Raw genomic sequence first — 144,179 nt, forward strand, 5'->3', positions numbered from 1 at the left:
CTTGACTTCTTTATATATGTTTGATATTAGTCCCTGATCTGATTTAGGGTTGGTAAATATCCTTTGCAAATCTGTTGATGGCCTTTTTGTCTTATTGACAGTGTCTCTTGCCTTACAGAAGCTTTGCAATTTTATGAGTTCCCACTTGTCGATTCTTGATCTTACAGCACAAGCTATTGCTGTTTTGTTCAGGAATTTTTCCCCTGTGTCCATATCTTTGAGGCTCTACTCCACTTTCTCCTCTATAAGTTTCAGTGTCTCTGGTTTTATGTGGAGTTCTTTTATCCACATAGACTTGAGCTTTGTACAAGGAGATAAGAATGGATCAATTCACAATCTTCTACATGCTAACAACAGTTAAGCCAGCACCATTTGTTAAAGATGCTATCTTCTTTCCACTGGATGGTTTTAACCCCTTTGTCAAAGATCAAGTGACCAAAGGTGTGTGGGTTCATTTCTCAGTCTTCAATTCTATTCCATTGATCTACCTGTCTGTCACTGTACCAGTACCATGCAATTTTTTATCACAAATTCTCTGAGTACAGCTTAAGGTCAGGGATGGTGATGCCACGAGATACTCTTTTATTTTTGAGAAGAGTTTTTGCTCTGATAGGTTTTTTTGTTATTCTAGATGAGTTTGCAAATTGTCCTTTCTAACTCTGTGAAGAATTGAGTTGGAATTTTGATGGGGATTGCATTGAATATGTAGATTGCTTTTGACAAGATAGCCATTTTTACTATATTGATCCTGCCAATCCATGAGCTTGGGAGATCTTTCCATCTTCTGAGATCTTCTTTAATTTCTTTCTTTAGAGACTTGAAGTTCTTATCATACAGATCTTTCACTTCCTTAGTTAGAGTCACTCCAAGGAATTTTATATTATTTGTGACTATTGTGAAGGGTGTTGTTTCCCTAATTTCTTTCTCAGCCTGTTTATCCTTTGTGTAGAGAAAGGGCATTCATTTGTTTGAGTTAATTTTATATCCAGCTACTGCACTGAATCAGGTTATCAGGTTCAGGATTTCTCTGGTAGAATTTTTGGGGTCACTGATATATACTATCATATCATCTACAAATAGTGATATTTTGTCTTCTTCCTTTCCAATTTGTATCCCCTTGATCTCCTCTTGTTGTCTAATTGCTCTGTCTAGGACTTCAAGTAATATATTTAATAGATTGGAACAGAGTGGACATCCTTATCTAGTCTCTGATTTTAGTGGGATTGCTTCCAGCTTTTCTCCACTTAGTTTGATGTTGGCTACTGTTTGCTATAAATTGCTTTTATCATGTTTAGGGATGGGCCTTGAGTTCCTGATCTTTCCAAAACTTTTATCATGAAAGGGGTGTTGGACTTTGTTGAATTCTTTCTCAGCATCTAAAGAGATGATCATGTGGTTTTTGTCTTTGAGTTTGTTTATATACATTTAGATTTGAATACCTATTGTGACCATGTTTGGAGATGGAACCCGTGGGAGATAATTAGTCCATAGATGTGGAGCACTCCTGTGTGAGATTAGTATCTTTATAAAACAAAATCCAATGAGCTCCTATATGCTTTCTACCTTATGAAAACACAAAATAAAGATGGGTTTCTTCAAACAAGGAAGCAGAACATCTCCAAACACAGAATATCTTGGCAATTTGATTTAGGGTACCAACTTTCAGAACTATCAGAGCTAAATATTGTTGTTTCAGTTACTTAGTCTATGATGATTTGTTACAGTATCCTGAAGTGACAAAGACATAAGCAAATAAGGTCTGCCTGGATTAATTTTGCTTTGTGCTGCATTTTAATTACTAACAACTAAAGGATTACTTCTTAAGCTTCAAATCCAAATCCTTCCCTGATAATAACAAACTCTTGTTTTGAAGAAACAGTAAAAGCATTTGTGTTAGTCTACAGTTTGCAATCACAGTGACTGTTTCTACCAACTTGTTTACACTCTTTAATATGATCATTTATACATAAGTATATTCTGAAATGTTAACATTTAAAATCTTGAGAAGTAAAATGATTACATATCTCCAAATGCAGAGAAGGGTACAAGGTTAAATGAGAAAAATTATTGCTTATGTGTGAAAATAAGGTTATAATGGAACCCTATTCGCACTACTACTTAGAGATTTGCCATCTTAGATTAAGTTCGACAATGTTAGAAATTTTGGGAGAGTGTATGTTATGTAAATTTTAATTATCTAATTATGAAACTTAGGCTGCATTAATATGACATCGGTATTTGGCATAGCTTGTATTTGGTAAAATATCATCAAAAATAACAAACTCACAGGCCAAATTATCCCAATTACTCACTAAACAATTATTCAATTACCACTTCTCAAAGTATACAAGGATATTGCACATTTCAAACAATTAAAATGTCACATAATTATAAATTTTGACTTCTGTTTCTAACAATAACATATCAGCATGCAGTAAAACAACTTTTCTGAAAAAAATAATTAGACAAGTTAAATAAAGTGAAAATAAAATCGACAGCTTTCAAAGAACTTCTAACACAAGAGTTAAGGAGGCCAATATCCTGAAAAAAAGTTAAATTATAGGAAGTGAGCCCAGTACTCTGTATGCCTGGAAGCATTTTCTGATTTGTAGACTGCCAGTGCTAGAAACAAAGCTAATCAGAAAGAAATCAACAGGAAAACTAAGTGACATTAGCATTTACTTAATAGGTCTTGGCAGAAAAATTTGGAGTTCGAGATTCTAAATGAAGGATGAGATATGAACATCTCTTCAGACTTCAGCCAGATGCCTTGAGAGAATTATCCCAGGAGTAAAGCCAGATAAAAGTTAGCAAAGCTGGAAATCAAACCTTGATTCAACATCAACCGGTTGTCAGAAGATTAAGTCGTTTTGTCTGTGGAAAAATATCACATTATATTGAAACTCTATAATAGCAGTTCTCAACCGGTGGGTATCAACTCCTTTAAGGTTGAATGATCCTTTCACAGGGATGGCCTTATACCATTGGAAACACACTCATTTATACTATGGTTCACAACAGTAGCAAAATTAAAATCATGAAGTAGCAATAAAAATAAATTTATGACTGGGAGGCACCACAACATGAGGAACTATATTAAAGGGTCACAATATTAGGAATTTTGAGAATGATTGTTCAATTGCAATAAATATATGGAATATCCAGATAGCAAACTAGATATGAATAGCAAACTAGATATGTAATATCTGGTATCTGATAAAAATAGACCTAGCAAAAATTAAAGAAAATTATTGCTCCATCAGAAAAATAAGTTAGAAGGATATCCAGGGATAACTATGATTAGTGAGAAAAAAAAGTAAAGAGTGTATCTGAATTTTTTTTCTGAACACCACTTTCCTTAACCACTAGAACTGTTTTAAAAACAAATTACACCAACTACAACAACAACAGCAACAACAACAACAAAACACTTCCAATTTTTACCTTAGAAAATGAAGATAAGTGTAATTGGGCAGAGTAAATATATGAAGAAATAACAGCCAATTCTTCTGAAGTTGATTAAAGAATCAAACCAAAACTTGAATTACAAACACTAAGTGAATAACGTATGAATGAATGTACATCTGGGGGTATAATAATAAAACCATGAAAATTTCTAAAGAAAATAAAGTCTTTAAAATATATTAAATTTCATTTAGTGTGTGTGTGTGTGTGTGTGTGTGTGTCTGTGTGTCTGTGTATGTGTGCGTAGTGTGTGTGTCTGTGCATATATGTGCATATCAGAAGTCAACCTGCAGGAGTTGGTATTCTCCTTCTAGCATCTAAATTCCAGGGACCAAAATTTGAAATCAAGTCTTCAGGTTTTATGATAATCACCTTTACTCACCGAGTCATCTCATCAACCTACAAAAGAAGAATCTTAAAAGCAGCCAAGAAGAAAACATAATACAATCCTTCTTTTTAAGTTTTGATGTCAACTTCTCCACTAAATGGAATAAACCAGAGAATGGGGAAATAATGTTTTTAGTATCCTGAGTCAAGCAACAATTATTCTTTAGCCAGAAAATGATAGATAGTATTCAAGGTTTAAGGCACAATAAAGACGGCATTTCTAGACAACGAAAATAGATTTTCTTGTACCAGTAGATTCACATCACACACACACAAAAGGAATCCCAGAGAGAGTTCTTCTGGCGGAAGGTCATGATCCCAGACGAGTACACAAAAATTCAAGAAAGAATGAAAAGCAGGTGAAAGGTTAAATACATGGACTAAAATAAATTATTACTGGCTATATTGAAGAATGATGCCCTGAATTTAAAAAGGTAGAAAAGAGAAATCCATTTGAATATTAGCTTTCATTCCTCTTCCCCTGAGGCATAGGAGCAAGTAGTATAACATAGATGTCCCATTTAGAACTGAAATACAAACATATACTTGTATTTTAATTTTATAATTTCATTTTGTAAAATTCAGTCAGAAAATATTTCACAGATATAATTTTCTTCAATTGTATAGAAATATCTGTCACAGGGCCCCCAATGGAGGAGCTAGAGAAAGTACCCAATGAGCTAAAGGGAACTGCAACCCTATAAGTGGAACAACAATATGAACTAACCAGTACCCCGGAGCTCGTGTCTCTAACTGCATATGTATCAGAAGATGGCCTAGTTGGCCATCAGTGGAAAGAGAGGCCTATTGGACATGCAAACTTTATATGCCCCAGTACAAGGGAACGCCAGGGCCAAGAAGTGGGAGTGGGTGGGTGGGGGAGTGGGTGGGGGAGCGTGTGGGGGACTTTTGGGATAGCATTGGAAATGTGAGAAAAATACCTAATAAAAAATATAAAAAAAAGAAAAAAAAGAAATTGTGTATCAACGAAATTCATTACCATCTATATACAAGTTGACCTTGAATATTTTTGCTATGTCTTTTGTTTTTTGACATTATAATATATTTTCATCATTTCCCCCTTCCCTTCCTTCTCTCCATACCATTCCATATACCCCTCTTGCTCTCAAATGTATGGCCAAATTGTCATTAGTTGCATTTATGTGTGTGTGTGTTCTATAAATAGAACATGCTCAGTCTATATAATGTTACTTGTACATGTGTTTTCAGGCATGATCATCTAGCATTGGGTAAGGAACTGTATGTTCCTCCTGGGGAAGACTTCCTCTTACTTTCAGCATTCCTTATTTGCCTGAGTCTTTGTATAAGGTTGAGGCTTTGTGGGATTTGCTCTATTGACTTTAGCATGCTCATTGGTGGCATCCAGTGAACTATTTTTCAAATTGTTCAGTTCATGTTTAGAAAATCATGTCAGTGAGATTTGTGGGTGTAGCTTCTCACATTCCCAAGAGAAACAACCACAGAGCAAACTCCTGATCCTTTAGCTCTTACAATCTTTTTGCCTCCTTCTGAAATGATTTTAAGCCTTAGGTACAGAAGTTGTATTATAGATGTATCTGTTGAGACTGGGTTCCACAACTCTGTTTTTGGTTGGTTTAATTTTTACCAGTTGTTACCATCTACTGATATATATAAAATGTATGTGCATATATATATCATACATCAATATATAAATATTACATTAATAATGGTTTATAGATATTTAATGTTTTAGTCACTAGTCTATTAACACATAAATGATGTGCTTTTAAGTACATATTTTATTTCAATATAACATTCATACAATAAATTATTCAGATAGATTATGTGCTAAATAGTTGTATTATTTAGTAATTCATTTCTCAGTGCAAAAAAAATATCGAACACCTACTCTGAGCAAATTCAGTACCATATCTTTGAGAAACATGCTTATATACTAGCTAATGCATTGTTTGTTTTAATGACCTCTTCCATTCTCTGACCTTTATCTGAAAGCATAGGAGGCTGGGTCTAATAAAATGTAGTATCCCTTCCAGTTTCAAAAGGTAGAATCAAGAATCTCTAATGGTAGCTTTGTTCTATCCCTGACAATAGACTGAAAGTGACTGTGTCCACTATTTAAAAGATACTCTTTGACCCTTTTCAATGAAATAAAGGGGAAAAGTCACTTTGAACATATTTACTCTTATTTCTGAAAAGGGGATGGAATATCTTTGCCCTATTTTTATCCTGAACATCACTGGCGCAGGCTTACTGTTTCCACACTACAGACAGATAGTGCATCTTCAAAGATATGCCCACTGGGAAAATTCACTCAAAGCATGATATTCTTTTCCCTTCTGTGTAACTCAGAAACAAGTAAATGGATTTAATTCTAAGTTTCAGTGGGATTTAGCCTCTGGGCCAAGACCAAGAGCTATTAAGCTTAGGCCAAAATAAAAATTTGTTACTTGGCTGAGAATGAATAGAGGTGAGAAAATGGAACAGCTTTCATAAATGGCAGCTCTAACATGTTGGCTTGTGATCCCTGTAGTTCATGACATACATCTATAGCCAGTTCAATAAAAGCTGCATTTATTTTTTACATTCAAAATGAAAATTCAATTAAAGAAATCTCTATTGGTCTGTTGTGGCAGGACTATACATAAGCTAAGTAGCTGCATGTAAATGTATTTGTATGCATATATGCAATCTCAACTCAATACCAAAAGTCAACCATTTGAAAAGGTAGACACTAATCTATAAGAAAAAAAATCCAAGGTCAAACTGAACACAGTTTCTCATAATAGAAGAAGCATACCAATTCCTCCAAAATTAATCCAAAAAAAAAAAAAATCCAAGCAGAAAACAGTCTCATCAAAAATGTAAGATTATATCCCAATACTCATGAAGTAGAAGTCAGTCAAGGTCTATGAGGTTGAGGCTAGTCTGGCCTCCATAATGAGTTCCAGGCCAGCCAGCGCTAAATAGTGAAACAAGCCGAAGTAAATTTTGAAAGGCTGGAAGAAGCTGAGAAGGAGGGTGACCCCATAAAAAGACCAGTAGTCTCAACTAATCTGGACATCTGAGATCAGTCAGACACTGATCCATCAACCAGGTAGCATACATGAGCAGGCCCAAGGCCCCCAAGACATATACAGCAGAGGACTTTCTGGTCTGGCCTCAGTGGAAGAAGATGCACCTAGCCCTTGAGAAACTTGAGGCCCCATGAACTGGGGAGGCCTGGCAGGATGATAGGCATCCTCGTGGAGACAGGAGGGAAGAGGAATCGGATGAAAAAATGTGAGAGGGAAGACCAGGAGGGAAGTAATGACTGGACTATAAAATAAATAAGTAGATAGATAGATAGATAGATAGATAGATAGATAGATAGATAGATAGATAGATAGATAGACAGACAGATTTTCTATCTGTATTCAAAGTAACACCCATCCCCCCAATCCCCTACTCACCCACTCCCCCTTTTTGGCACTGGGGTTCCCCTGTACTGGGGCATATAAAGTTTGCAAGTCCAATGGGCCTCTCTTTCCAGTGATGGCCGACTAGGCCATCTTTTGATACATATGCAGCTAGAGACAAGAGCTCCGGGGTACTGGTTAGTTCATATTGTTGTTCCACCTATAGGGTTGCAGTTCCCTTTAGCTCCTTGGGTAATTTCTCTAGCTCCTCCATTGGGGGCCCTGTGACCCATCCAATAGCTGACTGTGATCATCCACTTCTGTGTTTGCTAGGCCCCGGCATATGGCAAAAGGATCCATCCCATAATCAGCCTCCAAACACTGACACCATTGCATACACTAGCAAGATTTTGCTGAAAGGACCCTGATATAGCTGTCTCTTGTGAGACTATGCCGTGGTTACCTACAACCATAAAATTATTTTTGTTGCTACTTAATAATGGTGATTTTACTACTGTTATGAACTGTAATACAAACATTTTTGGAGACAGAAGTTTGTCAAGGGTTCACAACCCACAGGTTGAGAACCACTGTAATAAAGGTTATACTATGCCTAGTCTTCTTTTGTCTGACCATTTAGCAACTTAGCAGCTTACAAAATCATCTCCCATTACAGAAAGATTATTTTTTTATTAAGGTGATCTGACCAGGAATTAAATGAAAGGTGTTTGGTAAGGTTGATATCATATATAGCATGATAAAATGTGAATTAAAATGAGATCTCTATAGTCTTCCTTACAAATACCGAATCATGAGACACTATGAGACAAGTTCAGAATTCCATGCCCAGGACATTCTGAAATTATCAGTCATCTGAAACAAGAGAAAAACCCTCACCCCTCAAAAAGCCATAAATTGGAAGAAAACAATCAAACATAAAATGTAATAGACGATGGATTTCTGGGTGCTGTCATTAACAGAAAAAAAAGGAATGTTAGTGTGGAGATTGATGAAATATAATCACAGTTTGTAGTTTGCTAATAAAAAAATGTACCTATGTTAATTTCTTAGTTTTGATACATTCACCATGGTTACACAAGGTGTTAATAAGAAGGAAAGCTGGGGAAGTGTAGATGAGAGCTTTCTCTATTTTTGTCACTCTTCTGAGAAAATACTTAATTTTAAAATGAAATAGTAAAATATAGAAAGGGAAAGAAAAAAAGGAGGAAGAAGGAGCTGACATTTAGGCTCTTAGGAAAGAAACACGATGGTCTGTAAAGGGCGTGAAAGACTACATAAAATAGCACTCCCATGGCATGCATGTCTGAGGCTGTATTTCTAGGCTAGTATCTTTTAAGCACCTGCTAGGCCTGCTAGCATGCCTTGTCTTAACTTTGTAAGTGTCTTCATCCTGCTTCTTTCTTCAGAGCTGTAGTGGAAAAAAAAAAAAGGAAGCAGTCACATTTAAAAGCTGACAAGGGAGTGCAAACTGAACAATCCAGATCATCTTAACCTACTTGTGATGATTATCAACTGCTCCATGGCCTCCAACCTTTGCAAGTGCTTCCTGGCTTTTTGAGCTCTGACAGGCAATAGATCTTCTTCAGGATCCGAATACTAAGCGGGCAGGGGGAGGCATGTTCTGGGCTCTTTGCAATGAAGTGTGTTTTGCTGCATTAAAGACACTTTGGAAATGAAGGTTGTTGTGAGAGGTAATGTTCTGAAGAAAAATAAAAGGTTGGCCTGTAGCTGATATTCCACAGTAGCTGCGTGGCCATCTGCTTTGGTTTTGAATCATCCTTATTGATTCGCAGGGAAATGAAATACTGAAATCACCACGTAGCTTCAAATTCCAAATCCATGTCAGCTTTGCCAAGTGCTGCCCCATCTGTAGAAAGGAACAGCATGCAGGCAGCCTGGCTCCAGCCTGACTCAAGCTGTAACATATTTGCCTATGCCTATTATTGACAGTTCCCTTACCAAGTTTGTTTTGTTAACTAGGCTTGCAACCTTCCCTTAATGTTGCCTGTATCTTTCATGGCACAAGTCCTCTGAACAGGAAATTCTTACATAAGTAACAGACGAGATGGCACCAATTATTCTAATTTTTAAAGCTCAATAACTAGTTATCAAACCTAAAAAGCATTTCCCATGCCTTCATTTGACTGCAGCTTGATGGGCGACTAGATGGCATCCCCCACTAGAACCTACTTCACTTCTGGTTTCCTTGGCATAACTAGCAGCAACAGTTCCGAATTTCCAAAATGGTGGCTTTGAAAGAGCAGACAGCAGCCCAGCATTTAGAGGTTTTGCATTTTGCAAGGAGAAGCACTCAGAAGCCTGCATGAAGAGTGAACAGTTTGAAATGTCAGGTGAAATGGCTTCACATAAGCTTCTTGTAAGTACTCAAGACTGCAAGATTTGCAGGGCTAAATTAGGGTCTTTCCCCAGTTTGCAATAATCTTAAGAAACTTGTGACAAATTCACCTTGCTTCCTATGTCCACTTCAGGACTCCTTCATACTTTTGTTGCACTCCACATTACAAGGTATTTAAAAAAGAAAATCACTATGACCAACTTCCCATCTCAATTCTGTTCCTGGAAGTACTATTATAGAGCTCTTGTGACCAGCAAATAGGCCTTAAGTGACCCAGATATACAAGCATTGAACTTGGAGCTGAGGCTATCAGGATTTTCAAGTGGGAGAGAAGCATACTTAAGGACTTAGAAAAGAAAAAGACTCATCCTGCTTCTTTATGGACTTCAATTCAGGACCAATTTATAGACAAAGGAATTGTTTCTAATAGTGCACAGGTTGAAAGCCACTGAAGGAGGCAATGCTGCATAGAAATACTTAAAGCATAGAGCATTTTTCACTGTTGTAAAGTTCAGTTGAAAATATTTTGCCAGAGCTTGAGCAGGTAGTTGCAAAGAACTTGAGCTTTATAGTCAGATCTGAGATTTTATTTCTGGCTTTGTTACTCCCCAGCTGTGTGATCCTGAAAAAGTCAGTCAACCTTTCTGAGCTTATTTTCTCAATAAACATGATCTCTTATGCCTAGGTCACGGCAGGAGCAGGGGTTGTAAAAAGCAAATGGAAGATCCCATGCAGTGCTGGTGCTCTCTAGCATCTTGTATGGCTTACAGAATGATTTTCTTGCTAATAAAATTATTATTGTCAAAGTCATCATTATCTGCATATTACTAGCCTTGAAAGTATACCTTTTGGTATAAATTATATAAAAGAAGATACTTTTAACTAAGTTACACTTTTTAAAAGTATTTTAATTTATTCTTTAACATATACATATTATATATGCATATATATAATATGTATATATATATATACACACATATATATACACACATATATATATGCCCAATATAAGAGGGGCCAAGAAAGGAGGAGCAGGAGGCACTGTGAGGTTAGATTAACAACCAACAGAGCTGAATCTATAATTCAAGCAAATTATTTTTCCTGCTTCTTAGGAGAAAATACTATTCCTATACAAGGTTTGTAAGATTATACTGTATTGAAGCTGTTTGGCACAAACATAATGTAGAATTAGGCATACACTAAAAACTATCTCTCTCCTCTTGCCCTGCATTGCAAACCTAGCAGAAATAGGCACTACTTAGGGTTTTTTCCCCTTTCTTGCTTCCAAATATTACAATGACCTAAGAGATTTCCCAGTTTATAGCTTCTATTTATATATCCAATTGAGAACTTATTTAAATACAATTATATCCATGCTCAAGAATGTGTGTGTGTGTGTGTGTGTGTGTGTGTGTGTGCACGCCCACACACTTGTGTACTCATTTGGTGGGGGCAGAAGTTTCAGTTGATGAATTACATTTAGTTCAAATAAATCCAGCCCAGTCATCAAGATTGTAGAAGGTATAAACGTAAGCTTTTCTTTTTAATTTGTATATAAAAATTTCCCAGGCAAACTCAGATTGTGATCTTCCCTGGCCTCATTAACTAGAGAGGATTAGTATTAGTCAGTGCTTGGCTTTAGATCAGAGTAAACAATCAAGATTTATTGAGCTGGAAGGCAGCAACTTTCACTTTAAGTTGGGGCTAAGTTATTATCCTTGTATGGGTCTTTAGGTCTTGCTATATCCTACACCTCACCTACAAGTCATAGACCCAATTTGACCCAATAAGCCTATGTACAAAGCACTTCAAGACAGCAGAAATCTAAATACTAATTCCAGTATACATGAGAAAATGTTGTTTCCCTTGTTTGTGTTTCTTTACTTTTTAATTGCTCAAAGCTGAGTTCAGTAGTACCCTCAATAAAGAATCCAATTCATCCTAAGGTTTTGACCAAAATCAAATTAAAGGATGTATTGGAAAAATTCAGTTTTATCATTCAGTTTAGCTTGGATTTACAAAATCCCTTTCATCTAGTGGCTCATTAAAGATTTCTAAAGCTTCTTCATTTTCTCCAAAAATGTCTTTGTATCGGGAAATAATAAAAATCCTTAGTAGATAACCCTTGCCTGAATTCTGGGGCTACAGGGCCTGTGTCTATACTCCACCTTTATAAATTACTAGCTTGTGACTTGTGTATTCCTTGGTTTCATCTATAAAACGGAGATAATGATAGCATCTAACTCATAAATTTCTGGTGAAGATTAAAGATGAGAAGGCTTGTAAAGTAGCTAGTCCTTGGCCTGTAAGTACTATGCTCATGTCTATAATACATCTGCTATCCATCGCTTCAGGGATATGTTTCCCTTCTCCCTTTCTTGTTTGTATTTCTTACTTTCATCATGCAATTCAACCCTCACTTCCATTTTGACATGGATCTCTAAGATTTGCTTTGATTACTGTTATTTCTTTCACCTACTAGGTTTTATATCTTAATATGTCAATCCTTTTCTGGGTATGAGCTTACCTAATGGTGAAAGACATTGAGCTGGTCACTGACCAACTTAACATCTAAACTCCTGAAGCTATATTCTACCAGCCTATTTAGATACCCCAGTATTTACATATACTTTCAAAATTGTCACCCAGATAGACTGTATACCTCTAGAACATGACAAACACTTCACCTAGATGCATCTCTGAAAGTTAGTCCTACTTCTTCCCTTAGCTTTTCCCAAATGCCCAAAAATAACCAAGCTGCCAATCTGAAGGTATGAAACAAAGTCTAAATAAGAAATTCTTGTTTCATTCCAAAATTTGACAGCAAAACCCTATTGCTGAAAACATATACTTGAGTCAATAAAACATGAAGAAATCAAACTTGTACTGACCTGGAAACTTCAGCCCTACAGTCTAGTTTTTGTAGTGTCACAAGTTGTAATGCATTTTACCACATGAGCAAAGTAAATACAAGTCATACAAAGATACGAACCACACAAGCTGAAATAATGACTGGCCTAGGAAGACATGTCTATTCAGAAAAAGGGCACAAATATATTAAGTATAACCAGCCACTTTCTCATTGGATTTAAGGGATTCCTCTGGAGGTGAAGTTCATACCTCATACCACTATCAGGCCAAGAATATATGACTAGGGAGGTCATAGACTGTAGGAAAGAATCTACTGGTATTGATCTGCTAAATGGGCATCGTGGGGCCGTGAAAGGCAGCCTGTTTTGTAGGTGTCATGAATAATATCTTCGACTTGTTCAGCAAAACCCAAATCTAACATTTGATCTACTTCATCAAGCACAACATGGCGTAGCTTTGAAAGGTCAAAACAGTCACTTTGCAGATAGTCTTTGATATGCCCTGGGGTCCCAACAAGGATGTCAATACCATTCCAAATTTGATTAATCTGGCTTTGATATGATGTTCCACCATAAAAACATGCCACATTGAGTTTTCTAGTTATATCTTTGAAATCTTTGGCTACTTGATTTGCAAATTCCTTTGTTGGTGCCAAAATGAGTACCTTTGGTGAGCAGCTTTTTAAAATTGTTTCTTGATTTCTTTGGAGCCTTTCAATCAAGGATATGGCAAAAGAGAATGTCTTTCTTGTTCCTACCTGGGCTTGAGCAATTGAATCTTTCCTTCATATACAAGACCAAAGGTTTTAACTTGAATAGGAAAGAGATATGTTACCCCTTGATCTTTCAGAAGCTTTATGAAATGAAGAAATTGGAGAAGGCTCCTTCCGTTTGTTCACGCATTAGAATCTCCTCTGCTTTATCACTTGATTTGTGAGAGTTTTCTGAGGATGACACTCGTTTTGACCTTTTCTCATACTCATAAACATTTCTCTTTGGCATGACTTTTCTTCTTTACTTCTCCTTCTTCTGGCTCTTGGACTCTTCCAAGGGTGCCTCAAGCTCCATGATCTCTCCTCAGAGGAGTTTCCCGGGCATTACTGGCCGCTGCCACCTCCAGCCGGGTGCGGACAGCCACTGAATGCATGAAAGGAAGCACATTTACCCAAGAATATTTGGGAGGCACAAACTGACTTGAGGGGGGAGACAATGTTGGGTGAGAAGGGAAAGGGGGTAAATTTGAGAAGACTTGGGGGAGGGAATGTGAATATGATCAAAACTCATTGTATAAAATTCTCAACCAACCAACCAAAAATTTATAAAAAGAAGAAATGCTACTCTCCTATGCCAGCATTTCTAAAAACAAACAGGTAAAAATCTATCTCCAAAATAGGTAATCATCATTGGTTAGGGTAGAGTTCCTGGATGAGTGAACACTAGAAGTCCCCAAAGAAAAAGAAAACTTGTCAAAGAATACAAAGGATAGAAGGTCTTGCCATGTCTTGAGTTCAAATAAACTTATTGGTATGACTTAAAAGATATTTTATATATATCCTGTATCTTTGATGGATACTTTCTTTCCCAGAATTTCAATGCATATTGCAAACATTAATTACTTATCAGAATCTACTCTTATTTTGCCTCTTAGATGATGAAACAAGAACTGATGAAGGCTAAGAAACTTGCTGACAGCCACACAGGGCAAACTCTGAACAGGAACCATTTGTTTTTGTGTTTTCAATAATGAGCAAATTAAAAGTGCAATAATTTTCTTTGTAATTCAGAAAAAAATTGCTCTGTTAACAGTCATCCCTGACCATAAAAAAGAAGTCTTTTTTAGCTTCCCTTAATGTGGGTACTTTTTTTCTGATAGTACCTAATTATGGTAAATTGCTTCATTCCCTAATTGTTACTGCAAGGCAACTAAACACTGTTATGTTGACTACTCAAGAGTGGATAGTTAATGACCTTAATCATCAGATAATCTGCTAATATAATCAATGTAACTGGAGGATACCTTGTGAAAACAAGTAAATCTGAACCCCACATGCCTTTCTGGTCAGTGCTGAACTCTCATCATATCAATTTAGAATATCCTCTCCATGGGATATCAGGGAACATTTGTTAGAGCAAATTTCACCAGAGGAAATTTTGCTTTCTTCTCCTTCCAGTGAGAAACCTTTGAAAGGGGGCAGTATTCCCACATTTTATCAGCTCCAGAGCTGAAAAGATTTGGACAGAGTAAGATTATTTGTCCTCCCTCCTGCTGCTCCCATAGAGAAAGGAAGAATTGATTTACGCTAATGGGAGATAAAGCAGTGGGCGATGTTGGACCCTAGAAAAATAGTAACAGGAATTATGACCATCAATCTTTTCTTTTCTTCAAAAGAGTAAGCTGCAAAGATAAGGCTCCCAGACTTTCTTGTTGAGAATTAATGCTACTATTATTAATGAAGACAAGTACCTGCATTTATTAATGCCCTTACATGCAAACACACCAACATTCACAACAAAGTCTCATGTCTTTCTTATGTGCCTTAACAGAAATAATGAATCCCCCCCCCCCGGTTGTTACTCATAGTATATGTCAATTAAGTAAGAACCAGCCAAAACTTTTAGGTATTTAAAAATAGCAAATCTTGTCTTTACCCAATTTGAGTTTATTCTAGATATATCATTATATTTTCAGTCCTGCTTAGAATTTCAGTTTATTTTTTCTTTTTCTTTTTGTCAGAAAAACATAACTGCAAAAATATTATCTTTTTGCTATGAACTATATTTAAATAATATAACATTTAATTTATATGCATTCTGTGTTATTTAAAACATTAAAATATTTGTTGTTTTTGAAATCATCAATAGTGATTAATCTTTTCAAATTACTCTGAACATGGTAGAATATCTGTCAAGAAATTATTCTTATTTTCTTGTCAAGAAAATTAAGTCCAATTGAACTTTATTTGCTTGATAATCAATGATGTTGGAAGCCACAAACTCATGATCTATAGTAAATCATTCAAATCAAAAGTCCACAGTTTATTTTTAAGTCTGCACATAGTTAATCTTATTCATTTATGTTGGTATCAACAGTATTCTAAGACTTTCACTTACAGAGTGGTATAATTACAAAATTAAGTTATTAAATAGACAGTACATATATATATATATATATCAGTAAAATGTTGAAAAAGGACAAAAAAAAATCACTTTTTTCCCAACATTGATTTTCTTGCTATAGTTTGCATGTCCTCAAATGGTAGCAACTATTCTTAATTTTGTTTCATTTATTATTCAAAAGTTTGTTATATTTTTTTATTATTTTTCTTTTCTTTTTCCAGCCACCTTATTACAATCTGCACTTGGCAGCTTTTATATAATTCTCACCAATGGTAAGATATTACTTAACATATATCTCACCTTGAAAGTGTTACAATTTCATAGTATCCTATTGTAGCAATATTTTCCTCTGCCATCCTAATACCAATGTAAAATTCAGATTTTTCCAGAGCAAAGCCCCAAGATATATGCATGTAGCACTGCCTCAGAAAGTTGAGGTAGGAGAATTCTCCGAGTTCAAGTATTCAAAGTCAGCTTTGGGACAACAGAAGAGCATACTGTTTCAAGGTGAGGAAAGGGTAGAGTTGTCTAAACATTTGCATTACAAGAATGAACATACTATGTTATATCACACAGTTCTATTATACCTGAAAAGACATTCATAGAATAAGTTCACAGACAAGGAATTGCTGGGTGAAAAGATCAATGCATTGTTCTTTTGACTTGCTATCCATACAAAAACTGTATCAATTATATTCACTAGTAATGAAGTATCTCTTTGTTCACAACCATACCAGCAAAATGTTATAAAATATTTTTATGTCAGCTTAAAAGTCAAAATAGTACCATGTTCAAATTCCCTGATTATAATGATAAGCATCTTTCCCTATGCTTAAGTATGTCTATTTTTTGCCTATATTACATCATAGAAATATCATACCATAGATATAAACTCTACATAAATTTTCCTTGATATAATTTATCTTTAATTTTGTTTTATTTGTATCTCCACATTTTATATTCACTTTTAAGAAATAAGAACTGGCAATATTGTCTTCTTCACATTTTATATCTGTTAGAAATGCCTTAAACACACCCAGGTTATCAAAGAATCTCTATGCACAGTATAATATGTTTTGGGAGTTTCTTTTAATGTGCATGGTGGTTGGAAGAAAGTAGTTAACTGTAAAGATCTGCCCCTATAATTCAAATACAAAACAAAGAAAAAGGACTATATTCATTAAGGAAACTATATTCAATAAGGAAACAAACTGAATATTTTGAATGTCACTACAAAGAATGGAAGATCCCTTTTGGTTTCAACACACATTTTGATCAGGCATGGGGGATAATGTAGATAGAAGAGATAAAGGATGAAATGTACACTTCAAGAGACAACTCTTTTGGTAGCCTGTTAGAAAAACCTGGGGCTTCAGAAAGTATAGAAAATTGCATGGGATGAGAAACAAGACTCCAGGGAGTAACAAATCAGTAACTCCACTAAAGAATCAACTTAATGAACACCTACCATGACATGTTAAGCTGTTAATAATGATCAATTTACAGCCCAAACAAATAAGAAACTCATAATAGCTAACCTGTATTTGTCAAAACCAAATCATATGAAACTGTATCTGAATCCTTCCTTTAAACAGGGCAAGTCTACAGAATAAAATGAAAGTCAGTAGAGATTTGGGTTAGCAAAAATTTTTAAAATAGAGTGAATTAGATGAAAGTGCCATAGGTGAATGTGTTAGAAATAAAACTAGCAAAAACAAATTGAATACAAAGACCTGTTACTAACAGTTCAATACTAGATTGGGTGGAGGTGTCAAGTATGTCCCTTAGGGGTCTACTTTGAGTTCAATACAATTCAATATTTTCATTTACTACATTGAGAGTAGGAGAGAAAGGATGCTAATAAAATTTTCAGGTGTCCTGCACATTGCAGAATAGGCATAAAGTAGAGGGTGAGCAAGATAAATTTTTAAATGGACAGAAATCAATAAAATAAGATTCAATAAAGCATTTATAAATGTAATGTGATTCACAAAGGAAAGAATAATCAAATGCACCAATGTAAAATGTAATCACAAGAGGGTCTAAGGGTTATAGTCGAAAGTACAATGAACATGCATCAGCAACATGACTGTCAAAGCCCAAAGGCAAATGCTGATCAAGTCATAAAAATGAATTTTTCCTTCGCAGAAAAGAGAGCAAAGGTTATGCTAGTCCATAGCACTTAAATGTGTCCAGGGTGTCAATCTAAAGATTTGATAGGTAGCTGGAGTATATGAGGTTATGAGAAAATCAAAACAAAATGGGCATGAAACAATGATAAAATGAAAAAGAATAAGTGAAGAAAGCCAAGTATAGATAGTTGTTAAGAAAAGCCAGGGAAAACAGAAAATGCAGGAAAGGGGAGAAAAAGAAAACCAAAGCAGGGCAATGCAGAAGAAAGGAGGGACAGGGAGAGATCAAGAAAAGAAACAGGAGCATTTTGTCCAAATAAATCCTTCTCTTATAATCTACAAATACTAGTTATGAAAAGGATTGAAAACATGTATCCCAATCAATATTTTTATGGGGATTTGTCCATAAATACTCATGAAGAATTCAGAGTTGAGCAAAAATGAGTTTCAACGCAGCCAAGACACTGGACATGAGAGACTATGTTAGGGATAAAGAAGCTAGGTCCTTTCAAAAAATTGGAAGACACTAAACCACAGATAAAAGAAGAGAAGGCACTTTTAAGTTCTCTTCATTAAAGCCTAACACATGAGAAGCTTCCTAAAATATATACATATATGAAGTCTATCTAAAAGAAATTACCAAATAGCAGGAGTGACAGAGCTCCAACTGGAGATCTTTCATCACAGAATGAAGATCCTAGTAACTAGAATGGTTCCATCTAGTTGAGTTGTTGGCTCAAGGGGTTCCATAGTTCCAAACCGAAACAACCTAGTTTGTTGTCAATGCTGTTGGCTGATTTCTACAAAATGAGGACAAGGCCCTATTGCTGAAGACAAACATCTTCACAACTCCTTCAACATGGAGAATATGAGCTGCTTCCTCATTAGAGCCTTCAACCATACAAATTAGTGTTAATGGTGCTAGAAAGTACCCTGAATGTTACCAAAGGAAAGGTAAACACTAACCTAGCAACAAGTCATTTGATGTGCATATTCACTAGTGCCTCAAGGCCTGTGGGAGTCACCAAACAAAATGTGATTTGATTTAAGGCCCATCCCATGAGATAGAACCATCCTTAACACTGCTTATATGGCCATGAACTAAAACTATATAGGCCAGGGAACTAGTGGGAACCAAATACATTCTGCTAAAAGAACATATCAATAAAATGACTATAGCAAGAAAATGACAATCTGCTCTATCCGTGGGTAACTGGTTGCTTAGCCATTATCAGAGAAGCTTCTTCCTTCAGCATAGGGGAATAAAAACAGAGAGCCACACACAGATGATGTACAGAGAGTTAGAAGCCTTGGAACACTCAGCCTAAAATGTCATGTGTCTATCAAATGCCTCACTGCAGGACTCGAAGAACACAGCAGAAGAGGCGATGGCAAAAGTGTAAGAGCCAGAGGAATGATGGAATCAAGGACTTCTAGACAGAACAATAATAGTGCACATGAGCGATATGAACCCACAGAGACTGAAGATGAATGAATGACAAGGGGCATCAGATGGGGTCCTAGAACTAAAAAGAAAAATGGACACTTGCCCCTTAACACATCAGCAATCTCCAGTTGATAACCACTTGCAAATGAAAGCTTGTTTTTCTCCAAAGGAATTTTACTGAGGAAATAAACCACTTTTTTTTTTTTTTTTTTTTTGGTTTTTTGAGACAGGGTTTCTCCGTATAGCCCTGGATGTCCTGGAACTCACTTTGTATTGTAGACCAGACTGGCCTCGAACTCAGAAATCTGCCTGCCTCTGCCTCCCGAGTGCTGGGATTAAAGGCATGCGCCACCACACTGGCTTGAAATAAACCACTCTTAAGGGTAAGCCCCATGTCCAGCAGTACATAGATGGCTAACAAAATCTCAATGTCATCTTTGTAGAATCATTGCTCTTTGTCTCATAATATTGTATCAAGATCATTTTTTTAAACTTATAGGTACTTTGTTTCTAAAGTATGGCTTCTGCTTCTGCTTTTGTTTTTATGGAATTCCAATATGCACAAATGTGTGGGTCTATATACGTTTCTAGTGTATCCTCATTAGCTTTTTATTTCTGTTTCTTTTGTCTTATTCCAGCTTGTTAGTTTTTTCTTAATTTTATTTGGCTTATTCTTTACATTCTTATTTTTTTCTAATGAGAAACAGAAATGATGTTGATACAGATTGGAGGAAAGGTAGGGAGGGATGAAGAGAAATTGGGGGTGGGGAGACTATAATCAGAATATATTTTATGAGAAGAAATCTAGTTTCAATAAAAGAAGAAAATTATAAAACTCTGTGAATTCCAGAGCATTAGCAACCACATAAAAGCTTGTCCACAAAAGGCAAGCAAGCAGAATTAAACATTTCCTTTATGAAATAATAACACTTTTTGTTTTTGTTTTGATACAGGCTTATAATTCCTCACATACATTGTATTCTAGCATTTCTAGCATTTATGAGTTAATATGGAGTTTATTCAATTTAATGATGTGAGGTGAAGCTGTAACTTCCAAAATGTTCAGCAAAAATTTTCACATTGAAAAATAATCTAATTATCTTCCTATTCACATGATATAACTCTATATTATATAAAATATATGAATAGAACTTGTTTTAAGGGCTTAGAATAAAAGATAAACTGGCACTGAAAAGCCAATGAATGCAGGATAAAAAGTACATTTTTTCAGTAAATGAAGTATGAAATAAAGGAACTGAGGAAGTAATGATCAGAAATGAACAAGCTTCAGAGGAAATGCGATGAGTCCCCATTACTTAGAAGAAACCCTGTAAAGTTATACCAAAGAGAAAATGAAGAAATACTTCAAGAAAGTTATATTTGGGGGTGTGTGGGATAGGACACAAAGAAAGACCAAAGTGAAAGAGAATAATAGACTTTACTTCAGTTAGTATAGAACCTGACAGCCTTCCCAAAAACTGGGGTGGGGGTAGGGGGATGACTAGAGAGGAAAGAGTTCTATGACGGAGGGAAAAAACACAGAATTTGAAGCAGGTTAAAGACACAGAAAGAAAAGAATAAAAATGCTAAAAGACATGGTGAAGAAAAAGACTGATAGAAACTGTCAAGACACAGAGAGAGAGAGAGAGAGAGACAGAGAGAGAGAGAGAGAGAGAGAGAGAGAGAGAGAGAGAGAGAGAGAGAGAAATAGTAAAAGTTTTATTAAATAAAAACATACTCAATAAGTTTCAAAAAATAAATGATACACTTTTATGGATATTCAAATATTTAACATATAGCACAAAATAAAACACTAGAGGGGTGAAAACAACCTTATGGGATAATCTAATAACGACCACAAATTTGAAATTCTATAGCAACAGAAAATAACTCTACCATTATGACTAGCCTATACAGAAGCAAACACAACAACTCTTGGTCTCTGGATATGTTAACATGAAACATGTTGGGAGTCCCTTAGCCAACCCTTATATGTACAAAGTAGTGAAATGGTAGATTTGAAATGTTTCACACATTCTTGTTAAAAGAAAAGGGGATTAAAAGTGTAAAATAATCATGGTCCTAGGGATTAAATCTCTCTAGGGGGCAATGGAAATTCTAATTAATTAAGGAGACTGGGAAAAGTGGTTGAAAGGATAAAGCCCACGACTCACTCATTCATCATCCATTCAACTAACCTGTATGGGGCTGCCACATTATGCACTTGGGATGATAGAGAATGAATGCTAGCCTCTGCCATCAAAAATGGTCCACTTGCTATAGGAAAGAATAGCAGAGCCAGTGAGATGGCTCCCTGGGTAACTTCCTCAGACAACTGGCTACCAGAGTTCAGTCCCTGGTACCTACTTGATAGAAGGAGAGAGGTAGTTTCTTCAATTGTCCTCTTTCTCTGACCTTCACATGTACATCATTTCATACAACACACACACACACACACACACACACACACACACACTACACAAAGAGAGACAGAGAGAGAATGTGAAAGAGAGGAAGAGATTACAGAGGTAATAAACAAAAAAAGAAAATATTATTTAGTACATTAGGATGTATGCTATAGTCAAGTATGAACAAGTCTTCCATTAAAAAAAGAATGAGAGGAAAACATTAGCTGTGTAGAAGATGGTAGTCAAAAAACTGATCAGGATTAATTTAAGAAAAAAATTGTTTTTGCATAGTAGATTACATTTAAGCTAAATTTAAAGGCTGCTAAGACATTGGACATCTATTCCAGGAGAGAATGAGAGACAGGATCCAACAATGGGAAACTTTGGCAAACTCCCTCAGCAACTACATTCCTAGGGGTGTTAAGGATATACATGACCAGCACATTGCAGCTAGAAATTTTTTTTCTTCTTTTCTACAAATAGGCCAAGTTCTGATACAAATATAAAAGTGTTTGAAGTGAAAAAAATTGCAAAGGAGGAGTATCTTTCAGGATTTGCTGGAAGAGGAAGTAGACCTGACAATCGTGTTACATGATTCTCCTTGCATAATAAGTCCACTTCAATGTTACTGCTTTAGAGCATGGAAGATTAGCTATGAAGAGATTGTAGTTTCTCAGAAACAAGGGAGAAAATGCCATGATTTCAAACTGCTGCTTCTTGAAATTCAACTATATTGTTCAACAAATGGAGGCACACAAAATTAATGTTCCTATGGTGCTAATAAGATGGACACACAGTGTAAAAGATTTCAAACTTCAGAAAACTCACCGGGTATTGCCCCAGATTTAAATAACATTTCAACTCTGATTTCAATAATTTAAACATATTGTGTTCTTTTGCTTTCAGAATATTTTTATATTGAGCAGTTATACATTGAAATATAAAATCTAGAGCATCTGGGGGAGCCATCTTGGTTCCCAGGTGCCACCTAGACTAGTCTGCCCAGGTGAGAGTGTGGACTACAGAAGCTAACAGATTCTGGGACAAGCCCTGTTTCAGGCCTTCATCTTCTGCCAGGAGGCAGGTCCAAACTCCAGATATCTGTGCACCTTCCCTGCAAGAGGAGAGCTTGCCTGCAGAGAGTGCTCTAACCAGTGAAACTCATGAGAGAGCTAGTCTCCCAGTTCTGCGGATAAAGGCTAACATAAACACCTGAGGAACAAACTCTAACCAGAGACAACTATAACCACTAACTCCGGAGATTACCAGATGGCAAAAGGTAAATGTAAGAATCTTACTAACAGAAACCAAGAGCACTCACCATCATCAGAACCCAGGACTCTCACCTCAGCCAGTCCTGGGCACCCCAACACACCTGAAAAGATAGACCCGGATTTTAAAGCATATCTCATGATGATGGTAGAGGACATCAAGAAGGACTTTAATAACTCACATAAAGAAATACAGGAGAACACTGCTAAAGAGTTACAAGTCCTAAAAGAAAAACAGGAAAACACATCCAAACAGGTGATGGAAATTAACAAAACCATACTAGACCTAAAAAGGGAAGTAGACACAATAAAGAAAACCCAAAGTGAGGCAACACTGGAGATAGAAATCCTAGGAAAGAAATCTGGAACCATAGATGCAAGCATCAGCAACAAAATACAAGGGATGGGAGAGAGAATCTTAGCTGAAGAAGATTCCATAGAGAACATCAGCACAAAAATCAAAGAAAATGCAAAAAGATCCTAACTCAAAACATCCAGGAAATCCAGGACACAATGAAAAGACCAAACCTATGGATAATAGGAGTTGAAGAGAATGAAGATTTTCAACTTAAAGGGCCAGCAAATATCTTCAACAAAATTATAGAAGAAAACTTCCCAAACCTAAACAAAGAGATGCCCATGGACATACAAGAAGACTACAGAACTCCAAATAGACTGGACCAGAAAAGAAATTCCCCCCAAAACATAACAATCAGAACAACAAATGCACTAAATAAAGATAGAATATTAAAAGCAGTAAGGGAAAAAGGTCAAGTAACATATAAAGGCAGGCCTATCAGAATTACACCAGATTTTCACCAGAGACTATGAAAGCCAGAATATCCTGGACAGATGTTATACAGACATTAAGAGAACACAAATGCCAGCCCAGTCTATTATACCCAGCAAAACTTCCAATTACCATAGATGGAGAAACCAAAGTAGTACACAACAAAATCAAATTCACACATTATCTTTTCAGGAATCCAGTCCTTCAAAGGATAATAACAAAAAAAAAAAAAATACAAGGACAGAAACCATGTCCTAGAAAAAGCAAGAAAGTGATCCTTCAACAAACCTAAAAGAAGAGAGCCACAAGAACAGAATGCCAACTCTAACAACAAAAATAATAGGTAGCAACAATTGCTTTTCCTTAATATCTCTTAATATCAATGGACTCAACTCCCCAATAGAAAGACATAGACTAATAGTCTGGCTCCACAAAGACTACCCAACATTTTACTGCTTGCAGGAAACCCATCTCAGGGAAAAAGACAGACACTACCTCAGAGTGAAAGGCTGGAAAACAATTTTCCAAGAAAATGGTCTGAAGAAATAAGCTGGAGTAGCCATTCTAATATCGAGTAAAATCGACTTCCAACCCAAAGTTATCAAAAAAGACAAGGAGGGCTACTTCATACTCATCAAAGTTAAAATCTTCCAAGAGGAACTCTCAATTCTGAATATCTATGCTCCAAATTCAAGAGCAGCCACATTCATTAAAGAAACTTTAGTAAAGCTCAAAGCACACATTGCACCTCACACAATAATAGTGGGAGACTTCAACACACCACTTTCATCAATGGACAAATCATGGAAACAGAAACTAAACAGGGACACAGTGAAACTAACAGAAGTGATGAAACAAATGGATTTAACAGATATCTACAGAATATTTTATCCTATACAAAAGGATATACCTTCTTCTCAGCACCTCATGGTATCTTCTCCAAAATTGACCATATAATTGGTCACAAAACAGGCCACAACAGATACAAAATATTGAAAGTGTCCCATGCATCCTATCAGATCACCATGGACTAAGGCTGATCTTCAATAACAAAATAAATAATAGAAAGCCAACATTCACAGGGAAACTGAACAACACACTTCTCAATGATACCTTGGTCAAGGAAGGATTACAGAAATTAAAGACTTTTAGAGTTTAATGAAAATGAAGCCACAACATACCAAAACTATTGGGACACAATGAAAGCATTTCTAAGAGGAAAACTCATAACTCTGAGTGCCTCCAAGAAGAAACTGGAGAGAGCACATACTAGCAGCTTGACAACACACCTAAAAGCTCTGGAACAAAAGAAAGCAAATTCACCCAAGAGGAGTAGATAGCAGAAAATAATCAAACTCAGGGGCAAAATCTACCAAGTGGAAAGAAGAAGAACTATTGAAAAAATCAACCAAAGGAGGAGCTGGTTCTTTGAGAAAATCAACAAGATAGATAAACACTTAGCCAGACTCACTAGAGATCACAGAGAGAACATCCGAATTAACAAAATAAGAAATGAAAAGGGGGACATAACAACAGATCCTGAAGAAACCCAAAACACCACCAGATCCTTCTACAAAAGGCTATACTCACAAAAACTGGAAAACCCGGATGAAATGGACAAATTTCTAGACAGATACAAGGTACCAAAGTTAAATCAGGATCAGGTTAATGATCTAGCCCTTCTGATATCCCCTAAAGAAATAGAAGTAGTCATTAATAGTCTTCCAGCCAAAAAAAAAAAAAAAAAGCCCATGACCAGATGGATTTAGTGCAGAGTTCTATCAGACCTTTAAAGAAGATCTAATTCCAGTTCTTCACAATCTATTCCACAAAATAGAAGCAGAAGGTACGCTACCCAATTCATTCTATGAAGCAACAATTACTCTGATACCTAAATCACAGAAAGGTCAAACAAAGATAGAGAACTTCAGACCAATTTCCCTTATGAATATCAATGCAAAAATCCTCTAAATTTCTCGCTAACCGAATCCAAGAACACATCAAAACAATCATCCATCCTGACCAAGTAGGTTTTATTCCAGGGATGCAGGGATGGTTTAATATACGGAAATCCATCAACGTAATCCATTATATAAGCAAACTCAAAGACAAAAACCACATGATCATCTCCTTAGATGCAGAGAAAGCATTTGACAAGATCCAACACCCATTCATGATAAAAGTCTTGGAAAGATCAGGAATACAAGGCCCATACCTAAACATGATAAAAGCAATCTACAGCAAACCAATAGCCAACATCAAAGTAAATGGTGAGAAGCTGGAAGCAATCCCACTAAAATCAGGGACTAGACAAGGCTGCCCACTTTCTCCCTACCTCTTCAACATAGTACTTGAAGTCCTAGCCAGAGCAATTCGACAACAAAAGGAGATCAAGGGGATACAAATTGGAAATGAAATCAAAATATCACTCTTTGCAAATGATATAATAGTATATATAAGTGACCCTAAAAATTCCACCGGAGAACTCCTAAACCTGATAAACAGCTTAGGTGAAGTAGCTGGATATAAAATTAACTCAAACAAGTCAATGGCCTTTCTCTACACAAAGAATAAAGAGGCTGAGAAAGAAATTACGGAAACAACACCCTTCTCAATAGTCACAAATAATATAAAATATCTTGGCCTGACTCTAACTAAGGAAGTGAAACATCTGTATGATAAGAACTTCAAGTCTCTGAAGAAAGAAATTAAAGAAGATCTCAGAAGATGGAAAGATCTCCCATGCTCATGGATTGGTAGGATCAACATTGTAAAAATGGCTATCCTGCCAAAAGCAACCTACAGATTCATTGCAATCCCCATCAAAATTCCAACTCAATTCTTTAATGAATTGGAAAGGGCAATCTCCAAATTCATCTAGAATAACAAAAAACCTAGGATAGCAAAACTCTTCTTAAGGATAAAAGAACCTCTGGTGGAATCACCATGCATGACCTAAAGCTGTACTACAGAGAAAGCATGATAAAAACTGCATAGTACTGGTATAGAGACAGACAAGTAGACCAATGGAATAGAATTGAAAACCCAGAAATGAACCCACACACCTATAGTCACTTGATCTTTCACAAGGGAGCTAAAACCATGCAGTGGAAAAAAGACAGCATTTTCAACAAATGGTGCTGGCACAACTGGTGATTATCATGTAAAAGAATGCAAATTGATCCATTCCTATATCCTTGTACTAAGGTCAAATCTAACTGGACAAAGCAACTCCACATAAAACCAGAGACACTGAAACTTATAGGGGAAAAAGTGGGGAAAAGCCTCGAAGATATGGGCACAGTGGAAAAATCCTGAATAGAACAGCAATGGCTTGTGCTGTAAGATCAAGAATCCACAAATGGGACCTCATAAAACTGCAAAGCTTCTGTAAGGCAAAAGACACTGTCAATAAGACAAAAAGGCCACCAACAGATTGGGAAAGGATCTTTACCTATCCTAAATCAGATAGGGGACTAATATCCAATATATATAAAGAACTCAAGAAGGTGGACTCCAGAAAATCAAATATCCCCATTAAAAAATGGGGCTCACAGCTAAACAAAGAATTCTCACCTGAGGAATACTGAAAATCTGAGAAGCACCTGAAAAATGTTCAGCATCCTTAATCATCAGGGAAATGCAAATCAAAACAACCTTGAGATTCCACCGCACACCAGTCAGAATGGCTAAGATCAAAAATTCAGGTGACAGCAGATGCTGGCAAGGTTGTGGAGAAAAAGGAACACTCCTCCATTGTTGGTGGGATTGCAAGCTTGTACAACCACTCTGGAAATCTGTCTGGCGGTTCCTCAGAAAATGGGACATAACTGGTGGATCCCACAATACCTCTCCTGGGCATATATCTCAAAAATGTTCCAACTGGTAAGAAGGACACATGCTCCACTATGTTCATAGCAGCCTTATTTATAATAGCCAGGAGCTGCAAAGAACCTAAATGCCCCTCAACAGAGGAATGGATGCAGAAAATGTGGTACATTTACACAATGGAGTACTACTCAGCTATTAAAAAGAATGAATTTATGAAATTCCTAGGCAATGGATAGACCTGGAGGGCATCATCCTGAGTAAGGTAACCCAATCATGAAAGAACTCCCATTATATGTACTCACTGATAAGTGGATATTAGCCTAGAAACTTAGAATACTCAACATACAAGATACAATCTGCAAAACATATGAAACTCAAGAAGAATGAAGACCAAAATGTGGACACTTTGCCACTTCTTAGAATTGGGTATAAAACACCCATGGAAGGAGTTACAGAGACAAAGTTTGGAGCTGAGACCAAAGGATGCACCATCTAGAGACTGCCATACCCGGGGATCCATTTCATAATCAGCCTCCAAACGCTTACACCATTGCACACACTAACAAGATGTTGCTGAAAGGACCCTGATATAGCTGTCCCCTGCGAGGCTATGCCCGGACCTAGCAAACACAGAAGTGGTTGCTCACAGTCAGCTACTGGATGGATAACAGGGCCCCCAATGGAGAAGCTAGAGAAAGTACCCAAGGAGCTAAAGGGTTTTGCAACCCTATAGGAGGAACAACAATATGAACTATCCTGTATCCCCCGGAGCTCGTGTCTCTAACTGCATATGTATTAGAAGATGGCCTAGTTGGCCATCAGTTGAAAGAGAGGCACATTGGCCTTGCAAACTTTATATGCCTCAGTACAGGGGAATGCCAGGGCCAAGAAATGAGAGTGGGTGGGTAGGGGATTGGGGGGGGGGGTATGGGCGACTTTATGGATTGGAAATGTAAATGAAGAAAATACATTGGAAATGTAAATGAAGAAAATACCTAATTAAAATAAAATTTTAAAAAGATATAAAAATATAAAATCTACAATCAAGAATCACCCTGGAAAATGATTGATAATAAAATCTTATGTGTGCTATACTTATTTCCCCTTCTATTTACAAAAGTATCCAAGTAAATAATAAATCCTTATATAAACCAGCAGAGAAAAAATCCTCCTATTTTATACAAGTTACTCAAATCTTTTGTGAGATCTAATGTGTTTAGAGCTGCATAGCCATAGATAAGTCATTTTTTATTGAAAATAAATTTGTCTCTAGTATAATACACTCCAACTACTATTTCCCCTTACTCCACTCCACCAAACCCCCACCACCTTCTCTCTCCCCCAGATCCACTCCCTCTACTTCCTCTTCAAAAAAGACCAGGTCTCTAAGAGACAAAAGCTAAACAGAACAAAACTAGATACAATTAGACAGGGCAAAAGCCCTCATATAACAGCTGAACAAGGCAACCAATAATGAAGAAGAGTCCAAAGAGCAAGCAGAAGAGTCAGAGAAATACTTGCTCCCACTGTTAGGAGTCCCACAAGAACATCAAACTGCTATAACATGCACAGAGGAACTGGTAGACATTCATGCAAGCCCTGTGCTTGTCACATCAATCTCTGTGTGCCTATATGAGCCCTGCTTAGTTGATTCAGTGGCCTAAACTCTTCTGGTGTCCTCCTGCGCTGCTATCCTTCCTTCCTTTCATCCGTGAGGTTCTCCAATATCTAAGGAGTAGTCAGGTTTTAATACAAATTTGCAATAAAAATCCTAGCTGAACAGCAAATGGGGGCATCAAGAATATGAGTTATATAGGAGACTATGAACAGAAGAAACTAGCTTACATATAGAAGTAATCAGAAAAGGTTAGCATAAAACTGCAAGGAAATGTGATTTTTACCAATCTAATTTAGGTTCCCTCTAGATTTTTGGCAAGATTGTGGTAATATTAGCCAATTATACAATGTTATTAAAAATTAATTAGTAGTGCTTTTTCAAGAAAAATTAAAATTTTAAAATTAAAATATGTATACTTTTTCACCCAGCAATCACACTGCCAGAAATTTATGCTGAGGAACTAATTCAAAAGTTTATAAACTATATGCAATAACATGTTCATCAAAACATTATTTATAAGAACAGAAATTTTAAAAATCTAAGTGAGTCATAATAGAGAAGCAAAGCCATTATTGATCAGCCTTAAGAAATATTGTGTGACCACAAGAAATTGCTATAAGGAGCTAGAAAAATAACTCTTTATGAGTACAATGTCACATGGAAGTGAAAACACATGAGTGTCACTATTATATTTTAAAGTTTGTATAAATATAACACACACAAAAAAATAATTGCTCATGACATGACATTGTAAGTGATATTTTTCATTTCTGTGTTTTTTGTTCTCAGAAAATTGCACAGTGATAAAATTCAAGACAAATACATAAGAATCCCCACCCCTTTAATCCTTCCACTTTGCTCCTTTCTTCATGTCTGGCACCTGTTCTCTGATCACTCACAGGATTAATGCATGCACTCAAAAAAAAAAAAAAAAAAAACCAAACAAACAAAAAAAAACTCACTGGACTACAAAGGAAATCTCTCAAAATTCTGGTTACTTAGAAAAGCTAGGCCCACCCAGTTTCTAGCTAAGGACTTCTTTCATTCCCCTCTTTTCCTTCCACTGGCCCAGCCTCATCATAGTGTGTCTCTCAAGCAGCTACGGACATTTGGAGAAACACACTTGAAATGGATTTACTTTCTGAGGTTGAAAATTTAATATATTTGATATGATAAATGTATCTCCTTTATTTACATGCAAGCAAGAGAGAGATGGAGGCAGTAACAAACACAAGTGGAAATGAGATTGTGAAGTATCCAGGGTGAAATATTTTAAGTAAACCAAGGCAGATCTTGAGGCTTTCTCAAAGGTTGATTCCTCAGATAATTTATTTCCGAAGATATGGCTTCCAAAATAATTGGTCTTCTTTACTCTTATTGTGGGGCACTTCTATGGCTCTCCTGAGATTGTCATTTTCCCCCATCTGGATTCACAGCATAGACAGATGTTTTCTGTCTGGACCAAATTACTTTAAGTGTTACATTCGTGGCCTACATTGCTCAACGTCTATTTAAATTCAACAGATTTTTATCCCTCAACCTTTAGGAGTTCTAATTCCAATTCTGATAGAGATGGGAATAACACAGTAGAGAAAGTGTTTGGCCTTTGCTGAATGATATGTATTAAGATTTGGAAACAGAAAGGACCAAAACTGAAGGCAGAAGGGAAACAAAGGGGAAAAATATAGGACACTGTTCTAATAAACTGGAGACTTTAGACAAGTTGCTTATGAATGTAACCCTCCTGTCACAGAAAATTTCTGGCGGCTAGAACAGCATATCTCATCCCAGGTAAACTATAAACAGTAGTAGTTCATTCAGCTCATAGTTCTGGGGGCTGTGAAATTCAAGGTCAAAGAACCACATCTGGAGAGGGCTTTCTTGATACATGGCACAATGGAGGAAGACTGTGCAACAGAAAGAAACAGAACATGTACATGATATGACATACATTGCTGACAAAGCCACTCCCACAATAACTAGCCAATAATAACAATGATATTGATATATTCATGAGAGTGAAACCCACACGACTAACTCACCTTCTAAATTTCTTACCTCCAATTTCTAGCAACAACAGCAACTGACTGTCAGCGTGAGCTTTAGAAAGAACATCTGAACTGCATCCTAGGGCTTTCATATATTTTTCAGATCTCGAGAAGTTCAAAGCCTGAGAAGTATACTGGCCTCTCTCAGTTCTGACTCTCACCACCTCTGAGCTATTTGGAATTAGCACCATTCCCTTCTGAGCTGTAGAGAGGTGAAGCCTGCAATGCATCTTTTGCTTTCTTCATCTAAGTCAATCACTTGCAGTGTAGTGTTTGGGGCTGTTTATAGTGCTGAATTCCTGGCCTTGTGTTGGGTTAAAATGCCACCTGAATCTTTCAGAAAGGGATTTTCATCATATTACCTTTCATGCTGATTATATTTTATCATACTCTAATTTCTTGTAAAAATAAAGGGGGGGTATTTTATAAGTTGAATGATAACCTATTTCCCCAGCTATTCTGGATACAGAAGAATTTACTAGGTATTTAACTGTATGGCAACCTGACAAGTCATCCAAACAGCAAGCCAGGGATGCCTAGTCTTCTCTTAAAACTATAAATAAGTGGAGCTCTCACCCCTCATCAAAGAATCTTCTTTTTGCACCAATCAGAGACCATTATAGAAAATCCCAATTGCTCAACATGTAGAGAACAACAAATTGTCCAGTGAAAATATCTGCTATACAACTCCTGCGCCTAAAGCTCAGGGAACATTGTGGTATGAAGGTCAGAAAGATTTTAAGAGCCAGGGGACCAGAAAATATGCTGAGAGATTGTATCTCCTAGAAATGACAGGGAATCTAGACCCATAATACTTCAACAATATTGCTGCAAAACAAGACCTGAGGAGATTCAATGCAAATAAAAATGCTAACATGGATGGGAGTAAATCTCTCTAGACCCAATGCCTTGACAAAGGAATACTGGGAGCCAAGGACTGCTGAGTGTAGGAGTAGTATTTCCCAAGGATGAGCTCTTTTTAAATAGCTTAGCCATTACCAAATGATCATCCCTAAAGTTACACACACACACATATGTATACATATATATGAATATATAGTGTGTATATGTGTATATATATGTATACACTATATATGTATACATGGTGCATGTTCGTGTGTGTGTGTGTGTGTGTGTGTGTAAGAGTAACAACTGAAGAAAAAGAGGCCATGAGTTTGAGAGGGAGTTGAAGGTCATGGGAAAGACTGGAGAAAGGAAGGGTGAAATGATGTAATTCTATCTTTTTTTTGTCTTTTAAATATTTTTATAAAATAATATTGTTGATATGAAATTACATTTACAGCTGGAAGAAAAATCTCTTGCAAACTATTCATAATTGACACATATTTGATGCTTATATAAAAATGCCATTTAATCTTTCTTCATTTTTTAAGATTTATTTATTTATTATTATATGTAAGTACACTGTAGCTATCTTCAGATGCACCAGAAAAGGGCATATGATCTCATCACCTGTGGTTGTGAGCCACGATGTGGTTGCTGGGAATTGAATTCAGGACCTTCAGAAGAGCAGTCAGTGCTCTTACTCGCTGAGCCACCTCTCTAGACCTAATCTGTACTTTGACTCTCTTTTTTCCCCCTTTATTTTTCCCTTCTACTTTTTTTTAATTACGTATTTATTTCATTTACATTTCCAATGCTATCTCAAAAGTCTCCCACATGCTCCACCACCCACTCCCCCACCCACCCACTCCCACTTCTTGGCCCCGGCTTTCCCCTGTACTGAGGCATAAACAGTTTGCACAACCAATGGGCCTCTCTTTCAACTGATGGCCAACTAGGACTAGAGAATTGAGGTCTGGGGGGTACTGATTAGTTCATATTGTTATTCCACCTATAGGGTTGCAGATCCCTTTAGCTACTTGGTTACTTCTCTAGCTCCTCCATTGGGAGCCCTGTGATCAATCCAATAGCTGACTGTGAGCATCCACTTCTGTGTTTGCTAGGCCCCGGCATAGTCTCACAAGAGACAGCTATATCTGGGTCCTTTCAGCAAAATCTTGCTAGTGTATGCAATGGTGTCAGCGTTTGGAAACTGATTATGGGATAGATCCCTGGATATGGCAGTCTCTAGATAATCCATCCTTTTGTCTCAGCTCCAAACTTTGTCTCTGTAACTCCTTCCATGGGTGCTTTGTTCCCAATTCTAAGAAGGGGCAAAGTGTCCACATTTTGGTCTTCGTTCTTCTTGAGTTTCATGTGTTTAGCAAATTGTATCTTATATATTGTGTATTCTAAGTTTCTGGGCTAATATCCACTTATCAGTAAGTACATATCGTGTGAGTTCTTTCGTGATTGGATTACCTCACTTAGGATGATGCCCTCCAGGTCCATTCATTTGCTTAAGAATTTCATAAATTCATTCTTTTTAATAGCTGAGTAGTACTCCATTGTGTAAATGTACCACATTTTCTATATCCATTCTTCTGTTGAGGGACATCTGGATTCTTTCCAGCTTCTGACTATTATAAATAAGGCTGCTATGAACATAGTGGAGCATGTGTCCTTCTTACCGGTTGGAAAATGTTCTCGATATATGCCCAGGAGAGGTATTGCAGGATCCTCCAGTAGTACTAAGTCCAATTTTCTGAGGAACTGCCAGACTGATTTCCAGAGTGGTTGTACAAGCTTGCAATCCCACCAACAATGGAGGAGTGTTCCTCTTTCTCCACATCCTCACCAGCATCTGCTGTCACTTGAATTTTTTATCTTAGCCATTCTGACTGGTGTGAGGTGGAATCTCAGGGTTGTTTTGATTTGCATTTCCCTGATGATTAAGGATGTTGAACATTTTTTCAGGTGCTTCTCAGCCATTCGATATTCCCAAGGTGAGAGTTCTTTGTTTAGCTCTGAGCCCCAATTTTTAATGGGGTTATTTGTTTTTCTGTAGTCCACTTTCTTGAGTTCATTTTTTAATTAGGTATTTATTTCCTCTACATTTCCAATGCTATCCCAAAAGTCCCCCACATGCTCCTGCACCCACTCCCCTACCCACCAACTCCCACTTCTTGGACCTGGAGTTCCTCTGTACTGAAGCATAAAAAGTTTGCACAACCAATGGGCCTCTCTTTCCACTGATGGCTGACTAGGCCATTTTCTGATACATATGCAGCTAGAGACACTAACTCCTAGGGGTACTGGTTGGTTCATATTGTTGTTCCACCTATAGGGTGGCAGATCCTTTTAGCTCCTTTGTCACTTTCTCTAGCTCCTCCATTGGGGGCCCTGTGATCCATCCAGTAGCTGACTGTGAGCATCCACTTCTGTGTTTGCTAGGCCCCAGCATAGTCTCACAAGAGACAGCTATATCTGAGTCCTTTCAGCAAAATCTTGCTAGTGTATGAAATGGTGTCAGCGTTTGGAAGCTGATTATGAGATGGATCCCCGGATATGGCAGTTTCTAGATGGTCCATCCTTTTGTGTCAGCTCCAAACTTTGTCTCTGTAACTCCTTCCATGGGTGTTTTGTTCCCAATTCTAAGAAGGGGCAAAGTGTCCACACTTTGGTCTTCGTTCTTCTTGAGTTTCATGTGTTTTGCAAATTGTATCTTATATCTTGAGTATTTTAAGTTTCTGGACTAATATCCAGTTATCAGTGAGTACATATTGTGTGAGTTCTTTTGTGATTGGGTTACCTCATTAAAGATGATGCCCTCCAGGTCCATCCATTTTCCTAGGAATTTCTTTTTTTTTTTTTCCATTTTTTATTAGGTATTTAGCTCATTTACATTTCCAATGCTATACCAAAAGTCCCCCATACTCACCCACCCCCACTCCCCTACCCACCCACTCCCCCCCTTTGGCCCTGGCGTTCCCCTGTACCGGGGCACACAAAGTCTGCGTGTCCAATGGGCCTCTCTTTCCAGTGATGGCCGACTAGGCCATCTTTTGATACATATGCAGCTAGAGTCAAGAGCTCAGGGGTACTGGTTAGTTCATAATGTTGTTCCACCTATAGGGTTGAAGATCCCTTTAGCTCCTTGGGTACTTTCTCTAGCTCCTCCATTGGGAGCCCTGTGATCCATCCATTAGCTGACTGTGAGCATCCACTTCTGTGTTTGCTAGGCCCCGGCATAGTCTCACAAGAGACAGCTACATCTGGGTCCTTTCAGTAAAATCTTGCTAGTGTATGCAATGGTGTCAGCATTTGGAAGCTGATTATGGGGTGGATCCCTGGATATGGCAGTCTCTACATGGTCCATCCTTTCATCTCAGCTCCATACTTTGTTTCTGTAACTCCTTCCATGGGTGTTTTGTTCCCACTTCTAAGGAGGGGCATAGTGTCCACACTTCAGTCTTCATTTTTCTTGAGTTTCATGTGTTTAGGAAATTGTATCTTATATCGTGGGTATCCTAGGTTTTGGGCTAGTATCCACTTATCAGTGAGTACATATTGTGTGAGTTCCTTTGTGATTGTGTTACCTCACTCAGGATGATGCTCTCCAGGTCCATCCATTTGGCTAGGAATTTCATAAATTCATTCTTTTTAATAGCTGAGTAGTACTCCATTGTGTAGATGTACCACATTTTCTGTATCCATTCCTCTGTTGAGGGGCATCTGGGTTCTTTCCAGTTTCTGGCTATTATAAATAAGGCTGCTATGAACATAGTGGAGCATGTGTCCTTCTTACCAGTTGGGGCTTCTTCTGGATATATGCCCAGGAGAGGTATTGCTGGATCCTCCGGTAGTACTATGTCCAATTTTCTGAGGAACCGCCAGACTGATTTCCAGAGTGGTTGTACAAGCCTGCAATCCCACCAACAATGGAGGAGTGTTCCTCTTTCTCCACATCCTCGCCAGCATCTGCTGTCACCTGAATTTTTGATCTTAGCCATTCTCACTGGTGTGAGGTGGAATCTCAGAGTTGTTTTGATTTGTATTTCCCTGATGATTAAGGATGTTGAACATTTTTTCAGGTGCTTCTCTGCCATTCGGTATTCCTCAGGTGAGAATTCTTTGTTCAGTTCTGAGCCCCATTTTTTAAGGGGGTTATTTGATTTTCTGAGGTCCACCTTCTTGAGTTCTTTATATATGTTGGATATTAGTCCCCTATCTGATTTAGGATAGGTAAAGATCCTTTCCCAGTCTGTTGGTGGTCTTTTTGTCTTATAGACAGTGTCTTTTGCCTTGCAGAAACTTTGGAGTTTCATTAGGTCCCATTTGTCAATTCTCGATCTTACAGCACAAGCCATTGCTGTTCTGTTCAGGAATTTTTCCCCTGTGCCCATATCTTCAAGGCTTTTCCCCACTTTCTCCTCTATAAGTTTCAGTGTCTCTGGTTTTATGTGAAGTTCCTTGATCCACTTAGATTTGACCTTAGTACAAGGAGATAAGTATGGATCGATTCGCATTCTTCTACATGATAACAACCAGTTGTGCCAGCACCAATTGTTGAAAATGCTGTCTTTCTTCCACTGGATGGTTTTGGCTCCCTTGTCGAAGATCAAGTGACCATAGGTGTGTGGGTTCATTTCTGGGTCTTCAATTCTATTCAATTGGTCCACTTGTCTGTCTCTATACCAGTACCATGCAGTTTTTATCACAATTGCTCTGTAGTAAAGCTTTAGGTCAGGCATGGTGATTCCACCAGAGGTTCTTTTATCCTTGAGAAGAGTTTTTGCTATCCTAGGTTTTTTGTTATTCCAGATGAATTTGCAAATTGCTCCTTCTAATTCGTTGAAGAATTGAGTTGGAATTTTAATGGGGATTGCATTGAATCTGTAGATTGTTTTTGGCAAGATAGCCATTTTTACAATGTTGGTCCTGCCAATCCATGAGCATGGGAGATCTTTCCATCTTCTGAGATCTTCTTTAATTTCTTTCTTCAGGGACTTGAAGTTTTTATCATACAGATCTTTCACTTCCTTCGTTAGAGTCACGCCGAGATATTTTATATTATTTGTGGCTATTGAGAAGGGTGTTGTTTCCCTAATTTCTTTCTCAGCCTGTTTATTCTTTGTGTAGAGAAAGGCCATTGACTTGTTTGAGTTAATTTTATATCCAGCTACTTCACCGAAGCTGTTTATCAGGTTTAGGAGTTCTCTGTTGGAATTTTTAGGGTCACTTATATATACTATCATATCATCTGCAAAAAGTGATATTTTGACTTCCTCTTTTCCAATTTGTATCCCCTTGATCTCCTTTTGTTGTCGAATTGCTCTGGCTAATACTTCAAGTACTATGTTGAAAAGGTAGGGAGAAAGTGGGCAGCCTTGTCTAGTCCCTGATTTTAGTGGGATTGCTTCCAGCTTCTCTCCATTTACTTTGATGTTGGCTACTGGTTTGCTGTAGATTGCTTTTATCATGTTTAGGTATTGGCCTTGAATTCCTGATCTTTCCAGAACTTTTATCATGAATGGGTGTTGGATCTTGTCAAATGCTTTTTCTGCATCTAACGAGATGATCATGTGGTTTTTGTCTTTGAGTTTGTTTATATAATGGATTACATTGATGGATTTTCGTATATTAAACCATCCCTGCATCCCTGGAATAAAACCTACTTGGTCAGGATGGATGATTGCTTTAATGTGTTCTTGGATTCGGTTAGCGAGAATTTTATTAAGAATTTTTGCATCGATGTTCATAAGAGAAATTGGTCTGAAGTTCTCTATCTTTGTTGGATCTTTCTGTGGTTTAGGTATCAGAGTAATAGTGGCTTCATAAAATGAGTTGGGTAGAATACCTTCTACTTCTATCTTGTGAAAAAGTTTGTGCAGAACTGGAGTTAGATCTTCTTTGAAGGTCTGATAGAACTCTGCACTAAACCCGTCTGGTCCTGGGCTTTTTTTGGCTGGGAGACTATTAATAACTGCTTCTATTTCTTTAGGGGATATGGGACTGTTTAGAAGGTCAACTTGATCCTGATTCAACTTTGGTACCTGGTATCTGTCCAGAAATTTGTCCATTTCGTCCAGGTTTTCCAGTTTTGTTGAGTATAGCCTTTTGTAGAAGGATCTGATGGTGTTTTGGATTTCTTCAGGATCTGTTGTTATGTCTCCCTTTTCATTTCTGATTTTGTTAATTAGGATTTTGTCCCTGTGCCCTTTAGTGAGTCTAGCTAAGGGTTTATCTATCTTGTTGATTTTCTCAAAGAACCAACTCCTCGTTTGGTTAATTCTTTGAATAGTTCTTCTTGTTTCCACTTGGTTGATTTCACCCCTGAGTTTGATTATTTCCTGCCGTCTACTCCTCTTGGGTGAATTCGCTTCCTTTTTTTCTAGAGCTTTTAGATGTGTTGTCAAGCTGCTAGTATGTGCTCTCTCCCGTTTTTTCTTGAAGGCACTCATAGCTATGAGTTTCCCTCTTAGAAATGCTTTCATTGTGTCCCAAAGGTTTGGGTACGTTGTGGCTTCATTTTCATTAAACTCTAAAAAGTCTTTAATTTCTTTCTTTATTCCTTCCTTGACCAAGGTATCATTGAGAAGAGTGTTGTTCAGTTTCCATGTGAATGTTGGCTTTCTGTTATTTATTTTGTTATTGAAGATCAGCCTTAGTGCATGGTGATCTGATAGGATACATGGGACAATTTCAATATTTTTGAATCTGTTGAGGCCTGATTTGTGACCTATTATGTGGTCAATTTTGGAGAAGGTACCATGAGGTGCTGAGAAGAAGGTATATCCTTTTGTTTTAGGATAAAATGTTCTGTAGATATCTGTCAGATCCATTTGTTTCATCACTTCTGTTAGTTTCAGTGTGTCCCTGTTTAGTTTCTGTTTTCATGATCTGTCCATTGGTGACAGTGGTGTGTTGAAGTCTCCCACTATTATTGTGTGAGGCGCAATGTGTGCTTTGAGCTTTACTAAAGTTTCTTTAGTGAATGTGGCTGCTCTTGTATTTGGAGCATAGATATTCAGAATTGAGAGTTCCTCTTGGAGGATTTTACCTTTGATGAGAATGAAGTGTCCCTCCTTGTCTTTTTTGATGACTTTGGGTTGGAAGTCAATCTTATCAGATATTAGGATGGCTACTCCTGCTTGTTTCTTCATACCATTTGCTTGGAAAATTGTTTTCCAGCCTTTCATTCTGAGGTAGTGTCTATCTTTTTCTCTGAGATGAGTTTCCTGTAAGCAGCAAAATGTTGGGTCTTGTTTGTGTAGCCAGTTTGTTAGTCTATGTCTTTTTATTGGCGAGTTGAGACCATTGATGTTAAGAGATATTAAGGAAAAGTAATTGTTGCTTCCTGTTATTTTAGTTGTTAAAGGTGGCATTCTGTTCTTGTGGCTGTCTTCTTTTAGGTTTGTTGAGGGATTACCTTCTTGTTTTTTCTAGGGCGTTGTTCCCGTTCTTGTATTGGTTTTTTTCTGTTATTATCCTTTGAAGGGCTGGATTCGTGGAGAGATAATGCGTGAATTTGGTTTTGTCGTGGAATACTTTGGTTTCTCCCTCTATGATAATTGAGAGTTTGGCTGGGTATAGTAGCCTGGGCTGCAGTTTGTGTTCTCTTAGTGTCTGTATAACATCTGTCCAGGCTCTTCTGGCTTTCATAGTCTCTGGTGAAAAATCTGGTGTAATTCTGATAGGCTTGCCTTTATATGTTACTTGACCTTTTTCCCTTACTGCTTTTAGTATTCTATCTTTATTTAGTGCATTTGATGTTCTGATTATTATGTGTCGGGAGGAATTTCTTTTCTGGTCCAGTCTATTTGGAGTTCTGTAGGCTTCTTGTATGTTCATATGCATCTCATTCTTTAGATTTGGGAAGTTTTCTTCAATAATTTTGTTGAAGATGTTTGCTGGACCTTTGAGTTGAAAATCTTCATTCTCATCCACTCCTATTATCCGTACGTTTGGTCTTCTTATTGTGTCCTGGATTTCCTGGATATTTTGAGTTAGGATCTTTTTGCATTTTCCATTTTCTTTGATTGTTGTGCCGATGTTCTCTATGGAATCTTCTGCACCTGAGATTCTCTCTTCCATCTCTTGTATTCTGTTGCTGATGCTCAAATCTATGGTTCCAGATTTCTTTCCTAGGGTTTCTATCTCTAGTGTTGCCTCGCTTTGAGTTTTCTTTATTGTGTCTACTTCCCTTTTTAGGTCTAGTATGGTTTTGTTCATTTCCATCACCTGTTTGTATGTTTTTTCCTCTTTTTCTGTAAGGACTTCTACCTGTTTGATTGTGTTTTCCTGTTTTTCTTTAAGGACTTGTAACTCTTTAGCAGTGTTCTCCTGTATTTCTTTAAGTGATTTATTAAAGTCCTTCTTGATGTCCTCTACCATCATCATGAGATATGCTTTTAAATCTAGGTCTAGGTTCTCAGGTGTGTTGGGGTTCCCTGGACTGGGCGAAGTGGGTGTGCTGGGTTCTGGTGATGGTGAGTGGTCTTGGTTCCTGTTAGTAAGATTCCTCCGTTTACCTTTCGCCATCTGGTAATCTCTGGAGTTAGTAGTTATAGTTGACTCTGTTTAGAGATTGTTCTTCTGGTGATTCTGTTACCGTCTATCAGCAGACCTGGGAGACAGATTCTCTCCTCTGAGTTTCAGTGCTCAGAGCACTCTCTGCTGGCAAGCTCTCTTACAGGGAAGGTGCGCAGATATCTTGTATTTGGACCTCCTCCTGGCCGAAGAAGAAGGCCCAAAACAGGACCTTTCTCAGACACTGTGTTGCTTTGGCAGTTCCCAGGTGGTACAGACTCTCACCTAAGCAGACTAAATTCCTAAGTTCCTTGGAGTCCCGGGACCAAGATGGCGACCGCTGCTGCTGTGGCTTAGGCCACCTCCCCAGCCGGGTGGGCACCTGTCCTCCGGTCCGGAAGGTGGCCGGCTGTCCCCGGCCCACACAGGGTGCTGCCTCAGCGCCTCTGTGCTTCTGCCTGTTCCAGAAGCTGTCAGGTTCTCTGGCGCACCCTCTCACCTGTTCAGACTAATTTCCTAAGTTCGGCGGGTCTCGGACCAAGATGGCGACCGCTGCTGCTGTGGCTTAGGCCGCCTCCCCAGCCGGGCGGGCACCTGTCCTCCGGTCCGGTCCGGATGGTGGCTGGCTGTCCCCGGCCCACAAAGGGTGCTGCCTCAGCGCCTCTGTGCTTCCGCCTGTTCCAGAAGCTGTCAGGTTCTCTGGCGCACCCTCTCACCTGTTCAGACTAATTTCCTAAGTTCGGCGGGTCCCGGACCAAGATGGCGACCGCTGCTGCTGTGGCTTAGGCCGCCTCCCCAGCCGGGTGGGCACCTGTCCTCTGGTCCGGAAGGTGGCCGGCTGTCCCCGGCCCACACAGGGTGCTGCCTCAGCCCCTCTGTGCTTCTGCCTGTTCCAGAGGCTGTCAGGTTCTCTTTTCCTAGGAATTTCATAAATTCATTCTTTTTAATAGATAAGTAGTACTCCATTGTGTTAATGTACCACATTTTCTATATCCATTCCTCTGTTGAGGGACATCTGGATTCTCTCCAGCTTCTGACTATTATAAATAAGGCTGCTATGAACATAGTGGAGCATGTGTCCTTCTTACCGGTTGGAACATTTTCTGGATATATGCCCAGGAGAGATATTGCAGGATCCTCCAGTAGTACTGTGTCCAATTTTCTGAGGAACCGCCAGACAGATTTCCAGAGTGGTTGTACAAGCTTGCAATCCCACCAACAATGGAGGAGTGTTCCTCTTTCTCCACATCCTTGCCAGCATATACTGTCACCTGAATTGTTGAAATTAGCCATTCTGACTGCTGTGAGGTGGAATCTCAAGGTTGTTTTGATTTGCATTTCCCTGATGATTAAGGATTCTGAACATTTTTTCAGGTACTTCTCAGCCATTCACTATACCTCAGGTGAGAATTCTTTGTTTAGCTGTGAGCCCCATTTTTAATGGGGTTATTTGATATTCTGGAATCCACCTTCTTGAGTTCTTTATATATATATTGGATATTAGTCCGCTATCTGATTTATGATAGGTAAAGATTCTTTCCAAATCTGTTGGTGGCCTTTTGTCTTATTGACAGTGTCTTTTGCCTTGCAGAAACTTTGCAATTTTATGAGATCCCATTTGTTAATTCTTGATCTTACAGCACAAGCCATTGCTGTTCTACTCAGAAATTTTTCCCCAGTACCCATATCTTCGAGGTTGTTCCCTACTTTCTCCTCTATAAGTTCAGTGTCCCTGGTTTTATGTGGAGTTCCATAATCCACTTAGATTTGACCTTAGCACAAGGATATAGGAATGGATCAATTCGCATTCTTCTACATGATAACCGCCAGTTGTGCCAGCACCATTTGTTGAAAATGCTGTCTTTTTTCCACTGGATGGTTAAGTTCCCTTGTCAAAGATCAAGTGACCATAGGTGTGTGGGTTCATTTCTGGGTCTTCAATTCTATTCCATTGGTCTACTTACCTGTCGCTATACTAGTACAATGCAGTTTTTATCACAATTGATCTATAGTACAGCTTTAGGTCAGGCATGTTGATTCCACTGGAGGTTTTTTAATCCTTGAACAGAGTTTCTGCTATCCTAGGTTTTTTGTTTATTCCAGATGAATTTGCAGATTGCCCTTTCTAATTCATTGAAGAATTGAGTTGGAATTTTGATGGGGATTGCATTGAATCGGTAGATTGCTTTTAGCAAGATAGCCAATTTTACTATATTGATCCTGCCAATCCATGAGCATGGGAGATCTTTCCATCTTCTGAAATCTTCTTTAATTTCTTTCTTCAAAGACTTGAAGTTCTTATCATACAGAACTTTCACTTCCTCAGATAGAGCCATGCCAAGGTATTTTATATTATTTGTAACTATTGAGTAGGGTGTTTACCTAATTTCTTTCTCAGCCTGTTTATCCTTTGTGTAGAGAAAGGCCATTGACTTGTTTGAGTTAATTTTATATCCAGCTGCTTCATTGAAGCTGTTTATCAGGTTTAGGAGTTCTCTGGTGGAATTTTTAGGGTCACGTATATATACTACCATATCATCTGCCAAAAGTGATATTTTGACTTCTTCCTTTCCAATTTGTATCCACTAGATCTCTTTTTGTTGTCGAATTAGTCTGGCTAGGACTTCAAGTACATTGTTGAATAGGTAGGGAGAAAGTGGGCAGCCTTGTCTAGTCCCTGATTTTAGTGGGATTGCTTCCAGCTTCTTGCCATTTACTTTGATGTTGGCTACTAGTTTGCTGTAGATTGCTTTTATCATGTTTAAGTATGGGCCTTGAATAACTGATCTTTCCAAGACTTTTATTATGAATGGGTCTTGGATTTTGTCAAATGCTTTCTCCACATCTCACAAGATGATCACGTGGTTTTTGTCTTTGAGTTTGTTTATATCCTGGATTACATTGATGGATTTCCATATATTGAACCATCCCTGCATCCCTGGAATGAGACCTACTTGGTCAGAATGGTTGATTCTATTGATATGTCCTTTGATTCTGTTAGAGAGAAATTTATTGAGTATTTTTGCATCGATATTCATAAGGAAAATTGGTCTGAAGTTCTCTATCTTTGTTGCATCTTTCTGTGGTTTAGGTATCAGAGTAATTGTGGCTTCATAGAATGAGTTGGGTAAGTACCTTCTGCTTCTATTTTGTGGAATAATTTGTGAAGAACTGGGATTAGATCTTCTTTGAAGGTCTGATAGAACTCTGCACTAAATCCATCTGGTCCTGGGCTTTTTTTGGTTGGGAGAATATTAATGACTGCTACTATTTCTTTAGGGAATATAGGACAGTTTAGATCATTAACCTGATCTTTTTTTTTTAATTAGGTATTTTCCTCATTTACATTTTCAATGCTATCCCAAATGTCCCCCATACCCACCCCCCCAATCCCCTACCCACCCACTCCCCCTTTTTGGCCCTGGCGTTCCCCTGTACTGGGGCATATAAAGTTTGCAAGTCCAATGGGCCTCTCTTTGCAGTGATGGCCGACTAGGCCATCTTTTGATACATATGCAGCTAAAGACAAGAGCTCCTGGGTACTGGTTCAACAAAACTAAAAGAAGACAGCCACAAGAACAGAATGCCAACTTTAACAACAAAAATAACAGGAAGCAACAATTACTTTTCTTTAATATCTCTTAATATCAATGGTCTCAACTCCCCAATAAAAAGACATAGACTAACAAACTGGCTACACAAACAAGACCCAACATTTTGCTGCTTACAGGAAACTCATCTCAGAGACAAAGATAGACACTACCTCAGAATGAAAGACTGGAAAACAATTTTCCAAGTATTAACCTGATCTTGATTTAACTTTGGTACCTGGTATCTGTCTAGAACCTTGTCCATATCATCCAAGTTCTCCAGTTTTGTTAATTGTACCCTTTTGTAGAAGGGTCTGATGATGTTTTGGATTTCTTCAGGATCTGTTGCTATGTCTCCCTTTTCATTTCTGATTTTGTTAATTAGGATGATTTCCCTGTGCCCTCTAGTGAGTCTGACTAAGGGTTTATCTATCTTATTGATTTTCTCAAAGAACCAGCTCCTCGTTTGGTTGATTCTTGAATAGTTCTTCTTGTTTCCACTTGGTTGATTTCCCCCCTGAGTTTGATTATTTCCTGCTGTCTACTCCTCTTGGGTGAATTTGCTTCCTTTTGTTCTAGAGCTTTTAGGTGTGTTGTCAAGCTGGTAGTGTGTCCTCTCTCTAGTTTATTTTTAGAGGCATCAGAGTTATGAGTTTTCCTCTTAGAAATGCTTTCATTGTGTCTGATCAGTTTGGGTATGTTGTGGCTTCATTTTCATTAAACTCTAAAAAGTCTTTAATTTCTTTCTTTATTCCTTCCTTGACCAAGGTATCATTGAGAAGAGTGTTGTTCAGTTTCCATGTGAATGTTGGCTTTCTGTTATTTATTTTGTTATTGAAGATCAGCCTTAGTGCATGGTGGTTGTGTTGAAGTCTCCCACTATTATTGTGTGAGGTGCAATGTGTGCTTTGAGCTTTACCAAAGTTTCTTTAATGAATGTGGCTGCCCTTGAATTTGGAGCATAGATATTCAGAATTGAGAGTTCCTCTTGAAAGATTTTAACTTTGATGAGTATGAAGTAGCCCTCCTTGTCTTTTTTGATAACTTTGGGTTGGAAGTCGATTTTATTAGATATTAGAATGGCTACTCCAGCTTGTTTCTTCAGACCATTTGCTTGGAAAATTGTTTTCCAGCCTTTCATTCTGAGGTAGTGTCTGTCTTTTTCCCTGAGATGGGTTTCCTATAAGCAGCAAAATGTTGGGTTTTGTTTGTGTCGCCAGTCTGTTAGTCTATTTCTTTTTATTGGGGAGTTGAGTCCATTGATATTGAGAGATATTAAGGAAAAGTAATTCTTGCTTCCTATTATTTTTGTTGTTAAAGTTGGCATTCTGTTCTTGTGGCTGTCTTCTTTTTGGTTTGTTGAAGGATTACTTCCTTGCTTTTTCTAGGACGTGGTTTCGTTTCTTGTTTTTTTTTTTTTTTTTTTCTGTTATTATCCTTTGAAAGGCTGGATTTGTGAAAAGATAATGTGTGAATTTGGTTTTGTCGTGGAATATTTTGGTTTCTCTATCTATGTTAATTGAAAGTTCGACTGGGTATAGTAGCCTGTGCTGGCATTTGTGTTCTCTTAGTGTCTGTATAACATCTGTTCAGCATCTTCTGGCTTTCATAGTCTCTGGTGAAAAATCTGGTGTAATTCTGATAGGCTTGCCTTTATATGTTACTTGACCTTTTTCCCTTACTACTTTTAATATTCTATCTTTATTTAGTGCATTTGTTGTTCTGATTATTATGTGTCGGGAGGAATTTCTTTTCAGGTCCAGTCTATCTGGAGTTCTGTAGTCTTCTTGTATGTTCATGGGCATCTCTTTCTTTAGGTTTGGGAAGTTTTCTTCTTTAATTTTGTTGAAGATATTTGCTGGCCCTTTAAGTTGAAAATGTTCATTCTCATCTACTCCTATTATATGTAGGTTTGGTCTTCTCATTGTGTCCTGGATTTCCTGGATGTTTTGAGTTAGGATCTTTTTGCATTTTCCATTTTCTTTGATTTTTGTGCTGATGTTCTCTATGGAATCTTCTGCACCTGAGATTCTCTCTTCCATCTCTTGTATTCTGTTGCTTATGCTTGCATCTATGGTTCCAAATTTCTTTCCTAGAGTTTCTATCTCCAGCTTTGCCTCACTTTGGGTTTTCTTTATTGTGTCTACTTCCCTTTTGAGGTCCAGTATGGTTTTGTTCATTTCCATCACCTGTTTGTATGTGTTTTCCTGTTTTTCTATAAGGACTTGCAACTCTTTAGGACTGTTCTCCTGTATTTCTTTAAGTGAGTTATTAAAGACCTTCTTGATGTCTTCTACCATCATCATGAGATTTGCCTTTAAATCCGGGTCTAGTATTTCGGGTGTGTTGGGGTGCCCTTGACTGGCTGAGGTGGGAGTGCTGTGTTCTGATCATGGTGTGTAGTCTTGCTTTCTGTTAGTAAGATTCTTCAGTCTGTCTTTTGCCATCTGGTAAACTCTGGAGTCAGTTGTTATTGTTGTCTCTGGTTAGAGCTTGTTCCTCTTGTAATTCTGTTATTCTCTACCAGCAGACCTGGGAGACTAGCTCTCTCCTGAGTTTCAGTGGTCAGAGCACTCTCTGCAGGCATGCTCTCCTCTTTAAGGGAAGGTGCACAGATATCTGGCATTCAGACTTGCCTCCTGGCAGAAGATGAAGGCCCGAAACAGGACCTGTCCCAGAAGCTGTTAGCTTCTGTAGTCCAAACACTCACCTGTGCAGACTGGTCTCGGTAGAGTCCGGGAACCAAGATGTCTCCCACAGATGCTCTGGCAAAACCCTCCCAGGCTGGGCAGACACCTCTCCTCTGCCAGGGAAGGTGCCCAGATGTCTGAAACCCAAAAAGGGGGCTGCCTCAGAAGCTCTGTGGCTCCTGCCTGTCCCAGAAGCTTTTAGCTTCTGTAGTCCACACTCTCACCTGTGCAGACTAATCTCAGTGGAGTCCGGGAACCAAGATGTCTCCTGCAGATGCTCTGGCTGATGTAATTATATCTTAATTTTTTAATTTAAAATATAGGACCAAGTCAGTAATTTATTAGCCCTATCCTATCACTGAAATCTGCATATGAGACTTAAGAAAAAGAAGTTATGTTTGTGAGATGAGAGACATGAATTCTATCCTAAGTTGCAGCATCACTGAGCTGGGCATTTCTCTTCCCAGCAACAATGCAATGCTACCATATAGAATTGAAAACATCAAATAAAAGGTGTTATTTAATGGGGCATTATTATTACTATTAGAAGCACTATATGTCTTTCACATCAGCATCTAGGGAAAATATGCTTTATTCACTAAAGGAAGGGAAAAGATAATTATAAGCAGTCTCTTTGAAGTTGCTGAGAGGGTGTTATAAAGATAGACAAAGACAAGATTTCTTTCTAAAACAGGTGCTTAGAGCATTGGGGCCCTATCTTTTAAAATATGTGTCTGATTTTTAAATATAAAAAGAACTCTTTCTCTCTCTGTTTCTCTGTCTCCCTCTCCCTCTCCCCCTCTTCCTCCCCTTTACCCCTCACCCTTATCCCTCCCCCTCTCCCTCTCCCCTCTTTCTAAACACACACAAACACATCATCTATTTGGGATATGTTGTTTTCAAAATGCATAAAAAGAAGCTAAAATAAATTCAACAACATTTATAAATACACTTATGTTTCATTCATAGTTGCAATATCTACGTGCTTTGTGAAATAATATTGCATGGAGATGCAAAGTTCATTTTATTGACTCTATAAGCAACAATATATTTATATATGGCTCTATTCCATCCATAGTCATGAATCCATAGTCAGTAAATATGTAGTCTTGAAAAGCTGATTTATAATATAGTGCATGAAAGCCAGGAAATGGATAGAGATGAGCCAGGCCCTGAGAGACACACACTCCATCTAGACTCTATCCTCAGGCCTTGTGGCATTCATTATTTTGCTTTCATATATTGCAAAGACTTGTTTCAAGTACAAAGATACATGGATGAGTCTACAGAAGCCACCATTGCTTTTGTAAGCAATAGCTTTAACAGGGCAACTGTGCCTTTTATTAAAATATATGCTAAAGTTTTTTTTAACTACTTTTTGTGTAGATTCAAATAGACCTGTGATATAGTCACAAGAAACAATTTAGTACTTTCAAGATCACCTTGTTTAATTCATACAACAGCCACTAGCAGTCCCTTTAATCTCTTGAGAAGTAGCTAGTATAGGGGAAAGAAATGGAAGGCTTAACTTTTTCTCTAGATTGTATATGGAAATTTAGGTGGCCCACTTTTAATTTTTATTGTCCAACTACCTAGCCCCTGGGTAAGCTTGATGATCTCCTGTAGTTATCCTCCATTAGCTAACAGATTACATTCATTCAAGACACTTGGTGATGACCTGTGAGAAAAATCTACAGGTGGACAAAGAAAGGAAAAAAAGGCAGGAGGTAGAGGATAGCTACCACAGCCCTGCCTTGAAATTCTTAAAGCAGCTTTTCAATTATAATATTGTCTATGCTAAATGTTCTTTATAATTTATCAATCAGCATATGTGTACATAATTAACACATTTTGAAACTTTAAAATAAATGCAAAATTCAAGGAAATGTAACCAGCAGATGAAATAGCAAAAGGAACACGTTTGTCACGGAATTCTGTGAAGGAAAGCACTGCTGTATGAAGGAGCATTAGAAGCTTAAACCTATGAAAATTCTGATATGTGTTCTTTAACAATGATTATAGGGAAGCCAACCAAGAAACCCTATCCTTGTCTAGCATGTCAAAAGAAAATGGTAATACTTTTGCACATATCTTATTACAATTCTGGATGCCAAGTTTCAAGAGGATTATTTATACATTTAATGATGGAGCAGTGGATGAGCCATCTTAAGGAAGAGATTATCTATAGGAAGAAGAAAAACCGGTTTCTCTTTTTTCCAGGTTATATTATATCCCTTATTTTTTATTGGATATTTTATTTATTTACAATTCAAATGTTATCCCCTTTCCCTATTTCCCCTCCACAAACCTCCAATCCCATCCCCCTGCTTCTATTAGGATGCTCCCCCTTCCACTCCTGCCTTCCACACCCTCGAATTTTCCTACACAGGGTCATTGAGCCATCCTAGTACCAAGAGCCTCTCCATTGATGCCAGACCATGCTATCCTTTGCTACATATACAGCTGAAGTCACGGGTCCCTCCATGTATACTCTTTAGTTGGTGGTTTAGTCCCTGGGAGCTCTGGGGAGGGCTGGGTACTGGTTGGTTTATATTGTTGTTCTTCCTATGGGGTTGCAAACCCCTTCAGCTCCTTCAGTCCTTTCTATAACTCCTCCATTGGGAACCCATGCTCAGTCCAATGGTTGGCTGCGAGCATCCTATATTTGCCAGCCTCTGGCAGAGTCTCTCAGAAGACAGCTAAAAATTGGGGTACAGAGCTAAACAAAGAATATTCAACAGAGAAATATCAAATGGCTGAGAAGCACCTTAAATAATATTCAACATCCTTAGTCATCAGGGAAATTCAAATCAAAACAACCCTGAGATTGCTCCTCACATCTTGACTGCAGCCCTCTAAGATGTTGAGTCAGAATCAGCTATTCTGTGCTTAGACTGAAGAATCAAAGGGATTTTGACACAGAAAATGTGCAGTTTTAAGCTACTGAGATGGGAGAATATTTGGCTCAGCAACAGGAAATGATGATAGAAAAACATTCGCTTTCCTATTTTTCAAGAAAGCACTAAGAAGAAATGTAGACTATATGGCAGGTGTGATCAAGTGCAAAGAATGGTAGATGGGGCATGGAAGCTTGATTCAGGACTTGACCCTGACTGACCTGGAGCAACCTACTCAGCCCCTTAGATCCTATACCCTCATTTGTCAAATGTAGTTCATTTAAGTTCCCTGGTCCTTTTCACTGGGTTCTGAGAAAGGACTTTGAAAGCTGCAAAGAGCTGGACTTATCCCAAAATGACACCTATCATGTTCATGGCAGATTTTTTTTTCTCTGTTAACTCATTCATTTAATCCTCAAATAATCCTACAAATAGATGTAAGTATGTGATCATTATCTCCATTTCACAGATGAAAGAAATAAGAATCAGGCAGTTAAAAAGTCTTGTCCAAGATGGAACAATTGTTCCGTAAGAATAAACACTGAACCCATGGCTGTTTGTTCCAGGTTCTGTACTTCTAGGCATTGTACTATGTTGCCTCTTAGATCTTTAATAAGTCTAAGAAATCCACTGCCTCTAGAGCAAACTGAGCCTTCAGACTGAGATATTCTGAAAAAGATTCAAGATCCTCAGCTCAGAGTCATCCCTCTAAGCCTCTGCTTTGATGCATTCTCTTAGATTTGTTACCTTGTTTTTTTTCTAATACAATCACATATTTTTCAAAAAGAAATTCACCGGAAGACAACAATCCTCCTTTTCTTCTATAAAGTGCCCTGGCATCATCCACTACCTCATTTCCAGCACCACCCCCTTCTACCGTTTATCATTATTACTTAGCTGAGGGCACATAAACATCTGCTTACAACAAACACATTTAATTTCTACTCAAACACAGACTTGCATAAAAACCAGGCATAAAGAGAATAGGAACATTCTTATCGAATTACTTTTAGGTACACTGCATGCCTTAATATCTTCAGCCTGGCTCTGCAAATCTCTAGGCATGCAGTATAGCTCTCAATTTACCAGAAAAATACCAGAGCCACTAGATGTCTTGTTTAAAAGACCATGTATTACATTCTCTTGCCTTTGAAAAGAAATTTTTTTACCTTTAAATTCCCAAGAGGTTAAAAAGTATCCTGCCTCTTTTAATGGAGCATTATAGTTCTTAAGCTAATATGTAAAAGTTCTCCCTGAAGTTTAACTGAAATCCCCCTTGCTTCATTTTTCAGCATGTAAGATTCCATTCAAGTTTCAAAACAGCTTAAAAAAAAACCACTTTCTCTGACATCCCTAGATTAGCTCTTTAACCCTTTAGTGTCCCTGACATTCATATACTTATTACCATATTTGTAGAAAAATATTTTTACATTTATGACTAGTCTAGCAAAAGAATTGCCTTGTATCCTCTATGTGTGTTACAGTGGCTGATACATTTAAATAGAAACTGAAAAAAAAAGAGCAATGAATGAATGAGCTCTCTTTTTGTCTCTTGCTGGTTAATAAATCTCAAATTTCTTGATCCTTTAACTCACCTTCTAAAAACTATAGGCCATAATCCCCTAGACTATCATATGGCCATATCTAATTCCATGTAGTGCTCAAGTTGGGAATCATCATAATATACACATACACAACCAAATTTAAATATTAGTGATTAATTCAATTACTAAAATCCTCTGTCTCTATTACATTCCCTTGAGCACATAATTATTTGGAAATTGATTCAAGTAATTTTAAGAAATTATTTTTAAAGTGTTTTCACACAAGTAATCTCCTTCTGTCTCTTTTACTTTGGGGGCAATACAATATATGAGGAACCTCCTAAAATTTAAAGTGAAAAAAAACCTTGATTTTAAAATCTGGGAATTTCTGTACATGCTCAGATATCTCACTAATGTTTCCTGAATTTGTTGTTCCCCTATTAAAATGAGATATAATAAAAATAATTTGTAATGCTGTTAGGACCAGTTTGTCTGAAAACATTTGGTCAATGCAAGACAAATATTAATGATGGTAATAATAGATTTCTATGCAATTTTCTTAAAACTATATCTGTTAAAATTTAGAAAGAGAATAACCCATTTAACATAAGTTAGGAAGTTTTACCATAGCAAAGCTCTGATAGATCAGGCTTAGTTTTTGGTATACTGTGACTCATAGGTCTTTGACTTTGATCTGTGGGATACACCAATCTTTACAGCTGTTCTTGGTAAGTTCTTGGACTGAATAAACAGATACCTCAATTTGGTTTGTTTATAAAGTGTCACATTCTGTAACTCAGGCCAGCTTTGAACTCACTGTGTAGCCCAGACTGTCCTCAAACTGGTGGTAATGTTCTTCCTCTTGCCTCCTGAGTGCTAGGATTATAGGAGTTTTATGCAAATCAGTATAGTTACCACACCCTGATTTGTTAGTTTTTGTTCTTTTGGTCTCTATGTGATAGTTCATACCTGTTTTCTTTCTTTTTCTTTTTTGGTAAGATATTTTTGTTACTAACATGTCAAGGTCACTTTGAGTTTTTCACTCTGACATCTTGATAGACACTTTAAAAATGCACAGATCAGCCAACAATATGCATGTTCTTCCTCTATAGAGGAAATATATGACTATGGAGGCCATCTTTCTAGACTTCTTTTTTATTTTTTTTCCATTTTTATTAGGTATTTAGCTCATTTACATTTCCAATGCTATACCAAAAGTCCCCCATACCCACCCACCCCCACTCCCCTGCCCACCCACTCCCCCTTTTTGGCCCTGGCGTTCCCCTGTACTGAGGCATATAAAGTTTGCAAGTCCAATGGGCCTCTCTTTCCAGTGATGGCCGACTAGGCCATCTTTTGATATATATGCAGCTAGAGTCAAGAGCTCCAGGGTACTGGTTAGTTCATAATGTTGTTCCACCTATAGGGTTGCAGATCCCTTTAGCTCCTTGGCTACTTTCTCTAGCTCCTCCATTGGGAGCCCTGTGATCCATCCATTAGCTGACTGTGAGCATCCACTTCTGTGTTTGCTAGGCCCCGGCATAGTCTCACAAGAGACAGCTACATCTGGGTCCTTTCAATAAAATCTTGCTAGTATATGCAATGGTGTCAGCGTTTGGATGCTGATTATGGGGTGGATCCCTGGATTTGGCAGTCTCTACATGGTCTCTAGGGAGGAGGCTTTTGATTCAGACTAGCATTTCTTTCACTGAGCCTTTTATCTGAAGTGTGTGGTGCTTTTCACAATATAGACTTACCTTCAAGTTCTTGGAGAGAACCAATGTTAAGAGCAGATAGTCTTTATTATTTATGTAGTCTCTTGGAATTCCTTAGCCAACAACTCAAAAAGAGGTTTCTCAGGCCTGGTATTAGGTTTCTATTAGATCATCTATAACTCCTGGGAGGAACTTCTTTTTCTCAGTATCACTACTTTTTAAAAAACTATATAAATGTCTAAACACATATATCTGTTACTTGTAATTTTAGTTATACTTTATACATATTTCAAGTAGTCTTAGTGTTCTTTATCCCACCTCCCTCCTCCTTCTGTATTGTTTCTCCTCCCTCTCCTGAGTTAATATCCACATGCCATTTCCCCCTTCATAGCACCTGTATCCTGCTCTTCCCCTGTTTATAACTCCTTCCTTAGCCCCCTGGTCTCTTTTTATAATTTTCTAGATTTTATAGTTCCACCAGGCAATATATTCGCATCTGAACATTTAGAACTAGCATCCACAATAAGTGAGGACATTTGGCATGTGTCTTTCTGGATCTAGGGCACCTCACTCAATATGTTTCCTTGTAGGTTTCAAAGGTTATACAATGGATGTTTTGTCTGCAAAATGATAACATACTCAAAGGAAGAGGAACAGGAATAAACATAACATTAAGAAGAATTTTTAAAGGCAGGCCACTGTAATAGACACTAAGTGCATTAGAAAGTAAAGTTCTCTGGAAAGGAAAAGTTTCTCATCACAGCTAGACTGTAGTATATTTTAAAAAAAAAGGCATAGAAAATGGATGACGTCATCTTACACAGAATAGAGGTGAAAAGCCAAATGCTACACAGCCTTGCTAAGATTTATATAAGACAGAGTTCATAAACTTGCAAACCAAATCTATGTGTTCTTTTAACTAAACTGCTTGTCTTTAGCAGTTGCCAACATCTAAAAATGCAGTGATTTCATGTAAAAATGTGCTTCTATCTTCTCTCAAAAAAATGAAAAAAGAAATCTGGCAACCATTAGATTGCAAGTCCCACATAGCAACAATCAGCTTAAGTTTAGCCACAAACTCTATCCTCTCTATGGAAAAATCTGCTTCCTAATCACAGTTCTCACCCAACCACAAGAATGAATTCCCCTTATGTGCCTAATGCCTATTTGAATTTGCAAAGCCTCACACAGGAAGTTACTGAGTGGAGTGAGAGGTACTGACTGAAGATGATTCTACATGTAATATTATGGAATTTAGACATTTTAACAGGGATCACACAGCTACTGGATTTGTTTGAGTTGGCAAGTACCCAAGATACAGACTGTGATGAGAGTGCAGCTTACATAATAAATTTGAGATTAAACAAAAAAGTAAGTTTTGTGATAGTATCAGTAGGAAAAAAAATAGTATTAAATGTTTAAAAAGTGGAAGATTTATATGCAACAGTCAAAACGGACATAATTAGTAATTCACCCCTCATGTGGAGTGAGGGAGAAGGATCAGACAGCATAGAGAAAAGGTGACCAGCACGGAAGGCTGACATAACTGGCTGACCTAAATGCAGATGCCAATGATAATACAAAGGACACTGGAGATTTAAGAGTTAAGGTGTTACCTCAGAGAATGAAATAAGTTCATGTCAACTCATACAGGGTTTCAAATCTGTTTTAGAGGTTAAAATGCGCAACTGTGCCATTCTTCTCTGAATCCTCATGGGGACTGGAATAAGCTAAGTGCTACAGTAAGATGCATAGTTAGCTAGGGTTCAGGAAAGAGTCTGGGAGAAACAGAGATTTGAATGTCATACACAAAACAGATAATAGAAATAAAAATAAAATAGGACAAAAAGAACAGGGTGGAAATTGAGAGGAATAGGCAGCAGAGGTCTTAACTCAGAGAATAGCTACACTAAATAGAGAGCAAGAAAATGGGGAAGAAAATAAAATGGTAATGGTCAATAAGATGAGGCAAGGAATGATAGAAAGTCAATGGAGAAATTGTTTCTAAGACGAGATAGTTGGGTCTATCACTGTGGATGATTAAACACAGCACAGAGGCAAATCATGAAGCATGAATCGATATACATGAAGATTATTGAAAAATAGAAGGCAGCACTATGGTAGAGGAAGGCATATTTGCTTATATAGAGAGTAAAATGCTTTTTGAGAAAGATAATTAATATAGATTTCAAATTAGTGATTAGTTGGGAGATAGGAAAGAAGAAAATTATAAGGAAATATACATTTGTTTCTTAAACTGGTAGTGATTATATAGATATTTGCTATGTTCTCAAACAGTGTAGAGAGGGAAAGGGCTTAGTAGCATGTCCAAATCTAGAAATTTATACTCTAGATATACAATCATATAAGAAATAATTGCAAATGCATTTGAGTGTATAAAAATGTTAACTGCAACACTTTAATAGCAGTAATTAGGGTAGAGTAAAATGTCCATCAGTAAGAGACCATTTTAATAAACTTGTATTCACCCAGACAATGTGTTCATTCACTTCAATAACACAAATCCATATACCTACACAAAATATACCATGAGAGACACATTTTGAAGCTCAGAAAGCAAGCTATAGTACAAATCACATATGAGTTTATTTAAAAATTGGAGTCAGTCTCTTCTTCCTGCTTGTCCCAAAGCATTATGGAAATATACCTGAAGCTGAGAGGGAAGCCACAAAAAGTTATACACAGAACATTTCTGGAATGCCATCTACTCAGCTCATCTGAGTAGGAGAGAATTCAGAATAAATTTTGAAACTTTTACATTCTACTTTTACATTCTGCTTTACCTTTCTCTAAATAATCCCCCAAGAAAAGTTTGTTTAGATGAGGAAGGCAAAACTGAGACAAGCTATATTCCATTATTTCAAAATCTTTTGAGCCTTGACTAGAATAGTTTCTTTAGAGTAGTGGGATCAAAAGATAGACTGGAGGAAAAGGAAGTCACTTTAACAAGAGGATTCTATTGTTTCAGAAAATCCGGCAGAAAAAAAAAAAAAGACAATTTCTGGATGGTTACTAAGAATGGCTAAGCTAAGATAAATTATGAGTTATTTTTTGTTTAACAATTGGTGTTTCAAAGGACCTGGGCTACTGAGGTTGTTTACAGGAAAAAGGGTAAAGAGCAGTGAAGAGGCATTTACAATGGTAAAGAAGAGAACCTTAAATGTTTCAGAACAAAGTTCAGCTAGAAATGGATGATCTGAAGCATTCTTAGAGAACAGTTGAATACAGACACTCTTGATGCATCTGCTCTTTCTTGAGAAGAAAACAGAAAGAAAATGACTTCAGGATACACTGGTGAAAGCAGGCTAATGTCTGAGGAACCAGTAGACTAGCAGATCTGGTAAGCACAAAGAAGCACCATCTTGCTTTAGAACAAACATAATTTTTAGCAAATAAAAAATTCATAGGAAATAAAAGTCAAGCATAAGCATCAATGAATTGAAGCATAAACCTAAAAAGGGAATTTCAGTACACAAATTCAAAATTATCCCATTAGTAATGAATGTAAATGAGAAAGGAGAGAAATATAAATAGATATAAGTAACAGTATTCAATGATGAGTTGTAAAAAGTAAACGTACATCATGTTGAAATCCAAAATGTACCATATAATCATCATTTGTGTATTTCAGATAGAAATATACATGTAAAAATCATATTCTGTGTTTTTTCTAGGGTGTTAACACCACACTACTTCTGCTTAGTGTGACGCTTATTGCCTCTCGATTCTAGGCTCCTGAGGGTCTTTGACATTAGGTACAAGAATCTGGAGCTAAGGTTAGAAGCTATCTTTAAATGATATACTCCACAGTTCCTTGGCTGAGAAGAGACAAATTCAATTTTTTTAATAGATACAACCTCCACACACCTTGGCCCTCTGGACAATTTTGCTCAAAACCAGCAAAAAATAGTCACAAGGCTGCCCTCTCTGGCCTTTGCTTCTTGTATTTAGAAGTTCTCTTTCAACAATGGCTTTTACCTATTTGACCCAATTTTAACAAGGAGCACAGCTCTATTTTCATGATAGACTGAGTCTCTTCACAGTGTTATGCATAGTATAATCCAGATAAAAAACCTAATGTAACATGACTGACAAATACCATATTTAGGAAAAATCAGAAAAGAAAATCTGAAAGTAACCTTTCTTAAGAGTCTGAGTACAAAATCACCACTATGAATTAACCCTATTAAAGTATGTCACAAGATGAAAGATGCTGGAATCCATTGTAGGCAAAAACTATTGCAAAAAGAAAAAAAAAAAGGTTCTGATGTGTCCACATACTTCCTAATGAAACACACAAGCATAGTCCTCTTTATTTACACACTGTACACCATTGATTGCAGGCAATAAAACGTATAATTGGGCCAAAAGTATGTGAAGTATATTTAGGAAACCCGTGGGCTATATATCTTCTGTCAAAAATAAATAGACTAGAGGAGGAAAGGTCCACCTACTCAATAGCAAAAGTAGCTGCCTATGCTACAAAGAAGGTTGAATGATCTGAAATTCTGAAAAAGGCATCCCCCAAACCTATTGCATTTTGATGATTCTCTAGGGTTTCCTGTAATAAATTAAGACCATTCTGGAGTTTGGTCATAATTTCTGAAAATGTCATTGGAGTTAATTTTCTAACCTCAGAAACTACAGCACCTTAGTACAACAAAGCAGAGTAGTGTAGTTGAAGTCCGGTGCTTGTGGATTCCAAGTTTGTGGATTAATCAACTTACAATTTATTTATTTTTTAAATATTTTGCTATTATAATTAATTTTATATTTTTCCTTCCCTTTCCTCCCTCCAAACCCTTCCATATACACAAATTCATAACCCCTTTTCCTTAATTGTTGGTATAAGTACAATATTCTCATTCTGTATAATGGTACTTGTTTGTATGTTTTCAGTGCTAACTTTTGTTTGCTACAGATGGAAACCACTAGAGAAAATTACATTACAAAATCAAAATGCAGTGTTAGAGAGCCCAATCCCAACTGACAGTGATACAACATAACTCCTACACAACTCAGTAACCATAGTGGAAGAAGGAGTGGAAAAATTGTACTAGCCTTAGAAACAGGAATTTTTCTATGAGATCATATCTACATACATATGAAGTCTCACCAGTGTGGCTGTCTAAAGACAACCTGAACAAGGATGACACCAAAGGACATGCTAATGTATAAGGATAAAACTAAATAAATGCAAATATGGTAAGGGGAATGTTCAGGAGTCCTCAACCCAAGACAATAGTCTTCCCCAGAGAAGAGAATATCAACTGGTTTTCCAGTAACAAATTGTCAACCCTAAAATCATGCACAATTTATTTTAATTCCAAAATTAATTTTCAAAGGTCTTTTCCAGTTATTTTCAGATATAGAGGCACAGGATAAATTTTTCTTTGATTTAATTTTTTAATCATTTATATCCTAATATGTGGCCCCCTTCTCCTCCCAGTACCCCCTCCCACAGCTTCTCCCCCATTCCCTTATCTCCCCTTCTCCTCCAAGGAGAGAGGCCCCTTCTGGCTATTACCCCACACTGACAGATCAAGTCTCTGCAGGACTAGGCACATCCTCTCACACTGAAACCAGATAAGACATTCCAGGTAGGGGAACAGGATCCACAGACAGGAAATAGATTCAGGGACAGTCTCCACTCCAGTTGTTGGGGGACCCACATGAAGACCAAGATGCACATCTGTAACATATGTACAGGGAGCCTATATCTAGTCCATGCTAGCTGTTTTGTGGTTCAGTCTCTGGGATCTTCCAAAGGTCCAGGTTAGTTGACTCTTGGTCTTCTTCTGGAGTCCCTATCTTCTGAAGAGTCCCTCAATTCTTCCCCCACCTCTTCCACAAGATTCCCAGAATTCCATCCAATGTTTGGCTGCAGGTCTGAACATCTTTTTCCATCACCTGCTGGATGGAGCCTCTCAGAGGACAGTTACACTAGGCTTCTGTCTGCAAGCATGACAGAGTATCATTAATAGTGTCAGGGGTTGATTTTTGCCCATGGGATGTGTCACAATTTGGGCCAGTCATTAGTTAGTTATTCCCTCTGTCTCTGCTTCATATTTGCCCCTGCACGTCTTGTAGATAGGGCACATTTTAGATGGGAAGTTTTGTGGGTGGGTTGCTGTCCTTATCCCTCCACTGGAAATTCAGCCTGGCCTGGAGGTGGCCTCTTCTGGGCCATATCCCTCACTGTTAGGGTCTCAGTTAACTCAAGCATGTTACCTCATCCATAATTTCTAGTTCCATCTATTTTCTTACAAATTTTGTAATTTCATTTTCTTTTCCTGATAGGATTTACATTGTGTATATTAACTACATTTTGTTATCCATTAATTTCCTGATGCACATGTATGCTGCTTCCATTTCCTAGTTATTGTAAATAGAGAAGCAATTAACATAGATGCTTAGGTGTTTCTGTTATTGAATGTAGAGTCCTTTGATTATATGTCCATGAGTTGTATTGCTGAGTTATATGAGAGTTTAATTCGTAAGTTTTGAAGGACTACCACACTGATTTGCATACTGCCTGTACTAGTTTACCTTTCCCTCAAAAGTGAATCTTTCACCATATCCTAATAGAATGTTTGTCATTTTTTTTTAATGACAACCATTTTAACTATAAAGAGACAGGGTCACAAAGTTACTTCGGTTTGCTTTTCACTGGTGGCTACAAAGTTGAAGACTCTCTTTAAAATATTTACTGGTAATCTGTAATTATTCTTTGGAATAATTTCCAATTATTCTTTGGAAGTATTTACTTCACATCCCATTTTTATTAGACTGGTTTTTGTTGTTGTTGTTGTTGTTGTTGTTTAACATTTTTTAGTTCTTCGTATACTCTAGCTACTGTTCACTACAGAGATTTTTCCTGTTCTGTATGCTACTGCTTCACTCTATTAACAGTTTCTTTTGCCTTAAAAGATCAGTTTAATTTCATGATGCTCCACCCGTCCATTGTTAAAACTATTTCACACACTACCATGGACTCATTCAGGAAGTCTTTGCCAATTCCTGCACCTTGAAATGTGCCTGCTTTTTCCTCTCATGGTTTTACAATTTCAAGTCTTATATTAAGGATCCCTGCATTTGGGGTTGATATTTATACAGAGTGAGGAGTAAGAATCTAGTTTCATTATTTTACATGTGTATCCTAAATTTTCCAATATCATTTGTTGGAAAGGTTGACATTTCTCCATAGAATATTTTCAACATGTTTGTGAAAAAAATCAGGTGGCTCTATCAGAGGTTTATATTTGGATATAAAGTTTAAATCTGGAATATTTTCTCTTTTTAATGATCTATGTGTATGTTTTTTGACCAAAAAAAAAAATGATGCTCTTTTGTTACTTTGGCCTTGAAATCGATTATGATGATAACACCAGCTTTACCTTTCCTCTTCCTCTTCCTCTTCCACTTCCTCTTCTTCAAGATTTTTAAAATAATACTGAAAGGGGGCTCAGTAATTAAGAATAGAAATGCATACTGCTTCTGAAGAGTACCCAAGTTTAGTTCACAGCTCCTAAGTTGGGCAAATTATAACTGCCTATAATTCACTGATATTTCTAGGAGACATATTAGAACAACAAACTTCCTCTGGCTCTTAAATTTTTTTCTGCTATTTCTTCCGCTATGAACTTTGAGCCTTAGGTGAAGGAGTTGATTGCTGATACATAAATTGTGGCTGGAAAACTACCAGTGCTTTATTCTCTGCATTTTTGATTGGATCTATTTTTGTATTATGGTCCTAATCTGCTGCAAAGAGACATTCTTTGATGAAGAGTGAATGACTCTCTCTCTCTCTCTCTCTCTCTCTCTCTCTCTCTCTCTCTCTCTCTCTGTGTGTGTGTGTGTGTGTGTGTGTGTGTGTTGGGTATGGAGATAGATAGATAGATAGATAGATAGATAGATAGATAGATAGATAGTATATAGTTAGGAAATATACTGTTTTGTAAAGCAATGGTTGTAGGTGCTCCTCTAAGACCTATGATTTTACTACCCCTGGATATTAGATTATATTTCAGTTCCAGATATGATTCCCTCTTGGTGAGTCTAATTAGAGAGCTATTGAATACCACAAGGTAACTGCTATTTAATCCTTATTGGTATTGTGCCATGATGATCCTTGTTATAGATAAGCTGACATGGAAGGGGTATATCTTATGGGGCTTCATCCCTAAGCAAAGAACTATAGACAACTAAGGAACTAAGGACCACTAAGAGCAGGTGAAATAGTCTCCCTAAGAGAAGAACCCCTTGATTTGTTAGACAAGACTCAGTTACTCAGTGGTCAGCCCTGATATTATATACATACAAGTAACATTACAGGGACTGAGCGGGTTGTATTTACACATTTAAAAATATATAGGGATATAACTATATAACAACAATTAAAGTAATAGAGACCCTGACTTTGAAAGAGAGCAAGTGGCGTAATATAAGGGAAGGGTGGGAGGGAAGAAAAACAAGGGAGAAATGATATAAATATATTTTAATTTTAAAAAACAAAAAAATAAGACACTATTTTAACACTGAGATATTAATTAATCAATAAGATACAGTTCCTCATTTGATCCATAAAATGGCCATTAACTGTTCAATATTAGAAATAAAAGATTGTCTGCTGCAATTTACTTGTATCATTGTGCTATTATTATTATGATATAGTCATTTTGCAAAACAATGGGTAACATCACTGTGAATAGAGGTAATATACTGTGATCATATTCATTACCTATATTTTGTTATCAATACTATAGATTATGTTTATATATTTTAACTATTATATAGGGAGAAAAATGAGACTGAATTATAAAAAAAATGAAACAGGAAAATTAAAATAAAGTTTATATGCATGCACTTAGATAAACTTTTCTCATCAAAAGAATCTCTATGGAAAAAATGATTTAAAAATTCAAGAACAGAAAAATAATCAGTGCATGGCCATCCTAGTGAGTTGCACAATTGGGGTGATGGCAAAGGACTTTAATTTTTAAGTAGCAATTTCAGATAGGATCTCTTCAAAATGGCTTTCTAGGACCAGCTATCAGAGAACTTTCCCGGTGCTATATGCTATAAAGATACAGGGTGTTCACTGCCAGCTTACACTATTATTATATACAGTGTTTTGACCAGGTTTTTTTTTATTTGAACCTCACAATGTTCCAGTGCTTTGTTCTGAGTATTTGGTCCTGGCTTTTCTTTGACTGCTTTGAAGACATTAGGATGTAGTCCTGATCTTGACAGAAACCAGTATTTGGGAGCAGGTCATTGAAGATTAGACCTGATCCTGGTTCTGTTATACCATATCTCTACTTCCTACATGCTACCATGTTCACAAGTCCTAACCTGGACCCCTGGGAGCTTTCAGAGACTGAGTCACCAACCAAAGAGCATACACAGGCTCAACTGGGGTCTCTGGTACATATGTAGCAGATGTGCAGCTGTTCTCCATGTGGGTCCTACAACAACTGGAGCAGGGGCTATCCCTAAAGCTGTGAGCTGACTGTGGTGTCTGTTCCGAAACAGGGCTCCCTTATCTGGCCTCAGTGAGAGAGAAAGATTCTTATCCTGTAGAGACTTGATGCACTGGAATGGGGGGATACCCAGGGTAGCACCCTCTCAGAGGAGAAGAGGAGGGTGAACCTGGAAGGCAGTGTTTGGGATGCAAATATATAGATAAATAAATGAATAACATGCATTTGGCTATAATAAAAAACTTCAGTTTGACATTAGTCATTTCAACAATGGCAAATAATTTCTGATTATTATTCTTGCCTTATGCTAGTAAATATTGAGTTACATTCTATTAAAGAGATTAAAGTGTTTGGATGCATAAAATCAGGACCTATTTTTCTGTGATGTGAGAAGTACATAAGTATTGTTGCCCCTGTTAAGGCAATAATACAAAGAAGAAAACTCCAGTAAAGATGGAAATATTAATTTCTAAATATTCACAAATTTTATTTGTTGGTATTCTAAAAATTATATTTGTTGGTGATTTTCCCCACTAACACACGAACCTTGTTTTGAATAGAAAGTAGTTTTTATTAACAGAGACTTTCATTTTTATAGAATTATATCTTCTAACTAGAAATTTTATATAATTGAAGACTGAAAATTCACTGCCTCTAAGTTGGGCCTCATGATACTTAAGAGTACATAATAAACAAAACAAGTCACACTAAACTTAAAAATATATATATAACTACAGATAATTCTGAACCAACTGTCATGAATATTCTATTAGAACATCAAAAATCATCACAATTATGATAAACTATTCAATGCAATTATCTTTTTCTAATTATGCAGATCATAATGAGACATTTAAATAAATGATTGTTTAGCTCAGCATATATTGTTTCTAAAGTTAAGGAATTTTACAAGTGTATATATATTTCTTATTATGCTGCTGTTGTAATAAAATGTAAATGTTTTAATTAAGAAAATATAATAAAATAAATTGAGCCTTCCTTAAATTAAAAATACCTGCTCTTTAAAAGTTACTATTTTAAAAAATATAAACACATACCACAGATTATAAGGAATAAAGTATAGAGTTGATAAAGGACATATATGTTGACTTCATAAGCAACTTCTAATAAAAATTTATATAATGTAATAAGAAAATGGATATGACTTGAATAAACATATCACAAAGAATATACAAAACAGCTTGAGAAGCATATTGAAAATGATATGTGAAATTAGTCATGAGACACCTACAAGGCCAAATTATCCTGACCCATCACTACATACCAAAAATCAAGGCTTTTAAGAAAATAGCACTGATTAGAAGGTGGACTCCAGAAAATCAAATATCCCCATTAAAAAATGGTGCTCAGAACTGAACAAGGAATTCTCACCTGAGGAATACCAAATGGCAGAGAAACACCTGAAAAATTGTTCAACATCCTTAATCATCAGGGAAATGCAAATCAAAACAACCCTGAGATTCCACCTCACACCAGTCAGAATGGCTAAGATCAAAAATTCAGGTGACAGCAGATGCTGGCAAGGATGTGGAGAAAGAGGAACACTTCTCCATTGTTGGTGAGATTGCAAGCTTGTACAACCACTCTGGAAATCAGTCTGGCAGTTCCTTAGAAAATTGGACATAGTACTACCGGAGGATCCTGCAATACCTCTCCTGGGCATATATCCAGAAGATGTCCCAACCGGTAAGAAGGACACATGCTCCACTATGTTCATAGCAGCCTTATTTATAATAGCCAGAAGCTGGAAAAAACCCAGATGCCCCTCAACAGAGGAATGGATACAGAAAATGTGGTACATTTACACAATGGAGTACTACTCAGCTATTAAAAAGAATGAATTTATGAAATTCCTAGCCAAATGGATGGACCTGGAGGGCATCATACTGAGTGAGGTAACACAATCACAAAGGAACTCAGACAATATGTACTCACTGATAAGTGGAGATTAGCCCAAAACTTAGGATACACAAGATATAAGATGCAATATGCTAAATGCATGAAACTCAAGAAGAATGAAGACCAAAGTGTGGACACTGTGCCCCTTTTTAGAATTGGGAACAAAACAGCCATGGAAGGAATTACAGAGACAAAGTTTGGAGCTGTGACAAAAGGATGGACCATCTAGAGACTGCCATATCCAGGGATCCACACTATAATCAGCTTCCAAATGCTGACACCATTGCATACACTAGCAAGATTTTGCTGAAAGGACCCAGATATAGCTGTCTCATGTGAGACTATGCCGGGGCCTAGCAAACACAGAAGTGGATGCTCACAGTCAGCTATTGGATGGATCACAGGGCCCCCAATGGAGGAGCTAGAGAAAGTACCCAAGGAGCTAGAGGGATCTGCAACCCTATAGGTGGAACAACATTATGAACTAACCAGTACCCAGGAACTCTGGACTCTAGCTGCATATGTATCAAAAGATGGCCTAGTAGACCATCACTGGAAAGAGACACCCATTGGACACACAAACTTTATATGCCCCAGTACAGGGGAATGCCAGGGCTAAAAAAATGGGAATGGGTGGATAGGGAAGTGTGGGGGGGAGGGTATGGGGGACTTTTGGGATAGCATTGGAAATGTAATTGAGGAAAATACGTAATAAAAAATATTTAAAAATATATATATAGGATCAAGTATTGATTAGAGCAAAGAACACCTGATATTCCCAAATTTCTTGTGCTTCTTCAAAAGTAATTATTCATTTAGACAACTAACAGTTTCTTATGTTCAGCATTCTTTAATCTAGCCATATAATTTCAATTATGTAACCAAGTGTCATGGAAATACACATGTTCACCAAGACATAATAGCATTCACCATAGTAGTTGAAAAGCAGAAACTGTTCTAGAGACCATCTACTGGTAAGTATATAAACAAATTATAGAATATTATTAGCAAATAAGATGAATAAACTATACATGCAACATTGGCAAAATAATAAACAATACAAGAAGACCGTGCACTGTGACCTAATCTTGTAATTCCAATACTTAGGAGGCTGTGGCAAAAAGTTAGCAAGCTTGAAGCCAGCCTAGGTTACAATAGTGAGACATTGTCTCAATAAATATGTGTGTATATGCATATGTATTGTATGATTTTATTTATGCACAATTCTAGAAAAAATTATTACAGATGTTCAAGAGTTACATGCGGCAGTCCATGATGAAAGTCAGGAACTTATTCCAATGTAGCATAATGAAATTTTGTGAATTAACAGATATTTTCTACCCTTTGAATGGTGAGGGTAGTTATATGACTACCCTTCGTCAAAACTCACCAAATTGTTGTACTATGTATGAAAAAATATTTTCCTATTAATACACATCTCAATCATCTACCTAGTTACTTTGTATTCATATAATTCAACATAATTAGTTCTTCATATATTTTAGACATAGTAAAAGTATACTATCAAATAAAAATTGATATTTTGATAACTTATTGGTGAAAAAGATAATCTTGGGCTTCTCAATTTAGATCTTTGATCAGACATTTGAGTTATAGTGTTATAGGATGGAATTAATTTTTCTTAAGTCTGTTTTCAGGATCAACACCATCTTTCAGTAGCAAAGGTAAATACATTGAACTAGCCACAAGTTACTGGCATGGAACTTAAAGTATATGATTTTTATTTCCAGATTCACTAACAAATGAAACTACTGTGATTTCATATTTTTGTTGTACTTTGGTTCTGTTTTTACAGATTGTCTGACAGTGTTCATATTAAAAACTTGTCACATTAGCCATTTCACAGGTACATTTGAGGCATTACGGTCTTTAGCTATTTCCTATTATTTAATCCCCAAACTGGTGATAGTCATTCCTTGGATAGAGATGCATGGGGCCTAGACTATATTTTTGTACAAGTTAGAAGAGTCCTCTTTAATTAAGGTTCCCAAGATATCTGGTCTATAAATGACTGCCTTGAAGTTATGCTTATTCTATAGATGCATTGGAGTATTTTTGTACTAAGGAACCCAAACATGATTCTAAATGTGGCCTCCAAAAGATGACATACTCTAGAAAAATGTCTCCTTTTCCAGAAATACAAGAGTTCACAAGGAATTCCACATTCATGAAACAAGTTTCAATTTCCTTGAAGCCAACCTTGCACAGCATATAGGGAAAAGGCATTAGCAACTGAATAATAAAATAGCATTTTGAATAGTTTCACCTAAGCACATGAAAAAGCAGGAATGTATAGTGAGCACATTGCAGGACTGGAAAAGAATTATATAAGCATTATTAACTTTGCAACACTAGCTGAAAAACTCAGTCTTTTCAAACTCATCTACTCCTACATATGTATATATGATTTCTATCATTTTGCAGATACCCTAAACATAGTAGTTTTCAGTATAATTCTGGCTGGCATACTTGAAAATGTCATTTGCAAGACTGTACTGATAAAAGATTAATCCTCTATTATCAAAATTAAAATTTACAGTGTTAATAAAGGCTAACTTTGGACACCAAAAAGTAATCAAAACTCCAATTTTTATTCCTTTTTATATTTATCTTTAATCATCAGACTTTCAATGTTCAAAGGTAAAAAATATAAAAGAGGCCATGGATTACTATAGGTTGGTCATCACCTAAAATGTAAATCTGTATTCATATGCTATTCAATTTATTTCTGCAATATGAAATTAAAATTCAAGCAAACATATATTCATTCCTCAGCTGAAACTTTGGAAATTATTTTGCTCAGTTATCCCTAATACTTCTCTGATATTACTCATAAATGGCTCCCAAGTCCCTATTTAAAAATAAAAATTAAGGACCAGAGAGTTCTAGCAAACAAAATTGAGGTGAATATAATAAAAACAAGAATTCACAGCAACCCCTGGAGGAGGAAAAGAGGGCCAGGACAGTGACAGAAGGAATGAATATAATAGCTCATCAGTAGGATTTTGATAACTGTAGCTATAAGATATCATCTCCCAACCCTGCTGCTATGTTTTCAGAAACATAATGAACTAAAACACAAAACAGACTTCTATCTTAATAATGAATCCATATGCAAAGCAGCTATTGGATGTACTGCAGAGGAATGCATTCTTCATTGTATCATTATTGCAGGCTCATTCTATGGTTTCCTCTCTCAATGGGTGATCGCAATAAAGCCTGAAGGTACAGTTCACTCTTCTGACAAAGCTATTAGAGTCGTTCCTAAATGCTTGCCTCAGAGCTACCATTTAAGAGAAAGAAAAAAAAAAAAGTTCTGAATTTTCCTTCTTCTTCCAAGCAGCTACAATCCATACTTTTCAGTGGTCGAAGAAATAAAGAAAAAGACCAGGAAGTGAATCAGATCTCAAAGGCATTTAAATCAGTGGCCTCATATGGGATTTGGAGTGGTGGATTAAGTTTTTGTTTCTTTTGAGGACCTCCAGATTCACTTATTAGGGATTTATGATATGGTCAGACCTGATGGAGCACGGCTGAATTCCCTCCCACAGAGGGTTGAAGCAGACCCGAGAGATGACAGAGGCATGGCTTTGTCACCGGCTAAAATGACAAGTAATAGCAAGGAAAAAGAGTGTGCAGCCCACTAGTCTTATTCTGACTATTTCTATGAAAGGCGGGTTTGACCACCACGGCAGGCTGTCAACACTGAAGTCTATTCTTTTCTCCTATCCCTGTCAGTCTCACACAAGAGGTAAACTGCAGTGGCTGAAAAGTGAGAGCGAGTGAAAGGGTTTGGGTTTGCATTTGTTCTCACCCTTACTGACTTCTCTTCTTCTAGAAAGCAGAGATGTGCAGAGCTTGCTACCTATAGACTGGTCTGCTACCAACTCAAAAATCTGCCACAAAGTGACCTGGAGGAAAAGGGAAGATAGATGACCTCAGAGAGTCTCTCAGCCCCCTCTTCCCATAAGCAGGCACTGATTAGTAAGGACATTTCCATGAGCAGTGCAAGATTTTTTTTTCTTTGCACATGACCTTTAAAACTACCTGATAAGCTATTTGTACTGCCTACCCTAGAAGTTTCAATAGACAGGGAGAAGATGAACATTAACCTTAATGGCTAAATTACCAAGTGCCACTCTAAAGGCCTTTCCCCTTGAGAGAAGAGTGTGCAGCAGGCAAACATTCACTCCTTTAAAAATTAACAGAGAAGCACCACTGAGACCAAAACTGCAGATTTCCAAGTGTGGGCCCTTTTAAATATCAACATGCTACCTTTAGAGGATATACTGCCTTAAAATGCAATCGATAATCTGGTCAAATAATCAGAAGAATTTTTATTTGAGCTTTTTTAAAGAGATCTGGAGGGCTGGAGAGATGGCTCAGCAGTAAAGAACACTTGCTATTCCTTCAGAAGACCCACATTCAATTCCAGCATCCACATACTCGTTCACAAGCATCATAATTCCAGTTCCAGAGCCTCTGACTCCGTCTTCTGACTTCTGCATGTACCAGGCACACATGTTGCACAGACATACATTTAGGCAAAACTCTCATAGGCATATAATGAATAAGAAATAATAAATAATAATTTAAAGAAATGAGATGCTCAAATGTTTCATTGGAAACCCTAAGAGAGTTTCCAGCTTACCACTCAGTAGATTGGTGCTCTTACGTGTGTGTATTCCAAAAATGGTAACAGTTACATGAACCAAGGAAAATATTTTAGCATTTTCAGTTATATTAATTGACATTTACAGAGGACACATGGCCTACCAAGCATTATGCTTGATCATAGGGATATGGCAGTGAGCAAAATCTTTGGTCTCACACTCTAGGGGAGACTGTGAGCATGAATGAGTTAATCCTGAAACACAGGAGGAAATGTGATGGTTGTAATACATGAGAAACTCAATACTCTATGTTTAAACTTTCCTATTGTTAGACAAAACAACTGCTAAGACATAGTCATCCTATGAGAGTGACAAAGACAGGGACAGAGACAGAGACAGAGACAGAGATCACAGATAGCTGTCTGTCCTGTAAGAAAAAAAGAAAACATAGCACCAAATTCTGCTGGTATTCTCAGTCTCTAGTAAATCAAGCCTAGTGAAGCAACTAGCATATGAGCAATAGAATTGTGGTCATTATTTGGCATCGGAATCTCCACTGCGATTTTTCTTATCCATTCTTCAAGCAGATTACATGCATTTAATAATATTTTGCCATGTGCACCAAAGTGTACTAGAACCTGGATAAATAAGGCAATGACCCTGACCTCAAAGTATTCACAGTCTACTGAGAGAAACAGACAGAAATAATTACAATACAGCACAAGAATTGCTCAGCTAGACAGAACTACCAAGTGCTATGAGAATTCAGACAGAGTGAAACAATTCCCTTTTCTGATACTTTCTAGGGTCTAATCCATCAACAAAATCCCCACTACGCAAGACTAACAGGAAAACACAGGCAGATCATTTGTTGTGTCGCTTGGCATTTTAGCAGCAGGCAGGGACTCCTGCCCAACATAGGTAGTCAGGCAGTTGAAAAAGAAGCAGAGGCATTAGCAAACACAGGATGCCCTTCTAAACTCGGTTCACAAGTGAGTTTACTGCCTGGCACCTAGTCCCTCACACCTGATCCCAGAGAAGGAATCAGGCCTTCCAATTTCCCCCACTGCTAGGCAATTGCTGTGGATGGATTTGGGTCTTCAAAGCAACTCCTCTAACACATCTGTCTCAAGTGCTCTTAACTCCCACCCTGAGTCCCTTCACAGCTTTTCTGTTTCTTTTCCCCTTTGAAATAGTTGGGAGACATAATTTATGTCCCGCAGCTGAGGAGAGCTACTTCTTCACTTCAGCCTACCCTCCATCAAAACACTTTATATAAAAAGCTGGTACTGGTAAAGATAACCTTTGTTTTAGGAAGAAAATATATACTGTAGCAACTATATACACCATGACTTTTAAATTACCAATTACAGTTAAAACACGGAGTTACAAATAATCTGTTATTGAATTGATCACATTCCCTGCGTAGTATGTAAGCATTTCTAACAAAATGCCTCTTGGTCTTTTAACAGACCATCAAGTCATCCCTCACAGCAATATTACAAATCTGAATAGCCCACGTGTCCCAAAAAGATGAAAGAAAAGTCCTTGGTCTTTCATCAAAGAGGAAATCTGTCTGGTTAAAAGTCAAATGACTGTGAGTTTTTAATTTCAAAGCTTCTCTTAGTTGAAATATAATGATTTGGAAAATGTTGACATTCATGCCTTCAGAGTAATTCCCAAAAGAGAATACACATTGAGATAATCTCATGACAACACACAATTTTCTCACAAGTGTTGGTTCTTCATCAAGATGTATGTGCATAAATATGTTACCATGCATGATCATCAAAACCACACCTCTTCATTTCATTGAAATAATCCAGGTGTTCTGTATATGTATATATTTATTTCAAAGACATAACAACTCACACCTCTGAACCACACCCAGTACTGATTGAGGTCTCTTTAATTGACACCCATTTTTCCTTTACTGTGTTTGCACCATTAAATAGAATATTTCAGTATGGTAAAAGGAACCAAAATATCCCATTACTGCCTTTGCAAAGGTCACTCTTCTGCTTCGAGCTGGGGGTTATTTTTAATCATGGGTTATATATCTTAAAGGCAAGGCCTTTATTGAAACCTTCAGTTCATTTTAAAAAGTCTCCAGACATATTGAATAAATCACAGCTCAGGAATAAAATGAAATGATAGGCTCACTTCCCTCTTACATGCAAGGCCCTAAGGAGCTGCTTTGCAACTGCCCCTACCACCAATGCAAATTAGCTCCACACCCAGCCAAGTTCAAGATGATAATGCTCATCTCAGCATACAGGGACTGGAGAAACTTCAACCCATCAGAGGCTATGGTACCAGCAGACTTCAGTAAGATGTAGAAAGGAGTCCATTTCTATGGGTCACTTAAAGTCTCTTGGAAGTTTCACAAAAAAAGAAAAAAATACAATGCCCTGACTCTAGGTTCCAGGCTAAAGAAAAGGAAAGAAGTTCAAATCTATGTTCATGTGTGACTGTGTAACTTCTGCTCTTCTATTGCGATGCCTCAGTCTGAAACTGTCTCAATGCTGATTGAAATGGCTCTGTCTCAAAGATAGCTGGATTTCTTTTGTGGCTAAAATTTTAAAAGGATAAAATTTATATTTGTTGATACTCATAAGAGGTAATATAAATAGCTATACAAATGGCTAGTGTTATTGGTGGCTTCTTCTATTCTTTTGATTTACAACATTGTTTATCCTGGTGTTTAAGGTTAAAGCTGTGTTATATACCTGAAAATTATCTCCAAAGAGGCCAAAATTTGAATTAGATTAAATATGCAGAAGATAAAGTAGCTGCCATCATTTTCATTTGTTTTAGCCTGAATGCCAAATAACAAATAGCTTTCTCCAGATCTCAGAATGCAGCATAATTAATCAACTTCCTATGTACTAGCACATCTTATATTTAATATGTTAATATGAATTGCCTTCTTAGTTCACAACAATTTCAGTTGAAAGGTTCAAAACAGTAAGAAAGAGGCAGTAACTTTGTATTTGCAATGACCCCCCAGAAGCATCTTCTTATTGTTAGTATGTGTGCATTCTGAGGAAGTAGCAAATATATTTGCCTGACACACAAAGCATTCTCTGTGGATTTCAACACTCTCTACTATCTCTTAACCATCCTTAAGGAGCCCATCCTGTGAAAGTGTCAACTTTTCCTAAGAGGTGGCTTCTCCTCCTGTTGATGCCAGATAAAGCCATCCTCTGCTACATATGCAGTTGGAGCCATAGGTCCCTCCATATGTACTCTTTGGTTGGTGGTTTAGTCCCTGGGAGCTCAGGGAGGGGTGGAGATCCAGTTAGTTGGTTTTTTAATTATGTTTTTATTTATTTTTTAGAAACTTCAGAAGAAAAAAACTCATTTATCTTTTCTCAACCATAAATTAATAGGCAGGACAGGGAGAGCTGCTGATTAAATAACCTTGTCTCTTTTTATGGAGCTGGCTGAAACATTTGGTTCTGTTTATTAAAATTCACTTCACAAAATTATTTTCTTAAAATAATTATATGTATTTGTTAGTAAAAAATTATCCAGAAAAATAATGCTTCCTTTTCTTTAAATAAGTAAGAGAATGCAAGCTGCTATTATGTTTACTGATATTGACTAGACTAATAGATTATGAGAAAAATCTTAAGCCAAATATCCTCTATTAACTTACTGAATTGAATTAATGCCTTGTTCTCAGATGATTACACAAGTAACTATCCTAGTCATTTTGGTTATCTGGGTAGCTAGATAATCATCTGCTTTCCTATGGAACTACAAATTTGGATGAAGACAGTATCACAGAAATGGTGCTGGAAAATGGATAATGTGTGTCTCCTAAAATGGAAGTGTTTCCAATTACAGATATATATTTATAAAATACACATAATTCTCTGCAGTGCTGTCACCCTTTTGCTATTATCTAGCTAAGATACAATTATTTACATAGGTAATTAGTTTTAAAATTATATCTTTAGTGAAAATAAATAGTGTTTATAAATGCTTAGTTATTCTTCCCATTAAGAGTTAAAATCTACTATCATACCCTTGAGCCTGGGTAGGGGCAGGGCATATTGTGACTGCTTCAGCAAACATAATATAGATGTGACTTCTGAGTGAGAGTTTCTGCTGCTGCCCCATTGGTTCCTCATTCTATGAGTCTTGCCCTAATAATAAAACCATTTATGCTTATACTTCCATGTAGAATGACCATATGTTGAAGGCTACACCAAGATTGAACAACTGAATGCTGGAGCATTCAGTTGCTCAAACCAGCAGGTGTTTGACTCTGCCCAGTCTTGCAAAAAAAAAGATAAAATGATGACACCTATCTAGTTAAGACTATATTGTGATATAATCAGAATCCTGAATAAGAACTTATTAGCTGCATCTAATCAATTTTCAAATTTACAAAGAATGAATTTATTGTTGTTTTACACATTATGTAAGTAATAAATGCTATGTGTCAATGTTTATGCTTGGTGTGTTCCATAACCTCAATAATGTCTCATACATTCTTGATTCTTTGAGTGAAACTTAATATAATCTGAATACCTGTAGGCTACTATAATAGGTTAAACATAAAATCATTAATAAGGGGATCCATCCCATATGCAGACACCAAACCCAGACATTATTGTGGATGCCAAGAAGTGCTTGGTAACAGGAACCTGTTAAAGCTGTCTCCTGAGAGGCTCTGACAGAGCCTGACAAATATAGATGTGGATGTTCACAGTCATCCATTGGACGGAGCACAGGGTCCCCAATGAAGGAGTTAGAGAAAGGAATGAAGGATCTGATGGGGTTTGCAACCCCATAAGAAGAACAACAATATGAACTAACCAGTACCCCCAGAGCTCTCTGGGACTAAACCACCAACCAAAGAGTACACAGGGGGTACCCATGGCTCCAGGTGCATATGTAGCAGAGGATGACCTAGTCGGTCATCAATGGGAGGAGAGGCCCTTGGTCCTGTGAAGGTTCTATGTCCCAGTAGAGGGGAATGCCAGATCCAGGAAGCAGGAGTGGGTGGGTTGATGGGGGAGCACCCTCATTGAAGCAGGGGGTTGGGATAGGAGGGTTCCAGAGGGGAAACTGGAAAAGGGGTTAATATTTGAAATGTAAATACATAAAATATCCAATAAAAACATTAATAAATAGTATATCATAGTTTTATTAATATATTTTTAAAATATGAGTGTGAATGAGTTCACATTCAAATTAATAAATAATCTGTACCATTATTTACCATAATCTACTTAGTAAATAGTTCAAAATCATAAGGTTATACTAGTCAGTATTAATATATCCAACCAGCAGTTTAATCGACACTGGATTGAACATTTTAGGATCTTACTTAATGTAGTCCCAGTACTTAGTAAAAGGCAGAACTCAAACATCATGGTGAGGGAAGCTGATCATCTGTCCTCACAAGTTCTGTATCTTAGTTACTGAGGGAAGAAAAAAATCTACTTTTCTCACAAAAATATCGTTATAACTTCTCAGAATTTTTGTAGCCATTCTTCTACCTCATATTTCCATCATTAATACTTGACCACAGCTTTAAGCTCTTCCCTTTCTCCCATCTCATTATGTTACATATATAACAGACTAATGTTTCTAAGGCATAAAGCATATCACTACCTTACTTAAAGTGCTTCAGTGCCTTCTCTCTATATTTAGGACAAAATTCACTTGCATCTATTTACTACCTTTTTTTTTTGTATCTCCATTTTATTTTTTCCTTTTTTTAATAAGGTATTTTCTTCATTTACATTTCCAATGCTACCCCAAAAGTCTCCCAAAGCTTCCCCCCGACTCCCCTACCCACCCACTCCCCCTTTTTGGCCCTGGCATTCCCCTGTACTAGGGCATATAAAGTTTGCAAGTCCAATAGGCCTCTTTCCACTGATGGCCGACTAGACCATTTTCTGATACATATGCAGCTAGAGACACGAGCTCAGTGGGTACTGGTTAGTTCATATTGTTGTTCCTCCTATAGGGTTGCAGATCACTTTAGCTCCTTGGGTACTTTCTCTAGCTCTTCAATTGGGGGCACTGTGATCCATCCAATAGCTGACTGTGAGCATCCACTTCTGTGCTTGCTAGGCCCCTGCAGAGCCTCGTAAGAGACAGCTATATCAGGGTCCTTTCAGCAAAATCTTGCTAGTGTGTGTGATGGTGTCAGTGTTTGGAGGCTGATTATGGGATGGATCCCCGGGTATAGCAGTCTCTAGATGGTCCATCCTTTTGTCTCAGCTCCAATCTTTGTCTCTGTAACTCTTATGTCATCTGATTTTTGTATCATTTCTTTCATTATATCATCCCTTTCATTCCACATAGTCACTGTTGTCTTCTTACAGATCCTAAAATGTGACATGAGCACAAGTCCCTTCCTGTTGGATCCAACACAGGGTCACATTGGGCATGGAGTCTGCAGACAGCCCCAAGGCCCCCTAGAGGACTCTCCAAGCAATCTTAGGACCACCGGTGAGTGGAACACAACTGCTGTTCCAATCCAATCGCTCAGGACCTGAGACAGCATTAGGGAAGCAGGAAACCTGGCCTGACCAGGGTCACAAGTCCCTTCTGGTCAGCGCCAGCACTGGGTCACCTGGGCACAGTCAGCAGACACCCCCAAGGTCCCTAGAGGACAGCTTCTGAGACAGACCCCGTTTCAGACTCCAGACATCCGGGCACCTTCCGTGCCAGAGGAGAGGTGTCCGCTCTGCCCTGAAGGGCTTTGCCAGAGCAACTGGGGGAGCCATCTTGGTTCCCAGATACCTCCTAGACTAGTCTGCGCAGGTGAGAGTGTGGACTACAGAAGGTAACAGCTTCTGTGACAGGCCAAAGCGACACAGCTTCTGGGACAGGTCCTGTTTCGGGCATTCATCTTCTGCCAGGAGGCAGGTACAAACTCCAGATATCTGTACACATTCCCTGTAAGAGCAGAGCTTGCCTGCAGAGAGTGCTCTGACAACTGAAATTCAGGAGAGAGTTAGTCTCCAAGATCCACTGATAGAGTCTAACAGAATTACAAAAGGAAAAATCTCTAACCAGAGACAACTAAAACAACTAACTCCAGAGATTACCAGATGGTGAAAGGCAAACTTAAGAATCTTACTAACAGAAACCAAGACCACTCACCATCATCAGATTGCAGCATTCCTACCTCAAAAAGTCCGGGGCACTCCAACACACCTGAAAAGATAGTCCCTGATTTAAAAGCATATCTCATGATGGTGGTAGAGGACATCAAGAAGGACTTTAATAACTCACTTAAAGAAATACAGGAGAACACTGCTAAGTAGTTACAAGTACTTAAAGAAAAACAGGACAACACAACCAAACAGGTAGAAGGCCTTAAGAATAAACAGAAAAAAACACATCCAAACAGCTGATGAAAATGAAGAAAACCATACTAGACCTCAAAAGGGAAGTAGACACAATAAAGAAAACCCAAAGTGGGGCAACGCTGAAGATAGAAACCCTAGGAAAGAAATCTGGAACCATAGATGCGAACATCAGCAACAGAATACAAGAGATGGAAGAGAGAATCTCAGGTGCAGAAGATTCCATAGAGAACATCTGCACAACAATCAAAGAAAAGGGAAAATGCAAAAAGATCCTAACTCAAAACATCCAGGAAATCCAGGACACAATGAGAAGACCAAACCTACGGATAATAGGAGTTGATGAGAATGAGGATTTTCAACTTAAAGGGCCAGCAAATATCTTCAACAAATTTATAGAAAAAAACTTCCCAAACCTAAAGAATGACATGCCCATGAACATACAAGAAGCCTACAGAACTCCAAATAGACTGGACCAGAAAAGAAATTCTACCTGACACATAATAATCAGAACAACAAATGCACTAAATAAAGATAGGATATTAAAAGTAGTAAGGGAAAAGGGTCAAGTAACATTAAAAAGCAGGCCTATAAGGATTACACCAGATTTTCACCAGAGACTATGAAAGCCAAAAGATCCTGGACAGATGTTATACAGATACTAAGAGAACACAAATGCCATCCCAGGCTACTATACCCAGTCAAACTTTCAATTGCCATAGATGGAGAAACCAAAGTATTCCACGACAAAATCAAATTCACACATTATCTTTCCATGAATCCATCCCTTCGAAGAATAATAACAGAAAAAAACCAATACAAGGACGGAAACCATGCCCTAGAAAATGCAGGAAAGTAATCCCTCAAAAAACCAAAAAGAAGACAGTCACAAGAACAGAATGCCAACTCTAAAAACAAAGTAATAGGAAGCAACAATTACTTTTCCTTAATAAGTCTTAATATCAATGGACTCAATTCCCCAATAAAATGACATAGACTAACAGATTGGCTACACAAACAGGACCCAACATTTTGCTGCTTACAGGAAACCCATCTCAGGGAAAAAGACAGATACTACCTCAGAATGAAAGACTGGAAAATGATTTTCCAAGCAAATGGTCTGAAGAAACAAGGTGGAGTAGTCATTCTAATATCTAATAAAATCGACTTCCAATCGAAAGTAATCAAAAAAGACAAGGAGGGACAGTTCATACTCATCAAAGGTAAAATCTTCCAAGAGGAACTCTCAATTCTGAATATCTATGCTCCAAATGCAAGGGCAGCCACATTCATTAAATAAACTTTGGTAAAGCTCAAAGCACACATTGTACCTCACACAATAATAGTGGGAGACTTCAACACACCACTTTCATCAAAGGACAAATCATGGAAACAGAACCTAAACAGGGACACAATGAAACTAACAGAAGTTATGAAACAAATGGATTTAACAGATATCTACAGAACATTTTATCCTAAAAAATAGGATATACCTTCTTCTCAGCACCTCATGGTGTCTTCTCCAAAACTGACCATATAATTGGTCACAAAACAGGCCTCAACAGATACAAAATATGGAAAGTGTCCCATGCATCCTATCAGACCACCATGGACTAAGGCTGATCTTCAATAACAACATAAATAATGGAAAGCCAACATTCATGTGGAAAATGAACAACACTCTTCTCAGTGATACCTTGGTCAATGAAGGAATAAAGAAAGAAATTAAAAACTTTTTAGAGTTTAATGAAAATGAAGCCCCAACATACCCAATCTTATGGGACACAATGAAAGCATTTATAAGAGGAAAACTCATAGCTCTGAGTGCCTCCAAAAAGAAACTAGAGAGATCACACACTAGCAGCTTGACAACACACCTAAAAGCTCTAGAACAAAAGGAAGCAAATTCACCCAAGAGAAGTATACAGCAGAAAATAACCAAACTCAGGGGTGAAATCAACCAAGTGGAGACAAGAAGAACTATTCACAGAATGAACCAAATGAGGAGCTGGTTCTTTGAGAAAATCAACAAAATAGATAAACCCTTAGCCAGATTCACTAGAGGGCACAGGGACAGCATCCTAATTAGCAAAATCAGAAATGAAAAGGGAGACATAACAACAGATCCTGAGGAAATCCAAAACACCATCAGATCCTTCTAAAAAAGGCTATAGTCAAAACAAAAAACAAACAAACAAACAAAAACTGGAAAACCTGAATGAAATAGACAAATTTCTAGACAGATACCAGGTACCAAAGTTAAATCAGGATCAGGTTAATTATTTAAACAGTCCTATATCCCCTAAAGAAATAGAAGCAGTCATTAATAGTCTCTCAACCAAAGAAAGCCCAGGGCCAGATGGGTTTAGTACAGAGTTCTATCAGACCTTCAAAGAAGATCTAATTTCAGTTCTTCACAAACTATTCCACAAAATAGAAGCAGAAGGCACTCTACCCAATTCATTCCTTGAAGCCACAATTACTCTGATACTTAAACCACAGAAAGCCCCAACAAAGATAGAGAACTTCAGACCAATTTCCCTTATGAATATCGATGCAAAAATACTCCATAAAATCCTCACTAACCGAATCCAAGAACACATCAAAACTATCATCCATTCTGACCAAGTAGGTTTCACTCCAGGGACGCAGGGATGGTTTAATATATAGAAATCCATCAATGTAATCCATCATATAAACAAACTCAAAGACAAAAACCACATGATCATCTCGTTAGATACGGACAAAGCATTTGACAAAATCCAACACCCATTCATGATAAAAGTCTTGGAAAGATCAGGAATTCAAGGCCCATACCTAAACATGATAAAAGCAATCTCAGCAAACCAGTAGCCAACATCAAAGTAAATGGTGAGAAGCTGGAAGCAATCCCACTAAAATCAGGGACTAGACAAGGCTGCCCACTTAGTCCATACCTATTCAACGTAGTATTTGAAGTCTTAGCCAGAGCAATTTGACAACAAAAGGAGATTGTGGGGAGAGGGTGTGGCAGTAGTCCCAAGATGGCACCCGGGGACTGCAGCCAAGTCTTATGACTTGCACCTGACTTCCTCATACACCTGGAAATAAGCCACATCCATTGTGAGAGCTGTGCAGGCACAATATGATGCAAGATCAGGCCATTTGATGAAGGCCAATGAACTGCCATTAAGCAGACTGGGCTGATGGGGCAGGGTTGAGGGGTTATATAAGAGATTGCAGTTGGGGGCTAGGGAGAGATTCCTGCTTGCATGTTGAAAGGTTCCTAAATAAATTGCTTTGAGAAGAATGCTGTGTTGTTGCTCTTTTCTGCTGGTCAGAGACAAAAGCTGGGCAGTGGTGGCCCATATGAAGAACCTTCTCTTCGCTCAGAACTCATCTCAGTCAGGGCAGCTAGCTGCTAAGGTTCCCGGTTTTGGGATAAGTTAAGTTCTTGAATTGAGACTATAAGGTTCCCGGTTTTGGGACAAGTTAAGTTCTCAGATTGAGAGTATAAGGTTCCCGGTTTGAGGACAAGTTGCACCAAGCACCATGGGGACTTGAGGTTTGCAGAGGAACAAGGGGTTTTAGCAAAAGGGGTTTTGCCAGTCTGGAAGTTAGTGAGAAATTGCATAGAAGATAAAGATGTGGTGCAGAACTCCAGAGAGGTAATGAGGCACTGAATCAGGTAAGAGAGGTGCGCTTTCAATTGGTTTGGGCGAGAGGGTCTGTTTGTATGTTTCCTCAGGGTCATCGACAGCCGCTGTGGGTTCTGGAGCAGTTGACCAGAGCAGTCCAAAATGAGTGGAGTGGGGAAGGCATGGATGTTCCTGGTGTTGAGTATACTTCCCATGGTGATGACTGAAGATCCACGTTGGGGAATCTTATCTGTGTTTCCCAAACCCATGTCAATGATGCATTCGGCACAAGTGTTCCCTCGGTTTTTCATATCTAATGCTTTGCTGCAGTTACCCTTTTTACCATGGGATGGGGAAATAGCGCCTGTGCAGGAACCAATGCAGCTTCAGTTGAGGGGATTGCTGTGCTTTCAAATAATTGAAAATATTTCTCAGAAATGTGTGGTTATTGTGTGGTCTGAATGGTAGTTGCACAGATCTTTCTCCTCTGAGTATGCTAGTGGGAGGGGCATGGGGTAATGCACATTTTTATTGGAATGGGTCTAGTGTGTTTGAAACCTCTGTATCTCAACTTGCTGAAGGGCCCAATGCTTCCTTTAAGGCTACGCCTACTTGTTTGTGGCCTCCTTTTGTGTTTATTGTTTATAATGGTAGTTATGAGAATAATGTTGTTAATTGTAGAAGTGATATTTGTTATTATAGTATGTGATGGAATGCATCTGAATATCATTTAGCTGTTGTGACTAGGATGCCTCGCTTTGTACCTTAGCCTGTTCAAGCTCATTCTTCTATGACTTTGTTTAGACCTAAGAGGGATTTTTGGCATTACTGCAGCCATTGTCACTGCTATAGCAATTTCTGCCACCACAGCCACGGCTGTGGCCATATCCCTTACCTCTGTGGTACAAACTGCCATGAATGTGAGTAACTTTTCTGCGGGTGTTACAGATATCTCAGTACCTTAAGGACTGACCAGCTGGATCTACAGCTGTCTTCCACTTGAAAAAGTGGGCCAGAATTGGTGGACTTACCCTGTGTCTGGTATTAATCAGCATCCTGGCCTTTTGGTGCATTTGCCATACTCAGTTTCATCAGCGCAGAACCCAAGCCTTGATGATACAGGCTTTTGCAGCAGTAGAGGCAGGACAGTCTCCTCAAGTGTGGTTTGGCATGCTAGAGAAGTAGTCAATGACAGAAAAGACTCACTGGGCATGTCACCAACCTCAGACAGGGATCAAACCAAAGCTGTTTGTCTCACAATGACTGGTAAAGGGCATTGCCGCAGGGGGAAACCTAAGATAGGCATTCTCTCTGCCAAAAAAAAAAAAAAAAACGGGGGAGATGTGCGAGCGGGTGTGGCAGTAGTCCCAAGATGGTGCCCAGGACTGCAGTCAAGTCTTATGACTTGCACCTGACTTCCTCATACACCCGAAAATAAGTCACGTCCATCATGAGAGCTGAGCAGGCACACCATGACGCAAGATCAGGCCATTGGACGAAGGCCAATGAACTCAGATTACGTGGACTGGGCTCATGGGGTGGTGTTGAGGGGTTATATAAGGAATTGGGATTGGGGGATAGGGAGAGATTCCTACTTGCATGTTGAAAGGTTCCTGAATAAACTGCTTTGAAAAGAACGCTGTGTCATCGCTCTTTTCTGCTGGTCAGGGACAGAAGTGACAGGAGATCAAGGGGATACAAATTGGAAAGGAAGAAGTCAAAATATCACTTTTTGCAGATAATGTGATAGTATATATAAGTAACCCTAAAAATTCCAGCACAGAACTCCTAAACCTGATAAACAGCTTCGGTGAAGTAGCTGGATATAAAATTAACTCAAACAACAATGGCCTTTCTCTACCCAAAGGATAAATAGGCTGAGAAAAAAAATTAGGGAAACAATACCCTTCACAGTAGTCACAAATAATACAAAATACCTTGGTGTGACTCTAACTAAGGAAGTGAAAGATCTGTATGATAAGAACTTCAAGTCTCTGAAGAAAGAAATTAAAGAAGATCTCAGAAGATGGAAAGATCTCCCATGCTCATGGATTGGCAGGATCAATATAGTAAAAATGGATATCTTGCCAAAAGCAATCTACAGATTCAATGCAATCCCCATCAAAAGTCCAACTCAATTTTTCAACAAATTAGAAAGGGCATCCTGCAAATTCATCTGGAATAACAAAAAACCTAGGATAGCAAAATCTCTTCTCAATGATAAAAGAACTTCTGCCATGCCTGACCTAAAGCTGTACTTCAGAGCAATTGTGATAAAAACTGCATGGTGCTGGTATAGCAACAGACAAGTAGACCCATGGAATAGAATTGAAGACCCAGAAATGAACCCACACACCTATGGTCACTTGATCTTTGACAAGGGAGCTAAAACCATCCAGTGGAAAAAAGACAGCATTTTCAACAAATGGTGCTGGCACAACTGGCGGTTATCATGTAGAAGAATGCGAGTTGATCCATTCCTATCTCCTTGTACTAAGGTCAAATCTAAGTGGATCAAGGAAATCCACATAAAATCAGAGACAGTGAAACTTATAGAGGGGAGAGTGGGGAAAAGCCTCGAAGATATGGGCACAGGGGGAAAATTCCTGAATAGAATAGCAATGGCTTATGCTATAAGATCGAAAATCAACAAATGGAACCTCATAAAATTGCAAAGCTTCTGTAAAGCAAAAGACACCATCAATAAGACAAAAAGACCACCAACAGATTGGGAAAGGATCTTTACCTATCTTAAATCAGATAGGGGCCTAATATCCAATATACATAAAGAACTCAAGAAGGTGGACTCCAGAAAATTAATAACCCCATTAAAAAATGGGGTTCAGAGCTGAACAAAGAATTCTCACCTGAGGAATACCGAATGGCTGAGAAGCACCTGAAAAAAATGTTCAGCATCCTTAATCATCAGGGAAATGCAAATCAAAGAAACCATGAGATTCTACCTCATACCAGTCAGAATGGCTAAGATCAAAAACTCAGGTGACAGCAGATGCTGGCGAGGATGTGGAGAAAGAGGAACACTCCTCCATTTTTGGTGGGATTGCAAACTTGTACAACCACTCTGGAAATCAGTCTGGCGCTTTCTCAGAACATTGGACATAGTACTACTGGAGGATCCTGCAATACCTCTCCTGGGCATATATCCAGAAGATGTCCCAACTGATAAGAAGGACACATGCTCCACTATGTTCATAGCAGTCTTATTTATAATAGCCAGAAGCTGGAAAGAACCCAGATGTCCCTCAACAGAGGAATGGATACAGAAAATGTGGTACATTTACACAATGGAGTACTATTCAGCTATTAAAAAGAATGAATTTATGAAATTTCTAGGCAAATGGATGGACCTGGAGGGCATCATCCTGAGTGAGGTTACCCAATCACAAAAGAACTCACAGGATATGTACTCACTGATAAGTGGATGTGGAATCGGGTGAGGCCACAGGCCCTGTGAAACCCACTTGTTTACTGCCTTGCCTGAGCTTGTGCAGTGAGGCTGCATCCCTGGGCTGTCTGCCAGGCTGGACTGTTCCTCGTGATCGGGACCTGTCAGCCTGACTGTTTACGGCTTGAGCTCATGCCTGGAGGATTTGTGAATTCTGATTGGATGAGGTGGGGTGGAGCTGGAAGGAGCACTGAGTAGTGAATCGAGTAGTTTTAGCCCTTGCAGTGAGTAGAAGTAGTAGAAGGGAAGCTGTTGTAATAGGAGTAGTTTAGCCCTTGCCCTAAAAAGAAGCTGCTTGGGAAGAGAGTTGGAAAAGAAAAAGCCCGAAGTAAAGTTGCTGCATGAACCCACTTGGTGTCCGTTTTGTTTGTGTCGCAGCAGGCCAGAGAATGCGGAGATCGGAGACCGGGATAAGTAGATATTATTAGCCCTGAAACTTAGAATACCCAACAAACAAGATACAATCTGCAAAACACATGAAACTCAAGAAGAACGAAGACCAAAATGTGGACACTTTGCCCCTTCTTAGAATTGGGAACAAAACACCCACGGAAGGAGTTACAGAGACAAAGTTTGGAGCTGAGACGAAAGGATGGACCATCTAGAGACTGCTATATCCGAGGATCTGCTATATCCATAATCAGCCTCCAAACGCTGACACCATTGCATACACTAGCAAGATTTTGCTGAAAGGACCCAGATATAGCTGTCTCTTGTGAGGCAGGGAGCTGGTATCTACAATCCTATAGGTGGAACAACAATATGAACTAACCATTACCCCCACACCCAGAGCTCATGTTTCTAGCTGCATATGTATCAGAAGATGGCCTAGTCGGCCATCAGTGTAAAGAGATGCCCATCAGTCATGCAAACTTTATATGCCCCAGTACAGGGGAACACCAGGGCCAAGAAGTGGGAGTGGGGGGGGAGGGAAGTAGGGGGAGGGTATGGGGGGACTTTTGGGATAGCATTGGTAATGTAAATGAAGAAAATACCTAATTTAAAAAATTATTGAAGAAAAAAACCCTAAAGAAAAAAAATGTGACATGATAATCCATCTGATATATGTTACTCACACTGTTTTTTCTTTGCCTAGAACATCCTTTGACCAACTACTGTTAGGAGCAGACTTGCTTATCAAAGGTCTCAATTGAAAGATCTCACTACCAGAACAGGATTTCTTGGTCAATATATCTGAAGTGGCAACATAATCTCCATTATTACTCCTTTGCAAAACATGGCCACTACTTTCTGCTACTTGAAAAAAATAACATAATTTTTTAAATTGTGTATTTTTTAAATCAAAAATTAAAATTTATGTTTCTCACTAAAACATAAAGACTCTTCCAAGGAATGAGCATTACCAATATTATTCACTATAAACTTAAGTCTTAGCTACTTGAGACAAATATATACAAGGCATGGATACATACATATATAAGAATAAATAACTGGTTACCAACTGGTTTTGTTTGTTTGTTTGTTTGTTTGTTTGTTTTTGGATACAGGGTTTCTCTGTATAGCCCTGGTTGTCCTGGAACTCACTTTGTAGACCAGGATGGCCTCGAACTCAGAAATCCGCCTGACTCTGCCTCCAAGTGCTGGGAATAAAGGCGTGTGCCACCATGCCCGGCCCAACTGTTATTTTTTAAATCTGCAATATTTAGTTTTGATAAGAATATTATTTTACAAGAATAAATTTATTATTGACAAGAAACTACAACTAAAAATCTAACAGCAACATAAGTGGAACAGGCTCGAATATAAAACAACATATTATTCAGACTTCTCAGATAAGTTGGAAAGGATGGCTTATGCATAGATCATACCTGGCCATTCAACATCATTTATTTAGCCTAAACGTCCTCAGTTGATTCCATATAGTTTTGCTCTCATAGGCACATTTACCATTGTCCTATGTCCTATAAAGCTAAAGTAACAATTTCTATATCAATAATGTCCAAATCAAGATGACCTAAGAAATAAAAATATAATACTAAAAATGAATTTTTAAAAATGTGTGGAGATTTAAATCCAAATATCAAGCATATAGCTATACACATTTTAGAGCTTATAATAAAGGGGAAGATTTTTTTTACTTGATCCCTAGCATAAGACTTTTGTCTTATCATTTTTATCTGGATCTAGTAAAATGTTTCTTGAAGATAAGACCCTATTATCCTTGCATTATTCGTGATACATATCATAAAGCCTTTTGTATACCAGTTCACAAAAAACCTTAAGTAAACTATGATAAATATCATTACCTAAAACACAACTTTTAGTAACATTAAATTTTTACTTTTATTTTTGTCCACTGAAATGTGAACATCACTTAAAACTAACTATTCAATCAATGTTAAATAACAAATATCTCACTGATATGCCAAACTCAGTAACCAATTGTCTTTGATTTGACAGGCACCACTTCAGGCAATAGAATGCTCTGTGAATTATGAATCTTGTCTTGTACTGTTGTGGCTAAAGTTGCAAATAAGAGATTAGTATAAAATCAAAGATGTACATGATCTCAGCCAAAGGCCTGGAAAACAAAAAGAAATAGAAGGAAGCATCTAGAACTCTAATATAATTCATTCCCAGCTTCTTTAATTGTAGCTCTGCTGTGGGATAGAACTTAGAAGTCAAATGCTATACCCTTTGTCCCACTTGAAGTCCACAAACAACCCATGAAAAAACATGACAAAATTAGTGGCAAGTTAAGCAGGCAAATATTTTATTCTATAGTATAAAATAAATAGAGTATAATTATGCAAAATTGTATACTGTTTATACAATTTATATTATCTATATTCTTCATCTATTTTAAGTAACAGGTTTTTAATTGAAATTTTTGAGTACTCATCATGCTAGCTATACTTAGGGTAGGAATTTTTGGAAGCATAAAATATCAAACTGTATGTAACCACAGAAAATAAGATACGTCCAATTTTTTGGTTTTGGCTTTTTTTTTTTTTTTTGATTTTTCGAGACAGGGTTTCTCTGTATAGCCCAGGCTATCCTGGAACTCACTTTGTAGACCAGGCTGACCTTGAACTCAGAAATCCAAACACAGAAGTGGGGGCTCACAGTGAGCTATTGGATGGATCACGGGGCCCCCAATGGAGGAGCTAGAGAAAGTACCCAAGGAGCTAAAGGGAACTGCAACCCTATAGGTGGAACAACAATATGAACTAATCAGTACTCCCCGGAGCTCTTGTCTCTAGCTGCATATGTATCAGAAGATGACCTAGTTGGCCATCAGTGGAAAGAGAGGCCCATTGGTCTTGCAAATTTTATATTCCTCAGTACAGGGGAACTCCAGGGCCAAGAAGTGGGAGTGGGGGGGGGGAGGGTATGGGGGACTTTTGGGATGGAGGAGCTAGAGAAAGTATCCAAGGAGCTAAAGAGATCTGCAACCCTGTAGGTGCAACATTATGAACTAACCAGTACCCCAGAGCTCTTGACTCTAGCTGCATATGTATCAAAAGATGGCCTAGTCAGCCATATCTGGAAAGAGAAACCCATTGGACACGCAAACTTTATATGCCCCAGTACAGGGGAATGCCAGGGCCAAAAAATGGGAATGGGTGGGTAGGGAAGTGGGGGGGAGGGTATGGGGGACTTTTGGGATAGCATTCTAAATGTAATTGAGGAAAATACGTAATAATAAAAATAAAAAATAATAAAAATAAATAAAAATAAAAAAGAAACCTGCCTGCCTCTGCCTCCTGAGTGCTGGGATTAAAGGCGTGTGCCACTATGCCCAGCTGGCTTGTCCAGTTTCTAAGTGATCTTATTGCACAGAAGTATAGCAATCAGGAGGCAAACATTAATATTAACTAAACTTTGTCTTCTTGGACTGAAGCTCCTTAAGAGAAAACTCTGTGCTTTACACACCTATACATTAAGTAATCTAAAAAGAAAAGAGTTTTGCCTCATATATTCTAAGTACCTTGTGAATATTCATTAGTTTATTTCCACATCCCTCTTGGTAAACTACTTCATCATAGTACATAACAGGGTTTCCCAGGAGAAGATCCGCAAAGCTGCACTCAAATAGAGCTGAAAAAGGTTTCCCTACTATTCTAACGCACTAAAGTAATGTTCCCTGAGCACTCTAGAACACTATGTATCAAACAAGATGAAGCCTCTTGTGAAATGCCAAACAACTCTAAGCAGGAATTCAAATATATCTATACAAAATAATCAAGATGCAAATTCAATCTCTATAATTAAGATGTAAGAAACTATACAGCTTAATTCAGGATGCCTATTTTCATTATGTTCCTGGTTAATTTTACTTCTCAGCAAACATTCTCTCAGATATTTATCAGGAACTTTGTATGAGAACGATACTTGTACTGAAGAATGAGAATATATGTAAGACAAAATACAGAAACTGTAACCTCCAGCTTCAGAATATTATTGTTCTGATTGAAATGATAAAACTCATGCAAATAATAAGGCAAAAATTAGAAACCCTCAGAGCCATACTTCTCAGTAAAGTATTAGCCAAGTGAAGAACTAGGAAAGTTAGGTGGGCATAAGGAAGACTTCTGAGAGCAGGTGGTATTTGCATTGGAATTGTGATAAGTACACAGTAAATATGCACAGAGAAAGTTCATTTCAATTCAACACCAAGTTTCATTGGAACTTCCAGGCTACCTATTGTTGCTGGAACAATTTACCACATAGTACTTGAAGGCAATGCAAGCTCCTTATATTATGGTTTGGGGTTTCAGAAGCTTCCACAAGTATCATGGATTTGAAATCAAGGCATTAACAGACATGGATTCCTTGTGGGAAACTCCTGTTTCTGTGTCTTTCCCACCTTCTAGAGGCCATCTAGTACTCAACATCTTCATTCTATCATCACTTTTTTCCTCATACTTAGTATTATCTCTTCCCTTTCTTTTTTTATTTAATGTGAGAGAAACAGCATTTATTTTCCTTCAAATCTGATCAATACTACATTAATGTAGAAAATACCATTTTTACTTATAGGCTAATTAAGAATATGAAGTTCAACTTAACTAGATATAATACCTTTATCATAAATCTCCTTAAATGTGAAACAGTATTTTTGTTTTAAAATATGAAAACAATGTCAGCCCACTGCTGTGGGTCATATTCCAGCACTATGAACAGGTTGTATTACTTGTAATTTTTTACTTTTTATCAACAGGTTTCCAAGCTCAGCATCTCTTTTAAATTTAGTTTAACAATAATCCATAACCCAAATGTGGCTTTTACATCATGTTCAGAACAGAGAAATGCAGAAGACAATTATATCCACACACATATCTCTCATGTTCTACTAAACTATTTCCCCTGTCATGTTTTCTTTTCAAATTTTGTATTGATTCTTAGTGAGTTTCACCCCATGCGCCTCATCTCCCTGTCCCCTCATACCCACTCTTCACTGTTACAACCTCCCTCCACAAAAAATGAACACACACATACACAAGCAAAGAAAACATCTCATCATGGAAGCTGTAGTATGTTACAGTGTGCCCCACAGTATATCTCTCTGTCCAAACATCTTCACTTGCAAATGTTCATTGCAATGAGTCCTTGGTCTGGTTCGATGTCTCTGGCTTTGGTGATACTATCAATATTAGATCCCAACAGGACTCCTCCTGGTTATCCTGTTGCCTCGTATCATGTAGATCCTTCAGCTTTGGATCAACAGGACTGACCCTTCCACATGTCCCAGCCGAATGCAAATGGTATAGATTTTGGGGTGGGCCAACTCAGAGCCCTGCATCTGAGCCTGGGTGGTAGCTTAACTGGTCAGCTTTCCCTTACCTGCACTACCAAGGTGAGCTTTCCAGCACTGCTCTGGGCAGACCACCCAATGCCACCATCAGCAAGAGGCCAGGTCAGCTCTCCTGCTCTCATGCCCTTGAGGCCTGCTCACTTGCACCCATGCCTCCAGAGCCAGCTCTATACTGCTGTCTGGGAAAAGCACAGGGCCTATTGCTATCACTGCTGAGAGATGGTGACTACCAGCCCAGAGATGGTCCCACCCACAAGGGGCCTTTCCCCCTTGATTTCCCCCTTAATTGAGAAAATGCCTCACAGTTGGATCTCATGGAGGCATTTCCTCAACTGAAGCTCCTTTCTTTGTGATAACTCCAGCTGTGTCAAGTTGACACAAAACTAGCCAGTACAATTGACCCCTTGTCAACTTGACACACAAAAACATCACTAGTAAGCCTCAACCCTTACAATCTTATTCATCCCCAAGATCTAAATAACTTTAAAAGTTCCACAGTCTTTACATATTCTTAAAATTTCAATCTCTTTAAAATATCCATCTCTTTTAAAATTCAAAGTCTTTTTACAATTAAAAGTCTCAACTGTGGGCTCCACTAAAACAGTTTCTTCCTTTAAGAGGGAAAATATCAGGGCACAGACACAATCAAAAGCAAAAGTCAATCTCCAACCGTCCAATGTCTGGGATCCAACTCACGATCTTCTGGGCTCCTCCAAGGGCTTGGGTCACTTCTCCAGCCAGACCCTTTGTACCACACGCGTCATCCTCTAGGATCCAGATACCTGTACTCCACTGCTGCTGCTGCTCTTGGTGGTCATCTCATGGTACTGGCATCTCCAAAACGCTGCATGACCCCTTCAGTCCTGGGCCTTCAATTGCAACTGAGGCTGCACCTTCACCAATGGCCTTCCATGGCCTCTCACAGTGCCGAGCCTCAGCTGCTTTGCGTGACCCCTTCATGCCTTCAAAACCAGTACCACCTGGGTGACCCTTACATATTACCAAGTCCCGCTGCAGCATGAGTACAACCTTGGCCATCTCTGGAACACAGCCTCTTTGTGCTTTCAGAAAACACTTCCCAGAAGATGTCACCTCAATGATGCTGGTCTCTTCTTAATCACCATTAATTTCTTAGCTCCAGATAACCAGCATCAATAGTCCCAATAATGCAAAGGTTTTGCTTTGGTAGTTCTGGTATCTTGTTAATCACAGCTGATTCTTCAGCCACAGCTAACCAGAACTACAGAATCTTCACAATCAAAACAGCAATGGCCCTGAAAAGAGTCTTTAATTTTCCCTCTGAAATTTCACAAACCAGACCTCCATCTTCTGCAGTGTTCTCAACATTATCTTCCAAGCTCCTACACAACATCCGACAGAGCTCTTAACAACAGATGGATCTTCAAGCCCAAAGTTCAAAAGTCCTTCCACAGTCCTCCCCAAAACATGGTCAGGTTGTCACAGGAATACCCCACTCCTGGTACCAATTTGTCTTAGTCAGGGTCTCTATTCCTGCTCAAATATCATGACCAAGAAGCAAGCTGGGGAGGAAAGGGTTTATTCGGCTTACACTTCCATGCTGCTGTTCATCACCAAAGGAAGTCAGGATTGGAACTCAGGCAGGTCAGAAAGCAGGAGCTGATGCAGAGGTCATGGAGGGATGTTCCTTACTAGCTTGCCCCACCTGGCTTGCTCAGCCTGCTTTCTTATAGAACCAAGACTACCAGCCCAGAGATGGTCCCACCCACAAGGGGCCTTTCCCCCTTGATTTCCCCCTTAATTGAGAAAATGCCTTACAGTTGGATCTCATGGAGGCATTTCCTCAACTGAAGCTCCTTTCTTTGTGATAACTCCAGCTGTGTCAAGTTGAAACAAAAGTAGCCAGTACAGATGGAGTCAATTTTCCAAAGCAGCACAGGCAGTGAGAGGTGGGACCAGATCTGTACAGACCCTGAACATCTGAGTAGTCCCCAACAACTGCCCTGACAAGGAACTCGCCCATGTTCTCTAGTGGTGATATGAACCTCAGACATCAACACTAACCCCTGCAACTGCATAGCCATGAACCCAGACATGGCCCCTAGTAGCAGCCAGGTATGGGCCCTGGTGGTGGTGCTGGCCATTTACAACAGGCTACTGCTCTCCACTCTTGAGTCTCCAATTCCATCTCTCTTCATAATGCTCAAAATGCTTTCCACATCTTTCTCTAACATCTGTCTACCACTTGCCTGAACATTATGGTGGCTCCCACTGCATATGCTGGAGGGCCTTTGGGTGACAGATGTGATTGCAAATCAGTTGTATATGTGCAGGTGAGCAGGTCTGTGGATGGCATGCTGGTCTGAAAGTCTGTGTCTGTCTTCCTTCTCCCTCGCTGTTCTGCATGGTGGTAGGCAGGGTTCTGTTTGTTTATGGCCCACCTATGCAGTGTGGTAGAAGACAGGTCTGTGGGCATCTTTCTCTCCTAGCACTGTGCATGGCATTGCAAAACTCTGTCTGTCTTCCTCCTCCTGTGCTATGCTGTCTTGATTTGATGTGATTTGATTTGATTTGATTTGATTTGATTTGTATGAGTCCTAGGCATAAGACAGCTTTGGACACCAGGACAGGCATGAAACTAGGATGAACAAAGGACTGACATCTCCTCTGCCCCTGACTAATATAAGAACAACACCAACAGAACAACACCAACAACAAGTTATCTCTTTGCCCATTCTTAGGCAGTCTTCCTTCCTTTTATAATTACGTTTGTGATTATCTCAGATCCATACAAATAATTCAGGACAATAAAATCCTGAATATCTTATTCAATTTAAGGTCCTTAGCCACAACATCAAAGTTCCCTCTGTTGCATAAGGTAAAGTGCTCACAGGTTTTAGAGACTAGGATGAGTACTCTGGAGAGGTAGAGAGGGTTTAGTCTACTTCAGCTATTAAAGTCAATATCATTTATTAATTTTCACATTTGAAGCCATTCACTTTTATAGCCATAAAAAGGTTTCTAATCTATATTTGCTTTTTAAATTTTGAAAAGGGGATATTATGATTGTGGTGCCATACATTTCAACTGATTTCTATTTTTTTCTGAGTCTTAAAATTGCCTATTTATACAGGGTGATGGATGCTGTGATCACAACAAAAATATAGGACTACCTTATTCACAAAAAATTTCTCCTTACTCATCTTATGCATCTGTTGCTCAACAATTGCCTTAAAACCACCTAAGCTGAAGTGTTTTATTTTATTTTTAATTTTGTATATCAGTAATGTTTTCACCAATGCTCTCCCTTCTCCCTGCTCTAACTCATCCCATGTCTTTCCAAATCCCTCTCTGTATGACATTAAAGAGTTTTATTTCATAGTAACATTACATTTTGTCCTTTTATATCAGCCTTCAAATTCATAAAGATTTACATGATGGCAGCACCATGGAATCATGTGGAGAGATCATGTCAATGAAAATGATCTTCAGACCTGCCAAAATATGCATGATGAAGAACTGAATATGTAAGGCATGCATTATTTTGCATAAGAGAATGGGTGCCTGGGCACAAGAAAAGGGAAAAGAATGGTAACATGAATGGGATGTTGCTTCCCATGCCTGCAGGTTGGTCTCATGATGAAGAGATAAGCTTGAACACTGTGGAGGCTGCTGCAGCCAGAAACTGAAGAAGTCATTTTCTTGAAGGCTTCCTTGGGAACTGTATGGTAAGGCAGTTCCATTTATTATGATAATGATAATGTGGCATGTACACTGAGGTAAATGATGGCTCTTCTCATTTTCCCAAGAAACATGGCTTAATGAAGAATGCAGAACATTTCATATCAGTTTGCTTCGTGTCCTTGGCTATATGATTTGATTTGGCCAATTGAGTATGTTTGAGGAGAGGCCAAAGAAGAGGTGGCTAGATGCTTAGCACTAATTCATTAGAAGTGCAGACCAATGGGATTTTTGATTTATGGTATAGGACAAGCCTATTATCAATTTCTATCCTCATATTGGTGAACCTTGAAGAAATTTGAATGACCTTGATAACATCTTTTCGACAGTATTCTACCAACAACAAAAATTGCTTTTTCTGATTAGGAAGTTATTTGTGCATCCAGAAGAAGCTAAGCCTGAGGTAGAGAGAGAAAAAATAGGTATAGAACATTAAGATTTACCCACAATGTGACATAAAAAATAAAACAGATGAAGACATGGGATAATGAAAGACTCAGCTACAAGACTAGATGTACTTGAGAATCCCCTGCCACCAAAAATCCTAATATGGCTTCATTGCCCTAGAATTCCTTACCCTTACTTGCTCTTTAACCAAGTTAGTGTTTCTTACAATGTGGACACTCATCAGAGTCATCAGAAGTGTAAATTGCATATGCAGCTTATCACTCCCCACCTCAACACTAGTTTTTTATAATCTCAGTTCAGGTGGAAGTAAAACCTGACACTGTGCCTGTTAGCAAAGTTATCAGATAGTCTGTATAGAAAACTTAGAAGCAATGAACTAAGGCTACTCTTTGGCCTGAGCTCCTACTTTGTAACTTATTCTAAGGTAAAATGAAGTAAAAATGTATATATCCACATTGGGTAAATTTGAAAGAAATTAGTTTTCTGCAATATCTAATTAATTTCTTCTAGCTATAAAAACATTTATCAAAATCGATTTTATTGTTTTGTCCATTTTGTCTTCTTTTCTTAAATCACTAAAGCCCCGTGATAGAGTCACTATGGTCAGAGTGAGTCCTATAATATACAGGAAATAGGACCCCTCTACCCTTGATTTTGAATAATAGCTTTAATGAATTCACAATTTGGCCATAGAAATGATAGCACAATTGCTTATTTGAATTATTCTTCAAATATGTTCTTTAAAGGAAGCAAGGCCATTTAATGGATGACTTTGCACTAGATATGTAACAGTGAAAAAAATCTTCAGGGGGATTACTGGACATTGACTTTTAGTTTATAATAATCCCTCAGGAGCCATCAGTTAGAGGAGGGTCATGTAGCCTTTAAATAATAAGTGAACTATTGACTTGAGCCAGCATGATGGTTCATTTAATGAAACCTTACTACTTAAGTTTAGCTCTCAAGTTCCTGAGTTAAATAGATATCTTTAATAGTAGGCAGGAGTTGGATGTATCTATGTAATGAAAGGACTATTTTGATGGAAGGTCAAATTTCGATTTAAATGTCTTGTTTTAGTGTTTGCTGATCAAAGCAGCAAAGCTCAAGCAGAAGAGTCACAATGGTCATAAAGGGATGGATAACATAGAGAGTATAGGTCATTTCTGCCCAGAAAGAATGGGTACACACAAGTGGAAACAAATATAAAATGGAAAAAGTACTTTATAAAAGACTTCCATTGTTTTTCTGGTTTTATTATTCTGCTTTTCTTTTCTTTCTTTCTTTTTTCCTTCTGTCAATACATATTCAGTTTTCAGTACTCTTGAATTTCACAGACAGGATGGTATTTGTGATATTCTGCTCTGAGATTGGAGAAATGAATAATACACCCTTCCTATTCTTAAGCAAGTCACCATCTAGCAGTGGTGAAATACAAGGCAGACAATATAGGAAATAAGCATATTATTAAATCAGACCACTAATCATTCTCCCTGACCCACTTGAAGCAAAAGCACCAGGAAACTTTGTGACCTAAACCTTTCTTGTACTTGGAGAAGTCTATGTGAAAGATTAGAAATGTAAGTATATTCCAGGCAGAAGAGACAGAAATGCATGAACACAATGCATTTCTAAGAACCATAGACACTTTGGTAGTCAAACTCTGTTCAGCTAACTAATAGCAGATTATATTACACTATTTGGGGAATAGTTAATAAATGAGCTACTTACAAATATGTGAAGATAAATTTCAAACAATCAACAGTAGTCTGGAGCAAGTAATAGTTGGTTAGTTACTATAAGCCTTGGGGAGGAAGACTCCATGAGAGTTCCAACAGAGTACAAGAATACAACAAATATGTAGCAACCTGTTCAGGGAGGAACCCCAAATAAATGTCCTAACCACACTTTGAAGTTCTCTCCAATCTGTTGATGTGAACATTTAGCCAAATGAGACCGCAGGGTCAGAGGGTAATTCAAAAGGATACAAAGAAACATTGAAAGCACATGTGTCTGAAGAAATGGAAATATATAGCACATGTTCAGTAGTTCAATGTTTCATCTTCATTTTGTAGTTATTGATGAAGCAAAACTATAAGAAAGTTATGAGAAATTGTCAAACTGATTTCTGATTTAGACATGCCATCAGGTAACAAGATAGGGGAAATATTTAATAGATAATTCCGGTCAATAATACTGGTGAGTCATTAACTGAGTACATGACTAAGCTCTTTGCTACTACACCTTTATCCTGTAAGGTATTCAGAGTCATACTTTTTGATTTAAATGTATGTAAAGTTGTAGCATATAGGTGAGCTCAAAGACAAGATAGAGACCTGAAGAAATTATATTCTCTTTGTGTCTGACTCTCTAAAGGTGATATTAAAGAAGAGTTTCTGGTTGGTGGTTCAGACTCTGAGAGCCAAAGGGGTCCAAGTTAGTTTACTCTGTTGGTCTTCATGTGAAGTTCCTATCCCCTTTGGGATATGCCCTTAATCCTTCCTCCTATCCTTCCATAAGAGTCCCCAAGCTCCATTCACTGTTTAAATGTGGTTGTCTATATCTGTCTGAGTCAGATTCTGGGTGGAGCCTCTCAGAAGACAACATGCTCCTGTCTGCAAGCATAACAAGAATATCATTAATAGTGTTAGGGACTGGTGCTGAAAGAACCTAGTGGGGAAACCCCCATTCAATTTCCATTCGGCGTGCACCCAAGAATCATGAACAGACAACCATCTTGATGTAAAAGCATGAGGTAGTTTAATGACGGAGCTCCAGGCCAACACATATCTCCCACAGGAGACAGAGGTGTCGACCCCAAGGTTTGGAAAATAGGGGCTTTTATAGAAAAGGGGTGGGGCTGGGGGAGGAGTTGGCACGGTTTCACATGATTGGTCCATTTAAACATCAACAGACTGTCAGAAGGGCGGGAGATAGGGAGGCACCAGGACAGTCAGGACATGTAATGACGGACCTGCCCGAGCATGTCCTGGTCTGTTCTGCTATGTTCTCGGCCCCTGGTTTCAAAGCTCACAAACAACTCTTTGGGCTATTTGACATACATTACATGAATCACAGGTCTCAAGTTTTATTTCCTTTCAGTGCTTGCCCATGGGATGGGTCTCAATTTGGGCCAGATATTAAATGGGCAAGATCACATGAAGCTTGGTCTTCATGTAGGTCTGGAACAACTGGAACATGGGCTATTCTAAATGAGGTTGCTTGTACATGGAATATGTTCTTCTAGCAGGGCTGCCTTGTCTGGCCTCAATGGGAAAGAAAGTGCCTAGCCTCACAAAAACTTGAAGTGCCAGGGTGGAGAGATATCAGATTTGGGGGACATCTGCTCAGAGAAGAAGGGGAGGAGGAATGGGGAAAGGATTGTGGGAGGGGTGACTGGGACAGGGACATTGAGCAGGATGTAAATTAAGTAAAAAAATAAAAATTTAGAAAAACAAAAAATAATTTAGGAATCATAAAAAGAGAGAGATAAAAATTAATGTCAATAACCTTTGACTTCAGATGAAAAGCATATATTTCTTCAACATTATATGTGATGTTAACTGTTTAAAAAATGTGAAAAGTGTCATCTTATAACATTGCTATTTAGAGATATATATTCTCTTCTTTAAAATCAACATGCAGACTAGTCACCCCAATCTTACATGGAGTAGATTGTACATGGATTACTATTCAGGCATTTTAGGTAAATATTGATTTGAACATATAATACATTCCAAAGATTCTTAAACAGGCACCTCCTAAGGGAACATTTTCCATAAAGCAGTTCACTGGCAATTCGGTCTCCAAGTATTTGCTGACTAAGTACTATATTGATTGTTAAAATAAATGGAGAACAATTTTTGTATGATCCCTTTCTGGTTTCTAACTAAAAGACTAAAAGATGAAAAAGATATTAAGCTAATAAACAAATAAAGGATATTTTAAATATAAGAAAATATTTTTCTGTAGTAAATTATAAGAGAAGAGAGCTAGATTAGAATGATCAATCAACATTTGGCCTTAACAATCCAGCCTTCACAGATGTTCCTAATGCCTTGTTGTCACTGCTGAAAGCACTTAATTTATAAACAGGATACAAACACCAATACATTTATCTAGAACAGAAATGCACTGAAACTAGATTTTAAGCTAAATTCCTTGGAATAAGGAAACTTTTCTACATGATTTTTCATGTTCTAGAAATCCAAAGAACTAAACAACTCCATGTGTATTAGGTGCCTCTACACCTACACGGTGAAAGTATTTGACTCCTGGGCACATCACTTATCTTTCCAAAATTGTATCAATCAGTGTGTGGGTTTTATGATCATGTTAGTACTATTTTAAAACATAAATTGTCTCACAGGGCTTCCAAATATTTTAGAAAAATAGAGAAAGATGAATTTGGAAGATAATTTCTATATCAACTTCAAATCAAAAACAGAACATGAATATATTTCTTAAATATGCATCAGACCTGTTAGACAATGTAAAAACATATTAAGGAAAACTTAGTTCTCTAATGTCAGGCACTAACGTAGGAGGCTTTTTTTTTTCTTCTTTTAGAAAGAGCTTTATTTTAGAGTCACAGTAAAATTAAGCCAGAACATGAATAGTTCCCACAGAGCCCCTGTTCCCATACACACATAACTTTCCTGTCAACATATTGGCCCATTCTTGTCATGCAGACTGCACAGTATCCTTTAGCCTTTGCCTTTCATACATGTACTATGGGTTTTAACAGAGTCCACGGTCATGGAATAGAAGCAGATTACTATTAAACCTTTCATGATCATGTAGAAGAGACTCAGCCCTCCCCTAGTTCCTGGTAATCTTGAATTTTGGTCCACAGTTTTGGAATATTTAGGAGGTGTTGCTTTGGATGAGATATGTCACTGTGGACTGGGGCTCAGGCCAGGCTCAGTCTTCTCTACCCCAAATGAGCTCTCAGCTACTCCAGTATCATGCCTTCCTGTGCTTGTGCTCCCTGCCATGATGGTTCCAAAACTGTAAGCAAGTCCCCAATTAAATGCTTTCTTCTATAAGGCAACCATAAGACTTACTAGTTTTTTTTTTTGTTTTTTGGGGTTTTTTTTGGAAATTTAAAAAAAAAATTTTTAAATATTTTTTATTAGGTATTTTCCTCATTTACTTTTCCAATGCTATCGCAAAATACCCCATACCCTCCCCCCAATCCCCTACCGACCCACTCCCACTTTTTGACCTGGCTTTCCCCTGTACTGGGGCATATAAACTTTGCAAGTACAAAAGGCCTCGCTTTCCAGTGATGGCCGACTAGGCCATCTTTTGATACATATGCAGCTAGAGTCAAGAGCTCCGGGGTACTGGTTAGTTCATAATGTTGTTATACCTATAGGGTTGCAGATCCCTTTAGCTCCTTGGGTACTTTCTCTAGATCCTCCATTGGGGACCCTGTGATCCATCCAATAGATGACTGTGAGCATCCACTTCTGTGTTTGCTTGGCCCCAGCATAGTCTCACAAGAGACAGATATATCTGGGTCCTTTCAGCAAAATCTTGCTACTGTATGCAATGGTGTCAGCGTTTGGAAGCTGATTATGGGATGGATCCGCGGATATGGCGGTCTCTAGATGGTCCATCCTTTTGTGTCAGCTCCACACTTTGTCTCTGTAACTCCTTCCATGAGTGTTTTGTTCCCAATTCTAAGAAAGGGCAAAGTGTTCACACTTTGGTCTTCGTTCTTCTTGAGTTTCATGTGTTTTGCAAATTGTAACTTATATCTTGGGCATGCTAAGTTTCTGGGCTAATATCCACTTATCAGTGAGTACATATCATTTGACCTCTTTTGTGATTGGGTTACCTCACTCAGGATAATGGCCTCCAGGTCCAATCATTTGCCTAGAAATTTCATAAATTCATTATTTTTAATAGCTGAGTAGTACTCCATTGTGTAAATGTACCACATATTTTTTTATCCATTCCTCTGTTGAGGGGCATCTGGGTTCTTTCCAGCTTCAGGCTATTATAAATAAGGCTGCTATGAACATAGTGGAGCATGTTTCTTTCTTACTAGTTGGAAGATATTCTGGATGTATGCCCAGGAGAGGTATTGCTGGATCTGCCGGTAATACCATGTACAATTTTCTGAGGAACCGCCAACTGATTTCCAGAGTGGTTGTAAAAGTTTGCAATCTCACCAACAATGGAGGAATGTTCCTCTTTATCCACATCCTCGTCAGCATCTGCTATCACCTGAATTTATGATCTTAGTCATTCTGACTGGTGTGAGATGAAATCTCATGGTTGTTTGGATTTGCAATTCCCTGATGAGTAAATATGCTGAACATTTTTTTCAGGTGTTTCTTAGCCATTTGGTATTCCTCAGGTGAGAATTCTTTGTTTAGCTCTGAGCCCCATTTTTAATGGGGTTATTTGATTTTCTGGAATCCACCATCTTGAGTTCTTTATATATATTGGATATTAGTCCCCTATCTGATTTAGGATAGGTAAAGGTCCTTTCCCAATCTGTTGGTGGCCTTTTTGTCTTATTGACAGTGTCATTTGCCTTACATAAGTATTGCAGGTCCTATTTGTCAATTCTCGATCTTACAACACAAGCCATTGCTGTTCTATTCAGGAATTTTTCCCCTGTGCCAATATCTTCGAGGCTTTTCCCCACTTTTTCCTCTATAAGTTTCAGTGTCTCTGGTTTTATGTGGATTTCCTTGATCTACTTAGATTTGACCTTAGTACAAGGAGATAGGAATAGATCAATTCACATTCTTCTACATGATAACCACCCGTTGTGCCAGCACCATTTGTTGAAAATGCTGTCTTTTTTCCACTGGATGGTTTTAGCTCCCTTGTCAAAGATCAAGTGACCATAGGTGTGTGGGTTCATTTCTGGGTTTTCAATTCTATTCCATTGGTCTACTTGTCTGTTGCTATGCCAGTACCATGCCTTTTTTATCACAATTGATCTGTAGTAAAGCTTTAGGTCAGGCATGGTGATTCGACCAGAGGTTCTTTTATCCTTGAGAAGAGTTTTTGCTATCCTAGGTTTTTTGTTATTCCAGATGAATTTGTAGATTGCTCTTTCAAATACGTTGAAGAATTGAGTTGGAAATTTGATGTGGATTGCATTGAATCTGTAGATTGCTTTTGGCAAGATAGCCATATTTTCTATATGAATCCTGCCAATCCATGAGCATGGGAGATCTTTCCATCTTCTGAGATCTTCTTTGATTTCTTTCTTCAGAGACTTGAAGTTCTTATCATACAGATCTTTTACTTCCTTAGTTAGAGTCACGCCAAAATATTTTATATTATTTTTGAGTATTGAGAAGGGTGTTGTTTCCCTAATTTCTTTCTCAGCCTGTTTATTCTTTGTGTAGAGAAAGGCCATTGACTTGTTTGAGTTAATTTTATATCCAGCTACTTCACCAAAGCTGTTTATCAGGTTTAGGAGTTCTCTGTTGGAATTTTTAGGGTCACTTATATACACTATCATATCATCTGCAAAAAGTGATATTTTGACTTCTTCTTTTCCAATTTGTATCCCTTTGATCTCCTTTTGTTGTCAAATTGCTCTGGCTAGGACTTCAAGTACAATGTTGAATAGGTAGGGAGAAAATGGGCAGCCTTGTCTAGTCCCTGATTTTAGTGGGAATGCTTCCTGCTTCTCACCATTTACTTTGATGTTGGCTACTGGTTTGCTGTAGACTGCTTTTATCATGTTTAGGTATAGGCCTTGAATTCCTGATCTTTCCAATACTTTTATCATGAATGGGTATTGGACTTTGTCAAATGCTTTCTCCGAATCTAACAAGATGATCATGTGGTTTTTGTCTTTGAGTTTGTTTATATACTGGATTACGTTGATGGATTAAACCATCCCCGCATCCCTGGAATAAAATCTAATTGGTCAGGATGGATGATTGTTTTAATGTGTTCTTGGATTCGGTTAGTGAAAATTTTATTGAGTATTTTTGCATCGATATTCATAAGGGAAATTGGTCTGAAGTTCTGTGTCTTTTTTGGATCTTTCTGTGATTTAGGTATCAGAGTAATTGTGGTTTCATAGAATGAGTTGGATAGAGTACCTTCTACTTCTATTTTGTGGAATAGTTTGTGCAGAACTTGAATTAGTTCTTTTTTAAAGGTCTGATAGAACTCTGCACTAAACCCATCTGTTACTGGCCTTTTTTGTTTGTTTGTTTGGGAGAATATTAATGACTGCTTCTATTTCTTTAGAGGATATGGGACTGTTTAGATCCTTAACTTGATCCTGGTTTAACTTTGGTACCTGGTATCTGTCTAGAAATTTGTCAATTTCGTCCAGGTTTTCCAGTTTTGTTGAGTATAGCCTTTTGTAGAATGATCTGATGGTGTTTTGGATTTCTTCAGGATCTGTTGCTATGTCTCCCTTTTCATTTCTGATTTTGTTAATTAGGATACTTTCCCTGTGCCCTCTCGTGAGTCTGACTAAGGGTCTATCTATCTTGTTGATTTTCTCAAAGAACCAGCTCCTCGTTTGGTTGATTCTTTGAATAGTTCTTCTTGTTTCCCCTTGGTTGTTTTTGTCCCTGAGTTTGATTATTTCCTGCCTTCTACTCCTCTTGGGTGAATTTGCTTCCTTTTGTTCTAGAGCTTTTAAGTGTGTTGTCAGGCTGCTAGTGTGTGCTCTCCCTAGTTCCTTTTTGGTGGCACTCAGTTTCCCTCTGAGAAATGCTTTCATAGTGTCCCATAAGTTTGGGTATGTTGTGGCTTAATTTTCATTGAACTCTAAAAAGTCTTTAATTTCTTTCTTTATTCCTTCCTTGACCGAGGTATCATTGAGAAAAATGTTGTTCATTTTCCACATAAATGTTGGCTTTTCATTATTTATGTTGTTTTTGAAGATCAGCCTTAGTCCATGGTGGTCTGATAGGATGCATGGGACAATTTCAATATTTTTGTATCTTTTGAGGCCTGTTTTGTGACCAATTTTGGAGAAGGTACCATGAGGTGCTGAGAAGAAGGTATATCCTTTTGTTTAGAATAAAATATTCTGTAGATATCTGTTAAGTCCATTTGTTTCATCACTTCTGTTAGTTTCACTGTGTCTCTGTTTAGTTTCTGTTTCCATGATCTGTCCATTGGTGAAAGTGGTGTGTTGAAGTCTCCCACTATTATCGTGTGAGGTGAAATGTGTGCTTTAAGCTTTACTAAAGTTTCTTTAATGAATGTGGCTGCCCTTGTATTTGGAGCATAGATATTCAGAATTGATAGTTCCTCTTGGAAGATTTTACCTGTGATGAGTATGAAGTGTCCCTCCTTGTCTTTTTTGATAACTTTGGGTTGGAAGTCGATTTTATTCAATATTCAAATGGCTACTCCAGCTTGTTTCTTCAGACCATTTGCTTGGAAAATTGTTTTCCAGCCTTTTACTCTGAGGTAGTGTCTGTCTTTTTCCCTGTGATGGGTTTCCTGTAAGCATCAGAATGATGGGTCCTGTTTGTGTAGCCAATCTGTTAGTCTATGTCTTTTTATTGGGGAGTTGAATCCATTGATATTAAGAGATATTAAGGAAAAGTAATTGTTGCTTCTTATTATTTTTGTTTTTAGAGTTGGCATTCTGTTCTTGTGGCTGTCTTCTTTTTGGTTTTTTGAGGGATTACTTTCCTGCATTTTCTAGGGCATGGTTTCTGTCCTTGTATTGGTTTTTTTCTGTTATTATCCTTCGAAGGGCTGGATTCATGGAAAGATAATGTGTGAATTTGATTTTGTCGTGGAATACTTTGGTTTCTCCATCTATGGTAATTGAGCGTTTGGCTGGGTATAGTAGCCTGGGCTGAAATTTGTATTCTCTTAGTATCGGTATGACATCTGTCCAGGAACTTCTGGCTTTCATAGTCCCTGGTGAAAATCTGGTGTAATTCTGATAGGCCTGCCTTTATATGTTACTTGACACTTTTCCCTTACTGCTTTTAATATCCTATCTTTTTTTAGTGCATTTGTTGTTCTGAGTATTATGTGTCGGGAGGAATTCTTTTTCTGGTCCAGTCTATTTGGAGTTCTGTAGGCTTCTTGTATGTTCATGGGCATCTTTTTCTTTAGGTTTGGGAAGTTTCTTCTATAATTTTGTTGAAGATATTTGCCAGTCCTTTTAGTTGAAGAATCTTCATTCTCATCTACTCCTATTATCCGTTGGTTTGGTCTTCTCATTGTGTCCTGGATTTCCTGGATGTTTTGAGTTAGGATCTTTTTGCATTTTGTATTTTCTTTGATTGTTGTGCCCATGTTCTCTATGGAATCTTCTGCACCTGAGATTCTCTCTTCCATCTCTTGTATTCTGTTGCTGATGCTCGCATCTATGGTTCCAGATTTCTTTCCTAGGGTTTCTATCTCCAGCGTTGCCTCACTTTGGGTTTTCTTTATTGTGTCTACTTCCCTTTTTAGGTCTTGGGTGGTTTTATTCAATTCCATCACATGTTTGGTCGTGTTTTCCTGCAATTCTTTAATGGATTTTTGTGCTTCCTCTTTAATGTCTTCTACCTGTTTAGCAGTGTTTTCCTGTATTTCTTTAAGTGAGTTATTAAAGTCCTTCTTGATGTCCTCTACCACCATCATGAGATATGCTTTTAAATCAGGGACTCTCTTTTCGAGTGTTTTGGGGTGCCCAGGACTGGGTAGGGTGGGAGTGCTGCGTTCTGATGATGGTGAGTGGTCTTGGTTTCTGTTAGTAAGATTCTTATGTTTGCCTTTCGCCATCTGGCAATCTCTGGAGTTAGTTGTTATAGTTGTCTCTGGCTAGAGCTTGTTCCTCAGGTGATTATGTTAGCCTCTATCAGCAGACCTTGGAGACTAGCTCTCTCCTGAGTTTACCAGTGTTCAGAGTACTCTCTGTAGGTAAGCTCTCCTCTTGCAGGGAAGGTGCCCAGATATCTGGTGTTCGAACCTGCCTCATGGCAGAAGTTGTGATCCACTCACAGAGGTCTTAAGATCCCATGGAGTGTCCTGTGGGTACCTTGCGGGTGTCCGCAGACTCCGTGCCCATTATCCCAGTGCTGACAGGGACCGGACATGTAGGATGCTTTTAATAAAGTACAATATCTCTACTTTTGTTTGACTACAACCTTGCCAGATTGTTGCTGACAGCTATTCAGTATCAGGTCAATGCTAACTTGGAAGCATGTTTTAGTTCTCTTTTTAGTGAGATGGGATGAAAATAAGAGCACTGGAATCTTGGAAACCAGTTACAACTGAGAGTTCTGGCTCTATCTGTAGTTCTCTCTCACCCAAGATGGCAGACATTTCTAACTTAACATGCTAACATCAAATTCAAATAAAATAGTATATGCCGCAAACCCTCTGGGTCCCTTGTCTGCATGGAACTAGTCTCTGAAGCAGGTGGGCAAGGCGTTGGCTGGAAATGACAGACAGACCCAACACAAGGGAGTGTAGATCTGAATGTGATTTGTCAAATCGAGCATCAAACTTTTTATACAGAAGAAAATAGGGAAGTTGGGTGACACTGGCAAGGTACAAAGAGGTTACTGGATTCTTACACAAAACAGAGGAATGCATACACAGAAGAACTGGCAGGAACCAACAGGAATAAAATTCAGTGTTAACAACTGGGATCATAAACAGCTCCACCTAAGGTCCACTTAATCTTAGAAGCCAGGGGCAAGGGCTTTGTGCCCTTGCCATAGTTCCTACTCTAGTCTATTGTATAATTCACCTTCCCCCTAGGCCATTGTAAATACTTGTGTATGGGTGTAACTCAGCTATCTATAGTTCTAAGTATCTACTCAGGTTCTTCTTTAGGTCACAGACTTCCTTCTTCTTAGATAATGGTAAATTTCTGTGTAAGGCAGTGACTTAGCTATCCATGTCCAAGGTCAGATCAAGGACTGCAGATCAAGGACTGTCTAGAATCTAACTTAGCTATATGTCAACATATCAATCCTTTTAATAAAGCAATATTAAGGGAGAGAACACAGATCCGTTTACCAACTAAAGCAAGGACATTGGACCATTCTTTATACAGGATGCCATGGTTCCAGGAGACTAAGTTTCCATGAACTTTTTGCCTCAGGACAACGCCCAGGTTTTCAGGGCCTGTCGTGCTTGTCACCACTGGAGTGGATGTAGCAATTATACATTCATCAGACTTTGGGCCTACGAGCCATAAAATGAAACAGTTAACCCTAAATTCTTAGCCTCTCATTGAATTGCTTCAGGCAACTTTATATATGACTTCATATACATTTTTAATGTAACAATTAGTAAAAAGAGATCACACTAAGGTTCCTGAGCTGACTCATTAGGACACATATCAAACTGACATTTTGTTCTCACGCTTTCCATTGGTCCTCCACTCCAGAGGAAAATATCTATTTGCCAAACCAACATCTGGAATGAACATTAAACTTACTAAAAGGAACTTGGTTTTCACAGAGAGTAGAATTAAGCGGTAAAAAGGAATTCAGTTAGTTACATGACAGATTGAGTTTTATTTTGCAACCATCCAAAAAGCCATCAAACAGTGAGAGAAACTGGAGGTTTTTTTCCAGTGCTGAAGTCATCAGTGCCATCCTGGATCTCTGCCAGTATTTTAGGCTCAGCATGTCCTGTCTTTCTATATCCCTGCTGCCCACTTCCTAGATCCCCCTCTAAGTAGTGCTAAATGTGCAAGGAAAATAGTTCTTAGCCTTTGCTTGGTTAGTGGATTTGGAAGGAAAATTGGAGTTTGGATATTTCGCTAGGAGTGGGTGCTGAGAAAAAAAAATAGCAACCATGCAATACTCATAGGGTTTTCTGAAAATCTCTATATTAACAGGCAAATCCTTTTCCAGTCATTTGTGTTCTCACAAACCCATTCGTTGACATCCCCCACCTCCAGAATAAAAATCATAAAAAGTACATTTGACAGTAAGCATACTGTCCAAACTCAAGCTGGAAAAATCACTATCAAAATACACTACGGTGTCCAACAATGATACAGAACAATAGATATCATCACACTAAACACACAAAACAGAAACAGAAAAATTAGATTCTTACTGTGTACTTGAACCTGCATTAAATAATTAGTATGCATCATTTTAATTTTCATAATAGCCCTATGAGTTAAATACCATTGGAATTCCCATTTTATAATTAAGAAAATGAGGTCACAACATGTAATTTTCCCAAGGCCACACAACTAATAAATGACAGAACTACAATTTTGACTAAGGTGGGGTGCTTGATCATACATTCCTTCTGCTGTCTCCTTCTGCTGTCCTGCCTAGACAGTCTTCTTTAGTATGCTACAGAACCTCTCTAATCACCTACAGAGCCAAGAAGACAACAAAGCATGCACACAAAGTAAACTTAGCACATAGCCCCTCCATCACTTGAGGAAAACAAATCAGTATTTTGCTCCTACCTTGTCTTCTTTGCCCTTCTCAAAATATAATTATCCTTTCTCAAGTCTTCCCATCTCTGTACCTTATCAGAAGAAAAGAGCTATTTTCTGTTCTCTGTCCTTAAACTTGAAGCCTGTTTTGACCTTTCTTGATGTCTTAATACTCTAACATGAATGTGTTTTATCAAAATTGATCAATCCTCCCTGTATTTTATGTCTTCTCTAAGACATGTTCCCATTACTGACTTTTGCTTCTATTTTTGCTACCCGACACTATACAAATGCTTCCATGAATGAACCTATGAACATATAACCCGTAATCATATTCCAATCTCAGATATACAGAACCAATAACGGTCTCTCACAGGGCTCTGCAGTAGGCATTTGTACACTCAAACACCTGTTTTAGATATCCAAATGTAAACATTAGCACTCTACATTCTGTATCACATCTCAGTTTGTATAGAGTATTTAATCAATGAGAGTCATATTGTGCCTGATTTTGCTCTCAGTGGTTGGTGAATACAATATTATAAAGCTATGGAAGGAGTTTCTTGCCTGAATTACTTAAGAATGTCAAGTCAGAAGTTGAATCCATCTGTTTACACAGCTGAATACCACCCATCTGAGTACACAGTTAGGAAGAGATGCTGACTGATACGCCTATCTAAAATGTGTATTTGTATGATCCACTTGTAGATCTGCTCCTAAGACATATTCTTTTGCTTTATTCTCATTCATGCTTGCAGTGTTACAAAGTAGTTAAGGAGAAAATGATTGGCATCCAATCGGAATCTGAACTATGGTTCCATTATTTATTGGTTGTGATCTTTCACAAATCACTGTACCTCCTTAAAACTTAGTGCCATGTGAGGATTTGTGGAGAAGGAGTAGGTGTAGGTATGTGCATGGTCCTGTGTTTCTGATTATTTTTGTGGGGGTTGAATGTGAAGGTGAGGTAATGCGTGGATTTGTGTGTTCATGCACTTGAAGGCCAGAGATCAATCTCACATGTTGCTCCGTGTGAGTCTTGTTTTTTGACATAGAGTCTCAATAGAGTCTCAGTAGCTCTGTGGCTCCCACCTGTCCCAGAAGCTGTCAGCTTCTGTAGTCCACACTCTCACCTGTGCAGACTAGTCTAGGTAGGATCCGGGAACCAAGATGGCTCTCCCAGGTGCTACAGCATAGCTGTCTCTTGTGAGTCTATGCCGGGGCCTAGCAAACACAGAAATGGATGCTCACAGTCAGCTATTGGATGGACCACAGGATCCCCAATGGAGGAGCTAGAGAAAGTACCCAAGGAGCTAAAGGGATCTGCAACCCTATAGGAGGAACAACAATATGAACTAACTAGTACCCCGGAGCTCATGTCTCTAGCTGCATATGTATCAGAAGATGGCCTAGTTGGTCATCATTGGAAAGAGAGGCCCATTGGACACACAAACTTTATATGCCCCAGTACAGGGGAACGCCAGGGCCAAGAAGTGGGAGTGGGTGGGTAGGGGAGTAGGGTGGAGGGTATAGGGGACTTTTGGGATAGCATTGGAAATGTAAATGAAGAAAATATCTAATTAAAAAATTAAAGAAAAAGAAATAGAGTCTCTCAGTAAGATCTGGGGCTCGTGTGTTTAGCTAGGCTGATGGACAAGAGAATAACAGCAATCCATCTGGCTCTGCCTTTCCAGTGCTTTGAGTACATGAGCTTACCACCATTCTTAGCTTTCTCAGGAGGGTTCTAGGGCTGAAGCTCATGTCCTCTTGCTTATAAGGTCAAGACATTAACTACAAAGCTGTCTTCTTAAGATCTAATTACTCCATCTTCAGACATAGTAAGAACATCTACTCCATAAGTTCACCCTTCCTTCAAATGAAGCACAGTGTGTAGAGTACTTATGTAACATTTGACATATTGTAACTGAAAAGTGATCCTTATCAGGAACCATATAAGGTTTAAGTCATCAATAACTTCACACACACACACACACACACACACACACACACACACACAATCTTTGGGGTCTTCTAAACTAAACAGAAAAATTGAAGCCACTATCCTTGCAAACGTGGTCCAGTCCCAGTCTAATTAATGTCAGAAACGAAGAGCCCACAAATGTTTTTGGCAATTGAATTTAAAAAAACCAGAGGAGGAAATTATGAAAGCACATGCAACAAAATGCTCTTAATTCTCCTTGTAATGAAACAGAATAAAAGTGGATCATTAAAATCTTTAATTGGGAAATCAAGTATCTCTCATATTAACACATGCGCAACAATGACAACTTTGGTATGACTTGAGAATGTGAATGTGAGTGGCAAAATGCAAATGCCAAGGGAGAAATCAGTTGCCTTATTTTTCCATTATTAATGTTTTTTTTCTTTTGTCTACTGAATTCTGGAGTTATTTTATTTAAATGTGATGTTTGTATGTAATCTTGCCTGTGCTTGGCATTCTTCAATTAAAAAAAAAAATGGTTCAGTAGAACAAAACCAAAATGTAGTAATTACAGCTGTAGCTACAATGTTTGTTAAAATTCAAAGCAGACAATAGAAATGGTTGTTTAATCACTGAAATTGAAAGAGCAAAAAGCATCTCCCTTTTACCCTTTTGTTGAACCTGGTCCAGTGAAAAAGAATTATAGCTCAACAAACCAATGCTAATGTGTGCCTCCTCTTAAAATATTGTTAAAGGTGCAAAACAGATTTTCCAAAGCAAATTTGGTGTTGAGGAGTTTTCTCTATTGGTGAATACTGCCTGAGAGCCTATGTTTGCCAAAACAGAAGACAAGCAAAAATATGATTATAAGAGGTGTGTTGGCAACTCTCTCACCATACTTTATTAATTCCACGACATAGTTGTGTAGATGTTCAGCACTTTTTGTGCCTTTTACTAAGAGACTTCAAGATATTTTGAACATATGTGCCCTATGGGTGATAAAAAAATAGCTAACCTTTATTGGAGTAAAATGTAATGGCAGTCTTGTGCTAACACAAGTGGTTACACATTAATTCATTCAATGAATAAATATTCAGTGTCTGCATTCTGAGGAGACAGCAGTGAACTTCAGTGATGTAATTCATAACTTAACAGGTCTTACATTGTCTTTGGTATAAACAATACGCAAGCAAACAAGTAAATGTTTAATTATAGCCTGTAAACAGGGGATGAAAAAAATGTAGCAGGGTTCCATTGTTGCACATTCCAAAGGGAGAAATATGTTTCTGAAAAGGCACAGATCCACTGGAGAAATGTTCCAGTTTAACCACTTCAACAATGAATTGACCACCTTAAAGCATGAAGATTAATGGCCTTGGTAAGTTTAGCCCTGATACTGTACCTGCTCAGAACATTTAATTTACCTAACAAAATTTTACCAACAAGAAAAAAAAATGTGTTGACATGCTTGGTAACATAAAAGCCCTCATTTATTTCATGTGACACATGGGAAAAGATCAGCTTTGAGCTTTTTTCCCCCTTCCACAAGGATTGCTATTTAATTTCAGAAAACATTCTCTGAGTCCCACAACATAGGGAAGTATAAATAAAAGTACTGTTCTGCCATCCTTCAACTGTTAATCATGTCCTCAAACCCTTCCCGGCATCCCCAATCCCATCTTTGAAAATGAAAACAATCTAGAATGTTTAATTCTTTCCCCTTTGCTGTTTCTCTTGTTTCATTAATTATTTCTGTTTCTGAACTGTAGAGTTTTGGGTTTTTTGTCTGTTAGTTAGTTTGTTTGTTTTTCCTTTCTCTTAATATTTTGAGGGAATAGTGGCCATAACTATAGAATAAAGCATCCAAAACTGCCAACTCAGTTTTCCTCAGTGTAGAGGTTTCTTTATTATATTACTGACATGATTCCACAAACGTGTTAGAGTAGAACCATTTCTGTTATTAAGCAAATCAATGTCTCATCAGAACAGCAAAACAAAACAAAACAAAACAAACAAACAAACAAAACAGAGCCTTAGATATGCAATGCTTCTGTTTGCCTACTATAAGAAATGAAGCCACGTAAAGGCTTTGCTTTTGTTGCACCTATTCATATTGCTGAGCACATCCTTGCTCACAAAAAAAAAAGGCAATTTGTTGTGGTAGTGCTTGATTTGATTCTTGGTGCAGTAAAATGATCAAATTCTGACAAATCCATGCTGTTATATAAAATCATGGTAATTCATCATCTTGGGACACATTTCCTGGCATTTGCAAAGGGTCACTGCCCTAGACCATGCTCTTCTCTCATTTCTTCTGAACTCTTTCAAAAACAGTGATCATATTGTTTATTACTGGCATTCCAGAAAAAGACAGCTTTCCTTCACTGCCCTCCTCCCAACCCTATTCTGCTGCATCTATTCTTTGTACCATAGCCAATCAATAGCTTCTTATTAGAGGATGCAGCAATGACCTCCAGTGAGGGCTGGGGGATCTGTAATATAAGAAAGAGCAAATGCTCAGGCCCAGAATCAGGGCTTTGTGTTGGTCTACCCTAACTTCTACCCCATCGATGAACTGCTGGAGTTCATGGAGGAGCCAGTCCTACAGATACCAAACTACAGGATCTCCATGACACAGGGCAACAACAGGATATCCAAGAGAGGTCCCAATGAGGTTTCAGTATTGATAATGTAGTAGAAGACAGATGACTCAAACCAGACAGATGACTCATTGTAATGAACATTGAAAAGCAGAGAAGTATGGACCAAAAGGTATACTGTGGGACACACTTTAACACACTACAGCTTCCACAATGAAATCTTTTGTCTCTATAGGGGTTTGCAAGTGTGGAGGGGGGTACCTGGAGAGGGGAAATTGATATGAATAGGGTGCATAATATGAAACTCACAAAAAAACAATAAAAAGTGTTCTTTTAAATACAGAACAGAAAAAGTCTGTTTTATGTGCTGTGTTCATAAAAAGGTTTTTTTTTCATTTGATTAAGAATTTTTAAAGTAATTTAAAACAAACAGGTATTCTTCCAAATTGTCTGACAACAGAACTAGACCTAGAAGTTATAAAGTAGGTATGATACAAAAATTATTTATTTAGTAATTTTTTTTCAACTAAAACTAAGTTCTCTGATTTCAGGAAGTAGCTATTAGGCTCCAGCTGTGTGCTAAATAAGTTGATCTTTTAATATGTTCTTTAGAACTCTCCTTAATATTTGTTTCTTCATCTAAAAAGAACAGTGAGGGAAGCCCCAAAACCATTACTTACCTGTTTCCCAAATTCCCTTGCTATTGCTTTATACTAAAGAAAAGTTGAAATAATAATTCTCACATAAGCCATGCATTGGATTTGTATACCATAAAAATAAAAAGTAGAAATCCTGTAGCTCTTATTTAGCAATATCATTGGCTATTCGGAGAGTGTTGTTTTCAAGATAGTGGAAAATGGTATTTCATATATTGGTATTTCAAATAAATGTAAGCATTTGCCCTAGGTACCAAGCCAATTGGACAGCCATTCTCCTTAGGTAATTGGCCTCTGTTGAATGTGCCCTAAAAGAAAATCAATGAAAGAAAGACATGCCTCTCATTTCAATTCACACAATAGTCATCCAATCCTGGAGTTGGTGATGTAAGGAACGCCTGCACATGGACCAGGAAGAAGCTCCTTTATGGGCTTTCTGAAAATGTGCGTGCTTTTATGAAAAGCTTAACAGCGGGCCAGCCTAAGAACACAAGAAACAGGGAGACTCTGAATAGTCTTTTGAAAGCTATGCCTTTCAAAAAAAAAAAAAAAAAAAAAAAAAAACCTAAACTGATGAAAAAGGAAGGAGAATGAGTGATGCAAGCCTGGTAGGGTGTTAACACAATCACTCAACAAACAGCAGCAGCAGGTTTCACATGAGGCAGAAATCAAGGGATTAACAACCTTGTCCATCCACACATGAATCTACAATGTAAAACAGCTTTGAGCAAACTAATCATGGTTCAAGGTTGATCATGGGGTCACTAAAGACACTCCAAATTAAAGTAGATAATAAGAATGTTTCTTATTGTGGGGATAAAGAAAGTCTTTGAAATATTGGAAAAATTGATATGTAACATACAACTTAAGTGCATAAGGAGTATTCTGCTACAGTTTTAAAGCAAGTCTCTCAGACCCAAATAATTACCCCTACCCTTGTTCGGTATGAGAACTAGAAGAAAAGGATGAGTTTAGGGAAAACCTCTTGATAAATTTTCTAGAGTTTGTAAATCTGTTATTCATAAATTTAGATGTATAATAACCAGAATGGCCTTGACTTTAACTCTAATATATGAATAATCTTGCTGTTCCAAGGTTTAGTAGTTCATAGTGATAGTCTGTGGAGGATATACACTCCTTCAAATTCACCATTCTTTTTACTGTGGTCTGATTGTGAGACCAGACCTCCTTTATATATTTCAAGTCTTAACAACAAAAGTTATTATATTAGGAGGTGATGACCTTCAAAAACTCATAAGGTCAGACCCCTTGTGTGTGAGATTAGAGCCCTTGTAAATGAAGCCCCAGAGAGCTCTCTTGACCATTCAGACCTGTAAGGAGACACCAAGAAGGAACTGCTTCAGAGCCAGAAAAAAAGGCCTTCATCAGACTTGGAATCTGCCAGTGCTTTAATATGGTACTTTACAGCTATTGTTGATAAGCTACACAGTTTGTGGCATTTTATAGAGTCCACACTAACACACAACCCTTATTAATTTCACTATTTAATTAACTTAAATTCTGCACTTAAAACATCAAAGTACTTTGCATAACATAGAGGAATACACATTGAAAATATAATGTAAAGTACTGTCCTTTCATTACAACTTTTGTGTAACCTTGTCATAAAAACAGCCTTAAGGTATGTGTCCTCACAATTTTACAGTGTCAGTATTGATAGTCAAAATAAGAACCTGAACACTTTTTTATGTCATCCTTAGTAAAAATAAGTGTGGTTGTCCATCCAAAACAGGGTAACCTACCACTCTCAACCTCAAACACAGGAGAAAGTCTGGGGGAGCTTCAAACATAGAGTGAGACAGCCTCTGCAAAACGCTAATGTTTCATTATAGCCCTCCTATTAGACTAAAGAAGCTTTTCTACAAAGATGCTATGTGGTTGCACTGTTAGTGACTTTACTGACAACTGAGTACTAAATTGGAACTCAAAAGGGATCTTTAATACAAAAGTCACCTTTGTGAGTGACAATCCAGCTGGCCAAGGGTTACCCTTAAAGACTCATTTAGCATTTTATTTTTATAATATGTGCAATGTGCTCAATTCATGAGTATCCTTGTTGACATGAAACACACAGAGTTGAGGTACATAAAATTCAACATTCCTTTGTACTTAAGCATCTTCACTAACAGTTCTGTGTGAAGTGAAATTCTTAACTGATTAGAACTATAGTGATAGTGGAAGCCATTGTTTGAAATAGATACAATTAGTGAACCCAAGTAATAGATCCCTTATGTTTCTTCATATGGATACTTATCTTTATTCATATTAAAATCAAACCTTTGAATCATCAAGTAACATGATCTGGTAGAACAAGCCAAATAAACTAGCATTCAAGGTAAATGGCATGTCTCCTAATTAAACCAGCTGACAAAATAAGAAAACTTTCTCTAAAAAAGTTCTAAGTTGGAATTCCCCAGGGGCACATGCTAAGAAAATGACTAAGTGGCTCCCAAAAAACACATAGTTAAAAAGCAAAAGGGATGCTAAAAAGAAAATAACAAGCAAACAAATGAAAACAAACAAACAAACAAAACCAACAAACCCAAAATGATAATGGGGCCAATCTGGTTGTAGAATTCTAGAGACTTTCATACCAAGTGAAGAATAAAGGAAATTGAAATCTGCATACACAAAATTTCCTTCAATATGAGTTGAAGGATGTCTCTGGGAGCATTATTGCTTGGGCATTCCAGGCTTGCATTGCATTAAGAACAAGCACTCCCACAAGCATACACCTACTGAAATCTGAGTCGCAACTTTGGTTCCAAGTTCAGTACAATTTTTTTGCATAGAAATCTGTTCCTCTACAAGTGTCTATAAAATGGTAACAGAGATGGTATCTAACAATATAGAACACTTATATGGTAAACACGTATTCACACACTTCCAAACTTTTCAATACCAATCCCTCCACTCTACGCCCCCCAAAGTACATCAAGTAGATAGGAAACCATTTTAATAGTAACCATCATTTTGTGTAGAAAGTAGAAGGTCAAAAAATATGAATGAATCAGAACCATAATCTGTTATATACTGACACCCTGATCTAAGAAACTGCGATGTCAGAATAATCTGGTGTTTTTCAGAAATGCAGACCAAAAAACTCAAGCTCTGATATAAGCACATTATGATTTAAGAGGCACTCTGCTGGATCCTCCGGTAGTACTATGTCCAATTTTCTGAGGAACCGCCAGACTGATTTCCAGAGTGGTTGTACAAGCCTGCAATCCCACCAACAATGGAGGAGTGTTCCTCTTTCTCCACATCCTCGCCAGCATCTGCTGTCACCTGAATTTTTGATCTTAGCCATTCTCACTGGTGTGAGGTGGAATCTCAGGGTTGTTTTGATTTGCATTTCCCTGATGATTAAGGATGTTGAACATTTTTTCAGGTGCTTCTCTGCCATTCGGTATTCCTCAGGTGAGAATTCTTTGTTCAGTTCTGAGCCCCATTTTTTAAGGGGGTTATTTGATTTTCTGAGGTCCACCTTCTTGAGTTCTTTATATATGTTGGATATTAGTCCCCTATCTGATTTAGGATAGGTAAAGATCCTTTCCCAGTCTGTTGGTGGTCTTTTTGTCTTATAGACAGTGTCTTTTGCCTTGCAGAAACTTTGGAGTTTCATTAGGTCCCATTTGTCAATTCTCGATCTTACAGCACAAGCCATTGCTGTTCTGTTCAGGAATTTTTCCCCTGTGCCCATATCTTCAAGGCTTTTCCCCACTTTCTCCTCTATAAGTTTCAGTGTCTCTGGTTTTATGTGAAGTTCCTTGATCCACTTAGATTTGACCTTAGTACAAGGAGATAAGTATGGATCGATTCGCATTCTTCTACATGATAACAACCAGTTGTGCCAGCACCAATTGTTGAAAATGCTGTCTTTCTTCCACTGGATGGTTTTGGCTCCCTTGTCGAAGATCAAGTGACCATAGGTGTGTGGGTTCATTTCTGGGTCTTCAATTCTATTCCATTGGTCCACTTGTCTGTCTCTATACCAGTACCATGCAGTTTTTATCACAATTGCTCTGTAGTAAAGCTTTAGGTCAGGCATGGTGATTCCACCAGAGGTTCTTTTATCCTTGAGAAGAGTTTTTGCTACCCTAGGTTTTTTATTATTCCAGATGAATTTGCAGATTGCCCTTTCTAATTCGTTGAAGAATTGAGTTGGAATTTTGATGGGTGTTGCATTGAACCTATAGATTGCTTTTGGCAAAATAGCCATTTTTACTATATTGATCCTCCCAATCCATGAGCATGGGAGATCAAAAATTCAGGTGACAGCAGATGCTGGCGTGGATGTGGAGAAAGAGGAACACTCCTCCATTGTTGGTGGGATTGCAGGCTTGTACAACCACTCTGGAAATCACACTTCCTGAAAATCCACAGAAGAAACAGAAAGTAAGAAACGGAATGCCCACCCAACAAAGTCAAATCCAGAAATTAATATCTATACCTTTAATCATTCCAAAACCAGAACATTAGCATAAGAACACAATCAATAACAGCTAGGGCAATATGTCTCCACTAGAAACCAGCTATCCTATGACAGCAGGCCCTGAATATTCCAAAATAACTGAAGCACATGGATGGGGGGGGGGGCTGAAAACCAACTATATGAAAATGAAAGAGGTCCTTAAAAAGGAAATTATCATATTCCTCCAAGAAAGCCAGGAAAACAGAAACAATTGGAGGAAACGAGTAAATCCCTTAAAGAGACCCAAGAAAGCACATAAACAGCTGAAGGAACAAATAAAACCATTCAAGACTCAAAAAAAAAAAAAGAAGAAGAAGAAGAAGAAGAAGAAGAAGAAGAAGAAGAAGAAGAAGAAGAAGAAGAAGAAGAAGAAGAAGAAGAAGAAGCAGAAGCAGAAGCAATAAGAAAAACAAAAACTGAGGGAATTCTGGAAATGAAAAATTTAAAAACTCAAATAGGAACTTCAGAGGCAAGTTTCACCAACAGAATAAAGAAAAAAAGGAAGGAAGATGCTCAGCATTAAAGATACAATAGAAGAAATGGATACTTCTATCAAAGAAAATGTTAAATAGAAAAAAATTACTGACACAAAACATCTAGGAAATCTGAGGCACTATGAAGAGACTCAGCTTGAGAATAGTATCAATAGAAGAGGGCAAGAATCCCAGATCAAAGGCTCTGAAATTAATTTTAACAAAATAATATGGAAATTTTTTCTAGCCTAAACAAGAAAATACCTACAAAGGTACAAGAAGCATATAGAGCACCGAATAGATTGGACCAGGAAAGAAAGTTCCCTCACTATACGATAATCAAAACACTGAACACACAAGAACAAGTTTTATCTAGAGCAATAAAACAACTGAAGGAGATCAAGGGAATTCAAATTGGAAAGGAAGAAGTCAAAGCATCTCTATTTGATATGATACTATATATAAGTAACCCTAAAAATTCTACCAGTGAAAGACAGCAGATAAGCACCTTCAGCAAAGTAGTAGTTGTATACAAGATTAACTCAAAAAGTTACTATTCCTTCTATATACAAATGATAATGGACTGAAGTGTGGACACTATGCCCCTCCTTAGATTTGGGAACAAAACACCCATGGAAGGAGTTACAGAGACGGAGTTTGGAGCTGAGATGAAAGGATGGACCATGTAGAGACTGCCATAGCCAGGGATCCACCCCATAATCAGCATCCAAACGCTGACACCATTGCATACACTAGCAAGATTTTATTGAAAGGACGCAGATGTAGCTGTCTCTTGTGAGACTATGCCGGGGCCCAGCAAACACAGAAGTGGATGCTCACAGTCAGCTATTGGATGGATCACAAGGCCCCCAATGGAGGAGCTAGAGAAAGTACCCAGGGAGCTAAAGGGATCTGCAACCCTATAGGTGGAACAACATTATGAACTAACCAGTGCCCCGGAGCTCTTAACTCTAGCTGCATATGTATCAAAAGATGGCCTAGTCAGCCATCACTGGAAAGAGAGGCCCATTGGACTTGCAAACTTTATATGCCCCAGTACAGGGGAATGCCAGGGCCAAAAAGTGGGAGTGGGTGGGTAGAGGAGTGGGGGGGGGGTATGGGGGACTTTTGGAATAGCATTGGAAATGTAAATGAGGAAAATACATAATAAAAATATTTAAAAAAAAAAGAAAACCATGTGTCTTAGCCTGGGTTATTGAGGATTTTCTTGGCACACCCTTGGCTAACAACTCAACTGAGTACAACCCAGTCCTGCCACTGGAATCCTTGCCTGGTGACAGGAGCCACCACTGTGTAGGAAACCACAAGAACCAGACACTAGATAGTCCAAAGACCTGGGGTAAAACTAAACACTACTAGCCATAAAGACAGAAAAACAGACAGACAGACAGAGATTATTTTTTTTTAAAAATGAGACCCAGTGATATTTTAATATACTCATTGATCAGTGCCTTATCCAGTAAACATGAGAGAGGCTTTCTCTGACAGAAGATGAGAACAGATGTGAAGACTCACAACCAGACATTAAGCTGAGAGAGAGAGAGAGAGAGAGAGAGAGAGAGAGAGAGAGAGAGAGAGAGAGAAAGACAGAGACAGAGAGTCCCATCAAATCGCTCACCTCACAGCTTAGGGGATCCCACACAAGAGGAGTCAGAAAGATTGTGAGAACCAGAAGGGCTGAATAAGGCCCTCTGAATCAAGAAAGCTACACATATGTGAGCTCACTGAGACTAAAGCAGCTCTACAGGGCCTCCATGGATCTGCACAAGGTCCTCTGCCTAAATATTATAGCTTTTAACTTAGTAACCTTATGGAGTACCTGACAATGAATATGAGTAGGTCTCTGACTCCCATGCCTTCTCTCGGGACTTCCTGCTATTGGCTTGCTATGTCCAACTTGGATGTGATAGATTTTGCTTTATCTTATTATATTTTATTTTGTCATGTTTGTTAATTATCTCCTAGAAACCTGTTATTTTCTCCTGAGAGAAAGTAAGGGAGTGGATCTAGAGGGGAAACAAGGTAGGAAGGATAGAACTAGGAAGAGTGGAAGGGGGGGACCTGTATTCAGATTATATTGTAAGAGAAAAAACTCTCTGTGTAATAAAAAAGGAAGAAATCCAAAAACAATGAAGAAAAAGTCATCCATAAGTTTAGCAAAAATATTCCCACTTGGCTATTCACTTATATTCTAATTAACATTGTCACAAACAATTAAAGTTCCATAGAGAAACATCCAAGGCAAGGAATACCACCTGTGGAGCTGAGTATACTTGTAGAAAGAAATTTTTGTGGCCACAATACCTGAAAAGTGCAGGGTTATTACCTAGCGGCTACCTAATTTTTTTATCAATTTATCAAAAATTATTGATAAAAATTTATTGATAAAAAATAGCAGAAAACTAGCCACAACATCATAGTAGATACGTCTTAATGAAATATCATTTCCATAGTAATAGTTATCCTCACCAGAATCTGATCCACCCAGTTAAAAACAGTACTAAAACATTCATCATTATGAGAAAATGTTAACAAGGCCACAAAATCAGAAGCAACAATTCACATTATTAAACACTTTAGGCTCCCTAAACAATTCCTCAAAAGATGCTATATATTATCCAGAAATAATTGTCTTACTTTTCTTTCCCCCAAGTGTACAGAACACTGTGATAGAGAATTCAAGGTGGCAGAAGCTAGAAGTATCTGGTCACACTTCACTGACAGAAAGAAGACAAAAATGAACTGTGGTACACAGTTAGCTTTCTACTTTGTTATGTAGTCTACAACTCAAACCCAAAGAATAATGCTAACAATTTTTTAGAGTGGGTCTTTCCCCTTTCAATTAACCTAATCAAGATAATTCATCAAATCCATGCCTAGAGGCCAATATTACAACTGATTAACAGACGAGTTAAGTTGACAACAGAGATTAAAAGTAACAATTATCTTGCTAAATTTGTGTGTAATACACACACAAAGAAGACAGGGTGGCAGGAAAGGCTCTGCTCACCTGCAGAAAGAGAATGATATTGAAGAGACATTTTAATGTGGTGAAAGCATAATAAACCAATGAGGTCAAAATCACAGAGAATAGAAATCTGTTCCAGATGCAACTATTCAGACAGCTGAAAACATTATCATGCCGCAAAAACACATATGTACTAAAATCTGAGTTATAACTTTGGTTACCAATTTGAAACATATTTATTTGCACTGAAATCTACTATTCCTCTATCAAAATCTGTAAGAATCATCACAAACATGACATCTAGCAATATAATATTTATTTGCCATATGTGCACTTATAGACAATCTGACTTATAAATCTCAACCCAATGCAGTGAAGTATTATCATTAGCTTCCATTTTCCCATTTTCTAGATATGGAAATTGACAATAAGAGAAGTAACATAATGAATTTGTCTAAGGTCACTTAATTAGGACCATTGGCGTTAGAATTTGAACATAGATGGTAACTCTGGAACATATATTCTTTTTTTTTTCTTAATTTTCTGAAAAAAATTCCTGTATATATTTAGTCTTTTCTCTCCTTACATATCCAAATTCATGTACCTTCTCCCTTCACCCCCTTCTCTCTCTCTCTCTCTCTCTCTCTCTCTCTCTCTCTCTCTCTCTCTCTCTCTCTCTCTCTCTCTTAAAATAAATTCAAAACATAAAAATCAAAACAGACAAAAGAAAGAAAGGAAGAAAGGAAGAGAGAAAATCAATAAGACAAAAATAAATACCAAAACAAAACAAAAAGCCCACTCAGAAAGGGAGACTATTTCATGTTGGTCAAGTCTTCATGAGCATGAGGACTGCCTTAAAGTCTAACTGATGTAGACAGTGATACTGCATTGGGGGGCGGGGAAACCTTTTATTTTTCTTTTGTCAGTGAGTATCCGTTGTAGATAGCATCTTGACTAGGGGTGAGAGCTCGTGTCTACTTCCATCTCTCAATACTGTGACAGTATGTCTGGCTTGAAGCTGTACAATCATGTGCGAACTGCCACTATCTCTGTGAGTCAATGTGTGCATCAGTCCTGTTTGTCCAGACGATGCTGTTTTCTTGGATTCATCTACCACCTCTAATTCATACACTCCTTCTCTCTCCTTTTCCACATAGATTCTTGTGTATTAAAGGGAAGAGTTTACTAAAGGCATTCCATTTAGGACCAAGTGTTCCAAAGTTTATTGTTCTCTGCACATCATCCAATTGTGAGTTTTTGGAAAACACTCTTAAAACCATGTTCTAGCTCATAAAATGTTGCATGTTGGGATGGGCAAGATGGTTCATAATGCAAAAGCCCTTACCTCCAAGGCTGATGTCCTCAATTAAATCCCCAGAACTCACATAGAAGGAGAGCAAAGCCCTGCAACTTATCTTTAACTTCCATATTTTCCCCATGGTACAAGTGCATGTGCACACACAGACACAGAGACAGACACAAACACACACACACACACACACTCTCTCTCTCACACATACATTTGCACATGCATGCACAAAATATAAAGCAATTGTTTAAAGCATAACCCATCTCTTTTTTTGTGAGCTACACATTTTTCAAAAAGCCTCTCCATATGACATCAAACCATGCTTAGAACTCATCCACTTACAAGATAGATCACAGCTGAAGGGTTTCCTTCCTCACTGAATATACTATAAAAGGTTGAAAATGGGTTATTTCTCTCTAGTATATATTTGCATGTGCACAGGATTATCTATAGGGAACTTACTCATAAAATACAGAGCAATGGTCTGTGATATATTTTAGGGTCTACTGATGCCTCAACAAGCCATCTGAAACCAAGGCCTATATTTAGTTAGAAATGGGCTAGAGTTCCCTAAAAGTCCAATGATAAAGACTGAAGATATGTTTAAGTTTTATCCCTGAAATAAAAAGAGAAGGAAAATAAAAAGTGGGGCGGAAAAAGAGAGGAATATAGGAGATGAATGGAAAGGAATATGAGAGAAGGGAGAGAAAGGGGGAAAGAGGAGGGAAGGAGAAAGGAGGGAAGGGGGAAGAGAGGGGAGGAGGGGAAAAAGAGCAGCAGTCCAATCAAATTCACATTATAGGAAAGGGGTCAAAATTTATTGGCATCCAAAAAAGTACCAATGGAGAATAAGAGACATTTAGAAAGACTCTTAGATAAAAAACCATTAAAAGAATTTGAATTTAAATAGATGCATTTGTTAAATCGGTGCCTGGTCAACCAAGTTTAATGATTTATCAAGAGCTTAAAGAATCAGGAAGATATGTAGAAAAAAAACTAGTTTCAGACTATGAAAATATGAAAGTGAGAGGTGATAACAAGGCTAGATGGTATATGGATGCCAATGAGAAAGAGGAGTTAAAACTAGAAAACAAGAAGGTACAAAAGCATATCCAATTTTGGGAGCTTTTAATAAAGTGGTACAAAGAACTCTAACAGTCTGTGGTTGAGGAACATGTCAATTTATCAAAGAAAGTAATGATTGTGAAAATATCATTGTATTTAAAATATTCTTTAATTTTTGTAGAAATTCAAGTAAAATAAATCCAGGAGATAAATGACTGCTAACAGGGTATTGTAGGACAAAAGTGAAGCTTTCCTGAGATCTATATGGAAGTGGGAACATTCACGAGGGATTAAGAGAGGCAACAATGAAAGAAAAAGAGTCAATAGCTGTCATTGAAAGGTCAAAAGGCAGAAAAAGTGGTACTTTACAAATTTGATTTGAAAATACGGGTTGATTTGAATAGATAATTAATGGCCACATTCAGCATTTATTTTAATTCTAGTAAAGCATCCAAATTACATATCTAAAGGCCTCAAGATCCATTAAGTCACCATGAATATTAAAGGACTGAATGCTGAAAGCACATATTTTGACTCAAGCCATCATCCTCCAAGGACCCCATCATACATTTACAGGTCAAGATAACCTCTATTCTTCCAGAAGTCTACTTAGTCACAGTGACTCAGGCCCATCAAATAAACTCTGAGACTTACCTTGATACTTCTGTATTTGAACAACACAAGACTCTTCATTTATGTTCTCCATCCAACATATACATAATCTTCTGGAAGCAATGACTACATTACTATTACTGAATATGTTGCCAAGATAGAATTCCACAGAGAACAATATTTATATTATGTTTTTAGTGTTCGGATAATGTACCTGAGAAAGAGAAGTCATCAATTTTAAACTGATTTCCCACAAAGAAAGTATAGGAGAAATGTGCTATTAATAATGTTAAGTCATTTATGGGGCTGGTAGAACAGATGGGGTGCGGGTGTTAAAGGAAGCATCCATAAGCAAGTGAGAAACTACAGAGAGGTGTGAAGAGGTACCTCAAGTCTTCCCCTATCTGAGGGCTTTTGTGGGCATCTGTCAGAGTCGCATCTGAGACTTCCCTAAGGAAACTGGGAAGTAGAATTTTCAGAGCACACCTAAGGGACTCCTGGCACTTACTGGAAAGTAAAAAGGAAAGAATTAACACTACCATCCCACAAAATACCAGGACATCAATTGCCAAAATTGGGAGGAAGGGCCAAATGAGAGGTTATCTAATGGAATTTGTTGTTTTCCTTCAACTATGAAGTACTCAAAAATGGTGGAGTCTCAAGATGCATGTGCCAAATAGGACTCCTTACAGTGTCTGAGTGCGGGCCAAGACTAATTCTAAGCAATTTATAGCAACAGAAGTCACTGCAGTGGAAAGCAGTCACATTCTCATTAGCCTTGTCTTCATTTGTCCAGAACACCAATGCAAGGTTTTGAGACCATACCAGGAGCGAAATGGTATTGTAGCATGTAGCTCTTGTAGCATGCTCAAAGTCTTTGAACAATACTCATTCCTGGTAGCTTTAAGTCATCTGATTAAAAGGGAGATCATCAAATTCCCAATTTGTAAATTGTAAGGTTTGTTTTCTCATCTAAGGTAATTTGGAAATCAGAGTCAAAGCATGTTTTCTCTGGGATGGGAAGATTATTAACAAGAGTAATAACAATAATAAATAACAAATAAGTTTCATATTGCCAGCCACAGAGAAACTTCTAAAGGAACTCCTATATCCCAATATTCTTCATGCATATATCAATATCATTAGTATACACAAGTCTTGCTTACTTTTGTTCCAAACTACCTTGATCCTACCAGTGTTTGAATCTTTGATTTGGTTATCAAATCAGTAGTGAGATATAGAAACAGAAAATTTTACTTCAACACCATCAGAGAATGTGGACAAACTCAAATAAAGATTATGGAACATATTATTATTATTGAAGGTGATGAAATAAACAGGAAAAAACACTACTATATGTAAGTGAACTTGACTCATTCCTCATCACTAACAGAGAATTATGGGATAACCTATAAACTGTAAGTATTTCTTCACTACTCCATTGACTGCCCCCCATCCTTTAGGTACTCTGTATGATCTTATTGAAACTGAAGGATCATTTTTGTACCCTGGCTAATAGGCTCACAGTGATCTGCACATGTAATTCTTTTGGCTAAAAATAAAGTTAAATATAAATTATATGTCAATTGTAATGATCAAAATCAGTAATGTTGCAAATATCAGAAAGTAATATAAAAAGGGCATTTAGTTCTATAGAATTCACCAATGACTGCCCTTAGCAGGGGAGCAAGGTTACTCAAGTTATCATTTATCACTACTATGCAGTCTGGATTCCTGGAAATTCTCTTGGGAGAGTCAAGCAGCTTGTACATCATCATCCAATTAGAAAGTGATAGCCAATTAAAAAGAGTGAAATCAATAACTTTGCGTTAAATCTGACCACAGAACCATTGTCTATTCCCTTCTTTGAAAATGGTAATGATTGAATTTCTTTATCCCAAAGAAACAGCATGCAAATCCATTGCAAAATCCCTCTGCTCTTATACTCTACATCAGTGACTGCAATGATGATGATTGTGTTAGTTTATAGAACGAGCATGGAATCAGTGTTTTTTCCAAAGAGGCTTTCATAAAATATACAATCATTTTTCCTTTGTCACACTGTGTTCATATGGAAGTCTCTGTATGTGGAATTAAAATGGGTAGACTCTTTTATGAATGAACTACCCTAACATTTAAAGTACCTCTCCCAACTCTCTTATAAATGAGTCTCCTCTCTTGGGGATAACAACAGTTTTTTTTCGATTATTTTTCGTCACTGTCTTCTCTTGAATTCTACAGCACTTGCCCATATCCTTGATTTTTGGAACCACATTCTGTTAGTCTACCCACCCAGCAGGAAGTTGTTGATCACATTTTATCTTCACAAAACAGAGAGGAAGAGTAGGAAGTGAGCTGAGACTATAAAACCTTAAAGCTCATCCCCAGTGACGTACTTCCTTTCCTTAACAAGGCTGTAATTTCTAAGATTCCCATAATATCCCCCAAATAGCACCACTGACTAGAAGCCAAGTGTTCAAATACATGAGTCTATGTGAAAAGTTTCACATTCAAACTCTCACAGTTAATCAATTGATCCTTTTCTGCTTTTATAACCCTTTCCTCCTCAGCCTAAGGTCCATGATCCATTATTTAAACATTCTTTTACCAACATGTTCAAGTGTGTTGCTTATTTTACAAGTGATCCTATAATTCTTTAGCCTTGATTCATTCTAATCCCCCATTTTCTTTATTCTTACATTCAGAAACCTGACCGAACCTATATGTGAAATCATACAAATGTTACCCTACAAATCCCTCAACAACTCCTCAAAATATCCTTGTTTCACATGTAAGTTTATTTAAAAATGTAAACAGTGGTTGAAGGTTTTTGCACCTTCTCATTTAATCCTCCTACCTGATAAAACACACCTCATGTCAATGACAGGCATTTTGTTGAACTGCCAATGGAGACCAAGGGAAAAGAGATGGCTAAGCTAGAGAATATAAACATTTGACATATTTCTGCATATATGCCAATAAATCAAGACAACAAATTGATGGAAAGATTATAAACCGAGGAGCATAAAAATTTGGTGCATGCTATCAGTACATAATTAAAGTGGCTAGAGGCATCTTAAAAGAAAGTAAGCACATCACAAATACTAATTTCTAATGAATCAATGTTAGAAATCAGCTTAGAAAATTAATTTTGTCTCACTCTTCATTGTTACCAAGATACAAATAAGGCACTTTATCTGCAGGTTTCTCTTGACATTTTCATGACAATAAAATGGTCCCACTTTATCCATTCATTGACTAGGAATTCATGGGAAAGCATAACCTATGTGAGGGTCTGTTGCCCCCTGCCATGTGAGCCTAGAGAATCCTGAAGTTAGTATCGCCCCTTGCATACATCAATGATAATGTATGCAGCTAATGAATCATGCCTAGAGAAGCCAGTCTAAATGTCATCTCTACTACATCTCACAAAAGAAAGCTTGAGGGTTTTCTTGTTTGTTTGATTTTTTTGTTTGATTTTGTTTTGTTTTGTTTTGTTTTTTTAACAATCCAACTTAAACGTTTTCCTTCTGTTCTCAGGGAACTTGTCTTTCTGCCTCTCATTGCTTTAGCTCAGCATACCATGCATTTAAGAGTTAACAGACACAGGTACACTTTAGGCAGGGTAAATTAAGTCCATTTATAAACTCTTGCACCAATGAGTTTTCTCAGTGGGTTCTTCTAAAGTCATTTAGCTCAAGAATGTGTGTAATTGTGATACATGGAGACAATTCTCTACAGGAACACTGGGATTCAGTATAAAGTGCATGTAGTGCAGGTGCTGATGTGAGACGTGAAGGACTGGATGAAGTCAAAAGACAGTTCCTCCCCGGGAACACGCTTCTCTAAAATCTGAGTCATCTGAAGTCAGGAGAGTTTCAGAGGAAGCTCTGAGGAAGAAGGGTAAAGAATAACAGAGTTAATTAGGAGGGCTATTACCACTGGAAGGTTCATACAGGCAGGCAGGCAGGCCGGCAGAAACCCTAGTTAAATGGACTCTCAGGCATAAATCAGCAACTCTTACCAGCCACATAGGCAAATTGGCAGGCTTTACACAAAAAGGCATGGTTGGCTTCCCAAGTCACACCACTGGAGACTCAGGAACAAAGGAAAATGAGAAGTTGCAGTAGCAGCTGAGGTAGCCAGACTTCTAAAACAATGGCCCGTGGAGACTCCACTGTGCAGGGAAGGAGGCTGGTGACAGCTAGATCTTTCTGGGGGTGGTGTGGGGCAGGCACCTATCTTCACAATGTAATGGACTTATAATTGCACATATTTTTTGTAAGTTGACAATTAAGCCACTGGATGAATTTCTTCATAACTTGATGTTTCACGTGCTAGTCTCTCTTCTGAAAATCCCCCTGTCTGTTAGGTATGTGAGCAGAAGAAGATCCAGAAGCAGCAGACAGGCCTGCTGGCAGCTGGGTTTTCAGGTTCCAGGCCTATTTCTCCAGGAGATTACTTTCCCATTCATTTGCAGCTTTCCTCGGGCTTCCTCTTCTAGGGAAGGTAAGGGCTGCCTGCCCTCGAGGCCTCTGTGGAGACTCCAGAAAGCCAGATCCTTTGAACAGGCCTGTACTTGCTTTCCTGTCACTAATGGAGAGCCAGTTTTCCTCACACACTTTTCTAAAAGGAGGGTTGTGTGGGCCTCTCTCCACCTCTCAACACATCCGTTCTTTTTTTTTTTTTTTTTTTTTTTTTTTGCCAGGCTTCTTACATAGATTCTTCTTACATTTTCCACTGTGGCAGCTTCAGAAAAACCTTCTCCAATCACCTCACCTCAGCTGACACAGACTTTTCCCTTTCCTGAGCAACTGTCACATGTAGGCAAGCAAAGTGCACAAAGAGGGAAAAAGCCAAGTTAGAAGTCAGACAAGCCTGGACTTGAATGTCAGCTCTCAAATTTACAACCCAGGCAACTTTACAGCAATCTCATTGCCCAAAGGCTCTCATTGGTAAAGTGAATATACCTATCCATACATACTCCTTCCTTCATAGAAATGTATAAGGATTAAAAACTAAAATTAATCACAACCATAAATATTATAATGTGCTAGACTGTCAGTTAACTGTATAGAATCCTTGAGTTGTTTTGGAGATACCGAGAGGATCTGCAAAGGATGACCATGTAGTGGGTAGAGACAAATTGAAATTCAGAAACCTAGCAACCACAATTCTTGACATCAACCCATATACTGTAATATACTAATTGTAAAAATGTAACAAGAAACACACGTAACACAACAAATCCTGAAAGATACAGAGACATGAAGGATTTTTCCCAATGTGTGTCTATAGAGTATAGTGTATGTCATAAGAAGGATATAGACTTTAGAACAGAGAGAGGAGTTCTGGATTTGTTGCTTACTACCTTTGCATCTAGACAAAGTCACTCTGCATCTGTAGTTTCCCCATCTAAAATTGGGGATGGTTGTAGCACCGGCCTTATATAATTGTTATAAAGAATAAATGGTGTGCATACATCCTGAGAAAATGCCAACTAGCTTTTGATTTTTGAAAATGCCAACCTCCCTGGTTGATTGATTATATTCATCATTTGACATTCTTCTATACTGTTTAATACTGAAGTTTCTTTCTTCATTTGATGGCTCTCATATCCACCAGTGTATGAAAAGCATTAAGGACCAAAATCATCCTAAGCTTTTTAATAAGCCCTTAGCAAAATATTCATTCTGTAAAATAGCCCCAGTAGTTGAATTCCTAACCTTACTGAGCATATACTTGTTCCAGTCCTAGGTGAGGCCCTCAAATGCATTATCCCTTTCAAGCCTCACAAACTAGACTACTTTCTATGTTAGATAATAGATTTGATGTTTTCAGGAATGAATTCCTGACTGAGAAACGAGACACATAGCTTATCAGAGACTGATTTCAACAGGGAAAATAATTTCACATTGTTCCTGTCCCCTTTATTGGCTAGTAGAAATGTACCATTCCTCAACCTCTTTTTGAGATATCCTTGACTTGGTGACATTTTTTTTCAAATAATTGTCAGTGTTTGCATGTGGGAGCCAGAATCTTCCTCCAGGGGCTCAGCAGCATGAATCACCTTGAGATTCTTTTCCCTGGAACCTTTACCCTTGGCTCTTTCTCTCCCTCCTTTGTTTTATTCATCATATTCAAACCTCAGAGGACATGTGAGGTGGGACTGTATAACAACAGTGCTTTTTAGCATATGTAGGGCCAGAGAGGGAAAAATGCAAATTGTGAGTAATGAAATTAACCCTGGGGCTTCATTTGAATGGCCAACAACTCATAATGCAGGCATGTTGAACCATGTATCTGTCTTCATTATTTTCATGATTGCGGCTTTATAATTGCTTCTGATGAAAAGCAAGGAGATGAAAATTCAACAGTGAAACACAACCAACAACCCTTGGTGTGTGGGAAGTGCACTGTACTAAAGAATTTACTTTCCCAGACAAAAGGATGAAAATAAGTGGGTTTGCTGCTATTGAATTCAAAGAAATTGAACTCAGCTTCTCTCTGTAGTTCAAGTTTCCGGCAAATAATCTACAGTGTAAATGTAGCAGGATTTTTTTTTTTTTTACTGAACAGATAACCATGTGTTGTGAATGGGATATAAATTAAGGATACACTTTTCTCTCTGAACCTATATGTAAGCAACTTCTCCTATCTCCCTTTGCACTGCAGCTCTATTTCCATGTGTGGAATGAGATGCTTTGAAATAAAGCCATAGAAACTTTCATCTGGTCCAGCAGTGTGAAATCACTATGGGTAGAGGGAGGACAATAATACTATGTGGCACTTTAATTGAGTTTAGGTTGATACCACAATTCAAGAATATCAATTTATATTACCTCCATTAAGGACAAGCTATTGGACATAGCAGTCTGAGGTAGAAAAGGCTGGAAGGCACACACTGTGTTAGGCCTGCTTGAATAGTACCACAGAACAATTGACCACTTCTAATTACCCAAACAGGCACCATTATTTAGTCCATGTGATCTGCTGGGCTCTCTATTAGATATTTTCTTTAGCTTGTTGTATTTAATCGTCACAACAACCTTGCACAAAAACACAACTTGACCTTAATTTTATAGATTTGTCAACTGTTAGTCAGGAGCATTAAGGAATTTACTCCCAGATTACCAGCCTTCTAAATTACCCATTAAAGACTGGAGATGGTCTCTTTGAATGGAAAGTCTATGCGTTTTCAAGTCTGATGTGCTACAAAGAGAGGAAGTGATCACTTTCAGCAGGATTTCTTTGATTTCTTGACTAAGGGTTTTACACTAACCCATAACCCATTCTGCTGGGATGATTACCAATAGTAGCTTTAATATCAAAGAGAGCTGGAAAGTCTCTACCCTTGACACTTAGTTGTAGAACCATAAATAATATGGTTATTTGTGTCTTAATTCTTTCATCTCTAAAATAGTGGTATTAATTATGGTAGATAGACTATCAAATTCAAGTACAGGCTTAATGATATCACTTATGTAATGTATCTGGTATATGCGAAGTACTCAATAAAACTTAGCTGTGATTATTAGTGTATTCTATAGTAGCTTAGCATGTAAAGAAATTTCTGTATCCTCTCCTTGATACCCATGGCTTAGAACTCCAGTATAAATGCAAGTGTAATATTTACCCCCTAGTTTCCCTGTAAGCTCTGTTCTAGCTACAGTACTTATTAGCTTTAGGGGGCTTCAAACTCTCAAAGATATACTACATCAGAGGGAAAAGATGCCTTAGAGAAAGAAGGATCTCAGAGTTTTAAACTGAACATAAGAGTTTTCTCCCCCAAATAACCCAATTCACAGAATGAGCCCTTCAATGCATCTGCCTTAGGCAGCTATTCACATTCCTTGTGGTCATGTTCCCTGCGAACTTAGTTATTAGGTCATGTCTCACGCAGACTTTTTAAGTCTCCTTCCCAATACCTTGCCACATTGTTACTACAAAGATCTGCACTATTTCAAATACTGTGCAAGAGGCCAAATTCTAAGTTTAACATACTTCATTCACTATAAATGCCAAGTCCCTAGCCCTAACCCTAGCCCTGAAATATTTAGTGTGCATGCACAACACAGCTGTACCTGTCATATATTTTTAATTACAATGGGGTTGTTTTTTGCTGTAAAGCAATTGTACAGGTTTTATTTCAACAAGATAAGCAGAATCAAAGTTTATAAAGAATGAGCCTCATCCCTAGGGTCATACAGCTTAGAAATATTGGGTCAAGTGTCCAATTTATAAAATTGTCCTTTTTAAAAAAACAAAACTCCATAACAAAAAAAAAATTATGATTTTGTTCTAAAGAGAATAGAACATGAAATTGGGTAGGTAGGGAGGTGGGAAGATCTTGGAGAATTTGGTGGAAGAGTAAGAATATGATCAACGTATATTGTCTGAAAAAGAAGGTAATTAAATATATATCCTGAAGGTTACTGGAAACCTTAGAATTTGGAAATTGGAATTTGGAAAAAGAAAGTTTCTTGTCTAATTTGTTCCACAGGCAAGCATTTATCTTAAGTGGTTAGGACAAGGGAAGCCCTGTCCCAAAGGTAGTAGCAGCACAGTACACACAGTAGCAATATTTCTTAGGGAGGGGGTCCAGGGGGTACAAGAATGATAAAAGTTGGTGCTCGAAACATTAAAAGAAGACCAAATTGACATATCAGGCAACCAGATATACTCATTCATTAGTGAAAATCTCTCATTGCAGAGAGTTTCTTCACCTCAGGAAAAGTTCATTGTCTTAAAGCAAAAATGGTAATTGTCATCAAACCACAAGGCAAAAGTTACCTCCTTCATGCTGCTACCTCTAATTGGAATTACCTTTCCCCCCAAAAAGAAACTTTACATTATTTTGAATGAATAAAGATGGTGAACCTACAAAATGTTAATATTTTACAGAATTTAGAAAAGTAGTAAATATCAAAGATGGCCAAATCAAGATTAACAATTATTTCAATAAGCAAGGATAAAACACTTAAACTAAAAGGATTGAATTCAATGGAAAAATGCACTAACTCCAGCACTTGGCTGCAAAATATCAATTTCACAAGTACCACATAGGGAGAGACAAGAGTTGATGACCATTTGTGTGAAATAGACCTGGAGATTTTAGCTGGCCTCAAGATCAATATGAGCCAGCAGTGAGATGTCACTGTTAAAGATGCCAATACAGCCGAAGTTTGTCCATTTCACAAAAAGCAATCATCTGAAAATACCCTGTTTCAGTCCAACTACATCTGTGGTATTGTTTTCCATGTTTAAAAAAAAAAACAATTACAAAGTATATTAAGTTCAAAAAAGATCAACGAAAATGGTAAGAGAACACAGAAAATATAGTTTATATTACCTGAAAGACCTAGGTGTCTTTTACATTGGAAAAAAAAAAAGAGTAGATAATGTAACACTATCTCTAGAAATGGAAAGAATCAGGAAGTATAGTGAAACACAGGGAACTGAGAAATTCTGTCTAGTGTGTCTAATACATATGCAACAATAGATGACTGAGTTCTTGAGAATATATAATTAAACTAGCCAAATGAGTGTTACGTAAGGGAAATTCCAGAAATAATATTACATCATTATTCCTGAAGTGTTCTAACAATTGGAAATATCTCCTTATCAATCAGAAAAGCCCTCAAACCACTGGTAATATTTAAACAAAAACTGCCTCTTTTCAGGATTATCAAAAATAAGGAACTGTAGAATTAGGTCTTAGAGAAGATTGCATGTTACAAAGGTGGGATTCTATGTCCTTATATATCCATAAATCCATAAGTTATCCACGGAACGTGCTTCATGTTCCTCAAGCAAATAACCTCAACTTTTTCATAAAATATTTAAGAACTCCATGACAGCAGAATCTGGCTAGTCTAGAGGGGAGTTTCCATGCTGGTTTTAGTGCAGAGGAGGATCACAAAAGGTTGTGAATAAATGAGTCCCTGATTCGATTTTTTAAATTAAGATTCCTCAAAAAAATCTAGAAAACTGTAGGTATGAAGAGGACAATGAGATTTAATTCAGAAACCTAAGTTCTAGATTGAGATTAACCACATTTTATCTTTGTACATAGGGCAGCTATTTTAAACATTAACATCAATATTCTATCTGGAAGACAAGAATAATATCTTTCTTGGCTATCACATGAAATAACATTGAATGGAAAGGTTTGCAGGTTTCAGAATGTTTATGTCTTTGTTACTGTTCTGTTGCTGTGGGGAACCACCATGACCAAGGCAACTCTTATCAAAGAAAGCATTTGACCTTGCTTTGCTTATAATTTTCAAGAGTTAGTTTATGATCAGCATGGTAGAAACCAAGGAGGCATATCACTCAAGCAGTATCTGAGCTTTCTTTACATCATGATCTCTAGGTAGCAGATAGAGAGAGACTGAGCCTTGCATGAGCTTTTTATAGCTCAAAACCCACCCTCAGTGAAACATTTCCTACAACAAGGTCATACTTTCTTTTTTTTTTTCATGCAAATCTTCTTCTTCGTTTTTTTTTAATTAGGTATTTTCCTCGTTTACATTTTCAATGCTATCCCAAAGGTCCCCCATACCCATCCCCCCAATCCCCTACCCATCCACTCCCCCTTTTTGGCCCTGGCGTTCCCCTGTACTGGGGCATATAAAGTTTGCAAGTCCAATGGGCCTCTCTTTGCAGTGATGGCCGACTAGGCCATCTTTTGATACATATGCAGCTAGAGACAAGAGCTCCGGGGTACTGGTTAGTTCATATTGTTGTTCCACCTATAGGGTTGCAGTTCCCTTTAGCTCCTTGGGTAATTTCTCTAGCTCCTCCATTGGGGGCCATGTGACCCATCCAATAGCTGACTGTGATCATCCACTTCTGTGTTTGCTAGGCCCCGGTATAGTCTCACAAAAGAGAGCTATATCTGGGTCCTTTCAGCAAAATCTTGCTAGTGTATTCAATGGTGTCAGCATTTGGAAGCTGATTATGGGATGGATCCCTGCATATGGCAATCACTAGATGGTCCATCCTTTCGTCACAGCTCCAATCCTTCCCACAGTTCCACTAACTGAGGACTAAAAATTCAAAATTATGAGCCATTTTCATTCAAATCACCACAGTTTTCATAAACTGTAAAGCACTCATTGGCCTTTGAATAAATGACAGACTACCTCTGTGACAGATTTCTGCTGCCATTAGTGTTAGCAATTCCCCCACTCCACCCATCTCCACCCCACTCAAATAATATACACTCCTCCAGGGGCTCAAGTCATATGATTCTTTATCCTCCATTTGCTTACAAATATGAATACAAGGAATTTCTTAATGGTATGCTGACAGATAGGAAATCATTTCATGATGTAAAGTTTGGGCTCCTTGTACAGCCTAGTAGACTGTCATTTTAGAATCCACTCTACCATTCTCACAAGTACTAACTAGGGTCCAAATTCCTTCCTACTATCACTATGCTGATCAAGAGAGACATCACAATTCCAGAGAGACTTCCTTTTACTCCAAAACAAATCTCATGGGTCTCTGTTTCCTTTCTCTGCAGTTTAATAACTGAGTTATTTTTGTTTTCTCCTGAAAACTGTTTCTTAGAGAGGCTGAGAAAAAATTACAGGCTGAAGTGTTAAACATTGGTATGTGTCTTTTTCTTTTCTTTTCTGGGTGTTATCTAATGATAAAGAACAAATCCTTCCTTATCCCAAAGGAATGAGGTAGTAAAGGACAGGCTTACCATTATTTGGGATAGAACTTTCTGGAATCCTTCACAAAATATTACATAATCAACATAGGCATAGACTGACTACTCTGAAAATAAAATTATCTTTGAACTCAGCCCTATTATATTCTGTATCTAAATGTGCATGCTTAGCTACATAAGCTAGTCCTGAAAATTTTAGTATCTGAGAATGCTGAGACACCAGCCATCTGTAGATTGTGGTCTGAATACTGATAACAAAGAGAGGACATGCGATCCTTCAATTTTTCTTCCTTATGATTTTCTCAGCTAAATATGGCACATGTAGTTATTTATTATGCAATTAAAACTTGTACATTCGAAGCACTGTGATTCACTGACTCTAAAGCAACACAAATATTTAAAGTATTATGAAAAGGCCATCTCTCCAAAAACTGTAGATTAAAAACATGTGCTAAAGCCCCTGGCAAAGTTTCATATTCAGACAGTAATACAATTTAAACATTTTTTGCAACCTTTTGACTCAAATAGTCATTCTTTATATTTAACTTCTCCCTGTACTTGCTCTTCTAAAGACAACTGGATAATAGAAGAATACATTAAATCAATGTAGTCAAACAGCTATGTATCACAAATCATCTCTTCAATACCAGTAGACACAGCCCTAAACTTGCATACAATGCTCAAGATAAATTTATGAAAACAGTGTTTGTCACAGCATCTGCTCTATTCTGAGAAAAGCATCGTGTTTTTTTTATATATAAAGTTTGTCATAATATATGGACTCTTACAGAAAAAAATAGATTACTCTTTTCTTCATAGTCTATTATAGCACTACAGAGAATCAACTTCCAGGCTCATAAGACCCATTTTCTAGCCTCATCTCTGTTATGGGTTCCTTGGAAACCACGTTTTCTCTCTAGGCTTCCCTTAATTCAACTTAAAATGAATGCAGTTGTATAAACCAATTGTTCCTATATTATGATCCATCAACATTAGACTATGACAAAATATCAGTGCTACCTGAAAAAAAAGAAGAAATTATTTTTAAAAATTCATTGAGCTAAAATATTCATTAAAAACTCTAGAATGTCTAGCATTTTTTATCTCAGACAAAAAAAATGTTAATTATTATTATGTAGTGGTAATAGGAATAGTAAATATTGGTTAATTAACTTCAATGGTAGCAAAAACTAAAGCTTGGTAAGCCCATATTAGTTCTTATGGATTGATTTTAATGTTTTGTTTTAGTTTGCAGTCCCATAGGAGGAACAACAATATGAACCAACCAGTACCCCCAGAGCTACCAGGAACTAAACTACCAACCAAAGAGTACACAAGGAGGGATTCAAGCCTTCAGCCACATATGTAGCAGAAGATGGCTTTGTGGAATATCAATGAGAGGAGAGACCCTTGGCCTTGTGAAGTCTCGATGCCTCAGTGTAGGGGAAAGCCAGGATAGGAGTTGGTAGGTTGGTGAGCAGGGGAAGGGGGGATGGGAGAGGGTGGGGTTCAGAGGGGAATTGAGAAAAGGGGATAAAATTAGAAATGTAAATAAAGAAAATATCTAATAAAAATGAAAAAAATTAAATAAAAAATTTAAGATAGAAAATAGTGATTGATATACTCACAAACACACATATATGAATATTCATCACACACAGCGCGCACACACACACACATATTTATCTATTGTTCTCTCTTTCTTCACTATGGATGTAATTTGACTAGCCACCTAAACTCTTGCAACTGACTTCCTCTGAAATCATGGATTGTAACTTTAAACTGTGAACTGAAATAAACCTTTCTCCCTCTAGTTGATTTTTCAGGGTAATTTATCACATGAAAAGAAAGGAAACTATGACTGTGGTTCATGCCTATAATTCCAGCTTTTGAGAGAGAGAGAGGCAAGAAATATGCTATAAGTTCAGGGCTTGTCAGGCCTACAAAAATAAATATTTTGTCTAATACATAAATAAATGTTATGAAAATTTACTTAAATGCTTTGAGATCTCCTCTAGTTCTTAAAACCCCAGGATTAGGCATTATATAACTACTTATTACCCAGTTTTCCTTACTTCTTTAGTGTCAACATTGAAATACTTTAAGAACTTTCTTTCGAAGCATTTAGTCTAGAAACACCTACAAATGGCTATATTACAATGAATCTGAAAGGGAAAGTAGTAGGGGTGGGAGATTTGTAGGGAAGGAAATAGGATGAATTTTGTCAAAACATATTATATGTATGCATACAATTCTCAAGCAATTAAAAAGTAGTCTAAAATTTTCTTTAACTCTATCAACTCAATTTTAATAAGCTCAAATCCACCTGTCTGAATGTTGGCCACCTATCAAATTGAAAGATTCATCTATGATTCCTCTCTTGCTCTCTCTCTGTGCCTCTCTCTGTGTATCTCTCTCTGTCTCTCTCTGTATCTCTCTGACTCAGTCTTTCTCTGTCTCTCTGTCTGTCTGTCTGTTTGTCTGTCTGTCTGTCTGTCTCTCTCTCTCTCTCTCTTTCTCTGTCTCTCTCTCTCACACACAAACACACACACACAAATACACACAAAGGACACATACAAGGATACTTCATTCTATATACCCAATAATTTGGAACTATCAATAGTATAAACTTTAAACAACTCTCTCTCCCCAACAAGTCTCTCCTTTCTCAGTCCTAAACATTATCCAGTTTCCAAATAAACCCAACTTGCTACCGTTACAGTAGGACAACTACCTTTTTAATACACAATGGCATTACTCTATCATATAAATACAATTGTGTATTATTCTTAGAAATCTTTCTGTAGTGTTTTTTTTTGGAGCTTTTCTAAGCAAATTGTGATGAGAAATGGTATTGATATATAATAGTATATATACAAATCAGAATAACCACTGTCCTAAAAATAGGCTTTATTCTTCATATTTAAATATCTTTTAAAAATAAACTAGCTGGTTTACTCTTAGAAGCACCCCCAAAAAGAATCTTTTGTATCTTTTGTCTCTGTATGTACATGTTTATGCATGTATACATTTATGTGTACACATATAATAGGTTTTTAAAATATTCTACTCCATGCACATCAATTAGTGGGACATCTATACCACACTATCTCTCCTTAAAGCTCGGAGATTATTATGTAATATGGGGATGAAAATATTGTAAGAGCCAGAGGTCAGGGAATGTGTAGGTGTAAATGTATCTTCTAGAAATGGCAGGATCACTGTATTCAGGAGCTCACAACACCTAAGATTGCCTGTATAAGACTCACACAAGATCAAGTCAGTCAACATTCAAGCATAGATTAGGGAGAAGTCCATTGGTTTTTACTTCTGACTGAGGAGTTGTTGGCAGTTAGTGGATAGTAGGGTGAAGGAGAATCAGTTTTCTTTAAGTGTATGACTCCTGGAATTTCAAGATCATGCTCCAGTGAATAAAACCATACCCAGAAGATTATGGACAATGGCCATATTGGACTGAGTATATTGCTATGAACAGTCAGAGACATGAAGTTTGGAAAGTGGTTGGGAGGGTGTAGGATGGACCTTGGAGGAATAAGGCAGAAGAGTAGAGTCATGAATATGATCAAAATTCATTGTTTGTGTGTATAAAGTTCTAGAAGAATCAATCTGAATATGATATTAAGTCTATTCTAGGTCAAAGAGTGACTGACTATAATGACAACTCAAGTGTGGTTGTGATGTGTTCACAAACACTTCATATGAATGAAGATAGTTCCTGTAAATTTTATGTAATTTGCCTCATAGCTGGAGGAAATGAGTTTTTCAAATGAAAAAGAGTGTCAAAATCTGGATTGGGCCCTGAAGACCTGACATAATGGTTAACAGCACTCATTGGACCCATGTTCAATTCACAGTACCCACGTGATGGCTTACACCCATCCATAACTCTAGTTCTTGGGGATTCAATGCCCTTTTCTGACCTCTGCAGACTCCAGACATGCATATGGTACACATGCATACATATAGGCAAACCACTCATACATATACAATAAGACAATACAATTTTAAATCATTTAATCTGGATAGGTACTGTAGACAATAGTCTCTATGTAAGAAAAGGGTTCTTGCTTTCCTGATTCAAAGACATTTGAAATAATGAGCTCTTTCCTTCTTAATGAAAACCTTTAAAATGAATGTTACGCTTTGACATAGAAGTGCTATTAGAAAAAGAATGGCTTTTATTCATTACTATCTTTCAAGACCATGGATATTACCTGACGAGTCAGTGAGTAGTAAGTTTTCTTGCCACTCATTCTAATCTAATCCTTTGCTTCTCCCTGATATACGGTAAAGAACCTAGTATAAGGTAATCCCACAGAATAACACAGTTCATGACATTCAATGTTTGACTACTTAGCCATTGTCAGAACAGAAATAGAATGACTAAATCAAATTTGTACATTTTGGGGTACAGAAATGTTAGGCATTGGTAGTTAAATTGAAGGTATAAACTGCACCTATACTCTGGCATGGCTGTCACCTTTAGTAATGAAGAAGAGTAATTGGGTAGATTATTTAATCCCAGACACTGCTCACTGGAAAAAGGCTTTGATTGTCTGAAGACAAAAGAGAGTCAAAGTTATCAGCTTTGCCTAATTTGGGAATAGGTCAGGTGACTGTTCAAGGATAGCCAGATGTTCTCTAAGGAGAAGTCAAGGATGTCTGAATTTGCCTCTAATTTTAGGTTTGTAATGTTTTTAATTATGTAAAATCACTGATTAAGAAAGACAACTGTCACAGCAAGGAATAAAAAGTATGTAAACAATTCAACTGCATTATTATATTACAAAGAATATGTAGCAGGCAAAAACTTTCCACTGAAGATTCAATGATATCAGGAGAGGAAGACACTTGTTTCTCCCCTCAGGAACCCCCTCAAACAACTCATTCCACTATTGGTAAACTAACCTATGGCAAAATCCAAACAATGCCTGCTGAATGCTCATGAACCTTATCTGAGCTGAGCATTTCCTAAGCACCTTATAAGAAAGCAAGATGTAATCAGTGAGACCTCCATAATGCCCCCCACCTCTTTCTAAAATATGGAGTCATCTTTACTAGCTGGCAATGTAGAAGCCACTTTTCTAGTAATCTCGGTATGCTCAGATGTCAGTAGAGTTCATCAGAATATCTCATCTGCCAGAAAGGGACACTTGACTAAGCACCAGCCACTTGGAATAATTTATAAGCTGAGTCCCAAACATCTGGATGCTGGTTCAACAGCATCAACAAAGTTAGAAGTGGTTATCCCAGATTTTTCTAGGAGAAAACAGTTTCCTTGTTTGTTAACATCAAATAATCATGTTGCTCAAACCCAACACAAGTTAAGAATATAGAAAACTGTGCCTAGATATGAAAGCCCAGTAAAAATTCCCAGTTCTGTGCTATGAAGATAATTTTTGGCAAAGATAAGATTTAATTTATCCTCATAGCATGTGTCTCCTCGGCGAAGTACCAAATGGCCCTTTCTTCACTAGCCAAACTAATGGAGAAAGGATACATCCACAGATGGCAACAAGACCTGTATTGAGCCAATCATTATAATCTTCTCTCCCACCAATGTTTTTACCATACATCAAGCAGCTATCAAAGTACCAGAATAATACCCAGAAGGCATGCAGCAGAAGGGAGGTGTGGTCTGGCTTGTCAAACTCTGGATGGTTATTCCTGAGTAATTAAAAGCTGACTTAAACATCAGTCGTTCATAACCTTACATATAAGGCCAGTTCTTGACTACGTTTATACAGCTCGTTAATTCTACCTCCTAACTGCTCCAATTACTGAGTAATCTTATGCTATACTAAACTGATAAAATTTTTGATAAACTCAACACTAATGTTACTTGTCTCTTCATATTTTCAAAGAAGATTTCAACAAATAATAGTCCTAAGATGTCAGACAGAAGGCAAGCTAATTAAAGGCAAACTCTCCAGAACAGACATTAAAATTCTACACTTTTCAGTATTACTCCAGCTTTTCTCGAGAAAGTTCCTTTATTGCTGTGTTTTCTTTGCACTGCAGTAGGTAACTAGACCTAGATGACTGGACTTCAGGTAGTAACAGTTGTAGAGGAATTTTAATCCAGCAGCATGGCTACTCTGCCAAGGAATCACACCTAGGTCTGTGTGATCCAGCTAGAATACAGACATGCCCATAGTACACACTGTTAATCCCTAACAATGATGTCTAACTGAGAGGCAGCAAAGTGATGGATCAGAGAAGGATTTGACAGAACAAGTCAGAGATCAGATATGTCCAAATATACAGGAAAGAGGGGTTACTTAAGAGTTGGACAGGGAGAGAGAGTCAACTGAGTTCTGTCAGTGGTTTTCAGTTCAGTTCAGTTTGATGCAGTTCAATTGAGTGCAGTTGAGCTCAGTTCAGAACAGAGCAGTTGAATTCAGAGCAGTTCAGTTCATGGAGTTCAGAAGCAGTCTTTCTAAGCAGAGCAATTCATTCAGAAGCCAGACAGAAGCCAATTTGAATTAGTCAGCTTGGAGAAGAGTTTGAGTCAGAACAGCTGAGTTGAACTAGCTAGCCAGAGTTCAGACAGTAAGGCTCTGAGACAACAATTTACAACTGGCAAATAAAAGTTATTTTTATAAACAATCTAAGTCAACATTGATCAGAAGAAATGCCATTTGCATGAGTAGCCCTGTTCACAAGTACATAGTACCTGACACAGACACATCTTAAATATAAACAAGAAGGGCAAAATCTTATAGTAGATTAAGAGCATGATGGGTTATGTGTTTGAATACTAGTGTTGCATATATATATATATATATATATATATATATATATATATATATATATATAATGCAACTCACAGTTGCATTATAAACTGATATGTAGGATTTTGTGCATGTGTGTAGTCTTAGGCAGAATTATGATCACAGGTAAAATTTCTCTAAACTCTGAAACTTATGAATAAATTACCTAATGTGATGAAAATAACTTAGCAGGTGTGATTTAAGTCAAAGAATTTAACATGTTGAAAATATCCCAGATTTTCTACGTGGATTTTAACATAATCAAGGAGTCTCTGATGGTAGAAGAATGAAGTAAAAGAGAAATGACTACAAAATAATAGTCAGAGAAATGCATTGCTACAAGTTTGGAGATAGAGAAAAGAGGTCATGAACCAAGAAAAAAAATCATCTTCTAGAATCTAAGAGGTTAAAGGGGGCAAATATAAATTGATTCTCTCCTAAATCATTTACACAGGAAGACAATCCTGCCAACGTCTTGCTCTTGACTCAAAGACACATATTCCACATAAACAGATATTCAAATGCGGGATAATAGTCACATTTGTCTCTAGTTTGTATGCTTATAGATTGGCTTTAGCTGTTTGTTGTCTTTCAGTTATTAAATGTTTCAGTGAAACAGAATAGTATAGGTATAAGTAAATTGTGTGTGTGTGTGTGTGTGTGTGTGTGTGAACACATATAATACTTACTATATATAGTTTCCGAATTCCCTTGACAACCTTCGTCCAATTCTCTTAACCCTGAGTTATCTAGTGTTCTTACTTTGGACTTTAATACTTCTTCATATTGTTTTAAAAATTCATCACATATGCATATAGTGTGATCTAAAAGGGATATTAAGTGCTTCTGATGCTCTTATTTGGTATACATAACATTACATTCTATATGCTACCTTAAAACTTGTTTTTTTTTATATTTTAAAATAAATATTTGTGTTTTCCATATTTATTCCTAATAGCATTTTCATTTCAGTTTTGGTACAGTGACCACACTACAATACTATGGAACTACATCAGTACTGATTTGACTATTCTTTTCTTACATGTTCATTTGTAATGGTTCTGCTATTTTAAGCTTTAAAATAATATTTCAGTTAACTACTTACACAAATAGCTATCTAATGTTTTTCTGAAGGAGTGTCTTTTGGATTTAGAGTAAAATATGAACTTCCAAACTCACAGAGCATATGAATCATTACAAAGTGTGTCAATTCTGGATTGTCACTGTGATAAAATATCACAATCAAGGTAAACTTAAGTTTATTTGGGCTTATGGTTTCAGAGCAATAGTACTTAATGGCAGGGCAGGCATTACAACAGATGACCATAGCAGAAAGCTGAGATGAGATGTCACATGTCCATTTAGACATAACAAGCAGACAATGCAAAGTGGAAGTTAGGCATGACTATAAACTCTCAAAGCCTACCAGCTCTAATGACATACTACCTCCAGTAAGAATCCACCTCTTAAAAGTTCTGAAACCTCCCCAAACCACCTCCCCTGACCAAGTATTCAAATAAATGAGCCTATTATGGGGGATGTTTCTCATTCAAAACACCCCACTAAATTACATCTTGTTGTTGGTTTAGTTTGAGAATGGGGTCTTGCTCTCTAACTAAGGCTGGCCTGAGAATTCTATACACCTCCAGGATACCCTAGATATAATCATCATAATATTTAAAAGTATCTACTTTCATAAAGCATTTTGTTAAGTATCATTAAAATAGGACAAACACATGGGTAATTTCTACTTTAAATGTTTAATTCTTATCGATGAATCACTGACGTAAAAACTGGAGAGTTTCTAACATAACAACCAGTGATAAAACTGTACTTACCCCAGAAACATCCATGCTACAATCTCAAGCTGCTAGTGAAGTCACTGTAATCAATTGTATAATTCAATATTCTTCAGAAAGACTCACGGAAAACACTATTTATACTATATGTAGGAAAATGTGTGCACATTTATTCAAAGTATATGATATAATTTAGTTTGCTAAGATGGAAAACTCATTGCTTTGAGATTACAAGAACATCTGTAGTTAGGCTCCAGGGGCTACTACAAAGGAAGTAGCTAATCATGGAAGGGAAATCCAACTTGTTGTGCCTCATTAATCGTGAGACCAAAGTACAAAGTCACTAGAGATAGATATCATACTCCAGCAGGAATGAGAGAACTGGGGTGTCACTAAAATTGGTGTCCTTTGAATATTGAGTAGACAACTCAACAGTCATTACCTCACACAACCTCAGAATCTGCCTCCTTCAGATACTTGCTGTAACTTCAATCACCCAATAAAGAGCTGTCCAAAGAGAAATAGAATCCAGAAATCATCATACTTCATAGAGTAAATATTTGCTAAGAATCACAGACTCTACATGTATCTAGAGCAATTAAAATAAATATGTTCTAAAATATATAATATGTTTAAATTTCCATCTCTCTTGCTTCTCAAAATGAGAAATATCATTTGAACTTTTAAGGTTGAGATTATGTATTTAGTAGGTGGCTTCTTATAAATTACTTAACATATATACACAGCACTTCTCATGAACACTCATAGCATCTAGTTTGCATTACTTCAATATTTCTTTTTAAATAAGAACTTAAAAACTGTTTTAAAGGATTAAATGAAAACATGAGTAAAATTTCAAAAATTATATTATAGTAGAAGAGGCTGTTAAAATGAGAATAGAAAACTCAAAATCTGTGCAGAAATATTGGATGAATTTGGCTATATAAAATTAAACCTTTTATACAGGAAAAAATTTACTACTAAAAATGCAGAGGACAAATGACAGACTAAAAATATTTGTTTTTTACTTAAGAGA

The 144,179-nt window shown here is 37.7% G+C and overlaps 1 pseudogene; it reads right to left on the reverse strand.

The window, feature by feature from the left end:
* Gm14980 (predicted gene 14980) lies at nt 12,861–13,654 on the reverse strand (annotated as a pseudogene).

Source organism: Mus musculus, chromosome X (assembly GCF_000001635.26).
Source record: "Mus musculus strain C57BL/6J chromosome X, GRCm38.p6 C57BL/6J".
NCBI classification, from domain to species: Eukaryota; Metazoa; Chordata; class Mammalia; order Rodentia; family Muridae; genus Mus; species Mus musculus.